Source organism: Lampetra planeri, chromosome 9, assembly GCF_965212315.1.
Source record: "Lampetra planeri chromosome 9, kcLamPlan1.2.h2, whole genome shotgun sequence".
Taxonomy (NCBI): Eukaryota; Metazoa; Chordata; class Hyperoartia; order Petromyzontiformes; family Petromyzontidae; genus Lampetra; species Lampetra planeri.
In genome coordinates, this window is record NC_136115.1 from 15783137 (window position 1) to 15927315 (window position 144179).

At 49.9% G+C, this 144179-nt stretch overlaps 1 protein-coding gene across 3 annotated transcripts; it reads right to left on the bottom strand.

Moving 5' to 3' along the window:
- Positions 1-41748: 41748 nt before the first annotated feature.
- On the bottom strand, positions 41749-90976 carry LOC144720738 (bone morphogenetic protein receptor type-1B-like). Of its 3 annotated transcripts, none has more exons than XM_078597760.1 (12): positions 90358-90976; positions 54890-55108; positions 53987-54155; positions 52858-52960; positions 52204-52309; positions 51411-51507; positions 50746-50884; positions 50279-50471; positions 49172-49469; positions 48632-48807; positions 48101-48231; positions 41749-47442 (listed from the first exon to the last, which is right to left on the bottom strand). In XM_078597760.1, the coding sequence occupies exons 2-12, from the start codon at positions 54957-54959 to the stop codon at positions 47317-47319; spliced, it is 1608 nt and encodes a 535-aa protein (XP_078453886.1). In that variant the 5' UTR covers positions 54960-55108; positions 90358-90976; the 3' UTR covers positions 41749-47316. The 3 variants fall into 3 exon arrangements, with proteins under 3 accessions (XP_078453886.1, XP_078453887.1, XP_078453888.1); XM_078597761.1 differs by lacking the exon at positions 90358-90976 and adding an exon at positions 90208-90350; XM_078597762.1 differs by lacking the exon at positions 90358-90976 and adding an exon at positions 76150-76463.
- Between the last annotated feature and the right edge of the window lie 53203 nt (positions 90977-144179).

The window sequence follows — 144179 nt, forward strand, 5'->3', positions numbered from 1 at the left end:
CATACCACCTTCCAAGGCTTTTTACCGGCTGCTCAGACACTGTTGGGATTTGGTAATCTCCGATGAAGAATTTCAGGTCACAGAGTACTCCCTTCACAATCGAGATGCTGCGTGACTTGGATGGTTTAATCTTCATACGGGCCCAGCTGATGTTCTCCTCGAGTTTTCTGAGCAGTCTCCTGGTGCATGGGACAGTGGTGGTCAATGTTGTAATGTCGTCCATGTAGGCTCTGAGTGGAGGGAGGCGAAAACCAGAGTCGACTCGCTGTCCACCAGCAACCCATTTTGAGGATCTGATGATAACCTCCATTGCCATTATGAATGCCAATGGAGAATTGGTACATCCCGCCATTATACCTACATTCAGGCATTGCCATGAGGTGGTGAACTCTGAGGTGGTGAAGCAGAACTGCAGATCCTGAAAGATACGACTTCACCAGGGTTGTGATGGTGTCCGGTATGTGGAAGAATCTGAAGGCAGACCACAGGAGTTCATGGGGCACAGAGCCAAATGCATTGGCGAGGTCGAGGAAGACTACATGGAGGTCCCTTTTCTCCACCTTGGCCATTTGGATCTGGTGCCAGATCATGCTGGAATGTTCCAAGCAGCCAGAGAACCCTGATATTCCTGCCTTCTGTACAGATGTATCGACGTACGCATTCCTTTGCAGGTACTCGGCCATCCTCTGGGCAATGATCCTAAAGAAGATTTTACCCTCGACATTCAGTAAGGAGATTGGGCGGAATTGGCTGATGTTCACTGCATCCTTCTCCTTAGGGATCAGGACCCCGCCTGCCGTACGCCACACTTTGGGTATTATCTTCTTTTGCCAAGCTGTTCTCATGAGCCTCCAGAGGAACCTCAGGACGTCTGGTGCGTTCTTATACACTTTGTACGGGACTCCATTTGGCCCCGGGGCTGATGCTGTTCTTGCCCTTCGAACTGTGTTTTCCACCTCTTTCCATGTCGGAGGGCTGGTCTCAATATGATGTTCCGGGGGTTCAATGGGTGGGATATCTGATGGGATGGCCAGATGTTCATGTCGCTTTGAGTCAAAGTTTGTTGTTCTCAGGTGCTCTTCTAGGTCTTTCTTTGTTGTTTTTAGAACTCCACTTTTTTCCTTTGTGAAGAGACTTTTAAGGAACTTAAAGGGATCTATATAAAATCGAGTTCTAGTTTGTTCTTTCTTCCTTCTGCGTTTCCGTAGGTTCTCTGCTCTACGGAGGGATGCCAACCGGGTTTTGATGTCAGCCTGAAGTGCCTCTATGCCCTCCTTTTCCACTTCCGAGGCTTTCTTCCACTGTTTCTTAAGCTGTCTCCTTTCTTGAACGAGGCGCTTGATTTCTTGTTGCCTCCTGGAAACTGGTGAGGTTGGAACCTTTCTCCCGCCTTTTGCCTCTTGCACTCCAAAGCTTTCTGCCCCGTACTCACAGATGATGTCCCCCATCCTCTCCAACTTCTTCTCCACTGTGCCTCGAAGTTTCTCGAGGGTCAAGGTAAGGTCAGTATTCACTGTTTCCCACAACTTCTTGTCACTGGCGCCAGGCCACTTCACATACGGTCCGTGCCCTGGTAGTCTCCTCTCGACTGCAGGTCTGGGAGGCTGGGTGAGTTCCACTCCTGTTGTTGGTTCCACCTCAGTTGTTACTTCGGTGCTTGAGTTTACGTCCTCCATGACAGTGGTACTGATGCACTGCAAACTATGGTTTGCGTCCAGTTGCTGTGCTTCATTCGACTGATTTGATCGCTTTCGCAGAAAGTAATCAATGCGAGGCCTCTGTCTCTCTTTACCCAAACACCCCTTCTTCCCCTGGTGGATCCTCAACCCATGGTGTGATGTAACTTTCCTCCAACCACAGACACATACCTGCATCTGTTTGTGGCCTGCTGTTGCAGCGGAACTTGTGACAGTTGCTGTGGTGTTCTCTTGTGCTGTGCTCTCATTGCTCGTAGTCGTTTCCGGTCCAGTCGTTACCATGTTGTCAGTCAAAGTACAATGTACAACATTTTAAAACACATATAAGATGATTGAAAATATATTTCTTTATCAGATATACATGTGCTAGATATCGCCCGGTCTCCTCCCATAGCTAAACAAAAGATTTACAACATAACCTGTACTTTATTGGCCAAATATCTCAGTGCCAACAAATAAAATACACACAAATTAATCCATTGGTATAGATCTCACGCAGAAAATTGGCCCCGACTGTGAATACTTGGCAAGACCTTGCAGAACAAGAGTCGAGACTAGGTGAGGCTGTTCTGGGTAAGCAAGCGGCATGGCCTGTGCATCTGGGAACACAATAATCATTCTGGTTGCTCATGCTCGGCCTATGCTGAAGGACAAACGATCATCCAACGTTCTTTGTTCATGTTTATAACTGTGTGCGTTAAAGACGACAGAGTTTAAACGTTTTGATCCGGCCGCACGTCAATGCAATGGAGAACAAGGAATAGTTCATATTTGAGCGAAATCAGCAGGGAATCGACAGATTCAGTAACGATAGTGTGAGGTGTGCGCGCCCACGCAAGCACACAATCACGCGCGCACACACACACACACACGTGTGCACGCACACACATGTGTGCGCGTACCCCTTGCAGACTGTTGGGGCACCGTGCTGTGAGCTTGGGTCGGTGACGTGGCCCTGCGGGTGCGCATTTGCCGCTTGTTGCAGAGGTGCCCGGTTCGACTTCAGCGACCACCATGATTATTACTGCGATTGTAAAATCCATAAAATATGCATATACTACGCGCCGTTTATGTTTTAAAAAAATCCCCTCGAATCTTTCGCAAGAACAGGCCATTGTGTGTGACGACGTCAGCGTCAAAATTTTCCAAATTTTAACATCACACTGCAAATTACTCAATTGGGACGATACGTAGCAATCATCATAGGCAGACAAAGTGCCCCAGGTCACTCTTGCAATGAGGCCTGGTGAAACAAAGACAAAGGAGCTCGTACCTGCTGAGGTGGGAAAAGTGCATGACAAGGTGTTATGGCCTGGGCTACACCCGGTCACCTTTGTATCAGGCTGAGTCGATCTAGGGCAGGGGTCCTCAAACTACGGCCCGAGGGCCACATGCGGCCCGCCGAGGACATTTATCCGGCCCATGGTCACTAATTGGGCTGCGCTGGTGAGCACTAATTGGGCTGCGCTGGTGAGCACTCATTGGGCTGCGGTGGTGGGCATTGATTGGGCTGCGGTGGCGAGCACTGATTTGGCTGCGCTGGTGAGCACTGATTGAGCTGCGGCGGTGGGCACTCATTGGGCTGCGCTGGTGAATGGTTCAATGGGCCAATTGACTGGACTTGCCCCCCAGGCCTAAGGCTGCCAGCCCTCCCCTGGCTGCGCTTGACTGGCTCTCCCTCCCTCAGCTCCCTCACTTGCCCCTCGGCACCACTCCCAGTGATATTCCTGTGTGCTGGGGATGTACTGCGATCTGTGAACAAAACTGCAGGTGTAATTAACTTTTTAATGGCACCCGCACCAGTGTGAGCCTGGGGTAAAAGCAGAGTTCCCCCAATCAGACTGCATTGATGGGCAGTGCAGTCTGTATGTCTCTGTGTGGGCAAAGTTATTGCTGGTATATTGTTTTTGTAGCGCTGTATATATATTGGTATTTTACTAATAGCAATTTTGACTTCCTAGGAAACAATGATGTCAAGAAAGAGAAAAATTGACTCGGAGTGAAGGATATTCAAAGAACAGTGGACTTATGATTACTTTTTCATGCAGTACAAGGAAAGAACTGTGTGTCTGATATGCCAGAATATAGTGTCTGTGTTCAAAGAATACAATTTACGTCGACACTATGAAACTCAACATAAAGATAAATATGATTGTTTGGTCGGAGAAGTGAGAAAAGATAAAATATTAAAACAGAAAAATACATTAACAACTCAGCAAAATACTTTTGTGAAGCAGAAGCAGCTAAATATTTCATCACTGCGAGCAAGTTTTCAAGTTGCCAAGCTAATAGCGTGCACTGGCAGACCATTCGTGGAGGGAGAATTTGTTAAAGAATGCCTTCTTTCTGTTGCCAAAGAGATGTGTCCAGAGAAGGCCGATTTGTTTAGTACAGTGAGTCTTTCAGGACCTACAATTACACGGAGGATTGAAGAAATGGGAGACAATTTGCATCAGCATTTGCAAAACTCCACAAAAAACTTTCTTATTTTTCCTTGGCACTCGACGAAAGCAATGATGTTCGTGATTCTGCACAACTTCTAATTTTTATTCGTGGGACGAATGACTATTTCGAAGTCACAGAAGAGCTTGCTGCACTGCAAAGTATCAAAGGAACACCTACAGGAGAGGATATCTATGAAAAGTTTGCCAAACTGTGAATGGTTTGTAGCTGAACTGGGCTAAAACTAGCCAGTGTGACAACTGATGGTGCTCCTAGCATGGTGGGGTCTAAGAAAGGAGAAATTGCTCGCATTAACCAAGAGATGGACAAACATAACCATTCTCATCCAATAGCCATACACTGCCTCATCCACCAACAAGCGCTGTGTAGTAAATCACTGAAGTGGGACTCTGTTATGAAAATTGTGGTATCTTGTGTTAACTTCATTAGAGCTCATGCACTAAACCACAGACAATTTCAGGAATTTCTGTCTGAAATAAATGTTGACTATGAAGATGTTCTGTACCACACAGAAGTCCGTTGGCTGAGTCGAGGAAGAGTTTTGAAACGTTTCTATGACTTACTTCCACAGATTACAGCTTTTCTGCTTTAAAAAAACAAAGAAGTACCAGAGCTCAATGATGCAGAATGGAAATGGCACCTTGCCTTTCTGACATGTAACAGAGCTACTCAACAGTTTCAATGTGCAACTTCAAGGAAAGGGGAAGCTCATCTGTGATATGCAATCACATGTCAAAGCATTTGAAGTAAAATTAGGCCTCCTGATCAAACAAGTGAAGGAGGAAAACTTCTGCCATCTCCCCACAACTCAAAATCTGTTAGCGGAAAAACCATTGGTTGCAATTCCCAAACAAAACATGTGTGGATTCACTGGAAAAATTGCAAAAGGAGTTCCAATTTAGATTTAAAGAGCTTCATCTCCATGAACAGGACATACAGCTTTTCCGTAACCCATTTTCTATTGACATTGAAAATGTGGATACAATTTACCAAATGGAACTGGCTGAACTGCAGAATTGTGACTCTCTGAAAGACGCATTCAAGTCAAGCAGCCTTCATAATTTCTATGCATCTCTCCCCTCTGAGACATATCCTCATCTCAGGAACCATGCACTCAAAATGGCAACCATCTTTGGCAGAACTTATGTCTGTGAACAGACTTTTTCCAGAATGAAACATTTGAAATCTCCAACCAGATCTAGACTAACGGATGCACACTTGCATCACTTGTTACGACTAGCAGTGACAAATATGGAACCGGACATTGACCATCTCATTAGCCAAAAGCAGGCCCATAGTTCCCGTTGAAATACTGGCAAGTTTGTTGATTTAACTTTACTTGTTCTTCATTTTAAATATTGTATTTGTTCCCGTTTTGTTTCTTCACTTCAAAATAAGATATATGCAGTGTGCATAGGAATTTGTTCATAGTTTTTTTTTAACTATAGTCCGGCCCTCCAACGGTCTGAGGGACAGTGAACTGGCCCCCTGTTTAAAAAGTTTGAGGACCCCTGATCTAGGGGGAGGCCCAAGGCCGGTTCTGATATCACTCGAAACTGATGTTAACGGTGTGTGGTAATTTAACCCAGGGGGTCGGGTTCATAGCGCAGTGTGTTAACCACTACGCCACCGCTCCCCTGCCCGCTGCCCCCTCCCCACAAAAACAAAGATCCCCCGTGTAGCCTTAACAGACTATTGGGGCAAATGCTGTTAGCGAGCACCTATGAAGGCCCTGCACGGCAGACGAGGGGGTGGGTGCCTTTGCCTCTAGGGAGACAAAGGCCAGGTCGCCTTTGTCTCCCTAGTGGCGATGTTTACACACCGCACCAGGTACTCATTTGAGGCTGAGTCGACCTAGGAGAGGCCCAAGACCGGTTCAGATAATCGTCACCGGAGTTGACCATGAGCGGGAATTGAATTCGGGTGGCCAGATTCGCAGCGCAGCGCGCTAACCGCCGCACTGCAGCTCCCCTCCTCACAAGGACACGCACAGTACACACAGACACACGCACACACTCGCACAGTCGCACTGACACACGGGCACACGCACATGTTACACACAGGCACACACTAGCACGGACACACGGACACACACACATGTTACACACAGGCACACACTCGCACTGACACACGGACACACGCATATGTTACACACAGGCACACACTAGCACGGACACACGAACACACGCACACATTACACACAGACACGCACACATTACACACAGACACACGCAACATTACACACAGACACACGCACACACTCGCACTGACTCATGGAAACACGCACGTTACACACAGACACACGCACACACTACCACGGACACACGAACACACGCACACATTACACACAGACACATGCACACACTCGCACTGACACACGGACACACGCACATGTTACACACAGGCACACACTCGCACTGACACACGGACACACGCACACATTACACACAGACACACGCACACATTACATACAGACACACGCACACACTCGTACTGACACACGGACACAAGGACCGGCGCACGCACGAAGGACGCCTCCCCTCTCTAGGGTTGGGGTTAAATCGCTCTCGCAACCCTCCACCATCAGATGCTCTGAACAAGCTCGCGTTTTGTTCAATGCGAGGTCAGATGTCGACCTTTCACCTGGGGTACCTCTGGGAATATTCATTTGGCAACGCGAGCCGTTTGCGGCCGGGCTGAGCACGCGTGGTGGTGGAGGTGGGGAGTAGTGGCGCAGCGGTTGGCGCGCTGCGCTACGAACCCGGCAGCCCGAGTTCGATTCCTGCTCACGGCCAACACCCAGTGACGATTATCTGAACCAGTCCTGGGCCTCCCCTAAGTCGACTCAGCCTCAAATCAGTACCTGGTGCGATGTGTAAACATCGCCACTGGGGAGACAAAGGCGGCCGGGCGTGCCTAATAGGTGCTCGCTAACAGTACTTTCCGCAACAGTCTGTTAACGCTATACGGGGAATCTTTGTCTTTGGTATTGGTAGTGGTGATCCACCAACCCTTGGATTAGGCTCTCAGCAGGCGCCACCGCGTCCCACATACGTGCAAATGATCTCTCAACAGGTGCTTAGATGTTCTTCCCGACTCAGTGTGTGTTTAAATGCACACGTCTCACAATTAGTTTCAAGTAGAGATAATGTCAGGATAAAGACCCCCGCATAGACGTATCACCCGGAGAGGCAAGTGCTGTTTGCGAGCACCTATGAAGGCCGGCACGGCACACGACGGGGTGGGTGGCCAACACCACGCCCGGCTGCGTTTGTATCCCCCCGTGGCCACGTTTACACACCGCGCCAGGTACTCATTTGAGGCTGAGTCGACCTAGGGGAGGCCCAGGACCGGTTCAAATAATCGTCACTGATGTTGGTGGCCATGAGCGGGAATTGAACTCGGGTTACCGGGTTTGTAGTGCAGCGCACTATACTACCGCTCCCCACACTCTCAGACACAAAAACAAAGATCCCCCGTACAGCCTGAACAGACTGTTGGGGCAAGTATTGTCAGCGAGCACCTATGAAGGCCAGCACGGTGGGTTGCCAGCACCACGCCCGGCCGCTATTGTCTCCGCAGTGGTGATATTTTACACAGCGCACCAGGTACTCATTTGAGGCTGAGTCAACCTAGGGGAGGCCAAGGACCGGTTAAAATAATCGCCACTGATGTTGGTGGCCGTGAGCGGGAATCGCCATGTTCCTAGCGCAGCGCACTAATCGCTACACCACAGCTCCCCACTCACACACAGACAGACACACACAGACAGACACACACGCAGCTTGCTCCGCGTCCCTGCTGCGGCCAGCGCATTTGAATATCGCATTGTGCACTTGGCGGCCACTACAGTATCGCTGTTGTTATTGTAGGGTGACCGCGCACAGGGCGCGCCTCCGCTGAGATAAGGAGATAATTATCCGTGACTGCGCCCGGCGGGACGGGCGGATGGGAAGAGACTGGGTTCTTCGAGGGGGGCTTCATTCCCTATGCCCCCGTCTCATAGACTTGGGGGTTCGGGCCCGGGGTTCCCCTCTTTGGCACGGCTGCGAACGCACTCGGCTCGCATTGCCATCCCAACGCCTCAGTGGACTTGAAAAGCGAAGAGATAGAAAGGCCCCAAAACATTTCCAGCTGTGAGCCGCAAGTTAAAGAATCCGTGAAGGGCCTCTCTGCTCACAACCGTTACCTTGCCATGGTGTGTAGATTCATAAAGGTTCATTATTTTGTCGTTTCGCTGCATTGCAGAAAAAAGGAGTGATTTCCTGAGGCGGTGCTCATCTCATCTTGAGAGCACTGAGCCACTTATGGAAATTCCACGTTCATATGACAAGAATGAGTCAACAAATAGGGCAACTAATTTTGAGGGGGGTATGAAACATAAGAATAGGTTGAACCCTTTCTGGCAATAAACAGGTGTTAAGAAGTTAAATCACCAAATAGAAACCTTTTGCAAGGAATCAAAATAAGGCAGTTTCTGGTTGTAGGCCAATGAGTTTCAAAGAATGCAGATATATTGCCAAAGCATGTTTGTTTGCATGTTCACCACAAGTACGTGTGGTTAATGCAGACTTGATTTCTTGCAAAAGGTATCTGTTTGTTGTTTGAACATTTGAACACCTATTATATTGCCAGAAAGGCTAAAGTCTATTCTTATGTTTTATCACACTACAGCATCAGAGAAGACTCAACATCCTGCTGAAACATTGATCCATCGGCCCATGATAAGTATTGACCCATTCAACTCATAGGCTTTCATATTTTACGGAGATAAGAGATGAATTTCTGAAGTATTGTAGAAGGGTGGATGGGACAAGCTGCCATTCGAGGGTCCACTTGCCTAAACCAAAACTGCGCTCTGAGATGTCTCATTGAGGGTGCATTGTGAATACAACTACTGTATGATGAGTATAATCTTCATAATGACTACCCACAATCCGCCATAACAGAGCATCAGACACAATATCCCATCACAATCGCTACCACAACAGCCCTTCCTCAACAGCACCATGCGATCTCCTCTGCCAGCCGCCTGCTCTTACCGCTCCTGCTCCCTTCGTTACTGTCCTGGATGAACGCGCGTTGAAGTCACGGTGGCGGCGTTGACGCGCGATCTCACGCGCTGCGTTAAACACGCGCGCGTGCGGCCTGTGTCGCCCGTGAAGTTAAACGGTCAAAGGTAGACAGTTCTTAATACTGATAGGTCCTGGTAACACTTGGGCCTCAACGCGAGAAGGGCCCTGAGTTCGATTCCTGACTCGGGTGTCTTTCTGTGTAAAGTGTGGATATTCCTTCATCGTTTCTGAATTGGTTTCCTCCGGGTTCTCCAATTTCCTCCCATAGCAAAAAAAGTAAGTAAATGTAATTGGTATGGGCCAAACATCCCAAGTCTGAAAAATTACCTGTTCATGACTCAGTTGGAATTACAATCAGCAGCAGCAACATCGCCACCTACTGCGAACATGTGACAGGACCCTCCTGAAAGAGAGTCTTGAGACTCAGTGAGGCTCTCCTGGGTTAAGAGGATGAATAATAGTTATGTTGGTAGACTGTTAATTATCTCGACAACTCAAAGCTGATATTAAATAGCACAATTCAAAAAGTGCACGCATTCCTCAATAACGCTGCCTTAAAAGAAAATCGGCGACGTTTTGTGCAATGACTCATCGCTGTCATTTTGCTGCCTTCGGAATTGATGGAATTTGAACTGATATAGTTTATTTATTTATTAAAGGGGCAACACAGCGGTTAGATGTGATCTTCCCCGCCTGGTATGCATGATTTCGGGGTTCGATCCCGACCCTGACGCCTGCTGTATATTTTAATTTTGTGTGTTCTCCACGTGTTCGCCTGGATATTTTATCCGGGTCCACCGGTTTTCCCCTCCACATTTAGAAACATGAAATGATATTATTTCGATTATTTTGTTGCTATAAATGTCTAAATGATGGGCTACTTTGTTGAGCTATCATTTATGATCAGATCGCGTCTGAAAAAACAAGTGAATACCTCAGTGGGTTTTGCCTGGTAGGATGGGGATGGTTTAGTTGTATTTGTATGTGTATGTGTGTTTTGGTGATTTGTTTTCCTTTCTTGTACGTTGCACGACTATCATGTTGTTGTACTGTTTGTTGTTGTAATGTTCTTACCCCGTGCCCCTACTGGACATCTGTGAAAAAAGAGCTTCGTAGCTCATCGGATTCTTCCAGTATAAATACATCTTCTGATTCTGATCTTCATAGCACGTTAAAAAATCAATGTGTGGTTTACGTCTTAGTGTCTTCTTTGCGACGTTCACCAAATGTGATCGCGCAATGCGCTATTGACGTCACGACACGAGACGAATCTTGGGTCTTGGGATCTCTCGCTGAGCAGTGCCAACGAATCCGCGATCAATTCTAGCGAACATCGACACAAATACATCGACACAAACACATAAACACAAAAACGTAAACACCAAAAAACATCGACACAAACACATCGACACAAACACATCGACACAAACACATAAACACTAAAAAAATAAACACTAAAAAACATCAACACAAAAATAGACACTCTTCCCCCTGACGACGCCGCTTCTACTCTTTGCTTTATCACTCTCTATCGACACCCTCGCTCCTCTGCCTTCCTTTTCACCATCCTCTCAGCCAATCCCCCACCAACCCCCCAGCTTTCCGCCTCCCTCAGACTCGACCGGCGCTCGGTTCGCAAAGTCGAGCGTCGCGAGAACGCCTCGCCCTCAGCCCAGACCCACGCCGCACCGAACCTTTCCCTTGTTTCTAAACTTCTTGCAGACATTGAATCAGCAAAACAGTCCCACTTCCTATCCCTCATCTCTTCCCTTGCCCCTCATCCTCGACAACTCTCATCCACCATCAACAATTCGCTCCCTCCCTATGCTTCTACCCTTTCCTTTCCTCCCAATGCCCATTCCACTCTGGCCTTCTGCCACCATTTATCCTCAGAGGTTGAGCCCATTCGCTCGTCGAGTTTGGCTATCACTCCCCCCACTGCTCTATCTGCTACTCTTTCCTCTCCTACCTGCGCCACTGTCCCATGTTTCTCAGCCTTCACCCCGACACCCTCATCTGAGCCCTCCATAATAATTTCCAAGACTCATCCTACCTCTTCCTCCCTTGAACCCATTCCTGCCTCCCTCCTTCCTTGCCTCCTCCCCCGTATCCTCCCCTACCGTGTGTCCATTTTTAACTCCTCCCTCGCCAAAGGTGTCCTTCCCTTCACCTACGAATCTGCTGTTATTTTTCCTTTCCTCAAAAAAACTTTCCCTTGAGCCTACCATTCCTGGTAATTATCGCACTATTTCGCTTCTGCTTTCTCTAATATCCTAGAATGCCTTGTTCATAACCGCCTCTCACTCCATAATTTCTTCATATTTCCTCTATCCACAATTTCAGTCCGGTTTTCGCCCTCATCATTCCACCGAAACAGCCCTTCTCAATCTCTGAAACCATCTTGCAAATTCCTTCCATGCCAGTCTTGTTTCCATTCTCATTCGTCTCGATCTTTCCTCCGCCTTTGGCACTGTTGATCACCCCACTCTGCTTTCCACTCTCTCCGACCTCGGCATCTCTGGCACTCCCCACTCCTGGCTCAAGTCTCACCTTGCATGTCGCACTTCCTCAGTCTCCTTCAGCCACTCCAAATCCCCTCCCTCCCCTTTCAGTATTGGTGTTCCACGCGGTTCGGTTCTGGGTCCCTTGCTATTCTCTCAATGTTTCGCATCTGGAATCCATTTTCTGCTATTTCTGCTTTCTACATAATTTATTTGCTGACGATACTCAAATCTTCTACTCCTTGCCTTCATTGAGCCCCGAACTTTCCTCTCGCATCTCCTCCTCCTCCTGTCTGGCTATCATTCAATCCTGGATGGCGCTTCACTCTCTCAATCCTTCCAAAACATCAATCATGTCCTATCCAGACTCGAGCGCTCATCCTCCCATCCCCACCGTCTCCTTTCCTCCTCTCTCTCTCACTCCTGTTTCCTCTGCCCTCAACCTTGGTGCCACCTTTGGCTGTTCCCTCACGTTCTACACCCACATCTCAGCTACTACTCGCATCTGCCGCTTTCATCTATTGAACATCAGGAAAATTCGCCCTTTCATTTCCTTTCTGCAGCCAAACTCCTAGTACACGCTCTGATCTTTAACCGTCTGGACTTCTGTAATTGTCTTCCCAAAAAACTCGACACTGCACCATAGACTCAACACTACCCAAAGACTCAACACTGCACCATATACTCAGCACTGCCCATAGACTCTGCACTGCCCTTAGACTCAACACTGCCCATAGATTTCGATTTAAAGCTTTCGTGACTGCAGGGATTCATCTTCTTGGTTCTTTCGGTAAAGTCACGTAGAAGGAAAATAATAAAATAATAAAAATAAAACATAATAAAATAAGATAATTCTCACGACGTTTCGGCCACAACGCAAGCAGCCGTCCTCAGGTGAAGAATGAAACGCCACCAAGCTTGGAGCGTATATTTAAGCTGGGTTGGTGGGAGAAGAGCGCCTTGACAAAGGAATTTGCATATCAAGAGGAATTTAGCATATTTATGGGAAATGCAGATATGGGATTAGTCACTACTTGTGAAATGCGTAGGAGGTGGTCGGGGGGTTTTCAAAGTCATATTATGCCCGTGCATTATGCAGGATTAGCAGCATTACATTGACTTCCCCAAGACAGAGGTTCTCTGCAAGCCATCTGGCTACCATGAGAGATTCGTTCATGAGGCGATCCACATATACAAACACAGAGACAATTTCAACCAAGAAGATGGATTCTGGCTCAGCAATCATTGGAAGGACATAATAAACCATTTTGGATCTTAACTGATTGTGTGCACGTTTACAGTGACTTTCAGACCGCAGTCCACTCACTGGCATTGACTATATATCTTGTATTCTCCACAGGGAATGGATTCTTTGCACCGCTGCAAGTCTCCCATCACCACTCTCCCATTGACATATTTCGTTGCTTCCTCTTAGTATATTTCACGCGATGGTCAATGGTATAGTGTATAGCAGATTGTATAAATAGTATAAAATTGTAATGTTTAATAAAATGTATAAGGTAATATACAGTATCGTAATTGTATAGTGAATATACAGCAGTGTGGTATACAGTAGGGTGGGTAGAATAATACTTAGTGTAATATTATAGTCGAAGGTATAGGGTGGTGTATAGTAATCCAGTATATAATTTAATGTTGTGTTTGTCTATGGGAGTATATAGTACGGGGTAGACACGTGTGATGTAAGAAAAAAACAATTTTTTAGCTTCAAGCATATTATATTTTTTTGCGACGTAGAATTGTAATGTATTACTTACTGTTAGTAGCTCAGCTTATTGGAGAGTATATTTAGTATACTGATGATGCTATGTAGTTTATACTTTAGTTTTTTACGTGGTGGTTTAGTAACTGCAGCTACATACTATTAACATTCCTTCCCTTTGTTAATGCTACCCCTATCCCCTTCCCTTTGATGCTGCTAATCCTGCATAATGCACAGGCATAATATGACTTTGAAAACCCCCCGACCACTTCCTACGCATTTCACAAGTAGTGACTAATCCCATATATGTTTTCCCATAAATATGCTAAATTCCTCTTGATATGCAAATTCCTTTGTCAAGGCGCTCTTCTCCCACCAACCCAGCTTAAATATACGCTCCAAGCTTGGTAGTGTTTCATTCTTCACCTGAGGACGGCTGCTTGCGTTGTGGCCAAAACGTCGTGAGAATTATCTTATTTTATTATGTTTTATTTTTATTATTTTATTATTTTCCTTCTACGTGACATTACCGAAAGAACCAAGAAGATGACTGCCTATCTCGGCCTCGCTGTGCGCTGCGTTGCACCGCTAGTCGAGTAGATAACCTTGCGTTCAATAAACCCTCGGAGCCAGGATGAACGTCCAACTCCAATCGTCATTTATTGATTGTAACAAGGTAAAAATACAATGCTTCTTAAGCTCCCACAATGGACAAGTGCGGCTGTGGTCTCACTAAGATGTGATGCGTGCCGCCATCTTGAATTATCAGTAAGATGGCAGAAACCCGCGTGGTTCACTGTAAATCTAAAATCGTCACTTCCTGGTCACGTGACCAAAATTAGCATAAAATAACAGGAACTTCCTGTAAACGTACGCTCCACATCTGCTGTGAGGCAAGACACTCCCCGTCTGGTATCTAGGAGATACCACCATTTATTTCCTATCTCATAAACAAGTGTATAACAACTTCAACGGGTCGACTTATTTGTCCATATCTTTGCGAGAGAAAAGTAGTACTATCTCGACTATGGGCCTGATGAAAGTTCTTGCGACACCTTGCTTTGCAATCATAACCTCGACCTTTAAAACTTGGAATCGACTTGAGGATGCGGCCCATTGGCCACTCATTCCGTTTGGCTTGGTTGTCCTTCAGTAGGACGAGGTCGCCTTCTTGGATGTCTGGTCTGTTAGACTGCCACTTGTTGCGCACTTGGAGTATCGTAAGATACTCGTTTTTCCAGCGACGCCAGAACGTGTTCGCGAAGCTCTGCACTTGTCTCCATTGACGTCTGTAGAGGTCTGCAGTGCTGGCCTCCTCGGTAGGTGCTGTGAGCACATCTGTCTTCTGGGTAAGAAGTGTAGCAGGAGTCAAGATGAATGGTGACTCCGGGTCGGTTGAGACGGGGATCAGGGGTCTTGAGTTAATTATGGCTGAGACCTCGGCCATGAGGGTGGTCAAGACCTCGTGAGAGAGCCGTGTGGACCCGACATCACATAGCATGGAGTCGAGAATGCGTCGAGCAATCCCGATCATGCGTTCCCAAGCTCCACCCATATGCGAAGAGTGGGGAGGATTGAAGATCCATGTGCAGCCTTGGTCACTAAGGTATTTCCTGACAGAATCATCTTCGCTATTCTCCGTATTGATCTTAAGCTCTTTACATACTCCTATGAAATTGGTTCCACAATCAGAATGGAGTTGCTTGGCTGGCCCTCTGATGGCGAAGAATCTCTGGAGTGCATTTATAAAGCTCGAAGAGTCCATGGACTCGATGACTTCGATGTGCACTGCTCGTGTACTCATACAGGTGAACAGCACTGCCCAACGTTTGCTGTTCGCGAGCCCTCCTCTGGTGCGGCGGGAGATGACTGTCCATGGTCCGAACACGTCGATCCCTACAGAAGTGAAGGGAGGTTCCACACTGAGTCGATCGGCTGGGAGGTCTGCCATTTTCTGTTCTTCCTGTTTTCCACGTAGCTTACGACACCGGATACACTTGTGGATTGTGCTGGCGATGCACCTCTTTGCTCCAACGATCCACAGCCCTGCAGATCGGATTGCTCCTTCTGTGAAGTGCCAACCTTGGTGCTTGACCTTCTCGTGGTAGTGGCGCACAAGTAAGATTGCGATGTGGCTCTGGCTTGGGATTATGAGGGGGTTTCGTTCATTCTCATCTAATTTTGCATTCCCTAGCCGACCACCGATCCTGAGCAAGTCGTCTTTGTCCATCCTGGGGTTTAGCTTCCTGAGGGTGCTGACCCTAGGAAGGTCTTCTCCCTTGTTGATGGCCTTGATTTCACTTGCATAAGCTGCCTGTTGCACACAGCGGAAGATTGATTTCCTTGCTCTGGAAAGCTCGTCTTCAGTGCGTGGCACTGTGCAGTGATGCCATCCATTGCAGCTATCAGTGGTGCCTCTCATTGGGCGGTGGAAGCAGTCTGCGATATGCGTTAAATGTGCTATCGCTCGCACGAGCGTCGTCCATTTCGAGAAATGTTCAAAATGGTGTGGACTCAGTGGACTTCTTGGTCGCACATTTGTTACGAAAGTTGTCACTTGAGGACGAATCTCCTTGTCGGACTCGAGCTCTATGAGTCCAAAGGTCTCCTTGGTAGTACATGGGCCACCGTCACGTCGTAACAGGAACGCTGGACCCGTCAGCCAGATGGTTTGCTCCAGCAGAGATGCAGGGACGGACCTAGTTGCGAAATCTGCTGGATCCTGGTCAGTTGGAACGTAATTCCATTGCTCCGGCTGCGTCGATCTCCTGATACGCTCCACCCGGTTGCTGATGTAGGTGTAGAACCTTCTGGTTTGGTTGTTTATGTAGCCTAGTACGACCTTACTGTCCGTGTAGAACTTGACCGCATCCAGTTTGATGTCCAAATCATCTAAGATCAGTTCCACCACCTCTGTAACAAGAATGGCTCCACACAGCTCAAGCCTTGGGATGGTATGTTCCGGTTGTGGGGCGTTGCCGTGGAACTCCTTCCAGGATCCCCACTCGGACGACAGCTCCGAGTCGAGGAACGGAGAGGCCACGGTCACAGCGACCACTGCCACGACCACCAGCAGAGCGACGAGCAGCGGCTTCGTCTTAGTCTTCTTCCCGTCAGTCAGGACTGGCTTGGAGAAACGTGGAGGAACAAACTCCAGCGAAGACGGTGGATGTACAAGCGAAGTCGTGGTGGTTTCTTCGTAAGTCTGCACGGTACAGCCTTGACTTTTCTCGCCGAGTTTCTCTTTCAGCATGAAGTGGTTGGGGCACGGTTTGAAGAGCGACGTGCGTCCATTTAGGAGCACACTCGTTCTGAATGTGCTAATGTGGTCTGGTTTGTGTCTTCCATCGAGACAAACGTCACCTACGATGACCCATCCTAGGTCGAGTCTCTGGGCGTAGGGAGCGTCGTGAGGTCCATTGCGTTGGTCGCGAACCTTGTGGACTCTCAGCATGTCCCTGCCGAGCAGAAGTAAAATCTGTGTCGTGTGATCCAATGGCGGGATGAACTCTGCTATAGGTTTCAGGTGTGGGTGGTGACGTGCAACTTCGGGCGTGGGAATCTCACTCCTGTCGTCCGGTATCTCATTGCACTCTGTCACCATAGGAAGGGCTAGCTTCATGGTGCTATCTATGGTTTCCACCATGAGGCCGCTCGCTCTTCTTCCCACTGTCTCCATCAGTCCTGAGCATGTTCTGAGCGTGTATGGAAAGGAATTCCCACCTACGCTTAACCGATCAAAGAACTCTCACCTTGTCAAAGACCTGTTGCTCTGGTCGTCCATTATGGCGTACATCCTTACTGCCCTTTCAGGATGTCCTTTGGGATAGACTCGGACGAGGCATATCTTTGAGCAAGATCTTCCTTTGAAGCCTTCTCCACAGACTTCTGTGCATTTGGTTGTGATTGACGAAGTGAGTGCGGCGGTCTCGCCTTGCTCCCCGCCGTGCTCTGCTTCGGGATCGGAAGCCTTAGTGCCACTGGGTTTCGAGTATAATGTGTGCAGAGCAGTTGCGTGTTTGTCGCTGCCACATTCCTCGCACTTGATATCTGCCTTGCAATTCCTTGCAAGGTGGTTTGTAGGAGCACAGCATTTGAAGCACACTCCAAATTCTTTCAGCATGTTCTTCCGCTCTTCCAATGGCTTCCTCCTGAACTCACGGCATTTCTGGAGGGAGTGAGGTTTATCATGCAATGGGCATTGCTTCTCTGGATCCTCTATCTTTTTCTTTGTGGTGGTTGCCTGGACGGAGTTTGCGAATGTCGCAGGAGAGACCTCAGTCTTGTGTACGGAAATTGGCACTCTCGCTGTTCCTCGTTTCGCTATCGTTCTTTCCATTTTTGGGAGATCTGGACTGGAAATCCCCATGGTGCCAAACATGAAACTCGGGTCATTTCTAGTCTTAGCCAAGTTGCGGATAAACATTGAGAAAAAAGAGAATGGGAGGAATGCAACCTGATGCTCTGACTTGTATCTTGAACCCGCTGTTCTCTATTTTTCCTGCATGTCAAATGGCAATTTCTCTACGATAGGGTTCACGCCATGGTAGGTATTCAAGAAAATGAGACCTGGTAAGTAGGGGTCAGCCTGGGCTGATTCAAGCTCCATCAAAAGATCTCCAAGCTCCCGTAACCTTTTATTGTCTCGACCAGAGATTTCTTCTTGAAGAGAGCCTTCTCAATGGTTTCTGGACTACCATAGCACTCCTCGAGCCTCTCCCACACCGCATGCAGGCTTGAGGTGGGGTCGTTAATGTTTGCTGACCGGATCCTCTTTGTGTACTCTGCAGATTCATTTCCTAACCATTTCACCAACAGGTCAAGTTCTTCACTTGCAGAGATGTCTGCATTTCGGATTGCATTCCTGAAGGTAGATCTCCAGGCTCGATAGTTCTCAGAGTGATCATCAAACTTAACGAGTCCTGTGTTGATTAGTTCGCGGTGAGCCAGGTACCTAGCAAAGTCCCCTAGTCCTGCTGATCCAGGGTGTGTCCATACTGGCACTTGTGAGGTGGCATTATTGTCTGTATTGCCTTGCATGCCGTCATTTGCGATGGCGTTGGACTGTGGGCCCAAAAGGTTTCGATCACGTTGGCTGGATCCCCTTATGTGACTGTCTGGAATGTGGGTCTGACTTGGTGCATCCACGTCTGACCCCACGTGCGCGACGCTGAGTTGGCGACTAACTGCCAGGGCAGGATATGCATTTCCACCATTCCTGTGGACAGCATTCATGTTCATTCGGTGTGGAGATGGCGATGCCTGAACGTCCACCATTTGTTCAGTATCGTTTGGTGGAGGAGCATTGATGCATTGTTCAGACCAGTCCAAAATATTTTTTCTGGTGAGTTGATCACGGTCCTTGACAGGTATCTGAGTGCCAAACTCACTCCAATTATCTTCCTTATCCAGGTTGGCTGCTGCCTCGAGCACCTCTGCCTGGGCCATTGCAGCAGCTGCTTCCCTTTTGAGTTGTAGGGTGTTTAACTTAGCATCCAGCTCAATTTTCTTCCGTGTGGCAGTAGCCTCTAATATACTCTCTTGCTCTCGTGCGGCAGCAGTTGCTAATATACTTTCTTGCTCTGCTTTCTTCCGTGCGGCAGCAGTTGCTATGCTTGCTTCTTCTTGTATGCGAGCCTTTTCAACTAGCATGGCTTCCTCTTCAGCCATGTAGGCAATACGGGTGTTTGCTGCTTCTGCTGCTGCACGTGCCTGAGCTGCTGCCATACTAGTAGATGATGTCTTTGAGTGTGCTGAGGCTTTAGATCTTGTGGTGGACCTGGATGAGACAGAGTGCTGAGATCGTCTCTCTCTTAAGCCCTCCACACTGTCCATTGCATCTTGTATCACTGCCTGCACATTATCATCGAGCAGTTCGAGGAAGCGTTCTTGCGTGCGCACTCCCTCAATGCTCTCATCTGTTTTCACCTTCATCAGGAGGGAGATATATTTATTTGCCAGCAGCTTGTAGCTTGAGCTGCTCACCTTCACACGCTGGATGGCCAGCTGAATTGAGGCCACTGAATCTGAGGCATTTGAAGCTTCAGATATATCTACTTCAATCCGTTCCCATGCCCTTTGTATCCTGGCATCAAGGTCCTGCTTCTCAGCATCATAGCTTTCCAAGGCCCGCTGTGTCAGCCTGGCCTCTCTTTGGGGCCTTGAACTCCCTTGGTCCTCTTGAGGCAGGGTGGGAGGTCCTGGATTGCTTAAATCATCTTCTTCAGCATCTCTCCCTGCTGAACTGTGGCTGTCCATGCTGCGATGCTTGCAACACGATTTTAATGTAGACTCTTTGCCGAGCTGGTTGCTTGCTGTAGGCTGACTGCTTGAGAGCGCCTTTGCTTGCTGCAGGCTGACTGCTTGAGAGCGCCTTTGCTTGCTGCAGGCTGACTGCTTGAGAGCGCCTTTGCTTGCTGCAGGCTGACTGCTTGAGAGCGCCTTTGCTTGCTGCAGGCTGACTGCTTGAGAGTTCCTTGCTTGCTGCAGGCTGAGAGCTTCAAGAAGAGTGTCTTTTTACTCGCTGCAGGGCTGGCTGCAGCACCGGTTGGGAGCTTCAAGAAGAGTGTCTTTTTACTCGCTGCAGGGCTGGCTGCAGCACCGGTTGGGAGCTTCAAGAAGACTGTCTTTTTACTTGGCTGCAGAGAGCTGGCTGCAGCACTGGTTGGGAGCTTCAAGAAGAGTGTCTTTTTACTATCTCGGCCTCGCTGTGCGCTGCGTTGCACCGCTAGTCGAGTAGATAACCTTGCGTTCAATAAACCCTCGGAGCCAGGATGAACGTCCAACTCCAATCGTCATTTATTGATTGTAACAAGGTAAAAATACAATGCTTCTTAAGCTCCCACAATGGACAAGTGCGGCTGTGGTCTCACTAAGATGTGATGCGTGCCGCCATCTTGAATTATCAGTAAGATGGCAGAAACCCGCGTGGTTCACTGTAAATCTAAAATCGTCACTTCCTGGTCACGTGACCAAAATTAGCATAAAATAACAGGAACTTCCTGTAAACGTACGCTCCACATCTGCTGTGAGGCAAGACACTCCCCGTCTGGTATCTAGGAGATACCACCATTTATTTCCTATCTCATAAACAAGTGTATAACAACTTCAACGGGTCGACTTATTTGTCCATATCTTTGCGAGAGAAAAGTAGTACTATCTCGACTATGGGCCTGATGAAAGTTCTTGCGACACCTTGCTTTGCAATCATAACCTCGACCTTTAAAACTTGGAATCGACTTGAGGATGCGGCCCATTGGCCACTCATTCCGTTTGGCTTGGTTGTCCTTCAGTAGGACGAGGTCGCCTTCTTGGATGTCTGGTCTGTTAGACTGCCACTTGTTGCGCACTTGGAGTATCGTAAGATACTCGTTTTTCCAGCGACGCCAGAACGTGTTCGCGAAGCTCTGCACTTGTCTCCATTGACGTCTGTAGAGGTCTGCAGTGCTGGCCTCCTCGGTAGGTGCTGTGAGCACATCTGTCTTCTGGGTAAGAAGTGTAGCAGGAGTCAAGATGAATGGTGACTCCGGGTCGGTTGAGACGGGGATCAGGGGTCTTGAGTTAATTATGGCTGAGACCTCGGCCATGAGGGTGGTCAAGACCTCGTGAGAGAGCCGTGTGGACCCGACATCACATAGCATGGAGTCGAGAATGCGTCGAGCAATCCCGATCATGCGTTCCCAAGCTCCACCCATATGCGAAGAGTGGGGAGGATTGAAGATCCATGTGCAGCCTTGGTCACTAAGGTATTTCCTGACAGAATCATCTTCGCTATTCTCCGTATTGATCTTAAGCTCTTTACATACTCCTATGAAATTGGTTCCACAATCAGAATGGAGTTGCTTGGCTGGCCCTCTGATGGCGAAGAATCTCTGGAGTGCATTTATAAAGCTCGAAGAGTCCATGGACTCGATGACTTCGATGTGCACTGCTCGTGTACTCATACAGGTGAACAGCACTGCCCAACGTTTGCTGTTCGCGAGCCCTCCTCTGGTGCGGCGGGAGATGACTGTCCATGGTCCGAACACGTCGATCCCTACAGAAGTGAAGGGAGGTTCCACACTGAGTCGATCGGCTGGGAGGTCTGCCATTTTCTGTTCTTCCTGTTTTCCACGTAGCTTACGACACCGGATACACTTGTGGATTGTGCTGGCGATGCACCTCTTTGCTCCAACGATCCACAGCCCTGCAGATCGGATTGCTCCTTCTGTGAAGTGCCAACCTTGGTGCTTGACCTTCTCGTGGTAGTGGCGCACAAGTAAGATTGCGATGTGGCTCTGGCTTGGGATTATGAGGGGGTTTCGTTCATTCTCATCTAATTTTGCATTCCCTAGCCGACCACCGATCCTGAGCAAGTCGTCTTTGTCCATCCTGGGGTTTAGCTTCCTGAGGGTGCTGACCCTAGGAAGGTCTTCTCCCTTGTTGATGGCCTTGATTTCACTTGCATAAGCTGCCTGTTGCACACAGCGGAAGATTGATTTCCTTGCTCTGGAAAGCTCGTCTTCAGTGCGTGGCACTGTGCAGTGATGCCATCCATTGCAGCTATCAGTGGTGCCTCTCATTGGGCGGTGGAAGCAGTCTGCGATATGCGTTAAATGTGCTATCGCTCGCACGAGCGTCGTCCATTTCGAGAAATGTTCAAAATGGTGTGGACTCAGTGGACTTCTTGGTCGCACATTTGTTACGAAAGTTGTCACTTGAGGACGAATCTCCTTGTCGGACTCGAGCTCTATGAGTCCAAAGGTCTCCTTGGTAGTACATGGGCCACCGTCACGTCGTAACAGGAACGCTGGACCCGTCAGCCAGATGGTTTGCTCCAGCAGAGATGCAGGGACGGACCTAGTTGCGAAATCTGCTGGATCCTGGTCAGTTGGAACGTAATTCCATTGCTCCGGCTGCGTCGATCTCCTGATACGCTCCACCCGGTTGCTGATGTAGGTGTAGAACCTTCTGGTTTGGTTGTTTATGTAGCCTAGTACGACCTTACTGTCCGTGTAGAACTTGACCGCATCCAGTTTGATGTCCAAATCATCTAAGATCAGTTCCACCACCTCTGTAACAAGAATGGCTCCACACAGCTCAAGCCTTGGGATGGTATGTTCCGGTTGTGGGGCGTTGCCGTGGAACTCCTTCCAGGATCCCCACTCGGACGACAGCTCCGAGTCGAGGAACGGAGAGGCCACGGTCACAGCGACCACTGCCACGACCACCAGCAGAGCGACGAGCAGCGGCTTCGTCTTAGTCTTCTTCCCGTCAGTCAGGACTGGCTTGGAGAAACGTGGAGGAACAAACTCCAGCGAAGACGGTGGATGTACAAGCGAAGTCGTGGTGGTTTCTTCGTAAGTCTGCACGGTACAGCCTTGACTTTTCTCGCCGAGTTTCTCTTTCAGCATGAAGTGGTTGGGGCACGGTTTGAAGAGCGACGTGCGTCCATTTAGGAGCACACTCGTTCTGAATGTGCTAATGTGGTCTGGTTTGTGTCTTCCATCGAGACAAACGTCACCTACGATGACCCATCCTAGGTCGAGTCTCTGGGCGTAGGGAGCGTCGTGAGGTCCATTGCGTTGGTCGCGAACCTTGTGGACTCTCAGCATGTCCCTGCCGAGCAGAAGTAAAATCTGTGTCGTGTGATCCAATGGCGGGATGAACTCTGCTATAGGTTTCAGGTGTGGGTGGTGACGTGCAACTTCGGGCGTGGGAATCTCACTCCTGTCGTCCGGTATCTCATTGCACTCTGTCACCATAGGAAGGGCTAGCTTCATGGTGCTATCTATGGTTTCCACCATGAGGCCGCTCGCTCTTCTTCCCACTGTCTCCATCAGTCCTGAGCATGTTCTGAGCGTGTATGGAAAGGAATTCCCACCTACGCTTAACCGATCAAAGAACTCTCACCTTGTCAAAGACCTGTTGCTCTGGTCGTCCATTATGGCGTACATCCTTACTGCCCTTTCAGGATGTCCTTTGGGATAGACTCGGACGAGGCATATCTTTGAGCAAGATCTTCCTTTGAAGCCTTCTCCACAGACTTCTGTGCATTTGGTTGTGATTGACGAAGTGAGTGCGGCGGTCTCGCCTTGCTCCCCGCCGTGCTCTGCTTCGGGATCGGAAGCCTTAGTGCCACTGGGTTTCGAGTATAATGTGTGCAGAGCAGTTGCGTGTTTGTCGCTGCCACATTCCTCGCACTTGATATCTGCCTTGCAATTCCTTGCAAGGTGGTTTGTAGGAGCACAGCATTTGAAGCACACTCCAAATTCTTTCAGCATGTTCTTCCGCTCTTCCAATGGCTTCCTCCTGAACTCACGGCATTTCTGGAGGGAGTGAGGTTTATCATGCAATGGGCATTGCTTCTCTGGATCCTCTATCTTTTTCTTTGTGGTGGTTGCCTGGACGGAGTTTGCGAATGTCGCAGGAGAGACCTCAGTCTTGTGTACGGAAATTGGCACTCTCGCTGTTCCTCGTTTCGCTATCGTTCTTTCCATTTTTGGGAGATCTGGACTGGAAATCCCCATGGTGCCAAACATGAAACTCGGGTCATTTCTAGTCTTAGCCAAGTTGCGGATAAACATTGAGAAAAAAGAGAATGGGAGGAATGCAACCTGATGCTCTGACTTGTATCTTGAACCCGCTGTTCTCTATTTTTCCTGCATGTCAAATGGCAATTTCTCTACGATAGGGTTCACGCCATGGTAGGTATTCAAGAAAATGAGACCTGGTAAGTAGGGGTCAGCCTGGGCTGATTCAAGCTCCATCAAAAGATCTCCAAGCTCCCGTAACCTTTTATTGTCTCGACCAGAGATTTCTTCTTGAAGAGAGCCTTCTCAATGGTTTCTGGACTACCATAGCACTCCTCGAGCCTCTCCCACACCGCATGCAGGCTTGAGGTGGGGTCGTTAATGTTTGCTGACCGGATCCTCTTTGTGTACTCTGCAGATTCATTTCCTAACCATTTCACCAACAGGTCAAGTTCTTCACTTGCAGAGATGTCTGCATTTCGGATTGCATTCCTGAAGGTAGATCTCCAGGCTCGATAGTTCTCAGAGTGATCATCAAACTTAACGAGTCCTGTGTTGATTAGTTCGCGGTGAGCCAGGTACCTAGCAAAGTCCCCTAGTCCTGCTGATCCAGGGTGTGTCCATACTGGCACTTGTGAGGTGGCATTATTGTCTGTATTGCCTTGCATGCCGTCATTTGCGATGGCGTTGGACTGTGGGCCCAAAAGGTTTCGATCACGTTGGCTGGATCCCCTTATGTGACTGTCTGGAATGTGGGTCTGACTTGGTGCATCCACGTCTGACCCCACGTGCGCGACGCTGAGTTGGCGACTAACTGCCAGGGCAGGATATGCATTTCCACCATTCCTGTGGACAGCATTCATGTTCATTCGGTGTGGAGATGGCGATGCCTGAACGTCCACCATTTGTTCAGTATCGTTTGGTGGAGGAGCATTGATGCATTGTTCAGACCAGTCCAAAATATTTTTTCTGGTGAGTTGATCACGGTCCTTGACAGGTATCTGAGTGCCAAACTCACTCCAATTATCTTCCTTATCCAGGTTGGCTGCTGCCTCGAGCACCTCTGCCTGGGCCATTGCAGCAGCTGCTTCCCTTTTGAGTTGTAGGGTGTTTAACTTAGCATCCAGCTCAATTTTCTTCCGTGTGGCAGTAGCCTCTAATATACTCTCTTGCTCTCGTGCGGCAGCAGTTGCTAATATACTTTCTTGCTCTGCTTTCTTCCGTGCGGCAGCAGTTGCTATGCTTGCTTCTTCTTGTATGCGAGCCTTTTCAACTAGCATGGCTTCCTCTTCAGCCATGTAGGCAATACGGGTGTTTGCTGCTTCTGCTGCTGCACGTGCCTGAGCTGCTGCCATACTAGTAGATGATGTCTTTGAGTGTGCTGAGGCTTTAGATCTTGTGGTGGACCTGGATGAGACAGAGTGCTGAGATCGTCTCTCTCTTAAGCCCTCCACACTGTCCATTGCATCTTGTATCACTGCCTGCACATTATCATCGAGCAGTTCGAGGAAGCGTTCTTGCGTGCGCACTCCCTCAATGCTCTCATCTGTTTTCACCTTCATCAGGAGGGAGATATATTTATTTGCCAGCAGCTTGTAGCTTGAGCTGCTCACCTTCACACGCTGGATGGCCAGCTGAATTGAGGCCACTGAATCTGAGGCATTTGAAGCTTCAGATATATCTACTTCAATCCGTTCCCATGCCCTTTGTATCCTGGCATCAAGGTCCTGCTTCTCAGCATCATAGCTTTCCAAGGCCCGCTGTGTCAGCCTGGCCTCTCTTTGGGGCCTTGAACTCCCTTGGTCCTCTTGAGGCAGGGTGGGAGGTCCTGGATTGCTTAAATCATCTTCTTCAGCATCTCTCCCTGCTGAACTGTGGCTGTCCATGCTGCGATGCTTGCAACACGATTTTAATGTAGACTCTTTGCCGAGCTGGTTGCTTGCTGTAGGCTGACTGCTTGAGAGCGCCTTTGCTTGCTGCAGGCTGACTGCTTGAGAGCGCCTTTGCTTGCTGCAGGCTGACTGCTTGAGAGCGCCTTTGCTTGCTGCAGGCTGACTGCTTGAGAGCGCCTTTGCTTGCTGCAGGCTGACTGCTTGAGAGTTCCTTGCTTGCTGCAGGCTGAGAGCTTCAAGAAGAGTGTCTTTTTACTCGCTGCAGGGCTGGCTGCAGCACCGGTTGGGAGCTTCAAGAAGAGTGTCTTTTTACTCGCTGCAGGGCTGGCTGCAGCACCGGTTGGGAGCTTCAAGAAGACTGTCTTTTTACTTGGCTGCAGAGAGCTGGCTGCAGCACTGGTTGGGAGCTTCAAGAAGAGTGTCTTTTTACTATCTCGGCCTCGCTGTGCGCTGCGTTGCACCGCTAGTCGAGTAGATAACCTTGCGTTCAATAAACCCTCGGAGCCAGGATGAACGTCCAACTCCAATCGTCATTTATTGATTGTAACAAGGTAAAAAGACAATGCTTCGTAAGCTCGCACAATGGACAAGTGCGGCTGTGGTCTCACTAAGATGCGATGCGTGCCGCCATCTTGAATTATCAGTAAGATGGCAGAAACCCGCGTGGTTCACTGTAAATCTAAAATCGTCACTTCCTGGTCACGTGACCAAAATTAGCATGAAAAAACAGGAACTTCCTGTGAACGTACGCTCCACATCTGCCGTGAGGCAAGACACTGCCCATAGATTCAACACTGCACCATAGACTCAACACTACCCATAGACTCAACGCTGCTCCAGACTCAGCACCGCCCATAGACTCGGCACTGCTCATAGACTCAACACTGCACAATAGACTCAACACTGCACCAGAGTCACGCTGCCCATAACCTCAACACTGTCGTATACTCATGCTGCCCGTAAACTCTACACTGCTCCTCATCGATTCAACACTGCAACACAGACTCAGCACTGCCCATAAACTCAACATAGCCAGTAGTCTCAACACTGCCCCTGTACATGAAGCAGTCCCCCTACGTAACGTCCTTCCGTTCCTCTCTTACAGCCTTACCTCTTCTCTATTGCCCATTCTCTTCTTCCCTCCCGTCGCCCCTCCACTCCTTTCCGTCCCTCCACTGCCCTTTTGTAAAACGTAAGTATGAGGGGGAGCTGTCAAAGGAGGATCTGATGCAGCTGGAATGAGCTGAGGACGAGGCCAATTAAATGATACCTCCATCACCACCACTATCGCCACGAATATTAACTTCAAAAACATTGTCTGAAGCTTTTATGTATTTGTAGGGGTGTCAGGGGAAGGTTTCCCACCAATAGGAGAGTTAGTGGGAAGGGTGATCGAGGGGATATAAGGGGAGAACAGGCAGGAAGAGGGGGCCTTTGGCGGGAACGATATTGGGACGGCTGGGGACAGGTGTGGATGGAAGAAAAGGATTAAAGGACGAAACCCCTGCAATCTTGTGTCGGCTCTCCTTTACATCTGGTGGCAGCGGTGGGATATACAATGGCTACAAAGAAGAATCCCTGCGGAAAAGAGCCAAGAGAAGAGGAACCAGGGGCAGGGGATCCTTCCCATCCCGGGCAACAAGGGGGCCTGCTATCAGAAGCAGCAGCAGGGGGCCCGGATCGCCTGGAGGACCCCATGGAGGACCGCATGGCCCACGTGGAGAGGGCACTCCAGAAGCTACTGCAGAGGCTCCCTATGGGAGGCCTGCCAGCACCGGGACCCCCACCCCCACACGTACTATGGGAGGAGAGGCCACGGGACCCGGAGGCCGACCAGCCGTCCGGGCAGGAGCCGCAACCAACCTCGTCACGCCAGCCGCCGCCGCTCCCACCAAAACCCCCAGGGCTAAAAACCCAACACGGAGAGCAGGTGGCAGGACGGCGGCGTCGGCTGGGGCCCGTCGACAAGTTCGTGGCTGAGGAAGAAGATTGGGAGGGGTTTGTCCGCCGATTCGAGGCTGCCTTCCACGCTCTCGAGTGGACAGACGAAGAGGCACTACGAGCGCTGCCATCAGTTCTGGGCGAAGAAGCACTCGCCTCTTACACCTCCCTTCCCTCGCACAGCAAGACCACGCTACAGGCGGCCTACGAGGCTTTGGGGGAGATCTATTGCCCGGCGGAAGGAGCCTTTAAACGGTTCCAGGACCGCCAGCGAGGGGCTAGAGAATCCCCTTTAGCCTACAGGGGTGCGCTGCTCGTGTTGGCGAGGAGAGCTTTCCCTCGCCTGGCTGAAGAAGCGCTCGAGGACCTCGTCGTCGAGCACCTCATTGCCTACGCTTGCCGCGCTGGCGTTGTAATGCCCGTGGTGACGCCGGAGGAACGCACCTTGCTGTGGGCTGCCCGGACCATCCAAGCCCACGAGCAGGTCATGGGCCGGGCGCCACCCGTGGGCCCGGTGGCTGGCGCGGCGGGGGGGAACAGCTGAGCCGTTTCCGCGGCGCTACTAGGTCCAGCGACACCAACCGCCGAACCTGCACCGTCGCCACAGGCTGCCTGTGGGGCAGCTGGGAACGGACCCCCGGCGTCTGAGACGGAGCCATCGCTGCGGGAGGTGTACGCGGTGATCCGGGGACTGGCGGAGCAGAGGGACCAGGGGCGCGACCAGCCGCCGCGTCGCTGGCAGCCGCCTCTACAACATCGCGCCGAGCCCCCCCGACGGAACGCCCCGTGGGTCTGCCACCATTGTGGTCGAGAGGGGCATGTGGCGAGGGGGTGCCGCATGGAGCCGGAGGCCACCAACGTCACCTAGAACCCGCCGGGGCCGAACGCCGACAGGATCCAGGCGAGTGACGCCGTCCCGCCCGGCCTCTCGTTCGGGCCGAGCAATTACAATTCCGACGCCGCGAACTTACCGGGAGTCTCTTCGGGGCGGGCGCCGTCGGTGTCGTTCCCCGGTCCCCATTGTCCGGGTCGGGGGAAGGGGATCGCGCCGGGGATAGCGCCGGGGCCGGTGATCGCATCGCGACCCGGAGTGGTGTCGCGAACGGACGTGACGTTGCATCTGGAAGTGACTTAGCGGCCGAAAGTGGTGTCGCGGATCGCGCCGGGAATTGCGCCGGGGCCGGGGACCGCTCCAGGGATCGCGCCGAGGCCGGGGACCGCGCCGGGAATCGCGCCGAGGCCGGGAGGGACATCGCGGGCGGAAGTGACGTCGCGGGCGGAGGTGACGTTGCGGGCGGAGGTGACGTCGCGGGCGGAGGTGACGTCGCTGGCGGAAGTGACGTCGCGGGCGGAAGTGACGTCGCGGCCGGGGGTGACGTCGCGGCCGGCTGTGACGTCGCGGCCGGGCGTGGCGTCGCGGGCGGGCGTGACGTCGCGGGCGGGCGTGGTTTCGCGGGCGGGCGTGGTTTCGCGGGCGGGCGTGGTTTCGCGGGCGGGCATGATATCGCCGGCGGGCGTGACGTCACCAGTTACCTGCGATGCCGGCGAGTTGCCAGGGGCAACGGCCCTGGGGCGGAGGCAGCCCACAAAATTGACATTGCGCCCTGGAGCAGTTCCACGGCCCGCCTCACCACCGCTTTGCGGCAGAGCGAGACGGAACCAGGGGGACCACGCCCCCGTGACAAAGGAAAGGGAGGGGAGAAGGGAGGGGCTCATGGGAAGGCCCACCCCCCAGTCCCCACCGCCCCTTACAATGGGGGCCCCCCCCCACACCACAAGGGGGGCCCATCCTACGTCACCAAAGGGGGGCAATTTGCACCACATAGAGAGCCCAGCCCGCAACCCAGGGGGAAGCCCACACTATGTAACAAGGGCGCGTTCACCCTGCTGCGACGCACTCCAAAGGGAGGAACCCCATCTTCGGTCCATTCACATCCATCCCCCATCATCTCACCATGCACCACAGGATAACGAGACGCCGCCTGGTCAGTCGCCGGACTCAGCCACACAATGGAGGAAGCTGGCAAGGCGGGTGGTAGCGGCCACGTCAGGAACCTCGGTCCTGGTCGGTGAAATCACGGGAGTGTCGGCATGTATCTTGGTGGATACGAGGGCATCAGCCACGATCATCTCGAGCACCATGCACGAGATGCTGCCGGATAAAATCCGACCTTTAGTCCCCGTCAAGACAACGTTCATTGCAGCAAATGGAGGCAGCATGGGCTTCCTGGGCCAGGTTGAAGCCCCGATACAGATTGGGCAGCTTTTGGTAGCAGGACCCATCCTTGTCTCCGCAACGTTGCCCGTACCCTGCCTGTTGGGGACGGACTTTCTGAGGCGGATGCCAATGAAAATCGATCTGGCCAATGGGCGGGTGGAAGTCCAGGGAACGCATCTCCATTTCCTAAAGGCGGAGGGGGCCAGCCGGGGTGTACCCTACGTGCAGGCTCTGGTCAGTAAGTCTGTCTCCATTCCCCCGGCAGCCCAGATGCTAATTCCGCTGCAATATCGGTCCCCCCTCGTGACAGCCCAACCAAACTCACCCATCCTGGTGTCTCCGGCGTCAGCTGCCATGGATCGCCATGCGCTGGTGGGAGCCGAAACTATTGTACAGAGGAACCAGCATCTGTTCATTCAGGTGCTGAACACCTCCGATAGAACAGCGACGGTGCAAGAGGGAACAGTTCTGGCCCACGTTAGTCCCTTGTCACTAGGAGCCCCAGGGACAGAGCCCGAGCTTGTAGGCAGCATCAGCCAGTCCGAGGACAGAGGGGCCGAATCGTGGATGGACCAGCTGGCGGGGCCTGAGCCGGGATTGCCGCCCGACCAGAAACAGCAGCTGCACTCGTTATTGCAGGAGTTCTCGGACGTGTTCAGCCGGGGACCGTTCGACCTAGGGCGCACAAATCTGTCGCAGCACCACATCAACACGGGAGATGCCGCACCCCTGCGCCAAAACACATATAGAATGAGGCCAATGGAAAAAGGGCACATTCAACAAGCGGTGCAGGAGATGCTGCGGGCCGACATAATTTCTCCATCCTCGAGTCCCTGGGGGGCACCGGTGGTCCTAGTCAAGAAGTCAGATGGGTCACTGAGATTCTGTGTGGACTTCCGACGCCTCAATGCCGTTACGCTGGCCGACGCATATCCCCTACCACGTATCGACGACTCATTGGATGCACTGGCGGGAGCAACATTTTTCAGTATGCTGGATTTATTGTCCGGGTTCTGGCAGGTCCCACTAGACGCAAACTCCCGGCCTAAGACAGCGTTCCGGACACCACAGGGCCTGTTCGAGTTCAACTGCCTGCCTATGGGCCTCCAGATTGTGCCGGTGACGTTCCAACGCATAATGGAGTTGGCCTTAGCAGGTCTCCAATGGGAAACGTGCCTCATCTACCTGGATGACGTCATTGTTTTCAGCCGATCATTCGAGGAACACATTGACCGATTACGTCAGGTATTCCTGCGGTTCAGGAACGCGAACTTGAAGCTCAAGCCATCGAAGTGCCACCTTATGCAGTCGTCGGTACGCTACTTGGGCCACGTCGTCAGTGAGTCTGGAGTGACTACAGACCCGGAAAAGACGGCCTGCGTGAGGGCCTGGGCTGTTCCCACAACGGTTCCAGAGGTAAGCCGGTTTGTGGGTTTCGTTGCTTACTACCGCCGGTTTGTACCCAACTTCGCAACCATTGCCAAGCCCTTGCACGTGTTGACGGCGAAGAACCAGAGGTTTTATTGGGGCCCTCTGGAGGAAGAGGCATTCCAGCAGCTGCGCTCACGTCTGACAGATGCACCACCATTGGCCTTTCCGGATTTTGGCCTCCCCTTTATCCTGGACACGGACGCCAGCGATGTGGGCATCGGCAGTGTTTTGTCGCAAGTCCAGCAGGGTCGGTAGGTGGCTATCGCCTATGGTAGTCGCGTGCTTTCATCAGCGGAGCAGCGCTACTGCGTCACACGTAGGGAACTCCTGGCAGTCGTTCACTTCGTGCAGCAATTCCGACCCTACCTGTATGGTCGCTAATTTACGGTCCGCACTGACCACGCGGCCTTGCAGTATTCGCTCTGCATCGACCAGCCTTCGGGCCAGCTGGCCAGATGGATAGAGCGCCTGCAGGAGTACAGGTACCAAGTAGTGCATCGCAAAGGGACCAGACATGCCAACGCAGACGCATTGTCCCGACTGGCGCCCCAGGGCCCTTGTGCATGCACCACAGGCGGGGCACGCTGCAAGGAGGCGAGGCCGGAGGGGACGGTCATCGCTCCCGTACGCACGGCGGAGGGCGCACAGGGTGAGGTCCAGCTGACCGACCACGACCTGGGGCTGACCTTGGACGATTGGAGATGGCTACAGCTGGAGGAAGCCCCACTGCGAACGCTACGCGCCTCAGCAGAGGCAGGGGGGGAGGAGTACATCGTATGGGAGGACCTCCTCATGCGATGGGACCCGACAGGGCGCCGGCGATGCCTGGTAGTTCCGGAGTCGCTGCGTCAACAATTGGTTATGGACGTACACGGCCGCCAGCTGCTGCACCTGGCGGGGCGGAAGACACTGTACACATTACAGGGTCGGTACTTTTGGCCAGGTATGACCGCTGACGTGCATCGATGGGTTGCTACCTGCGTCGAATGTGCGCGGCGAAAGCCGCCACCCCGGGTAAGCTGGGCGCCCCTACAGCCCATCATGGTGACCAGGGTCAACGAATTGGTTGCGTTGGACATCCTGGGACCACTGCCGGTCACGCCACGGGGAAATAAATACCTGTTGGTCGGAGTCGAGTACTGCACGAGGTGGCCGATGGCGTGGGCCCTCCCAGACCAAATGGCACAGACCATCGCCGATGCCTTCGTGGGAGGCTATGTCCTTGATAAGGGGGCACCGGAGCGGTTGCTCACGGATCAGGGCAGGAATTTCTCCTCACAGCTATTGAAGGACGTCTGCTCTATCCTGGGCACTAAAAAGGTCCGAACATCTCCGTATCATCCCCAGACCGATGGGATGGTAGAGCGGCTTAACCGCACCATAGCGGCCATGCTGTCCCAAGTGGTGGACGAAAACCATTCCGACTGGGACCTCCACATTCCATCGGTCTTAGCGGCGTACAGGGTGGCCCCACACGCGGCGATGGGGTTCTCGCCGTTTTTCCTGATGTACGGACGGGATCCCGTTCCGCCTATTGAGGTGCAGCTGACGGACATTCCCGCAAGAGCCGACGCATGGCCGAAGGCACTAAAGACCTCCCTAATTTATTTGAGAGAGGCCCGCCAAGCAGCCGAGGCCGCATCGGCCACGAGCCAAGAGAGTAATGTACGGATACGGGAGAGGACAGTGACAGCCAAGCCCTTTAAAGTCGGGGACCAGGCATGGCTACACTGTCCTCAGGTGCCGGTTGGCCTCTCACCAAAGCTGCACCGACCCTGGAAAGGGCCGGTCGAGGTCATTAAAGCACTCCGACCGCAGTGCGTCCAGGTCCAACTGGGTAAGCGACGATGGTTTGTACATCCCACCCGCCTTAAGCCATACATCTCTCCACCGTCATCTTCACCAACATCACCACCAACATCACTGCCAACATCATCATCATCATCATCATTATCCCTACCCAGGCCAAGGTCGCCGACCACCACGCGCCGACCGGCAGGGGGTTCGGTGCCCTGTGTTCCCTTGTCACCTACAGCACCCCATGTGAGGCCTGACGGAGCGGCGGCGCCAGGCAATGCGACACCGGCACCACCGAACCAGGGACCGCGACGAGAGGGCCTTCTAAGGAGGGGGCCGCCACGGTCATCTGCTGCCTGTGGATGTCCGGGCTGTTACGGGATGCTGGCTGGAGACCTGGGCAGGCCGCGCAATTGATTTTGTTGTTTTATATTGCATTGTATGGTTGTGGGGGGGTTAAGGGCTGTCGTCACTGTCAGTGGTGGGAGGCATGGGGAGACTTAAATGGTCCATGGGGGAGGCAGAACCGAGGACGGTTATTTTTTCTCCGGGGGGGGGGGTGATGTAGGGGTGTCAGGGGAAGGATTCCCACCAATAGGAGGGTTAGTGGGAGGGGTGATCGAGGGGATATAAGGGGAGAACAGGCGGGAAGAGGGGGCCTTTGGCGGGAACGATATTGGGACGGCTGGGGACAGGTGTGGATGGAAGAAAAGGATTAAAGGACGAAACCCCTGCAATCTTGTGTCGGCTCTCCTTTACATATTTGTAAGCAACAATGGACATCATCAGGGATGATGATCCAAACAGAGAACGCAGCTCTAGAGTAAACAGGACATAAACCAGTGACATTCCCTGCTACAAGGAGCTGTACCAGTAGAAGCAGAAGTAAAATGCCGTCCAACTGTCTGGACACTTTTTTTTAAACGTTCTGCAATCATAGCCAGAAGGTCAAGAAAAGAGGCCAGAAGAAAGGCAGCTTCCTCTGGTGACCATTCATATTGCTCCATCTTCATCGTCAGATGATCCTGCTCCTTCGTCAGCACAACTCCCCCACTGCTCACCCCAAGAGGCCTTGATCAGCAAGATCTTCAACCATCTCTGGTAAGTTTTATGTTTAAAAAATGTGCATGTATTGTTAGTAAAATTGCGTGATAACTTATACTCATGTGCATTTTTGTACACTTCATGACATTTAGTTACACATCTTTCATAAATGTCGGCTAGAAACGCAACTCTTGTTTTTAACATTACGTCTACGGGAAATTAGTTAGCTTTAAGTCATTTCAAGTAAAGTAGCATTTCCCAGGAACGCATCCCAATTCCTGTGTTTCACATTTGAAGAGACGGTTATGACTATATATTCTTTGGGTCTTTCGGTAAAGCCACGTAAATAGAAAAGATCGCAACACAAGCAACCATATTTTTTTCACCTGAAGACGATTGCTTGTGTTGCGATCGAAATGTCGTGATATTGTTATTATTTTGATTATTTTTTTCTATCTACGTGGCTTTACCGAAAGACCCAAAGAAGATGAATTCCTGCAGTCACGAAAGCTTTAAGTCAAGATGTATGGCGATATGTTATAGCCGAACTAATATTCAATACAACCTGCTCTCTGAAAGCATATCATTTGTAAACAAAAGAAATGCTTATGCACTGTTCCTCGGGGAAATTAAAATTGACAAACTCAGATATCTCGAAATATGCTATTTCCGATCGCCATCCCTACCATGGCAGGGCTGTGAGGAGCCCAGGTGCTTCCAGCAGGTGCCCTTTTGGAGGGGTTTTCGCCCCGAAATGTTACGTGTTCGTGACCTGTTTCCTTCGCGGATGTTTGTTTCTTGCGTTCTTGAACAATAATATACCAACAAGAACGCTTCTGCACAATTTAATTTAAATCTCACCTTTAATTCTCACGTTCCGCCTGTGCTCCTTCAACTTCACTGGCTTCCCGTTTACTACACCGCTGTCTTTTGAAATCCCTGACGCTAAATTTTAAATATCTCTTTGGCCTGCCCCCACCTAATATCGCCTCTTTCATCTCCTTCCGTCCCCTCCTCTCGTCCTCATCGTTCCTAATCTTTTTCTCTTTTTTTTCTCTCTGTCTGTCCCTCCTTCTGCCTGTGCCCAATCCCGTTTTCGGTCCTGCTCCATCCTTGCATCCCTCCCACTGGAATCAACTTCTCCTATATATTAAGCAGTCCCCCTACTGAACCTCCTTCCATCCCTTGCAAAGCTTGAAGGTTTCAGGTCATGGAGACGTGCGATATGATCACGGCCCGACAGCAGCTGTGAGGCTCTTGCAATCAGCAATGTCAGGAGCATAGCCCAACAGTAGCACAACAGCAGATGTAGCAGTCACCTGTGCCGTCTCTACAACATGTGCAAGACGGGCACGCACCATTGTTGGCCGCAACTTTACCGTATATAAAAAAATATAAAAAGTCAAAGATCCTCCGCATAGCCTGAACAGACTGTTGGGGCAAGTGCCGTTAGCGAGCACGGCACACGAGGGGGTGGATGACCAAAACCACGCCCGGCCGCCTTTGTCTCCCTAGTAGCGATGTTTACACACCCCACCAGGTACTCATTTGAGACTGAGTCAACCTAGGGGAGGCCCAGGACCGGTTCAAATAATCGTCACTGGTGTGAGCGGGAATCAAACACCGGTCGCCGGGTTCGTAGCGCAGCGTAGCGCTACCCGCTTCCCCACCGCTCCCCTCCGTAGATGCGCACACACACATGTCCACCCAGTCTCTCGTGGAGACACGCCTGGGAGAGGGGGCTGGGATGAGTGCTCACGCGTGTGGACCTTGGAAGGATGGGGTAGGGCGTAGAACGTCGGAGGGGGGTGGAGATGAACGACAGGACATAGCAGAGGGTGGGGGTAGAGAGATGGCAGGGGCGTGGGGGTGCTGGTGTTAGAGTCGCAGGGAGAGGAGGCGATCGGTGGGGGTGGGGGAGCCGAGAGCCCTCCCGCCACTCCGCGCCGCACGTTCTCGTGTCCGCGCCTGACGCTCGGCACGGAACCGCGTGGCGGGCGCCGAGGTGAATTCTCCGCGTGCCTGCATCTAGGAAACCGTGCCACAGCTGACGAGCTATAACCGGGCCACATGCACATAGCCCCAGTCGTGATCATCATCAGCATCATCATCATTATCCGGGGCTGAGTCTGTACAGCTTCAGTAATAATCACGGGTCATAGGTATGCATCATCATGATCGTCGTCGTCACCATCATCAGTATCCCTGGACACCATCTCCCTTGACAAAGAGATGTTATCTTATTGAGTCCTCGCGTGATTTTAAATCAATTGAAACCATGAGTGAATTTCGTCCTTGTAGCAGCAAGCCTATCTCGTAGGCGCTACGTTTCATGTAACAACAGTAAGCTATTATCAATACAAGTTATTATTGTAAACTGACTTGGGCGAATTGGAGCGATAATGATTAGGATGTTGATTTAATTTCTGTGATGGTCGCTCAGTACCACATCTGAGAAATACGTTTAAGAAAATAATGTCGCACGAACTTAAAGTCACGGCTCCTCTCAGTCCTCACCGTGAAATGTTAAACTAAGAAGCATTGATGTTGTTGCAATCGTGTTTGCAAGTCACAAGAACATGTGACGCCACTATCGCACACTGCTATTGCCTCCCATGTAAAGTGTCTTGACACTTTATTTAAGCGACGGTCTTTACACTAATTTGCATTCTTAGAGACTGATTTATAAAACAGAACAGAATTTAAAATGTACAATGCTTACGATTTGGAAGTAACATCAAAGTTCATTCTTACAATTTGGAAAATCTCTGTCCGTTAAGTGAGCCTCTCACTTTGAAACTTGACCCAATGGATCAAATTGCACGCCTTATTTAGCATGCAGTGACAATTCTCAATGACCATCCCGGCGTTCACGTGATCTTCAAAAACACGGCAAACATTTGTTTTTTGTTTTTATAAATGCGCAGCAATTGAATAAATGTTACGTTTTTTGGCAACAAAAGTTATCTTCTTTACACAATCATCGAGTTGTATTTGGAAGTTTCCAAAATTGCACAAATAAGTGTGTGTACAGACAAGTAGGAGGAAACCGGGGTGTCAGGTTTCTCCGACTCATACGAGAGGGGTAACACCCATAATGTCCGTACAAACGATATTTAATCATCATCAATTGCTGTACTGTCACGTCCTGGCCACATCACAGCGAAATAAGTGCAACATCATATACTCTACATACATACGTAAGTAGTCTCACATCCAGTGAACTAAGCAGGCTTCAATATGCTTAGTTTCCAATGTGTGCTGTAAATCGTTGTTCGTTAAGGCTTGCAAGCGGGCAGCCCTACTGTGTTAATCCAGACTCGTGTCTATGCGCTGTTAGCGACACATCCACTGAAACGAAAATTAACGTGCTCTGAAAACCTCCGTTAGGTCGCGCTAAAATGTACATTTAATATCTGAAACGTACCACATGTACCATGCAGGGATACGGACGCAAAAGAGAAAGATCCCCCGTATTGATCTAACAGATTGTTGGAGAAAGTGCTGTTAGCGGGCACCTATGAAGGCCGGAACGGCACACGAGGGGGTGGGTGGCCAACACCACATCCGGCCGCCTTTGTCTTCCCAGTGGCGATGTTTACTCACCGCACCAGTTACTCATTTGAGGATGAGACGACTTATGGGTAGGCCAGGACCGGTGTTGGCCGTGAGCGAGAATCGAACTCGGGTCGCCAGGTTCGTAGCGCAGCGCGCTCACGCTACACTACCGCTCCCAGACAATACGAACGCACGTATACACACAAAGATCCTGCCCCAAGCAGAGCCTTAACAGACTGTTGGGGCAAGTGCTGTTAGCGAGCACGCACACGCGCACACACCGACATAGCAACTTAAAACTCCCGCGGTTTTAATTGGAGCGAGGCACAGTCGGGTGATGGGCGCCACGACGACGACGACATTGGGGATGGCCCCGCAGCAGCCGCCGCCGCTGCCGCCACGAGGGCGCCTGACCCCCGGCGCCACGCGCAGCGGGGCCACGGTCCCCCGAGCGCGCGGTGGACGGGCCCACGGGGGCCCCCGCCACGCATGGGAATGGCCCTCACGTCGGTGTCCGCTTTAATGTTTTTGTCGTCATCAGCGGCAGCCATGGTCAATCTACTGCTGGACGAAGGCCTTGCTCAAGCCACCGCCTTCATGTTTTTACGCTTTTAATGTGTTTAAAGTTTCAATAATTGTGTGGGTCTCCTGTAAGTGACACGCCCCTACCCGTAATGTGGATTACATATACAGTGTATACATATAGGCGGTGACTCTTTAGGGTACTTTAAAGGTGTATTTCGTAAAATAAATCAAGAGAAAGATCCCCCGTATTGATCTAAAAGACTGTTGGGACAAGTGCTGTTCGTGGGCACCTATGAAGGCCGGAACGGCACACGAGGTGATGTGTGGTCATCACAGGGTTCTAATTAAAGAGGAATATATTTCCCCAATGGGCAAAGGCGCGTGAGTGCCAAGTGCCCTCTCGACGAACAGAGAAGCAGCAGCAGCACGACACGTCGCTTGTAGGAGGGACTGTCGCTGTGTTCCCTGGATCTTTCTTCAGTAAAGAAAGTGTTTGCTAAGCATATTGGCTTTAACATCCTATGTTAACTGCACACAATGAGGTTTAGAAAGTAATAAACATTACGGGCAAACATACGCTTAAGTTTAATACGTTATTTAATGCGTGTTAATGTAATTGAAATTAATAATTTTATATTTTTGGCAAATTTCAATGTTTTTGTTTGGTTTACAAACTGCCATTTTCCGAGCCGCTGTAATTTACTTAAGCCCGAATCTTCCCGGGTATTCGATAAGGAGCCTTCTACTTTCAAAGCGCTCTTACCCGGTTGTAAAAGTCATCTCAATACCGTAGCCCGGGGGACGGCAACCTTTCAAAGAAGAAGAGCCATTTGCTTAGTTTTTGTCTTTGACCAAAATAGTTCGAGCCGCATCACCACGCAAAGCCACTTGTACACAAACATAGTAGCAGGTATACAGCAGATGACAACATACATTCTGACTTAAATAAACAACATAGGTGATGGAATACACTGCGTCTATTTAGTGTTTTCCTCCCTTAGTCTTTAACAATACAGTTTGGCTGTTGTACATTTTCTTGTCAACAAGGCATTCCATAGCGACCCATACCCTATCAATTATGTTTTAAGATTTAAGTAAAAAAAAAACGGTTGCCACCAAAGGGGACAGCCAAATAGCCCCAAGGAGGGGAGGGGGCAGGTAGCCAGAGCCAATTCATGAGCAATCGTGGCTGATGTCACTGCTCCCCCTACTGGAAGTGGTCGCCAGGCTGGAATTCATGGGGCCAAAAATGTCCAGTGGTGTCCGTCGAGGCAGGCAAACTTTCGCCCGGTTTTACCTTTCCACGCCTCTTCGGCAGTCAGACCGGCTTGCACACATGCCGCCGGATGCTGTCGGTAATGTATGTACAGTATGTTGAACTTCTATCGCACCGTACTTAGCCAACCGTGCTCATCGGAGGTGGGCAACGTCTTAGCCTAATCCCTGGCCAGCTGGCACAAAACGTAATGTGCATTAAACGAATCCACTGCTGGATGAGGGCCTCTCCACACCGTGCGAGTTGTGAGGATCTCGGGGGTTATTTTACCGTTCTTCACCACTCTGCTCAGTGCGCGTTGAAGCCAGGGGAGGCAAAGACGTGGGAGCAAAGGAGTACAGTAGAACAATGTTGTTGTTTTATGCACTGCACATAACGTAGCACAACTCCACAGCCGCCTATGACAACCCGGGGTGCGTTGTGTTCGCACATCCAAGCGCTATCCAGGCTCAGGCCTGCTGAGCTTCCGAGATGTATGCTGAACTTCTTTCGCACCGTACGTAGCTAATCGTGCTAATCGGAGGTTGCGGGGAAGGACAACAAACTAACCCACAGAAAGACAGCTGAGAATTTTTTTTTTCAAAAACTCATCCACGAACAGGAAGACATCTTTCTTGTTGCCAATTGCTTCGCGTGGACCGGTTTTGGGGGGCTCCTCCGAAAGCCCACGCGAAGCTGCGAGTGAGGTCTCCGCTTGCCACCTGGCGGTCATCGGCAGATCCGCACGTTGCTGCGACAGCGTCAGCATTGGCGAGAGGTGGGGGAGGATCAAGTTGTACGGTCCTCTTTGGCGCCGTCACTCCGGTGGTCCGGTGGTGCAATGGTTGGCCGCACGCGGTTGCGAGCTCGATTCTCGGCCACGGCTAACATCAGCGGTGAGTCTCAATTTCAACAACAACCCTTACTGGATATGTTTACAATTAAAAAGGGCCATCATACAACGGTCGATTGAGAATGGTAAAATGACAACTGTTTAGAATGGCTTGTGACTCTAAATACATGTTGTTTGTTGCTCAGCTCGCCGTAGGAATGTGGACTTTCCACCAGCGGCTCAGGACTGTAAACTAGAACACTGTGTCGGTGCTGATATGAACTGGACATCGCTGCGCTTGCTTCCGTCACAACCACGATCAATCAATCCGTGGGCTTGCCTCCCCCCGTGGTGGCCACTCGAGAGAGAGGCGCGACCCCAGCCGCGTCGCTCATTGAGAGCTCCCAGCAGGTGGCAGCGGAGCAGCGCCACCGCAGGGTCCTCGCGGTGGCGCTGCTCCCCCCGCAATTCAATTCTGGCAGTCCTCGACTGACGAACACAATTCGTTCCTAAGACCCGTTCGTAGGTAGAACGGTTCGTAAGTAGGAATACAGTAATCTACTGTATATTTAAATGCACACACACGAAGACTCACGCCCAGCACGAGGCTGACTAATTTACATCTCGCTGAGGATCGCTCAGCTGAACAAAATAGTGACATGGTTCAGTTTGCAAGCGAGAGCTCGCGTTTTAAGTAAACGTAAAAAAACGTCATGGAAGCTGGTTCGTAAGTGCGGGTGTTCGTAAGTCGACGACTGTCTGTACTGTTTAAGGCGGCCGCTGCTGGCGGTGTCCACAGTCGGTGGCTCACAGCACACATTGCGCCGCTTGCAACAATGCAACCGGTGGTCCTGGGCTGACCAGCGCGGTGAAGTATGGTCGAACAACCTCCGTGACCGATCGTGGCAAATGAACGTCATCATTCCCAAGCGGACTGACACACGTATGTAAAAGAATCACCCAGAATGTGTCAGATTTCGTTCCCTCCGGGAAGTTAAGCCGGCTTGCACTTGGTTAGTACTCAGACGAGAGAATGGAAATACCAAGTGGTTTTGCCTCGGCTGTGAGCTGGCCAGCAGAAAGCAAGTACAGGAATTCCTTAATTTGTGTGCGGATCTTTGAGTTGTATCCTCTCATATTTGGCAGTCTCTCCGGGTACTCTGGTTTCCTCCAATTCGCCAAGCACTCGTTAATGGCAAACATCCTAATGCAGTACCCTCATTATTCTTACTCCTCTCTATCACTTCTCATCAGCAGATAATAGATACACGTGGGGGGGTAAAAAGAAAATGAGCAAACATTTATTATTATTACAGTATCCTTTTTTAAAAAAACTAAACAAAAATTAAGGGTAATGTCAAATAACAGTCTGCAGGCGACTCACACGTGGGGTGTAAATGATGCCAAGGCAAGCGGGCACCAGCAGCACGGGCTTCACACACACGGAGATTCATGAGCAACGGAACTGTACATCGCATTTTACACGGCGTATAACATATTCCAATACTATTCATACAGCAGAGTAATTACAGTATGGGCCCAATGTAACGTGTTGCTTTTATGTGTTAACATATTTATAAGAGGGAGGGGATATATCGTTTATATATACGTCCGTTAATGGTTCACGTTAAAACATGTACTTGATACTTGAGGCAGCATAAAAAGGCATTGAATTAAAGATCCGAAGGCAGCCAAGTGGAAAGTGTGGAGCTGTAGTTGAAAGGGGGATAACAGATGGGGGTTTAAGGCTCGAATCTGAACTTTCACTCCGCTCCACTGCAGTACAGTCATCGTCACATGATCACCCACTATTCATCAAAGCAAAACTGCATCAGGTAAATTAATGTAACGTCAGACACGATCGATAATGGATAACAGTAAGGGCTGACTGGTGGAGCGAGAGATGACGTTTTGACGTGTTGGATTAATATTCAAGCAATAGTACGTTGACATCACTTATCCAGAGATCACCACACCTCCAGATGAGCAAACCCATAATAACCACAGCAAATCAACTTATTCAGCTGTATTTCTTTTTTGTTGATCTCATTAGCGTCAGCTCGCATGCAACAATCATTTCCAGGGATAGTTGGAACGTCTGAAATGTAAGCAAATTCGATTTTGAGATTCAGAAGCTTTTGACACTGGGCTTTGTTCAGGACCCACGTACAGGCACTGCATTGTCACGTGGTTCAGACCCGATGCCCTGCTGCTCAAGGCATTTAAAATGATCAGCCATCAATGCAAGTTTGTAGAAGCAGAGTGATTTGTTGGGTGCCCAATGTTAATGGACAGATACATTCATAGACTCGGGGCTAGATGCCACATCTTGACAAAATGAGCACAACACAATGCCCTCCCTCGGTGATGTGTGTCATTTATGGAGACACCAGAACATTTTAGCCAAAAAGAGCATCAGCCTGCAGGCCCCGCCTCAAATCTCATCAGATGTTTGGTTATCCACGTGGCTGGTCACTCAAAACAAGCGCATGTCGCACAGTGCTGGTGCAGTATATCCCAATAAGACCACCCCTCACAATACAACCGTGACAAAGGAGAGCACTGTGTCTGCAAAGATACAGTCGGAACTTTACGACTTTTATAGGCAATAAAGGATTTGTACTCTGACACCCAGTGGCTGCACCAGAGCTGCCGGATTAATGTTCATCATGGACAACGTTATGCTTTTGTAAGATAGTATATATTTTTTCAATAAACGGTATGCACTTTCTAAGCATGAGCTAGCAACGCCAATGCTTGATTTTAAAGAACACAATACAATGCTGAATATAATAACAAGGTCTGTATTCACATGTAAAATCAGTCAGCCGTTCTGCAATTACTTTCTCTTCTGCTGTATACGCACACACACACTGGACAATTATATCATATTAGTCACTCCTTTTTCAGCAAATGTACTTTTGTGACTCTCAAAGTCCCTCTTCGTGCCTCCCCATAACCCACATATCCAAATCATTTTCCTCATCATCAGGAGCGTGCAGTGTGCAGTTGCTTAATTTTCATATAAGGCAATATGCATAGTACTAAACGTACCCAGCAAAATCTCTACCCAGCAAACATTGTGGTACACACCAAGGGAAAACTCCTTCAGCAGGATACTGGAAGAACAGACATCTGCGGTCAAATGTTGGATTTGAAAGAGCTAAAGGATCTGGCAGAAGTGATACGAGGTGTGGTGGCATTAATGCATTTGGGCATGTTCACGTCCGATTTGATAAATATTGATAACCAAGAAACGTGACCAGGATGAGACTTAGGATTCAAGTTTGAGAATCTCCCAAGACACGATTGGTATAAAACACTCGGCGAAAACATGCCTACGTGTGCACCGCTTAATAGTACATAAAATCAGATGTCACTGAAAGGTTTTCTTTACAAATGGCCAACGTGTTTTTTTTCAACTATTAAATTCCTCCCTCTCCTCCCACCTCGGTCTTTGGAAATGCAGCTACACAAACTGTTATACGAACTATAAACCAATAGTGAAAAAATATACAAACTCTATATAAAATAATACAAGTCCTATGTACATGATACAACACCACGTGGTGCGCACTCATTCATGCCTGGCAGACGAGCGCGGGGGAGTGAAGGCCCCCGCGGCGCTCCCGGAGCCGGTAACCGACTCTGCGTTTGTCCCCCCGCGCATGCATAGGACTACAGGAGCAGGGGGCCAAGGTAAGCATTTCCGTTTCGCTCTCATTCCCGTCTTACAATCGTATTAGCTTTAATAGCGTAGAGTACCATTGCGTGTTGCATGTGAAAGTAAACTTGGGAATTCGTTTGCAATTTTCCACCGCGGGGACCTAATTTAAACCGTGGTCACGTGGTGTGTGCTTCGAGCAATTAAAGACGCAAAAACAAAACCAGCAAGGGGAATCGAAAGCAGGGGGGTGGTGATGTCACCACGGTGCTTGCTGCAGGATAGGTTTTCCTTTCAGAGCACGAGTTGCCAGGCAATGTTGAGGGATTTCCTGAAAAACTGAAGCTCACGACCACGTTGAATCTGCTTGACCGTTGTGATCAGATACTGAATAATTTGTTAACTTGACGGCATTGAATAGTATAGTTACAATGTGGGCACATATACGCACGCACACACTGCACTAACTCCAGGAAGGGTTGGATGTAAGCGGAGTTCGACATCGCAGTTGTATTCGCGTTATTCGCTGTGTGCGCATGTTAACATTTGTAAGGGTCGAGTAAAGGAGCTCAAAGGACAATGCATTATTCAAAGCAAGTGCCAATTCAATACAATTTCAATCAACATTTTACACTCGAACGTAAGTTCACAAAAGCAGGTTGAACAGAAAAGCGGAAACACGTACATACGCACACAAACAGGGTAGTTAGCACAATAAAAATCTGAAATAACAAGAGACCACGACACACATTTGTTTCACAATCCAGTCCAAGGTGAATCGTTTTGCAAGAAGGGTGCTAAGCGCTGGTGCGTTGGTACTGTGTTGCACACACTATTACTGCAGAGCTTCTGAATCTACATTAAAACGTCTCACTCCATTACATCCACACATCCGATTAGCACGCTTGGCTACGTACGATGCCGAAGAAGTTCAACATCCATACATGTCACTCCGATCTCCATTTTGCTCTCGACGCGCCCTATACAACTCATCACTGCAACCTGTACATTCACGCAAATCTCTTCCCCCTGGATACCCGAAGAGACCATCAATGGGCTGTTTTCATCATAAAGGTCCTCTTAGAACAAACCCACCAATTACATAAGTAACCACTCGGTTCCTCAAACTCCCTCCTGTCGCCTCACAAGTGCCTCATTATTCCTATTAAAATGCCATTTGCTCAAACTTTGCTACTTGCACCTACTTTTTTCTGGCACCCTCTTGCTCCGATTTTTTTAAATATTTTCATGTGTTTTGTTTACGACCGTTAAATACCCCCTGTGTTAGTTGTGCAATATTCCTGAAGGAACCCTGTAACTCGTTCTCTGCAATATCGATGCACTTGTTGTTTTGTTGTTGTTTTGCTCACGCACCACGGATCGAGCTGGTAAAATTGCTAAGCAACCGGCAAAACGGGATCATGTTTGAAACAAACGAAATTAACTCAAATGCCAAGTTCAACAGTTCACAGAATCATTTAAATGTCTGTGGCCTCGAACACAAATTGCTATTTCGTGCTGAAGGTTGAAAAGGAGAGGGAGTGCACCCACTTAGTTTATGTTGCCACCGAAGCGGGCTGCTACCTGGTGCACACACAGAGGTCACTCGGTTTAACACAGGCTTTCGCGACCAAAATTAGTATCTGTAATAGAGGTTTTTGGGTGAGATCGCATAAATGTGTCTTTAAACCCGCCACCACCCGGCACAGCCAATTAGTAAGGTTTGTCACGTAAGCAAAACGTGACAATTCGTTACTGTGTGCTGAACTATTAACGACTGTGTTGGTTGGTGGTGGGTTTAACAACACATTTATATTGATGCGATCTAACCCAAAAAAAACTATTTTGGAGAGGTCAATCAGCCTCACTAAAGGCCAGTAAACCGACAACAGCTGCTGGAACAATCCCACTGCCAAGCGCCATTCGAGCTCTCACATCGACTAACACCAATTCCAGGGCAAGTGTTCCATGTTGAAAGCAAACGTGTTTTTTTCACTAATGGAAAAAAAAATTCAATAAAAAACAAAAACACTGCAGCAATTTTTTTTCACCGAATGCCACCTCACAAGTTATGTCAAATGACGTTTTCCACATGACAGACCAAACACGAAGCTGTCATCGCCAAACTCCTGGCAGGAAATACGAAACGCAGCTACTCGGCTTGAAGGTGTTGAAACAAAACCCGAGCTCTATGTTGACGTCTGTAATGGCCTTAAAACGCATGACCAGGAAAATGTAATTCAAGTATAAGGTCCATTTCCAGTTTTCAGAAGGGAGTTTTCGTTCGATGCAATGACGATAAAAACAGTTGACCGTTTACAGTGCTGTGGAAGAATTAAACAAAACCCAGAATGAGTTCGGTGTTCACTCGGTGTCACGGAGTACAACTTTTGAATGACTTTCCAATGATTCATGTTTCTTCTTTCGGAAGTTTGCAGGCTTTTGCGGTGATTACGGAGGAAGTTAATAAACAGCGAGGTATTGTAGAACAATCTAAAGGCTACAAAAAAGAAAACGGGAATAAATCATTCAGTCACCATACAGGCATGTAGCCCAAGGTGTTTCCACTAGTGCCCGAAACAATAATCCACTGGAACGAGACTGCGAACACACCAGCACAACTGAGTTGCACGTAGTAACCTCTCCAGCACGGCTATGACTTGAATCGGCGGCGGAAGTCATGCCACCAAAGATGACACTGAAACCAACTGAAAGGCAGGCACCACTTTGGGATTCATCCATCTTCACCGTCTTCGTGGTATCTCTCAACTGTTGGGTTTTTTGTTTTTATCGCAAAGGAACTTGCAGAGGCAGAACTTCATTCAAAAAAAAGAGCAGTTTTCCTTGAACATCCAGCAGTGGACAAATGCAGAGCCGAGCAAAAGCAAATGTTATTTCACCGCACTGTGTGTCAGTGCTGCGTCACATGATCAACTCGCAGATATGTACCGACTGGACCACGCACAATGGGCAGCGGGACTTTAACGGCAACATTTTGCTGATGGGAAAAAATGCTTCAACGTAAAATGTCTTTTGCCCTCCGCTTGAGATCGTGCAGAAAATGCCAACTATTAGATATTTAAATATTAAAACCAAGGGAAAAAATCTTGTAGCTTTGTTATAGCTTTTAAAAGTTAATCAGGTTAATATTGTTTTTGTTTCCTCGGCATGCACAGAGGAGGCGGCCCATCAGATCTTGACATCCTGCGCCTCCGCCATCTTTGCGAGGGTCTTCTTGACGCGTAGGGCGGTGAGCCGCGACGACGGATTGTGGGCCCAGCACTCGGCCATCACCTTCGCCAGCGTCCGCAAGACCTGCGCGCGTGCGGGAGGGGAGGGGGGGGGGATGGATAGGTAGCACGGCTCAGGCACCTGGCACGTTGCAGCGCTGCGTAATAGAGAACGGCTTACGCACGGTAATGTTAGGTGATTTGTAAAGCCCATTGGTCATCGGACTGAGACCATCGCGACTTGCTACAGTTGAGGACCCAGATTTATCACAGGTGGCTGCCCGCATGAGAACCGGGGAGCTATTTCAGCGATCCTAGCTCAGTGCTCCAACTCCAGGTTTTAACTGAAGCTTGGGGGTTGGGCAAGACTTTTATCAGATTGTTTGTAAATGTATTCTCTTGTACGTAACACTACAACAATCCTGAGGTTAAAGAATACGAGTGATGTCATGTCACGGACGAAGTATCCAATTTCTGTGGTGACCCTGTGATGTTAAGATTGGTGCAAGATGACCCAGGTAAAAAAAACGTGGAGCATCCAAGACAAAGTGTGTTCCCAAGCCCATTTGCCAAGCCTGTATGGTGTCAGGTCGGCCTGGTAGGGCTGCTATGGAAACGTGGGCTGAGCTAGTGAACCTAGTTCAAGCCACTGGCTGGTGCAGCATTCATCCCAGTGGCCATGAACACGGGGCATGTTTATGTGTGTAAGCGAAGGTTTATGAGACAGGTTGCGGAGGAGTCACCTCATCAGAGTTCCAGCGGTTGGGCAGCAGGGGGCGCAACCTTTTCACGCACACGGCATCCCGCATCTCCTGGTATGAGGGCTCTGCCGAGGTGATGTCGTGGAAGGGAGGCTGATACTCCTCCACCGTGCCTGCACGGAGCGACGACATGTGACGGCACCAGCCGGGTCAGTACCATCAGCACAAAAAGACGAAGATCCCCCGTATAACCTTATCAGACTGTTGGGGAAAGTGCTGTTAGTGAGCACTATTGAAGGCCGGCACAGGAAAAAGAGGGGGTGGGTAGCCAGCACCACACCCGGCCTTTGTCTCTGCATTGGCAATATTTACACATTGCACCATGTACCCATTTGAGGCTGAGTCGACCTAGGGTAGGCCCAGGATTGGTTCAGATAACTGTCACTGGTGTTGGCTGTGAGCGGGAATCCAACTTGGGCCACCGGGTTCGCAGCACGCGAACCGCTACACTACCGTTCTCCACGAATGCACAAACCGGCACACCTGAGGTCTGTGACAGCTGGCAGTACGCACCAGAGCACACGCAGCGGCGCGCCACCTCCCACAGGACGAGCCCCATGCTGTACATGTCGGCCATGAGGTAGGCCTGGAAGTTGGGCTTGTGCAGTCGCTCGTCCAGCACCTCGGGGGCGCAGTACCGGGGCAGGCCCAACCGCGGTGTCGGCGGCAGGTCCACGTCGTTCGTTTCACTGCGAGGAGCATGAGGCCAACAGCAGCAATTTCCCCCGATTAGCACGTTGGGCTTCGTACAGTGAGAAAGAAGATCAACATACATACCTACGGCAGCAATTACCGCCATGAACACTTCAGTAACCACCATTACCTTGACCACCATAGCTGCCACCACCACAATCTATACCAATCACCAGCACTACCACAATCACCCGTAGCACGCTCAACACACGAATAACAAGTTAACACAAAGGAGCCCCCAAATTGCCGCGTGGATTGTTTAGGAAAATGCTGTTTGCGAGCGCCTCTCAAGGTTGACAGCTACGACACGGCCCTCACGAGAATTTGGAGCTAGCAGCCACCGCCTCGGAGCGAACCCACCTGTTGTACTTGGCCGCGAGGCCAAGTCCGGCGATGACGCAGGTGCCTCCGCGTTTCACCAGCAGGCTGCGTGAGCTCAGGTCCCGGTGCGCGATGCCTGGCTTCCCGCGCGTGCCGTGGATCTCGGTGTGCAGGTGGCACAGCCCCGAGGCGGCCGAGTAGGCGAGTCGAAGGGCACCGCGGCCGTCCACGGTGGAGGAGCGCAGATACTCGCGCAGCGATCCGCTCTCATGGTACTCCGTCACCAGCAGCAGCTGCGTCCACGAACCGGTGCCCTTGATGTCGGCTGCGATGAAGCCTGCGTGATGGACCCAACACCGGTCAAACCCTCATATCTTGCACCTTAACATTTGCACTGTATCTAAATTTTTCCACACATTCGCTTTACCTAGGGTCCATTTATTTTGTCAGCATCTTCCATGACTGCGAAAAGTTCCCCCTCATGTGTTTGTATCTCACGCCACCTTTCTTGAAATTCTCCTTGGCACAATCCAACCTCTGTTGTTTATAGCCCTGTCTTTATTTTCCCCTCTTATTCTATTACGAAGATTTTTTCTCCACAGTCCATTCTCACCAGACTTCCATAGCATCTCAACCTCACTTATTTTAGCTCACCGAGCATTAAAGCCACCCCTGCCACTCTTATTATTAGTGTTGTATAAAACACTCTGGAGGGAGCAGTGGTACAGTGGTGAGCGCACTGCGCTACGAGCATTGCCATAGTTCACATCCACGGTCAGTAATAAATTAACTGGTTCTGGCCCTCTCTTTCACCAACCCACACTGACCGGTGCAATGCAGTATGGTAAAAAAAATCCTGCACGACTAACACGTATGTATCTTGAACTTCTTTCGCACTATACGTAGCCAACCGTGCTAACCAGAGGTGCGGGAATGGGGAGGCCTTCAATGAACAAAGGGCTGCACACTACATTATATAACTCGATTTTGACTGTCCTGTACTACCCGTACAGGACATGATCCGTCGCTGGACACCCAGGTCGAGGGTTCTGCGCTGGTGCACACGATTGTGAAGCTTCGGTAGTTACAGCAAAGCCTTGTGAGTGACCTTGAGGAGTGCCCTCGTGACGCGACTCTGCCGCCTACCTAGGATGTTTTCGTGCCGCATGAGCACCGTCTGGTAGATCTCCGTCTCGCGGAACCAGATGGCCTCCTCGGTGGTGAAGAAAACCTTCACGGCCACAGTCTCGTCACGCCAGCGGCCCTGCCACACCTCGCCAAAGCGCCCACGCCCAATCTCCCGCACCAGCGCTATCTGCTTCGCGATCGTCCGCTGCACCTGCGGGGAGAGCCGAGGAGGTTTTTAATCGCACGTAATTTAGTAACCCGTCCTCAATTATCATCATAATAACAATAATAAACAAGCATTTCAACAGGAAAGCAAAACAGACAAATCCAACACTTTCTCTAAATGACGAGGTAGCCCATCACAAGAGGAAAATGCATGAAGGGCAGGAAACAAATGCCTGATGGGATGGGCAGACTTTTAATTCCTTGGAGTTGTGTGTCATGTTACAAGTGGGTATCTTTGCGTGTGAAGCCGAAGTAGATACCAGTAGGGGGAGCCCAGAGCCGCTGCCAGAACTCTGGCACTCCTCCAGGAGATCCTCCAGGGTGTTGCCGCGGGGAATGATGAGCTCATCACGCTCCGGCCACTTCTGTCCTCTGCGCCTCGCTTCCTGGCGCCTGTATCTGCGCGCACGCATGCAGAGGAGAGCACGTGACCGCACAAGCGTTATCAATGGCCAACAAAAATAAAACACACGAGCCGACATTGTGCAAACCCACCGAGTGATTGCGACAACAGCAAAGGACCAACGCGTGCCCATCGCTCAGCAACTGCCTCCATCACATTCAAAAGTCAACGGTGGCAGAACTCGGACCAGACCGGCATCTTCATTAAAAAAAAGTTACAACTTTACACAGGCCACAAATAGGCAGATTGTCTCGGAGAAGGCTTACGAGTCTGACGTGTGGCTGCAGTTGATTCGGCACTGCGCTGGTGGTCGCCGTGCTTACCACACGTGACTGCAGAGATTCCCAACACACAGCCGTCCCAAACCTGTGGAGAGCTGCCCCTTACGGCGCAGCTACAAGGCGGAATGAAAAGGCCGACTGAACTCGATGACGCAAAAATCTAGAGGATGAATGGATTTTGATTCCATTGAGCTGTGAAGGCAAAATCAAGGAGAGCAGAGAAGGGGTGGGGGACCCTCACCGCAAGTACATGAAGACGATGACAATGACAAGGACGATGAAGCAGATGGCAGCGGAGATGAAGAGGGCCAGGCGGTGCACGCTCGAGTCCAGGAAACCTGGCGGCACAGCGGTGGTGGCACGCGGGTCAACGGGTCCCGAAATTTTCTCGACAAGCGCAGCACCACAAAACAATGAACCCAATGGGAGGGAACACAAACAGAACGAGGAGGGAAAACATCATAATGGCAGGGAAAAAAAGAGAAATTGTAATCCAAGACGCAACACAATGAATGCCTACAGCATCTGATGGTAATCGTAAAAAAACTATATTAATAATATAGTGACGTTCATGGCGAGTTAAAATAGTTTGGCTCGTGCCAATGCAAATCCGACTAATACGCTTGCCAATGAGCACTGATAAATTCACTACATGATTACGTGTACAACTCTTTCTTCCTTCTGTTTAAGATGAATACAACTCATATTTTACAACTGTTACAATATAATCAGTCCTTTAACCTATTCAGGAAAATATTGAGTCTCAAGATACCAATTCTTTAGTGATAATTTTGTAGGTGGAAGGAAAATTGGAAACCCAGAGCAAACTCACACACAAGTGGGCACAATGCTAATAAATCCACAAATGCAGATTATACAGATTCTACTACTGTCAGTTTTATTATCATGGCTAGTTCACTTTCACGATGTGCGCTCATTTCAGCAAATAAAATGGCATGCAAGAATGTTGTAACCACCCGAGTGGCAAGCATGTGGGTTGAGGAGTTAGGGGTAATGTTGCTATGTCCACCCACCGATGGAGGCCCCAGGTGGCGGCAGCGTTGGCCGTAGCTCCTTGTTGCAGTAGTTGCCCTCCACGCAGCACTCGATGGTCCTGCGGAACCGGGACTTGGGGGAGTCCTGTCAAATGGGGCCCACAAAAAAAAACTTCACTAAAAATGCTGCTCAGAATGGGCGGCGAGGCGCAAAACAATGATGGCTTGGGCACAAAGTCCTGGCACGCCTCCTGGTCTGGTTCAATGTTATTTTTTTTGGTGGCATTATTTTTGGAGTGGCGCAGCCATCTTAACATCTCCGCGCCTACCGACGTATGACGATTGTTTAGGAGGAAGACATCAGTACGCACATACTGGAGGCTGCGGGGGAGTGGGAGGAGGGCAGAGGCTGGGTTGAGCAGTGTTGGCTGGCCCGAATGAAAACATGAAAAACGAATTCTTGGTAAAAAAAAGAAATTTAATGATATAATTGCACATTTTGTTTGTAACTAAAAATGAATTGTTGAATTGTGGTCCCAAATTATTACAATTCGTTGAATTACAGGATAGGTGAAGCATCACGTGGCGACTGTCTACACGGATCGGCTGAACCCTGCGTGCTGGGGCACGGGGCGTTGCTGCGTGGGCGATGGCACCGTGGTTCCGTGGGGGCCACGAGGAGGAGGCTCTCACCCGGCACTGGAACTCTGAGCCCTCGCGCTGGATGCACCCGGCCGTTGTGATCACCTCCCCGGCGTCGTCCTCCTCCACGATCGTGAAGCAGTAGCCGCTCGCCCTGATGTCGGCACACAATTGATTATAATTGAGCACGTGTGGTGTTTGTGCTGTGCTAATAGCGCGGCACCATCACGACGGAAGACGCTATATGTTTCACAGACACAGTCTGCAGTTGTTTCCAAGTCAAGGGGTGCTGTTTTCTTTGTGTAATCCCAATTGAGTAATTGCTAGGCAATTTTAAAATTTGGCAAATTTTAGACCATTACGCAGGTACACAATGGCCTACTATTGGAAAGTATTTATATAGGTGAAAACATTGTTGGCTTGGCTCATAACACGTGAAACACAAAAAATATTTTTGGAAGAAATGAATGTCTCTACTTATCCAGGAAAGTCTCACCGAGTCTCAAGACTCAGTTTCAGGCACTGTGGACACAGTTAGATAATTCTGCAATTTTTACGTGTGGGAAACTGGGGTAGGTGGAGAGAGCTCATCCATAAGAGAGGAGAGCTCCCATATCTTGCAGAGATGACCTCACCTCACCTTGACATTACATTTTTCCGTCTGCCGGACCCCGTGTAGGCGTTTGTAAAGTTGACAACTCATCTCCAAGGCAACCACTTTACTCATGCGAGTACCTTTTCAAGTGTCTATATAAAACACGTGTTATGAATGTAATCATCCACTACACAGAACCAGATTTTACGCTTACCATAACCGGTTTTATAGGCGGTTGTAAGTACGTTCCCTACTTTACGAGGTGTTCAGACTCAGAAATCTATAATTGAATACCTAACATCAGTATGCTCATTCGTGTAACCAAGCGATTCATACCTAAAGAACTGAGCGTCAAAGGAAGCTGCACATGAGCTGAACATGACTTTTTATCATCCCAAATAATCGTCTCTCCCACCGACAGAAGCTACGCAGAGCGGCGCATCATGGCCAAACGGCTGTGCTATCATGTACAAGCATGTATTTATACACCTGGCCGTAAAGATACATTATCGGCGAATTAAAGGAGCCTGTGGCGTGTTTGACGTGAGGATCGCACGGCCCATGGTGCCCAGTGCCACTCCTCACCTGCAGGTGTTGTTGACACTTTCCGGAGGGCAGTGCTGGCTGCAGTAGCACAGAAGGTTCCTGGGCGGCTCTGGGATGTCTCCGTCGTCAGTCCCGGCCGCGTCTTTCTTGCCATCTGCTTTGCCCTTGGCCCCAGCTCCCAGCAGCAGGCTGTCGGGCCGCTCGGCCGCTACAACCACCAGAGACACACGCCGCCCGTTACACGAGTCCTAGCCAATACCACACATTACACACGTCCTAGCCAATGCCACCAAGTTACACGCGTCCTACAAATACTGGAGACACGCCACTCGTTGTACACGCCCTAGCCAACATTACCCGTTATACACGTCCTAGCTAACGCCACCCATTACACACGTCCTACAAAAGCCGGAGTCACGCCACCCGTTACACGCGTCTTAGCCAACGCCAACCAAATGTAATATTACATGGAGACTTGGGCTGAGCTCCACTGAAGATGATGGTTTAATCATAAACAGCAGATGCCCAGATTTGAATCCAGGACCTCAGCTGTGTCGGCTCAGTGCTCTGAACCCTGAGCCACGTACCTCATGGTTGCTGCGAATTCGCGAGAATACCGTTGCTCATATTTCAGTGCACAGCTGATTTCACAGCTCGTGACTCCAGGAAATGAAAATCTCCTTCGTTGGTCCATTAAGAGATACATTAACATACACTCTGCATAAACGAAGGGGCAGCTGTGGGTACTTCAACAATCCACCGGGCACAGTGGTAAGCATTAAACAATGTGCTACCGGCTTACCCAGCGGCTATAAACGATAAAGACAACGGAGCGAGCTGTGTTTTTAAGGGACCCCACTTTCCCCGCGTTGGTGTCGCCTGCGGGCTTCCCACTCCCAGTTCTCCCTGACACGTTTGTGCGCATCAGCCTCCGGGGCACACCTGTGGCTTGCAGCGCCAGCACGGCCAGCGCGACGGCTCCCACGCTCCACGCTCTCCACCACACCCACATCTTCTCCTCGGCAAACCTCCAGCAAAAACCTTGCAGCTCCCAGTGACACTCTGTGCGGCGGAAGTGCAACCCAGGACGGAAATACTGGTGGTGCTTCTCGGTTGAGTTGTTGTACGTCCAATTCTTATTGGGAAGCAGTCACTGGGTATCTGTACATGGTAAGAGAGAGGGGAGGAAAGGAGATGAGAGATATGGTTAATTATTCATAATTGTGGACGAACATTTTTCCCACAAACAGAGTGCGCAAAATGCAACGCGCGCCTACCTGCATTTAGCGCAACCTGCGAGTGCAATTGTGATGCAAACATAATAAGCAACGTGCCAAAACCAAGTAGGTGACGTGACACACATGGATTAGTAAGGGACACCAAGAGGTGAACCCTATGAAGAAATAAATGTACACAGTACTCACTGGGGGGTCTAAAAGCTTGCGAGTTCAAATAGCACGCTCGACTCTCATTGTCGAGCCATCACGGGGGAGCCAACGAAGGGCGCACAATCTGATTGGAAGGTGGCGAACTACTCGAATCAGATTGGTTAGAGTAATTTGTTTGGAAGAGCCTAGGAAAAACTAAATGCAAATGAGGGGGCGTTTGGAAGACCAGGTACCTGTTGTGCAGGCCCTCGTTAGAGAAACTGACCATTCCTCCAGTAGCACACCACGGGTTGACACACCTGTGTTTTTTTTTTACAGCAATCGTGGCTACAAACCATCATTACCTGGCAAGGTGCGGATACGGTTCTGCGCAGTAATCAATGCCTATTTGTGGAACTTCTAAAAACACATCTGACACGGCCACTACCGTACAAGCAGGACCACTCTTGGTTTACGTTAGCCCAATGTATGTTGCACCCTGTGAGGGCAATCCCACACTAATGTGGAGTTGACAGTACCTCAAGAGAAATAGGTTATTCACGGATGGATGTAATTTAAATGCAAAATGTGGAGCTATCAGTCAATCAAAGAGGTATTGAGAGCTCTAATAAGAGCTGGGACCCATATACAACGAGTCCAAGTGATATAGCCAAGGTGAAAAAAGCTGTATTGCGAGATGTTACAGGCTGACAACATTATCTTGTCCACAAGTCCTTGGAGCGCCGCAGTATTTCTTGTCAATCTGATGGCTTCCTGCGGTTTTATGTAGATTTCCGTAGTCTCAACAAGGTCACACTCCCTGATGCTTACCCTTTGCCATGCATGGACAAATCTTGGATGTTCTTTCTGGAGAAAAATTATTCAGCACACTAAACTTATTGTCAGCATTTTGACAACTTCCCATTGATTCTGAGTCTCGACTGTGGACAGCGTTCAGGACCCCCACAGGGGTGCTTCCACTTCAATTGTTTGCCTATGGGGATACCAACATCACTAGCCACTTTCCAGCAATTAATGGTGTCAGCATGAGGTGCACTGCAATTGGACGCGTTTCTTAATTTATTTAGAGGGTTTTTTTTCCAGGCCTTGGAAAACGAATCTCAAACAGAAACCATCTAAATGTCACTTGGTTCAGGCTTCAGTCCGCTACTTGGACGTCATCAGTCCTTGAGGGTTGTAACAGATCCTGATAAAACCACTTGTGTGCAAAACTGGCCCACACTCCAACCACGGTCATGGAAGTTCAGAGATTAATTGGCTTTGAATCATATTATTGGCGCTTTTGTGCCACATTTTGCTACAATAGCAAAACATCTTAATGCTTAAACAGTGAAAAAAAGGCAATTCTATTGGGGGTTGATCGCAGCGGTGCACTTCGGGCAACGATTCCGACCGTTATTTTTACAGCTGCAAATTTACAGGATGTACAGATCATACAGCACTGCAGTGTTCTTTGCGCATTGACCACCCATCAGGGCAGTTAGCCAGATTGGATAGAGCACCTACAAGTGTTGTTCACCACAACTGGTTACGTCGTGCAAACGCTGCCGCTCTTTTACGGCTGCCTCCATCTGAGTTGTGTGCATGTACTGCAGGATCTATAATGTGCAAGTCCTTTTACATGTGTATACGTGCCCTGTTGAAAAAAACCTCCACGCTTCAACCCGACTCAATTGTGACTGTAAACCGAAAATTCTATGAAAAAATTATAGATTGTGATTTTTAGGAAACTGTTCCTTATTGAACGATAAAAGCAACATCCTTTCACCAACAATCTCAGCAATTGTTGAATACAATTTTAATCCAGAGAACACAATAAGTGGTCACGTACTGCAAGCCTGGGTTTTGCTTGCATGGCAAGTTTGGTTATTTTAGCTCCCCTCCCCTCCACCCTCCCGACCCCAACTACCCCCCCCCCAATCCTAGGCCTGCAGTAAAAGGCGGTGTGCTATGTGCATCATAATGAAAAGAAAAAAATATATGTGCATGCCGAACATGGGCAGGCTTCCTAATCAGTTAAAAGGTCTGGCTGGTTTGTGTATGTACAGACCGCCGGACCAGCTAGCCGTGAGTAACAAGGCAGGCGCCAAAACGCAGACCGTTAGAGCGCTGCTATTAAAACTTGAAACGGCCTTACGTAATTGGGCGAGCAAATCTGACCCCGCAATCCTGGGAGGAAGCTGAGAAATCTAGCTAAACGGCACACAACGGGCGTCATTTAGCTGTAACCAATGTTTCCTGCGGAAAAGGAATGTAAATGAGCACCGGCCCAGCAATAACGACTCAATTTGGTAGAGAAGTGGTCGTAGCTTAATACCAGGAGCACCCAAAGAAAGTATATGCTCATTATCATCTTTACAATGACGCACATAAACCAATGTAATAATAACGTCAATTATTTATCCAGGAGAAAGCCGAAACACCGAGTCTCGAAACTCATTTTTAGAACAACACTCCCCTTTGACCAATTCCATGAATGCGAAGAAGCTGAAGTACTAAAAGGAACCCAGGCAGACGCAGAGAGAACACACTCCAAGTTCCATACAGAAAGGTTATAGCCACGGTGGACGTAAACATTAGACAGAGCTTTTAGAGCCACCAGTCTGCCCCTAAAGTGCTGATTCGGAGGCATGTGCCTCATATGCAGTATACACGCAGCATATTCAGTACTGTATACACACATGCTCGCTCGCAAAATTTGATAAACTACTCAACCAAAAGTCTTTACAATTTAATCTAGTTTAGTCCTATTATTGGTTCTTTCGGTAAAGTCACGTAGAAGGGAAATAATAAAATAATTAAAATAAACCAATTAAATTCTCACGACTATTTTCTTGCTGTGGTTTTCACACCTGATGATTGCTTGTGTTGCAATTGAAACGTCGTGAGAATTTTATTGTTATATTTTTATTATTTTATTACTTCCCTTCTACGTGACTTTACCAAAAGAACCAAGAATCTGAATCCCTGCAGTCACGAAAGCTTTAAATCGAAATTTAATTTAGTCCTTTCAAAAGGAAAAGGAAATATATGTAGTCGAAACACAAATGCAGATCTCCCAGTCCATGTGCGACCACAGTAACTTGGATGTATCATAACCCCCCCTCCCCCCCCCATGCAAAAACATCAGAAATCAACCGGTGTCACGACGTTCCTTCAGCGCAGCACCGCTGCACCTTGGAAAATGTTGGCAATTTTAATTCCACTTGAGAAACTGGCAAACACAGACCTACAGTGAAAAATCATCAGCTATGGGCTTGTGAAAAAATAAACACTGGACGGTACTGTGTACTTGGCTGTACAGACTGAGGGAAAGTGCCGTTGACAAGCACCAATTAAGGATGGAATGCTACAATAAAGCTTTCAATTCCTCAATTCTGGCTGTACTGTAATACAGGATACTCATTTTAGGATCAGTCAAGCTCGGTGATAACCACTTCCATTCTAGATACCACGCGCGTACTGGTGTTGTGTATGACCAGTAATCAAACCCACTATGGTATGATGTATCACAGTGCACTCACACTACACATCACATCATATTCGGAACTTTTCAGGATTATTTAATTCTGAATTTCACATGTTAAATGAGTGATGTCAATCAATGCCATGCAACACCATTCTGGTGAGAAAGAAGCCGATTAGATTTACCCTTTTTTGAATAATCTGAAGAAGAAAAAAATAGGATCGCCCAAGATTTCATATCTAGACCCGATTTTGAGATTAATCCGGGAATGGAGAGCACATCCCGACATTCCACACGTGTATATGCATACATACAGCAAGAACGTACAACAGGCATCTAATATAAAGTTAAGACTTTGCATTACAATTACTAAATTAAAAGTATAAATGTGATTACCTTGTGGTCGCAAGTCATTTTACGCTAACTCAGTACCAATAGACATTTAAACACTGTGCCTCCCTTCACAATCCACTACCTAACTCACGGTGATGGGCGCCAATGCTGGCTAACGTTACACTCGGCACCTACAACATAATCTCGTTACGGAGCCACTCTCCTTTCCACTGGGCCAGCTTAATTACTGCACTCCTTATCTGCCTGATCAGTTTTTAAATAAATGCCTAAAAGCATATCCCTTTACACGTCAGCATCACTAAACCAAACACCATCCAATACTTGGAGGATAAAGCAGGTTCACCCCAGGCCTCTTGTATTCTTGTGGCCTTACATTGCTGTTGTTCAAAAAAATAACGATTAAGTGTTTTACATGCACGTGTATCTCGCAACGCTGTACAATCCGCAACACATGGAGGTGCATATACATTTAAGATGTCGTAAGCCAATTTAATGAATGTTTATAGACGTGGGAGGAAATTGGAGTACGCGGAGAAAACCCACACGCTCGTGGGGGCAACACTATCCCATAACGTGGCAAGCCAGGGTATGGCACCCTTCTTGACGCCCATGGCATGAGAGTTTCATAACACTTGTGCGATCCACCAGCCCTTGCCTCCACGGTGCTGGATTACAGGGATGTGCCACTACCACCGAATTTTAGAGGGTATTTGGCCTACTCTTCGAGGATTAACCAGATGTCCTGGAAGAGGTCGGTGTGTCCACATTCTACCCCACCACACGCAATCTGCCGATTGACTGTGGCGTACCCATTTTTTTACTCTGCGTGGACAGTGGGTGGGGAAATTTGAGAAACTTAGCTATTGTTTCAACTACCTAGCCATGAGATGGAATGGAACCGGAAAACTCTGGTTTGTAAGTCCAGTGTGCTTACCAATACACGCCGGTGGCAGGTCCATTACATGTACGCATGTTTATTAAACTTATTTCGTGCCGTACGTAGCCGACCGTGCGATTCGGTGGTTCAGGGGAAGGACAACAAACTAAACACAAAAAGTGCATATTATACAACAGAAGGCAAGGGCTGTAGCTGTAACATCGCTCATTTGCTGAAGGAAGGTGGGCTGCCAATCCTGAAAACATGGGTGCACATCCTGGCCAGGGCTACCAATTGACTGAACGATCATTCCCATACAGGAGGTGAATTGAAGGCTGTGGCCAGGAGATGGCAGGACAACGATGGGTGGAATATAACCGTGTTGGGCTTCGGTATGTGTTGTACTCTGGTACGTGTGGGCTTCATCCGAGTGCTCCAGCTACTTCCCACATGGAATTGGCCAAACATACCAGTGAGGCTTTCCTGATTAATGCCCATAATTATTATTATAAATACTACAATCAATTGCATGGGAATCCAAGTCAAACAATTGATCCTTGCTATAGGAATACAGAATTTCCAGTGGACATGAGGCAGCAATATTCCACAATGAACTACTAATAAGCTCTGAAATGAATGGCAAACAAAATCTGGTGCCAGCACCTGCAATTAAACCATCACCACACATTGAGTGTGGGTACGCACTCGGGGAAAATACTTCACAACAGTTACCAGTTTTTTGTAACAGGGGGGCAAACATATTGCAAATGCACATAATGTTTGCAGTCATGCGGTTTGGTCAAACATCATTTCAAATATGATAGTAAGAAAACAAAAAAAGATTCAATCATACATGCAAATTGTGCAATTATCTCAATCACAGCCAAATTAGCTTAATTTCAAGGCAAACAGTGTTATACCGATTTGTTACAAAGATTTACAAGACCCGTTATCTGCCTTGTTTTTTTACCCCATTCAATGGAAGTTAGTGATCTTTAATCATTACCAAAACAATGAAAAGCAGGAAATTGCAATAATTGCCATCCACCAAACAGCACAGCTGTATCCGAGTATATGGGCACACAGAAAATAAAATTCTTTAAGCAAGCAGACAAGCATGAAAGGGGCATACAAATCTCTACAGTTACCCTCTCCCGGTCACATTCATGCTCTGTTTACCACGTGAAATATAAAACCTTAAAGCAGCAGACATTCCTACCGAGCACACTAAAAGTCACTCACGCCTCATCACAAAGTGTATAGGCGTTCTGTTTATTAACCAACAAAAGCACGAATATAAATTTCAAAGCATGTTTATGAAACACGTCTAAAACATTAAAAGAATGAAAACATGTTGTGTGCGCGCGCACAGACGCGCGCGCCGGCTCTCAAGTACAAAATGTGCAGCAAAGATGTTCACGCAAGCGTGGCGTGGCTTGCCCAGCCGTAATCTGCCAACCTGTCAAGCCAGACGAATGTGGCTCCAGCTCAGAGACATTCCACAACAACTTAGATTCTCTGCGAAGGAGGAGAGGAAGAGACAAACGCGCTGTCTGGCTGCTGGCGACCGTGCCCCCCCCCACCACCCCCCCCCCCACTTCGCCCCACCACCGACCGCTCGACGCCACCGCTCTCGAGACGTTTCACGCCGTTGGACGAGCGACGACGCTGGATTAACTTGTCAGAAACCAGGAGGGGCCGTGCAGGGGGACGGACGGGGGAAAGGGTTACAAAGAATCCGTCAAAGTCCACTTGCCATCCTTTACTGCAAAAATGTCACCGTGTAAACTTGTGCCGAGCGCAAAGCCACCAGGCCTTATTTCTGTCCAAGCACAGATGTGTGTAGGTGTGGATGATTTTAATTATTTACATTTTTGGAATTACACACGGGAGAAAAATCGTCCCCTACTGTGAAAACTTAGTCGGAACCTGGTGAAAAAGTCTGGCGACTTAGTGAGGCTTTCCTGGGTAAACAAGGGCGGCAAAAGTGCAGCTTGGCTCATTCAGATTGGGCGGCTGGTTGCATAATATACGAGAAGCGATTTATTTACTAAATTTGTGTTAAATGACAATCTAAGGTCACCGGACATGGTGAAATGTGCTCAAAGGGGTTGGAACAGTTTTAACGTGCATTCGAACAAAGGCAATTGTATAGTTGAATGAAGTTAAATGATTCATTGAATAAAAATAAACGTAACACTTTAAAAAGAATTGTTATCAGTTAACTTTAAAAAAAAACAATTTTTAACAAGTGACGTTTGTGTCGAGCCTTTACGGAAAATTATTATGGAAAATTTATTATAATTCCTTACGAGCAGAGAACAATCCAACGGTTTGAACGCCACTCTGCAGGGGATCAAATGCATTTGCCGACGCTTGTGCACTTTTGCTTAGACGGGAGACAGCCAAGGGAAGGTTAGCAGTTCAGCTGTATTGCGGAAATGTTTTCCCTTCCCCATCTTCAATACGCTGCCGACTGGAAAAAAGGAAACTCAACAATTTCAGCGAGGATTTTGTTTCATTTCATGGCTCCGTTATTTATATATATTGCATGCGCATTCCTACTCATGTCTGTGTGCAATCCCATGCGCACCCCCTCCCAATGCCACCACCTCTCTCTCCCCCCACCACCAACCCCGCCTTTCCCCCTCCAAAAGCAGGCTCCAGACACACCGGCACCACCACTATTGTTCCACGGTCCAGCCCGCCCGCCTCCCTCCCCCAACCCTATGCGCAGCCAACCTCTTTCCCCCCCCCCGCACCAATCGTGCCTCAATCAATTACCTCCTCCTGCAGCTCACGAGGCCGTGTGCGCGCTTGCACGACCTCTCCCCCCAACCTGCGTCCCCGCACGCCCACGTGGGCCCCCCCTTCTTCCTGTGCAGCCATTCCTGCAACTAACGCCACACCCCACCTATCCTGGCAAAACCTCCTTCCATTACAGGTCAACATTCTTCGCTTGCTTGGCTTGTCAAGAATCCCTTCTCATGCATGGCGGGCAAACACAATAAAGGCAACATAGAAACAACAGTGTGAGCAAGTGAGTGAGGAAAGAATCAACAAAAATCAAACAAAACAAAAAACTGTGACAAAAGCGACGTGTGTATGTGTGGAAATAGTGCACTCGAGATATGACAGATACTCGGCACGATAAGATACAGTGAAGGAAAAAAAGTATTTGATCCCCTGCTGATTTTGTACGTTTGCCCACTGACAAAGAAATGATCAGTCTATAATTTAATGGTAGGTTTATTTGAACAGTGAGAGACAGAATAACAAAAAAATCCAGAAAAACGCATGTCAAAAATGTTATAAATTGATTTGCATTTTAATGAGGGAAATAAGTATTTGACCCCTCTGAAAAACATGACTTAGTACTTGGTGGCAAAACCCTTGTTGGCAATCACAGAGGTCAGACATTTCTTGTAGTTGGCCACCAGGTTTGCACACATCTCAGGAAGGATTTTGTCCCACTCCTCTTTGCAGATCTTCTCCAAGTCATTAAGGTTTCGAGCCTGACGTTTAGCAACTCGAACCTTCAGCTCCCTCCACAGATTTTCTATGGGATTAAGGTCTGGAGACTGGCTAGGCCACTCCAGGACCTTAATGTGCTTCTTCTTGAGCCACTCCTTTGTTGCCTTGGCCGTGTGTTTTGGGTCATTGTCATGCTGGAATACCCATCCACGACCCATTTTCAAAGCCCTGGCTGAGGGAAGGAGGTTCTCACCCAAGATTTGACGGTACATGGCCCCGTCCATCGTCCCTTTGATGCGGTGAAGTTGTCCTGTCCCGTTAGCAGAAAAACACCCCCAAAGCATAATATTTCCACCTCCATGTTTGACGGTGGGGATGGTGTTCTTGGGATCATAGGCAGCATTCCTTCTCCTTCAAACACGGCTAGTTAAATTGATGCCAAAGAGCTCCATTTTGGTCTCATCTGACCACAACACTTTCACCCAGTTGTCCTCTGAATCATTCAGATGTTCATTGCCAAACTTCAGACGGGCATGTATATGTGCTTTCTTGAGCAGGGGGACCTTGCAGGCCCTGCAGGATTTCAGTCCTTCACGGCGTAGTGTGTTACCAACTGTTTTCTTGGTGACTATGGTCCCAGCTGCCTTGAGATCATTGACAAGATCCTCCCGTGTAGTTCTGGGCTGATTCCTCACCGTTCTCATGATCATTGCAACTCCACGAGGTGAGATCTTGCATGGAGCCCCAGGCCGAGGGAGATTGACAGTTCTTTTGTGTTTCTTCAATTTGCGAATAATCGCACCAACTGTTGTCACCTTCTCACCAAGCTGCTTGGCGATGGTCTTGTAGCCCATTCCAGCCTTATGTAGGTCTACAGTCTTGTCCCTGACATCCTTGGAGAGCTCTTTGGTCTTTTATACAGGTAACAAGCTGAGATTAGGAGCACTCCCTTTAAGTGTGCTCCTAATTTCAACTCGTTACCTGTATAAAAGACACCTGGGAGCCAGAAATCGTTCTGATTGAGAGGGGGTCAAAAACTTATTTCCCTCATTAAAATGCAAATAAATGTATAACATTTTTGACGTGCGTTTTTCTGAATTTTGTTGTTATCCTGTCTCTCACTGTTCAAATAAACCTACCATTAAAATTATAGACTGATCATTTCTTTGTCAGTGGGCAAACGTACAAAATCAGCAGGGGATCAAATACTTTTCTCCCTCACTGTACGTGTATCAGTGGCACGAGAAGATGTTTGAATTGCCAAATGCGCCGTTACATGCCTCGCGACGTCTAGGAATCCATGAAAGAAAAAACCCAATAACCACAAGCAAAGGGAAACAAAGGACGAAAAATGTTTATCTCATCGTCGGCATGGAGAGAACCAGCTGACAGCCACACAACGGTGCTGCCGAGTGAACGCAAAGCCCCGGATATCCCCCCCCCCCGGCCACTTCAATTCAAACCCAACGCCACCGCCACTGCCGCCCGGGGTCCATCAGGCACTAGCGACAGGCGGATGGGCTGACTCGCCCTCCTAGAATGTTCTTATTCCTACCCGAGGTGTTTTGTTTTTGAATAAAAAGTAAAAAGGGGCTCCTCACTATGATCGCACAATGCTCTTGTCAAATCATACGGAGTACGAATCTGCGTTTTTTGTTTGTTATCAGCATTACCAGCTAGACGTTTTAAAATCGCCCCATGGTTTTTGTTGTTGTTGCTGCTTTCCTCATTAAACGGGTGCTGCTCCCGTCTTTAGATTATTAACTGATAGATGTCATTTGAGGGATACCTCCCTCACATTACACCGAGTACGGAATATAGCAAATGGACGTACGTCTGGACATTTACACCACACATTACACGTCCCATAATTTCCTATGACAATTTCTCACAGTAATGATACGTTGACTGACTAATTTACATCTTGGCAATAGCACACTTTAATGAGTCATAAAGCCTGAATATGTGTGTGTGTATTCTTTTTAAAGACTCAATAAGAAGAATTAGCTCTTATCTTGTAGATCATACCTAGGTTGTGTCTCAAGCTAACAAAGTTCAGTTACGTCAATGAGAAAATATTGCTCATTGTTCATGAGGGTCCTGATAAGTGTTTTGCACTGAGGGGCGATGTTGATGTTGCTGCTGCGTGTAATTCCAATTGAGTAATTGGCAGGTACATTTTTCAGCATTGCGATGTTTTGGAAAATACCAGTTACATAGTATCGTTCCCTTAGCTGTGGGAGAAAACTGGAGAATCTGGAAGAAACTCATGCAAAACAGAGGGAGAACATACAAACTCCACGAACAAAAGTGCCCAAGTACGAACTTTGTTGCTGTGAGGCACTAGTGTTACCACCGCATCATCCCTGCACGAAGTGATATCATTGGAATTATTTATTAGAGTGGCTTGTCAGTGATGTCATGAGAATGCTGCAATTGAATTCTCCACTATAACTTTAAAGTAATTATTCTCATTAAAATAAGCTCAAAACTGTCATAAAAAAGCCGAGAACACAGCCCAGGCGGCTGGCAGCGTTTTGGTTGCGTATTCCATTCTCACGAGTCTCAGGCCTCGTACTCTGGTGGCCTCCAAGTCCATTCTCCAGCAGGGCTCAAACACAAGACGGGTCATTTGGCAGCCCTTTCGGGGCCATGACTGCGCAAGCAAAATGTACAGTAGCCTCGAACGGGCCTGACTACATGAGAGCCGTCTCAAGCACAAAGACTTCCTGGCGTTGAGATATCAATTATTTCCTTCCGCAGAAACGCAGTCGGGCCGGTTTGGGGAGTTTGGTTCAAGGAGGGAGGGCAATGCAGACACCAGCGAACTGCGTGCTGCGTGGCTCCAGCGAGGCCACTGTAGCCTGACTCTAAACACAACGGGCGACGCACATTTGTCATCCGTCTCGCGCGCACAATAACAGTGTTATCAGCATGAGAACACGGGATGGGGGGGTTGTCATTACGCAGCATCAAATTAAAGTCCACATCCCCTTCATGGAAGAAATAAGTTAATGGAATATGTGACCGTTTGAGAGCATCAACATCCAAGACAACAAATGCGATCATTTTGGTGCAAATATTATTGGTTTACAACAACAACCAAAATATCCCAAAAGAAATTATCACAACTCAGTATGCACAAAGTCAGGGGAATATTTTGAGGAGAGTTTTGTTGGTGGAAAAATCCTATAATGCTCAGCCAAGGAAAAGGTCAAAGGACTGGTGGCACAGCACTCAAGAAATCAGCCAATGTGAAATAGCTCTTTCCTGGCTCCATTCAAACTTTTGTAATTAACGAATCCTGGCTAAGACCTCAAAACAGCTGTTGGTTCAAAACACTGTGTCATCGGAGCATATTTGACGCTGACCTCTAATGACATACATAATAACCCCCGTTATAACTTTATCCGTACGTTTCCATCCCATAAATGCCAAAAAATATTTAGTGATTTTTGTCTGGTTGAGCCTCAGTGTTTGTTTGCTATGGAAAAAAGTAGAGCCAATACAGCATCACATCAGTGTTACTCATTTGAGCTTCATGTATATTTTGCATTTGTGCTTGTTCACCATGGACATCGTAGTATCACCGAATAATTTGCTTAATCATATCACATTTAAGAAATTACCTTTGAAGCTATGCCATAAAAATACTTCCTGGTTGTCTGTTCGTTTGTCTCTATTGCTACAATTCCTTTATTTTTACTTGCTTAGTTGGTAGCTTAAGGTGCACCTCGAAATAAAAAAATACATTAAGCCCTTAGCACGGAGATAAAACCAAATTAGGTGAAAGCCAACCAGGCTGGGAGTATCAAATGCACTAAACTTGAGAATGTAGGGTTTTATCTCAGGCAGTTGGGTGGAGTTCTACAGGATCTTAGCGGTGCTGCCTCAGTGCTCCGACAAGGGCATTAGTATGAGCCCATATAAGCCACCCAGGTCACCGGATTGTTTAGATTCTGAAGATTAAATCCTGGCCACGGAGGCCCATGGTAAAGTCAAAGGATGCACTCACCTAAGCTGGTCAAACAAACACATTTTGGGGGCAATTTTCACCAAGTGTGTTGCTGAAAGGTCCTACATGCTAGTAAATATATGGGTTTATGAAACTAATGTTGTAGCAGGTATATAGCAGAGGTGGGACAAAGTCATTGTTATGCAAGTCCAAGTCGAGTCGCAAGTCATCAAATTCATGACTCGAGTCTGACTCGAGTCCAAGTCACATGACTCGAGTCCACATCTCATAGGTGGGACAAAGTCATTGTTATGCAAGTCCAAGTCGAGTCGCAAGTCATCAAATTCATGACTCGAGTCTGACTCGAGTCCAAGTCACATGACTCGAGTCCACACCTCTGGTATATAGCATGGTCAACTCAATGCCACCCATGTCCTAACACCCAGCACTGGTAATCAGCAGTCAGATGACATTGCTTTAATTAAAAATTCCAACCCTATTTACTGAATGGGTAACGATCGGATTGATTACTCATGAAATTATCACTAAGTGCTCCATTCTTGCTGAATGGGCTTGTTTCATTGAAAGGGTATTGGAATCTTGTAAATCAATGTATTTGCATGTCAATGTTTAACAACACAAAGCCAGCCTACGGTACAACTATGAATGCAACTTGTATACACAGCTGGCATGCATGCATGTTAAAAATTTCATCTTGCAAAGTGAACATGTTAACAATGAAATAACTTAAAAATACGTTTTTTATAATTTCCACAATTAAATGATCTCTTGGTAGAATGTTAATAATCATGTTTGTTTAAGTTTCAAACAATAGTTTTTTGGAGTTTTAAAATATGAATGAGAAAATAATCTGATGCCAAGTGTCAAACGTACTCAGGAGAATGTCACGTGGCCGTGCGTACATGCATCACAACGCTGGCACCAAAACTACTAATTTCACCACGATGGACCATGCCAACGTACTACTGCGGTGACTAACGTCTACATAGGGCCCCGGTGTAATCATTGGCCAATTTTGGGATAAAGAGAGAGAACTTTAAAAAGACGCTTACACAAACCGCAGGGGTGCAGAAGCCAAGCGTTGCGCAAGTTCAATAAAGCGGTGGGTGTATGTAGCCTGTGGCAAATTTTCATGTAACATGTTTCAATACAGTAACTTTCATTAAAACAAACAATAAATCCCATTAAAGGTATTTAATCTGTCGTTCTAAAGTGTGGTCTCTGCTCAAGACGAGGCATGTGCAGTGTTCAGATACCCGTGGATGACAAAGCGCTGTGCAAAGTGCGATTCAAAGCTTCGAGCAGGGCAACGATAAGCTGACCCGCTGCATTCTGGGGCCCACCTCAATTCACTCTCTGGCTAAGTGCCAAACAAAGCAGCATTTGATATTTATTTAATTAACAAATGGAGTACTGGATGCGAATATGCCCACCACTGGAATTTGACCTACAGCATATTAAGCACAAGTAGTCTGTCCACAATCCATTGGGTCCTTGCAACTGCCTATATTTACCAAAGTGCATGCAGTTGCATTAGAGGAGGGCATGAACACGCACGGCCAGACTAACCCCGAGGAAAGCCAAGTGAGCAGGGAAAACAATGACCAGCAGGTGTATTCCTCTCTATTACAGAACAAAAAAAAACATTATTCACCCAAACAGCAGTAAAAAAAAACAACATATCGCTATGGATATCTGCATAGTTCACACATTGCTTTTGAGGCATCTTATGCAAGTACAGTACCGAAATATTCTCTCGACATAAAGCATCGCATGAGCATGTAAAAGCACTCATATACGATTTAAGACATTTTTCATCAAATGTTTATGTTTAGGTTAATGGAATGGATGAGCAAGCAAGTAGACAGACCGACACGTGACGAACAGGCCTGGTGACGGAATGGCAGCCAACGGAGGGAAAGTGTATGAGACGACATGCAGAGGCGATGTCGTGATGATATCAGCTCGTGCAAAGGAGGGCGATGATTGTGAGATCGCAGGACTGTGTGGTATATGGCCTTCATCTAAGAGTGGAGTGATCATGGTTGATAATGATGATGCTGAAGAATGCACAAAAGCTATTATGGACACAGAACGTTTGAGTCGGCAACAGTAACAATTAATCATAACAGTACGTGAGTTAATTTTCACTAAATATACAAACTATAGTAGTATACGATTTATTTTATTAAATTATACTCTATTCCTAAGGTAAGCTAAGATACATGTTCATGGCATTCATTTTTCAAAGCAATATGCATTTATAACACTTTAAACTCTCTACTATTTATCAGTACAATCGAATATTAATTTAAATAGATCTAAATAAAACAGTGTCCCAGGAGTTTGCATACACATATGATGCAATATACCATGTTCTATTCATTACAATGTCCTTTGCTATTATGAACCCCTTTTTTCTCATTCGTGTCAATTTCTCTTTGTATTATTGGATTCACGCTGGGACCTATGCCTGTGATTTGAAGTGCCTCGCGAGACGCGAGGTACTTCTTGGTGTTGTGTATCTTTAGGGAAAGCGCACGGTGTTAAGGAAATCACATAATGTAGTTATTACGTTATTGCATTACAGCATGCCATCATTGTATTGCGTTATGCCATTGTTACAAATTTCGCAGGGCGGCGGCGCTGCTGAGCTGATCAGCTGCCCATCCCTTTTGTTGCACTGTACAGTACACATTAATACTCTTTGGGTATTTCGATAAAGTAACGTAGATAGAAGAAAAATAATAACAAAAATCACGACGTTTCGATCGCAACACGAGCAATTGTCTTCAGGTGAAAAAATACAACAGGCAGATTGCTGAGGCAAGAAGAAATGTAGCGAGAGCTGCTGCAGCCATAGGTTATAAAGGTTTGAGATGGGTACAACCAAAGGGTAAGTGGGTGGGGCTAGAGATGGAATTTGCAAGTCAATGTAAGATCGCAGAACTCGGTATACCTCGGACATTGTATTGCTAGAGATTAGCATGTCAATAAGTTAATGTAACCCCACGACTACGGTGCTGAAGAAGCCATTGTATTGCTAGAGATTAGAGATTAGCATGTCAATGTGAGACGGCTCCCGCAGCAGCGGCTGTGTTAATGAGAGACATTCAGCCTATTAAACAACGAGCATGCAGCGAGTGGTGAAGGTGAGAGTGTTGCGTCTGTGGCCCGGAGGAAGAGGGTGGGCTGAGCCCCTCCTCCTATTAATCAGCCCCTTCACCCATCATCTCATTGTCATCGTTAATATTAAAGGTATGTTCGTGTGTAATGTACTCTATGTTATTCGGTGTTTAGTTAATAAATGGTTTACTTTAATAAAAATACAGGTAACTTCGTTAAGCTATGACGAGTCTGACCGCGGCCGTGGTTCCCCCAGTCGCCTATTTCCCATAGGCCCCTGGACTTTACCAACTGTGAGGGTTTTCAATATTCATGGATCCAAAAGGCTCCACCTCGCCACAAGCATGGATCGATGAGGGTCGACATCATTGCGCTCGCCCTCTTGCTCGCTCGCTCGCCCACCCGCCCGCCTGCCTGCCGCCAGTACGGGTCCCGCGCGGCACCTTGAGACACCAGTGAATTATTTATCCACTTGCATCATCACTGCCCACCTCAAGCTTAGAGGCGAGTGTGTGGAAATAGGGAGTGGTGGTGCTCGTGGTAGGGCATTATCATATACTGTCGTTCGACGCCCCTCATGTGATGTGGGAGAGGAGTGTGCTATGGGGCAGATCCATCCTTGTATGTGTTTGTCCATGGAAATTACTCTTTTTTATTCCTAGCATCCGTACAAAGGCTAGGATAATCTGAATAATAGCCACATACATAATATTTTTGTGCAGATCGATTCTGATAAAAGTATTGGGTAAGAGGGGTAACACTATTTATATAGCATCTAAATACAAAGGTGTGTCCTGATGCTGTGAGAATAATTCAGATAAACAGAAAATAAACATTCAAAACAATGTAAAAGAACAATTATGATACAGCAACAAGATGGGAGTTGACTTAAAACTTTCGTTACTGCAGGAAGCCATATTCTTGGGTATTTCGGTAAAGTCATGTAGCAGTCTTCATCACACCTGATGAAGACCGCTTGTGTTGCGATCAAAAAGTCGTGGTTTTTTTATTTTAGTATTTAATTTACTTTATTTTATTATGTGTTATTTTTTTATTTTCTATCTACGTGACTTTACCGAAAGAACCAAGAATATAAGGTTCAAAGAATAACACAAAACTATGACGTTTTGATCGCAACACAAGCTTGTGTTGCGATCGAAACGTCGAAGTTTTGTGTTATTTTTGGTTATTTTCTTTGAACCTATCTACGTGACTTTACCGAAAGACCCAAGAATAAGATGGGAGCTAAGTAATGAGCAGTGACGCAATACCCCGCGCGAAACCGCATGCTGAATGCAATTTTAATTTGCGCGTGAGATGTAACCCAACACATTCTACGGGTCTTACGGTAAAGCCCCGTTGCGGGCTTCATCACGCCTGATGAAGACCGCTTGTGTTGCGATCGAAACGTCGTGGTTTTTTTATTTTACATTTTGTATTATATGATGTGTTATTTTTATTTTAGTTTCTATCTATGTGACTTTACCGAAAGAACCAATAATATAAAGTTCAAAGAAAATAACAAAAAATAACAAATTCTACGACGTTTCGATCTCAACACAAAACTACGACGCAAGAAAAGCAATCGTCTTCACCTGGCTTTACCGAAAGACCCATATAATATGTATTCCTGCAATCACGCAAAGCTTTAAGTCAAGATGTAACCCAACATCTTTAATTTTTTTACGGAGTGTGAGGATGCACACGAAAAGGAAAAGCGAGATGGGAGGGTGAAGACGTTCGAACTGTGGAAAGCGGTCACGGAGAGGTAACTCGTCAATGGCCAAGGAGAGGCACAAGGCCTGAAGCCTTGGGGGGAGCGGTGACATGGCCGAGCGGTAGTGGCTTCTTCGCCACTTGTTTCATAAGTTGGTGGTTCGAACCCTGCAGGCCGCACGCTAACACTGCAATTGTATTTATCATTAAAAACACGCTAGCTCCTTCACAGAGTAAGTTAAATATCCTGTGACATCATACAAAGAGTAGGCCAACTGTGTAACGGAGTCGACGGTTCCAAATGACCGTATTCAGAAATATATTTGCAAACGTCTTAATTGGTAAACAAGGAGTAATCGTCGCCCTGGACTGCAACAAACTTGGCAAGATCCTCCTGAAAGAGTCTTGTGACTTATTGAGGCTTTCTTGAGTAAATAAGCAAAGTAAAAACAAAAAAAGTCTGGTCTGAATGAGGGGTAAGTAAGCAGAATGGGTGGTGTTGGTGGAGAGGCCAGTGTGCAGAAAGGATTATTTGTCCACGGCACACACCCCCAGGGGTAATTAGGCCCAGCAGAGCGTAAAAACGGGCGGGCTGCAGAGAGGTAAACCCACACTACTGATGGTGTTTTCACGAGTACAAAGGGGCGCTGGGAGCCTTTGAAACAGATTAGGCACATATGGAGTTACTAAAATGTGGCCCTCTCTGCCAGAGTGGCTATAAACAAACCTAAACTATGATCAAGTGCTGTTTATTTCATATATTATGGTGTGACCCAAACGAGCCCATAATGAGGAACTATGTTGAACAAAAATAAAGTATTCAAAATAGATACAGAATCAAGATATGTTGCTATTATAAACTCGCCATTTATTTGGAATCGTGAAAATGAGACTTCACCATTTGATGGGCAACAAGCGGTGGTTTTATGGAGAGAAATGTCACCGCCATAGGAATGTGGAATTTCCACCACTGGCTCAGCCTGGAGAGATTAACGTTTCCCAATGCTAATTTTACGCTATGATATTGTATTGTAAACACACTTTTATCCCTGTTTGGGTACACCCTGTTCCTCTAGCCTGTAACTTGAAAATGTGCTCAGTTCTCCCCTTCAAAAGGAGATACTTTGCCTCGATAGGCTTTCACTTGATTATAAAGCAAGGTTAAGGTGATGACACACTTGCTCGGTTCAACAATGTTATCACTGTTGGGGATGTGGAAATACACAGCATCAGTGTCTTGAAAGAACCAATTGTTAATCTATTGCTCCACAACAACTGTCATTTATGACTCTGCGGCCAATATAACAAGAGGCTTGCCGGGGTCGTGACCTCAATATAACGAGCCGGATATACTCAGTGGTGGAGCATGCAGCAAAGAATGTCCATACCTAGGTGAACTTGCAGTTAAGAAAAATTATATATTTCCAAACACAGGACCTTATGATACAATCTAACATTAACAGTAATGCGGTAAGAGGTAAAATAGTTTGTACAGCATCTGGCTAGGTGGCTCAGAGGGAGAGCAAATGGCTCAGTCGGAAGATTGCGAGTTCAAATCCTGGTTGGAGGTTCACTCAGCCCATCATCACTTATGGGTTGATAAAATTACTACCACTTTTTTCAGCAGAGGATCACTACACTCAACATATAAGCATTATCCTAAATGTAATAACATGTGTTTTGTGTCATTCACTTGTATTGCTTAATCATTAAATGTTAAACATGCAGAAGTAGACTTGAAAATAATTTAGACAATGTGTCCACACATTCATGTGGCATAATTTCTGCATTGCGACAATACCAGATCGCGAACATCAGAGGCCATTTCTGTCTCGGTGGACTGTGATGGGCTGCCACATTTGGCAGCCCTCTGAAGGTAGTTCTACATGGGGAACCTTTTAAAAATGCCGCTGCTGTACACGATACTGTTCACAGATAGTTGTGCGATACCGATTATATTTACCATGATAGATTGCTAGCTGTGGCCCAAGCGTTTGTGCAAGTGCATCGAAAAATATATATAGCTACATTATGCCATTCCCATAAATATCTAATATTCTATATATTCTTTCAATAGAAAGTTTGAACAAAAATGGAGCCGTTACTTCTGAGACAGCCCCCTGTCTAGGATAATAAAATGCCTCTTCACTTTGATAAGTTGCTTAAATATTTATATAATCACAGTACCAGTCTCATATCATCACATGACATCAAGTTTCATCAATATGCTGACGATACAAAATTGTACACCGCAATGAAGTCAAAGTTAGATATGAAGAGCCTCGGTCACCTGGAAGATTGCATGTGAGCGGTGCAGGTGTGTTTTGCATGAAACGAGCAGCTACTTAATCCAGGAAAATTCGGAGGTTCTGCTGGCTGGCACTCGGGCTCAGGCGAAAACATTTGTGGGAGGATCAGGTGTGGCAGTCACAGACTCCAGGAATCAGTTTTCTACTCATCTAAAATAGCCTTGCCACCATACTCGACCAGACTATTTCATTTCATCACCACGTGCAAAATATATTCAGGTCCTGCAATTTTCATATCAAGGCGCTAGGACACATTTGAACAATATTAAGTCGTGACATAGCCAACATGGTGGTGTAGTAGCATAGTATCGACAAGGTTCGATTATTGCAGCTCACAACTCGAAGGGACGTCTGGAAAAAACATGACCAAGATGTAGCATGTATAACATTCGTTGGCACGTGTCGTAACGGGTACTGCAAGATCCGATCGTGTCCGTCCAGTGCTCGCCGGGTTGCATTGGCTTCCAGTTGCTGAACAAATATATTAAAAGCCTGCACTCCTTACAAAGTGCTTGCCACAAATGAACCACAATACCTCTCTGATCTCCTCAAGGAGCAGAAACCATCACGCGAACTCTGGTCATCCTCGTAGCGGCTTTTGGCTGGACATCGAACAAAGACGCCCACTGCATCGCGCGTTTGATGCACTTCTGTGGCCGTCTGGAATACTCTGCCTTCTGCTATTAGCATGCCTATGCACTTTTAAATCTAGATTGAAAACAAATTTCTTTAGAACTGCTTTTGTGTTTAGTTTGTTGTCCTACCAGCACAACTTCGATGAGCATGGTTGGCTACATACGGTGCAAAAGAAGTTCAACATCAAGACATACTTTACCATAGAGACTCGAGCATCTCCACCCTCATCGCCTTTGACCAAACCAACCAGAATGTGCCAGATCTCATAAGGTCTCGAATGCGAAGCATGTTTGAGCCTGGTTATTACTTCAAAGGGAGGCTGCCTGGGTACACCAAGATGATATCATTGCACTGTTAGGTACCTATATGGATTTTATTTCCAGGTATTTAGGTTACTTCCGACACATGAAATACTTTGAATGGAATTCATCAAACATACCAGTACAGAAATATTATTTTGAGTTTGGAGACTGTCCTGGATATATGATAAGGTATTTATATCTATTTTTTTATTATATTAGAACTGAAGCGTACATGTACTGTATTTGTAAAGCTGTTCGCTGGCACTTCAAGCCCTACTTGACAGCTCCATCTGATTGATGGTGCAGGTTGCACTGTCAGATTCCTAACTCCAAGTAACCCCTACACCACAGCCGGCACAACCATTCCCAGGCCAACCAAGCAGAGCCTCAGACTGGCGCACACTCAAGTCTGTTACACTGAAAGCGAGGCCACTGTTTAAACTCCAATAACCACACTATCATCCACCTCTGCACAGAGTCCAGACACCGTAATTTGTATGAGCATTTTGTTATTCTTTCTTTACCATAAAGTACCGTTAAGAAGTGATGTACTAAAAAACAGTAATGTTGAGACTCACCATTTAAGAGAAACTGCAGTTGAATGCTCATCTGCTGACCAAGACGTGGAATTGATATTCTTTGGGTCTTTCGGTAAAGTCACGTAGATAGGTTCAAAGAAAATAACGAAAAATAACAATGGAATAATTCTCAAGAGCTCAGCACGCAGGAATCACGAGAGCGGTCCATGCCGCGCACCCATAAGCCACAAAGTGGCCCGCGGCGATTGTTGTGGGGAAACTCGGGAGAGAAACCGTCAAGCACCGGAAGACGACCGCACATCCTGAATGAGGCCCCGGTTTATCGTTTGGAACGCCGGTTCGACTTGTACAACTTCCCCTGCACTCCCCGGCCTCTCTCGATGACTCCCCCCACCCCCATCTCGCCCCCAATGCGCCCTGCTCCCCTCCCTCGGCACGGCGCGGTTTGCAGCCAAGGCGGCCGGGAAGCCTGCCAAGCCGACAGGGAAGCCTGCCAAACCGACAGGGGCACGCCGATGTCTTGTGCGTAAACAGGTGTGGGATTGTTGCAAGGATCCCCACCGGACGGCAAGTCTGGAGTTCGTACCTTCAACCAAAATTTGACACCGTTACCGAGAGCACTGCAACCCATCTAACCACCACTGTAACCCCTGCAGAAAACGAGCAAAACCAATCCCTGTGGTGCTCTCTCACGGCGAGCTGCATGCCAACACTGCAGTTTGACAGCTGTCGCTGGGTTTCCCCGTGTGCAGATGACGAGGATAAAACGATGGGTGCCATGTCAGAGGGATTACCTATAGATGTGCACACATTTCTGCTGTGTATTTAATACCAATGTAACAACGTTATTCTACTCCCTCTCCCACCCAGCTAAGTTCTTTGTTCAAATAATATATTATTACATTTGAGCATCTTCTTTGTATTGTTTCTCCTTTGTTCTGTTTTGCAGTTTTGTTGAAATCATTATCGTCAATTTTACTTCAGCAAACCGTTAAAATGTAATTCATTTTACACAATCATGATTTAATAGATGCATCATGAGCATAAGAATCCGTTTTTCATTGATGAAATAACGTGTAAATTACATGCATAGCATTCGATTAATCTCTTCCGCTGGATTTTAACAGCATACTTTTGTTGGATAGACCTCTATCGGATTTCATTCATGGATAGACATTTTTTGTATCCTCTGGAACTACAAAACAACAAACCATAATATACATGCAGACCCTGACTGCATCACGACCGTACGCTCCAAATTCCACGCATCTCTTTTGGCGTCTTTGCACTCTTCACTATACAGAGAATGTATTTTCGGGGCACAACAACTATGTTTAGACGCTAAAATGGGGCCTTAGGAAGGCCCAGGGGATAAGCTGTTTACAAACTTGATATTTTTCTTTCTCTATCAAATTACCAATAACTGTTTTTTTTTCATATTTTTGGCGATGCTTAGGAAATTCTAACAAGTGCCTAGCAATACTACTTAAGCCAACATTCCATCCCAATTGACCACGTGTTAAACAGTAGGCAACCAAATCCGCAAAACGTAGAGAAATAGGCCCGCAGAGAATGCAAACAGAAGACTCTTCAAACGCCCTCCCCGTACATTCTTAGCCCATCCGCCCAACGCCCCATGCATGGAAAGTTTCAAACAAAACAGCATCATCACCATCGTGAGCCACGGTCGATCTATTGCTGGATGAATGCTTCCCCATGCTGTCACTCTATCCCTCCATAGTACCTGCGGTGCCACAATACATCTCGCTCATGCACATGAACTGATATCTCTGTGGTGGTGGTCATGCTCTCCCTTTGTTTGGGGTGGGAACCATTTGTGTTCCTCCCACATAAATTCGATTAATTGTCGTGATTCAGGGTCATGATTCGATCCAGAAGCAACTTTTTTAACAGTTCTAAGAACGGTAGAAGCTCTGGCGGCTATAGGATTCACATGAACCCAATACGTACAAAATACACGTAAAAAAACCATTGATTTTCATTCAAGTTATTTAATACAAGTATCGCGAGCTTAAGAATCTATATTGACCAATTAATTAATGCATCGTTCTACCCATATCCATTGGCCATCATCCCCTTGTATCAATGTGTCCCTGCCAAAACCCACTTTATATTACCGTGGCCAATTCATGCCTCTTTCCATAAAGGAGGGCATAGCCAACAACGGTTTGTTATCCTCTCTCCCTCATACAGTCTCTCTATATTGTCACGGTAAACAAAACTGGAGCACACACTTGGCTAACGGGAGTTGACTGAGACGGCGTTGTGATTCAAGCACGTTCACCGACATGCAGGCAAACGTGAAGCGCAAACGCTTATTTGCGACTGTCCGGCCTCTAACACTGAAAGCTCACCGAGCCAAAATTCTGGGAGACACAAATGCAGGAATTGGCTACTCAAGGATGGAATGAATATAAACTCTTAAACGGTAAATAAGAAATAATATGTATGTTAAACTTCTTTCGCACCGTACGTAGCCAAACATGTTAATCAGAGGTACAGTGGAAGGACAACAAACTAAACACAAGCAGTTAAAAAAAAGAGTTTTCAATCTAGATTTTAAAGTTCATAGCTCCAGTGGCTTATTCATTCCAGACGGCCACAGAAGCGCATCCGAAAGTGTGTGATGCATTGCAGTGTCATGATTAACACTGGACAGGATGTTCAACTAGTCACCGTATCACGTTCAAAACCCCATAACCCAGCGTGCACACAAGAATAAGATATAGAAACTGTGAACTTGACACCACACAAGCTCCAGAGACACCAAATATGGCCTTATCCACACGTAATTAAACAAAAATATTTGTGAACATTTTTTTCCTAAATATCAGAGCCAAAAAAAGCAAAAGCCAAACATGCTGGCCAAAAATATAAACGTCTCCTGTACCCAACGGTGGAATGTTTTAAAAGCACGGGGTAAAAGGGCTGCGTTATCTGTGCATTAATCATTTTGAAATTTGTGTTGAACGCAAGGATGGCTTTTTCATTGCCACCCCCCACCCACCTCTCAACTCCCAGGCCCATGCAAGGGGGAAAATAAACGTGGTGTTTTGTGAGTGGGGCGGTGAAATTCACCAAAAAGTGCAAACATATGTGTGTGTGTGCACACGCCCAAGCGGTGAGGTCACGATGGCTGGAAGAGTGGGGGGGGAGAGAAACTGCCGGGAAGCAAAGCCGCCATTTCACACACACACATGCCCATGTCGGCAGATGTCCATAATACGTCCTGGTGTCCACAACAAAGAATCAAGAAGGGAAAACTTGACGCAAACACGTATTTAAAATCAAATCACTGCGGTGCTATGGAAAACGGTAACATAACGGCGGTGGCGTGCATAACGCATATTTCGGAGTGTCTGAAAAATGAAGCAGTCCCAACGTCAACGAACGAGCGCCTGGTTATGGAGAGTAAATTTCACGACCTGAGGAGCTGGACAAGGTGGAAAGTGAAGCCTTGGCAGTGTGTTAGCCAGCAACAAAAACAACAGTTACTTCCACAATGGAGGGCACACACACCCCACATACACGCGTAATCATTCTTGAAAAAGTGCCCAAAGCTAGTGGATGACAAATGCATAAAACTGAAACACAACAATAAGAGTCTAAAGAGGTCAATTAAAACCTTCAGCTGAGGGAGAGTAACAAAAACCATGTAGAATAAATAATTGAACAGAACACGTCCATTAATAATTAAACCAACATCCAGCCTTGCTCTGAGGAATAATTAAAGTGCATGGAGTGGTCACATGACGTGGTTTCTGAAGTTTTACAAATGTTGTTTCATAAGAATGATGGCGTGAAGACACATTGTTTACGTACGTAGTACATTATGGGCAATGTAATGTGAAGACAGTATTGAATATAATACACCATCAAAAATAAATATCCAAGGCCTGTGAAATTGTTAACAGATAATCGTAGTAAAAGTTATTCATTAAAACCATAGTACTGTATGAGTAGAGGTTTCATATAGAAGAATAACCACTACAGTTATGAATTAAAAAGTCAACATACGTGTGTTTAATTTTATGAAGGGGAAATGATGTCCGATTCACAAGTCACTCTCCACAAACATTCATGCTCAATGTTCTGTTATTGCGTTTTTTTTATTAATGAGGGTTAACCATATGAATATGTCACCTTGAAATTATTATGTTACATTACTCAGTGATTTACTAAAATGTTTAAACACGACTTTGGTCATTTTGTTCCCAACAAAAGCCTTCAAGCAGATCCACAGCTGCCATTATCGAAGCATTCCATGGATATCGTTTCTTTACAAAGAGCATTTGTCTCCAAAAAATAAAATATTTTCTCTATTACAACAAAAACTGAAACTCCGCTTTCAGGCGGTATATATGTGTTTTGCCATTAATGTGGAAAAAACAATGATGCTGATATTAAACATGTTGGGTGCTGTCTGATTTAGTGTAAGACATGCCAGCCGACACGCATCCTGAACACATCAAGAAAACCCAGCGAAAGCCTCACAACGGCACATACGCAACGCAACGAACCGCTGGCCCATTCTTAGCGCAACCAAGCGATTGTTTTACTTTGCTAACAATTGGTAAACGAATCTAGTTGTAAAAAAAATTACCTACAATTTAAGCAAAACGCATTAAAAGTACGTAGTCTGTCAGAAGGAAATGGGGCTGTATTTTCCCTTTAGAACTGCACACCTTGGTTTCTAACTGCACACATATTCCAGCACAGCTGAGCAAAATGACTTGGGCTTCTTACTAATTACTCACAGATTTAGCAAAGCAGGCGCCAAGACAGAAAACCAGCAAAACGTCTAGGCCATAGAATCTGGCCAGATAAAGTTACAGACACCCCCCCCACTCCCTCATACACACTGGCCCCTCGAAAACATCGAACCCAAACAGAACAGGAAGAAGTCAAAGAAAAAAAACACACCGCTCGTACACTCCGGCACATCTTATTTCAAGTCGCAGATTGAATATATTTTTCACGGCAAAGCCTACGTTTGTTTGCGCACAATTACAAAATTGGCTATGATTATGCAAAGGCCACAGGTAAAGACGAGATCATTATGCTTCCACAAAATCATCTAACCCTCTGAACTACCATTTTTAGGAAGATAGCAACAAGAGGGTTTGGTAAAACATTAAAAGAACGTACAAAGAACATAAGAATATGACGCTGGGTCCACCATCAAAGATGGGGTCCAATTTGTGTTCTTTAAATGCGTAATAATGGTTCCTCTATACCAGGGGTCTGCAACCTTTAAGACATAAAGAGCCACTTGGACCCGTTTCCGAAGGAAAAAATAAACTGGGAGCCGCAAAACCATTGCAACTATTAAAACAAATATAACACTGCATATATTGTTTCTTACCTTATTGCTATATACAGGATCGTGCAGTCAGCTGTCAATCTGAATAAAAAAAGGACTTTTTCACTTAACAATGTAAAATATATTTTTGCAAATTAATAGCTAAATTACCTGGTTAATGGGATTTTTGCTCCTGAACCTCAGTGCACAGTGTCTGCACATCAGGGCTGTAAGACGTCACCTTCATTTTCACACAGGCTTGCAAGCTGTCATCTGTGAGGCGTGATCGATGTTTGTTTTTAATATAGTTCATGTTGGAGAAGACCTGCTCACATACATATGTGGAGCCGAAGATCGACAGGACTCCAAATGCATACTTTTTCATGTTTATATAAGTGTTGGGGATGGCATTCCATGTTTCGAATACAAGTTTGTCCTGTTTGGGAAGGTTTTCAATATCACTCCATTTATGATTCTGAGCCAGAATGGCCTTCTGACGGGCAACATCCTCAAGAGTAGCGGTCAAGCATTTGAACTTGGACACCCATATATCTTTGTCGGCTATATCGGCCAGTTCCATCTCAAGATCAGGTTGACTTACACCTGCAAATGCAGTCATATTCAATAGGGATGGATCGATCGCCAGGGGAGTGACAGGGAAGGATAATGTCGTTTTTTCCTCTGAACTCACAGAATCGTTTCCCAAACGAACTTTGCATTGTGGTGATTGCAGACTTGAAATATTCCAAATTTATCGTATCATGACTTTGTTTGAACTCTCTCAAAGAGGGAAAGTGAGACAGTGTACCTCTCTGTAAATCTTTGACAAACACTGTCAACTTGCGCTCGAATGCCAAAACCTCCAGCATGTGCAGGGCTGTGCCTCCTTTCCCCTGAAGGGTTGTATTTAGCGTGTTTAGATGTGCTGTCATGTCTACCATAAAATGTAATTTTTCCAGCCACTCTGGCTGTTCCAGCTCAGCAAAGGTGAGCTCTTTGCTGCCCAGGAAGGTTTTTACTTCTTCCAAACATGTGACAAAGCAACGGCAACGTTATTGCCTGTCACCGGGCGGGCAGTGTGGAGCTGAGCGGCGACCTGTCAGCAGCGGCAACGCCAGAGCAGGTGTCACAGTGCGCCTCCTCCCCTCGCTAGCATCCGCCCCGGAGCCGCGGTCAAGGTTCAAAAGAGCCGCATGCGGCTCCGGAGCCGCAGGTTGCCGACCCCTGCTCTATACCATGGCAGCAAAAATACTCAATATTTATCGCATTTCTATAGGAACCAAGACTGGATTAATGTGGAATCCATTAGGTGTTTTCTTTTACCGCTGCTGCGAAACCAATGGCTGGTGTGGCATAAGGAACTCAGTAGGACAGGGTGACTGTGACTTGACAGTTATTCTATAATTAGCAGATTAAAAATAATGACTTAAAGCTTTCGTGACTGCAGGAATTCATATTCTTTGGGTCTTTCGGCAGAGTCACGTAGATAGGTTCAAAGAAAAGAACAAAAACTACGACGTTTCGATCACAACACAAGCGATCGTCAACAGGAGGAAAGAGGAGGAAAGCTGTTGAATGCAGACTGTTTTAGGGTGTATAGTCCAAGGGTCATACACGAAGTGGGCAGGGCTAGTGATGTTAATGTGAAAAATTAGCATGTTAATGGCAGTTCGCAGAGCAGCAACGTCGAGCTCGGCGAGCTCGGTGGCTGTGTTAGTGTGGAAATTTTAACCTGTTAATGTAAAATCAAAGAGCCGAAAATAACAACTAACATCGGAAGGTGGTAGGATGTGAACATCACAGCCAGTTATGACTTAAACTGGTTGATAACGTCCTTCCAATGATTGCTCAGTTTATACCCATCTTCTCGATTGAAGTTGTGTCTGTCTGTATATGTGGATGGCTTCATGAACAAATCTTTGTTGATAGCCAGTGGGGTTGCAACGTACCTTCGTCTTAGAGAAATCAATTTCGTGTGAGCCAGCCGCACTAAAACAATTATCAGCCACGGCCGAGGTGTTGGTCCTACCGTGTTTCAGATCTGCCTTATGTTCACGAACACGGTCCGAGACATGTCGCTTAGTTTCCCCAATGTAACTACTGCCACAGACACAGCTTAGTTTGTAGACGCCGGGTTATTGCATGTCAGGGATCACATCCTTCACAAATGGGATCAGATCACAAATTTTATGGACTGTGTTAACTCGAACCTGGATCTTGTGTTTGCTCATGATTTTGGAGATATTTTTGGTGACCCCTGCTATGTATGGCAAGGTGATGGTTTTGATTGGGTCCTCAGATGGCTTTTTCCCAAAGGTTGGGGTGTTATTTTCGGCTCTTTGATTTTACATTAACAGGTTAAATTACCCACACTAACACAGCCACCTCGCTCGCCGTTGCTGCTCAGCGATCTGCCATTAACATGCCAACCTCTCACATTAACGTCACTAGCCCGGCCCACGTCGTTTATGACCCTAGGACTACACCCGATAAAACAGTCTGCATTTAGCAGCTTTCCTCTTTCCTCCTGATGACGATCGCTTGTGTTGTGATCAAAACGTCGTAGTTTGTTATTTTTTTGTTCTTTTCTTTGAACCTATCTATGTGACTTTACCGAAAGACCCAAAGAATATACATTAAAAATACTGTACTATATTCTGCAACTAAATATGCAAATATTAGGAAAAAATTTTCTTCATTTGCTTTTGTGGTTTAATAACATTTCTGAAGGTGTGCGCCTAAGTTCTGCTTTCCTCCACCAAGAATGCAACCCCTGGTGCCTAAGTGATGCATTAATTGCACGTTGGAGACTCATCGCTGAGAGAAGCCAATTATTACTACTGGTAATGGGCAAGCACAAGAGAATTACCGCGTAAAGAGCAATGTGCTGCTGTTATCGCCGTGCCACTACTCCACAGCCCCCTCTCCCCACTACCCCCCTTACCCTCATGGAGGGCCTTAACTGCTTAGGACAGTCAATGGGAAAGGACCCCAATCTTATCACAACGCTAGCACCCCATTCCACATGAATGTGAAGTGGCTTTCCTTACAGGTGAAAATTCAGAGGCGATTGTTAATCCACTCACTTTTGTTGCAATATTATAATAAATATATCTTAACTGGTGAAGCTTTCTAAATTTGACATAGTTGTACCATAAAATGTAAAATATTGAATCAGTGTCAGTACGTGTTTGCTATGTATTTGGCAACTGACACCCTTGTGAACGAAATGTTATATATCAAGGGATATTCCAGATGAAGTATTTTAATTACATAAACATAAAATATCTTGCAAAAAAATTATGATTTGCAATTCTTTGTGCAACGTTAACCTGTAGTAAAGACAACACGGGTTATTAATGGTACTTAAGACCTCACACTGTCATTGAGTTTCAAATTACCCGAAGACTGCACACTACAGAAGCGAAACTGACATTTTCACCAAAAGAGCAGACCATCAAAAGCACTCTTTTACGAGGCATACATTAACGGTGTGAATACATCCCGCAATGTTAGTCATGATTGGTGACGGACACCACCATGCTTAATGTAAACTTGGGTTTCAAGGCAGAGTGCTAAGGACTGCACAATGTTCACCATTTACACAACACAAACCAGTGCAGAACTTTGCATCTGTTTCCACCAAATTAGTGTAAAAAACATACTTAAAGTCAAACAACAGCTCGAAACTACCGCATAAGCACTTAAAAGGTCTGATGAATGTCTAGGTACCACATCATAAAGTGGCCATCACTGAAAAAAAAAGCGGCAAAGCACACTGCCACCTCTTCCGTGTGGTATCGCTTGAACACAAAACATAGCGGGGGGGGCCTGGGTGTTTACATGCAGAGTTTATCACACGTCACGCTCAGGTCTTAACCAGGCCTCCAGTGTGTAACTGCGTGGCACCAGCCAAACACAGAGGATCAAATATGGTACTGTTTACACATAAGGACCTCTGCACTGTGCTCTTATCAAATAAAAAAACAAGGATTCAATTCAATTCAACGCAGCCCAGATGGGGCCTTCTCAAAGGCTATAAACCGGTGCAGTTATCATTTAAAAATGATAAGGAAGACCACTGAATGTACGACTTCAGGGTTTGAATATCCAAAGATGTTTGATGTAACTATGCAGATTGTGTTAAACTTAAGCACAACAACGCGTTTCGATGACAAAAGCACTACTATCGTGCGGTAACCACCTCTCCATTTACCCATTTCGGCTATTGTTTTGAACGGGGAAAACAGTTGCCACGTTTGTCCCAGCAAATTATTCCCACACAGCAAAGTGGGTGAGGCATTTTCTGGGCCCCAGCAAGCCGCCGGCTGGCGGGTTGCGGCAAATGCCGAAATGCCAGGGGTACAGTGGTGCAATGCGGCCGTGTGGGGGGGGGGTCTTGCTGTAACACGAGACACGAAGCCCATTACTGCAGGGCACAGACGCCACAATCAATCGTTCACTGAGGCTTCTTGGGGTTCAGTGGAAATTCCTTAAGGCTCCCCTGCAAAACCAGAGCATCAAAAACAAATCACAAGCGATACAGCCGACGACGTACTCAACAATGACGAGCCTCGATGAGGTAAACCACAGAAAACTGAACAAAAATACGCCGGCGTGCCCTTCAGTGACCACGCCAGCATCAACAGTAGCCATGCGTCGATTCAGCACCACCAACTCAATGAATTGTCACAAACCGATGCCGAGATTCCATGTAAAAAATCTATCATTTTTGTCATGCTTTATCTACGCGTTTGTACTATTCCTTCTTTTATAACCTCACTTGTACATTAGTATTTGCTCCAAAAGCCTAAACGTGACATTAAAATATATTAACGTCAAAAGTTATAACCTATTCTACACACAGTATGATGTATCACGAACATTTGAATCCGTTTCAATAAAGGAATTGATGTAATGTTACATTGCTCTTAAAGAGCCAACGTTAGTAACGTGACCATGCCTGCCTTCTGTTAAGGGGGATATACGGGCGATGCGGGAGGCAGTGGTCCAGTGGTTACTGCACTGCACAACGGATCCAGCAACCCGATGTTTGATTCCCATCCATGGCAGCCAGCCAAGGCAAGTGCCATCAGAACTCGTCTTGGGATTCCCTGAGGACCACTCAGCCCAAAAAAAGTACCTAGTTAAAAGTGTAAACATCAGCTCTGGTGAAACTAAGCCAGCTAGGAGTGGTGATGGCCACAGCACTCCCTCGTGTGTAGTACTGGCGTTAATAGGCAATTTCCAACAGCCCTTGTCCCAAAAGTCCAAACGTTGAAACGGGGGATCTTTACCACAAACATGGGCCAGGGACAGTACTTTCCTTGGACGATATAAACAGAAGTGACAATGCAATGCCGGCAAGATCAAACACGGAGGCCCCAACCGCTTTGTTAATGGGTGCTCTTGAAGAGCAGATTCTCAAGATAGTCCATACCATGGAGCACTCAAAATGGTTTCTCAAACACTGCACGGTATATGTTTTCTAGCCAACCACAGCTCACGAGATGTCTCACATGGCCTGTGTGTCCACCGTTTATGGCACAGCACAATCGTATTCTCCTGTCTCTGATGGATATTTAACACCCACACATATTCAAATGTTAAGATCATTCTGCACAAAATGAGCAGCACAAGGTACATGATTAAGTGGCCGGGGCAAAAAGTGAGTTTCATTAACATAGACAACTATACTTTTATATTCTTGGTTCTTTCGGTAAAGTCACGTAGAAGGGAAATAATAAAACCGAAAGAACCAAGAATATGAATCCCTGCAGTCACGAAAGCTTTAAATCAAAATGTATACTTTTATACTTTATTTTTCGTGATTCGCATACCTTTCCTTGATTTTGCACTCCTATTGTTTGTTGTGCTAACTTGCTGATCCACCCCTATTGGACATTTGTGAAACGGAGCTTCATAGTTCATCAGATTCTTCCAGTCTAAATAAAAAATATGATTCTGAGTTTAAATGGCTGCAGAGAAAAAGTATATAACGTGTTTGTCTTGTGCAGTTTTGCTCATTAAAAAACCTGGACAATTCTACCTTCATAGCGCCGCTCTGCACATTGAACAGAAAACGAAAAGGGATGGTCTGTCTTATACTGTATACCATTCACAATCCATGTCATAACAATATATTATCAAACACGGCCCAAATTAGACTCAACACTTTCATTGGTATGCTTGGCCAGTTCCTTTGAATGAATCTTTATGATGATAGTAAAGGCAGTGCGTTACGTAAAATAAAACGTAAACATTGGAATTTCATACATCATACACACCAGGCAAAAACATGATAATACAGCAGCAGAAATATTTGCAAAGCACTCAGAATAATGCGCAAATGCACAATTAATGACCAAGTTAAAGATTACATCCAGACCAACAATTTTCCAGGGTAGGGTAAGTAGGCAGACATTGTCTAGTTTACCCGACTTGCACAGAACTCGTCAATCTAACCACCCGTTCTGCAAAGCACCACAACGATCCGATCATCTTGCCACAATGTACTGTGACTGGCTGGTTGAAAACAATCATTACTGCAATAGAAAGCAAAAATTCGGCTGAATACTGTTTTCATATCTGGTGCGGAGCACTGAGTTCCCGTCTCACTCACTGTAATGATACACTTCATTGATTCCCTAAAGCAGTCAGATTTATCGATGATCCAGCACTAATTAATTCACTCGCTCACTCGTGGTTAGCTACCTACTTATCACTTTTATATCGCTACTACCATGGATAGATACCGCCACATTAACTTCACCGATGTAATATTCCTCCACCCATGTTGAGGACTCGGATCTACCAGGCACCGTTTCGTCTCAAACACAGATCAACACCGTACACAGAGGCCATCGAACAAGCACTTTATAAAGTACTGGATTAAATGTGTTCATGAGTATTTAGGTAGTATATCCCGTGTGTTACAGTAGCAGTACATATGCATTTTGAGTATTAGTACGGTTGGATACGCACGGTGCGAAATAAGTTCTACATACAATGCTGTATACATTTCGATTTAAAGCTTTCGTGACTGCAGGGATTCATATTCTTGGTTCTTTCGGTAATGTTTTTAGAATTCAGTAAAAATAAAAAAAAATCTACATTTTAAGAGCCGCAATGCCGGTTCAACCACTCCACCTGAAGTCACAACAGCACTTCTCTCTTCGCTTCTTCTCTCGCGCCGTTTCATTTTCGAATTCCCTCCTCCCCATCGTCTCTTTTCTCAAGTTCGGAATAACCCTGCTCAACCCAAGCGTTGACTCTTTATCCAGGACAACTTTCGGCAGGCGCTGTCTGTGTTTTTGTGGTGACCGCTTGGCGTTTTGAGCCTGTGCTCGGCAACTTTGTAAAATAAATAGGAGACTGGGTAGTCGATTTGAGCAGCAGATATTTGTTGTTTGACCACGGCCCCAGCACGATGTTTCTGCAAGGTGAGCCAGACACGTGGCTACCAACTCAGCTGTCGCTCCATGTGACCCACACAGACTGCATTGATATGAAAACGACTGCACATCTAACACATTGCACAGGTATTCTTACATGCGCTATTGTACGTGCAGATAAACACGTACCAACACGTGTACAACGATCATTAAACAATGCCCTTTAGAAACTACTGCATACAAGCTTTCGTGACTGCAGGAATCCATACTCTTTGGTTCTTTCGGTAGGTATAAAATAAAATAAATCACGACGTTTCGGGCGCAACACAAGCATCCATAATCAGGTGGGAAAGCGTGGCCTGCTGCTGAGGCAGACTGTTTTAAAAAGGTGTGAAATGGGTGTCGCTCAAGGGTTATCAAGAAGTGGCCGGGCTAGTGATGTTAACGTGAGAAATTAGCATGTTAATGTGAGAATTACTGCATACATTTGTGCATGAGTGGTTTGGTAGCAGTGTATATGTCCTGTATTCTGAATATATATTGCTGTACAGTATAAGCCGTGCCTGTTCTTGAATGATGCGGTGTATACAATCCCACGTACCGGTATAAGCGTGCGTATGTGACCCACGTGGATACACACGAATATTGGGTTTACATACGAGCATAAAACGACACACAGCTCTAACATCACGGCTGTATTACAGACGCACCACCAACCCTAAGCCTCAGTCGAACCATTACCTGGCATTAACCAAACACTAACAGCAGCAGACCTACTGGTTTTAGTAACCACAAACATTACCACTGTCTCTAGCTCTAAATATGTACTAATAACCCTAACTATAACTTGAATCTTATACAATACTTAGCCCTGATTCTATCCCTGAACAAGACGCGAACGTAACCTGGCTTTGAGTATAAAACTTACCTTTACCCACAGCACTAACCTTAACTGCATCTCTAGTATCAAAGGCTTGACCATACCAATAACTTAACCGTAATCCGAACATCATTTGGCTTTAATCGTAACGAATCCAATCACTGGAATTCGTGGATTTCGCCACAACACGAACCCCAGCCATAACCCTGACACAAACAGCAACACCCAAACCCTCTCACCATTACCTCCACTCCTAGGCCAACATTGTTAATGTTATTTAAGGGTAATCACGCCACGGACCCCCCGTCCCCACGTCCAACACCCCCGAGGGGCAATGAACCGCCAGTACTGTGGTTGACTCTCATCTCCGTCCACCACCGTCGTGCGTGCAGCGCACATCAACTACACAGAGCGAGAGAAACACGACAGCCAAGGAGAGAGATGAGGCGTCTGAGGCTCGCACAGGGGACAATCTCGACCTGACCACCGCCAGGACTTACCTACGACGGCGCGGACACGAACATCGAGGGGACGGGGATTTTGAGGAACCTCCACAGAAGGACAGGGCCCGAGACTCACGTCGAACGCTACCTCCCCCCCTCTCTTCTCTCTCTCTCCTGCCACATGGGCCTCTGCGATCACCCACTCACCACACTGCGCCCTCCGTATGCAAATCAGCCGTTTCGACGCATCACGTTCTCGTTTGTGTCGCCGCCAGGATGAAGCGCCGAAAGTTACTGGAATGCATCGAGTTGTCGAAGTGAGAGCCGAGAACACACGAGGTGCCGTGTTTATGGACGTTAAAGGATAATTGGGCGACGTGGCAAATGTAAATCCGCGTCCCTTCAATTTGCTCGTTTCGATCGAGTCTGCGGCTCTGCGCCGCGATGACGTCGCTACGCTTGTGCGTGACGCTCTAAGAACCCGGTGACGTCATGTCACCAGTCGCGAGGCTGCACCGAGGTACATGGCGCGACATGACGTCATTCGTTAGTCGTAAAGGGGTCACCGAGTCGGGAGCATCACAAAAGTCGTGCGCCTAATCGATTATTTACGAAAATTATCATGAATCATATGAATAGTGCAGATTAGGACCGCCTGTATTGCCGTAAAACCCTTGAATCGTTCTCCGCATCATTGATATTTCCGTCGTGATTGCTATCTGCGTGACGGGCATTTGTGATGCGCCCGAAACGTCGTGATTTAATTTATTTCATTTTACCTACGTGACTTTTTTTGAAAGAACCAAATCAAAATATATTCAGCGAAGCTACGAATGGACCAGCCTGTGACTAAACCAACCCCGCACCTCCCGATTAGCACGGTCGGTGGTTACGTACGGTGCGAAAGAAGTCCACGTCTCGGACGCTGAACAGGGCTGATCCTGGATAGCGCTTGGGCGTGCGGACACAGCGCGTCCCGGGTTGTCATAGGCGGCTGTGGAGTTGTGCTACGTTATGTGCAGTGCAGAAGAAAAACAACAACAACAACGTTGTACTGTACTCCTTTGCCCCCACGTCTATGTCTCCCCTGGCTTCAACGCGCACTGAGCGGCGTGGTGAAGAACGTTCAAATGAACCTCGTGGCGGGAACCCGAGGTCACATAAGCCCCCGGTTCTCTCGCATAAACCACGTTGCGACGTCATTTTACGTCTGTCGAAGGCAAATGATAACGACGATCTATTCCTCTCGACGAACTCGACACGATACGCTAATCAAAGTTGTGTTTCGTCTGCGCATTCGTCCTTGGACATGACGTGACAACAGAACGATCTGCGCCAGGTGGGTCGTGGCGTTTGTGTGCGCGGTGGGACGGAGTCGCCAAAAAAAAAATTTTTGACTTCAGTTTATTCGGGACCCCAGGGTCCCGCCATGAGGTTCAAATAACCCCCGAGAGCCCCACAGCCTGCACGGTGTGGCAAGCCCCTTATCCAGCAGTGGATTCGTTTTAATGCACATATTACGTGGTGTGCCAGCTGGCCAGGGCTTAGGCAAAGACGTTACCCACTTCAACAGAGTATATCCACAATGGAGCTACTGAGGCAAGAGCGAGAATCTGTAATGCCCGATAAACCATTCTTGCATCGCACTGGAACCAGGTCATTAGAGTTCAATGTGTAATAAACGACTTGGTCAGGCTTTCTTGGTCTCCGTTGTGTCGTTTATTAGGTTCTTCGTACCGCACCCCTCCGCACACGCTCCGTGTGGGCCGCACTCGCTGATGGCCGCTCCGCTCTCTCTCTCCGTGTGCCCCGCACACGCGCCAGCCACACCGCTCGCTCCGTGTGCCCCGCACACTCCGCTAGTCACTTCCTAGCTACGTGTGCCCCGCACACTCGGCTAGTCCTCACACCCCTCTAGCCCCGTCGCCGCACACCACGTGGCAGATGGCGCCGCTGCTCCCGCTCTGCCTAGCGTGGCTTCCCCCTCTTCTCGCTCCGTTCCAACTCCCGATCTCTCCTGGCTCTCTCCCTCTATCCTTCCCATCACGTGACCCTGACTCCTCCTTCCCGTACTGCCCCCGTCTCCCATTGGAGCCGAGATGAGCAGTGGCTCCTCCCACACGCTCCGTCGACCCGGCTCCGCCCCCCAATGCTCCGGCCCGCGTGATTGGCGCGGAGGCCAACAACCACCCCGTTTATGCTCGCATTACATGACCCCCCCCCCCCTGATGAAAAAGCCAGCCGTCCCCGGCTGCAACAAACCAATAATAATGCGAGCAAAACATAACAATCAGGACTCACAAGACACAACGGAGATTAGAACAACAACAATTAACGAAAGGGAAGGGGCTTAGAACGAGTGCGGGTCGCCGGCCCGTCCTGCACGGGGTCCGGTCCCCGCACCGACCGTGATCTGGACAGGGTTTTAGGAGCGGCGGAACCGGAACCGTCCGCCGCTGGTGGAGGCTTGTCAATCGCAGCGTCTCGTTCCCCAGAGAGGCCCGTCATCGGGGCCTCCTGCAACTGCACCCGTGGCGGGGTTGGAAGGGCAGCGGGGTCAAGTGTCCCCGTCGCCGTGGTAGGCCCACCCGGTGCAGGAATCCCTGTGTCCGGCAGGATCACAGCCGGTCCGTCTACAGGAGGCACGACAGGCGCGCTTGCAGGTTGAACAGGCAAGGTCAGTGGCGCGTCGGCCGCGACAGACACCGGCAAGGCAACATTAGGAGATGACGCTTCCACCCGCGGGGCCACGTAGGGTTTCAATCGAGACGTATGAACGTACCAGCGCCGCGATCCGAACCGAACACGTGCTGACTGCGGACTAGGAACCTCAATAAGCACAACCGGCCCCTGCCAGGGTTTGTGCAACTTAGGGGAGGTCCCCACCGGTACCTGTGGGCAGTGCAACCAGGCCATGTCCCCCACCCGCCAGGGGGACTCACTATGCGAGCGCCGTGCACAACGTTCGTTCCGGGCCTGGGTCTTGGCCGTAGCCAATCGGGCCGCCTCCCGCGCCTCTGCCACGCGAGGAACGGTGTCCCGAATATACTCAGGGAGAGGCTTGACAGGACCCTTCGCCCGTTTGCCCAGTTGCACTTCCACCGGCGGCACGTTCTCGCGGCCGTACATCAAAAAGAACGGTGAGTACCCCGTCGACGCATGTGGCGTCATCCGGTATGCGGAGAGCACCCCAGGGATATGCAAATCCCAATCAGCCTGTTTTGCGCTAACCGTTTGACAGAGCATGGTCGACAGGGTCCGATTCAGCCGTTCAACCATCCCATTCGTTTGCGGATGGTAGGGAGACGTCCGAACCTTCTTGGTCCCCAGTGCAGCGCACACGTCGCTCAACAATTTGGAAGAAAAATTTCGCCCTTGGTCCATGAGCAACCTCTCCGGTGCCCCTTTGTCCATTACGTATCCGAACAGGAAGGCCTCCGTGATAGACGCCGCTGACTGGTCGGCCAAGGGCCAGGCCATCGGCCAGCGGGAAAGATATTCCACCCCGACCAATAAAAATGTATTCCCCCGAGCGGACGGCGGAAAGGGCCCCAAAATATCCAACACCACCAACTCGTTAATCCGCGACACCTGTATGGACTGCACTGGTGGGACGACATCAGTCGTCATGCCGTGCCAAAAACAATCCCGCTGTAACGTCAACAAGGTTTTCTGCACCCCGAGATGTAACAACTTCTCAGAGTGCAGAGTCCGAATCAACTCATATCGCAACGACGACGGCACAACAAGACGCCAGCGATCGTGCAAGCCTTCCCTCCACAACAACAAGCCATCACGGAGAGCAGCTCCCGGCGTCCCATCGGACAGTGGCCCACCCCTCTCCTTCGCGGCCCGACCCCGCAAGGCCCCCAGTGACTCATCGAGCAATTGCTCGCGAACTCATACAGAACGCGGCAAATTCAAAACCCCATCAGCCGGTTCCGGACACGCGGGAGCCTCAGGCACCTCCATTGCGGACATAACAGGCCGCGGGGGCTGCGCACCCGTGTGCACCTGAAGTATAGTAAACTACGGCGGGAAACCACTTGACGGGTAGCACACTTTATTCACACTTGGGTTGTCACAATAGCACGTGTTGTCACTACAGCTCACGCTACACGTTCCACCTGACACGGGTGGTAACTACAGCTCACGCTACACGTTCCACCTGACACGGTTGGTAACTACAGCTCACGCTACACTTTCCACCCGACACGGGTGGTAACTACAGCTCACGCTACCCATTCCACCCGGCTACACACACACGGGCATTCCAGCCCCGTAGCATCCAGGGAACCTCTAGACCCACCCCAGCTTGGGTACGGATCACGACCACTGGGTCCCGCGACCCGGTCCTCACACGGACGTCCGGCCCCCGGGTCCCAAGGTCCCGCCTCTGAGCCACACAGGGCCCCGGTCCTTACAAGGACAGTGGGACTAGGTGTCTCAGGGCCCTATCTCTTCCTCCTCCGTCTTCCGTCTTCACTGGTCACCAACTTCTCTCGAGCGCCCGCGCGCACCGCCTTATATAGCCCTCCGCTCCAAGGAGACGGAGCCTATGCGGACCGCGATGTGAGCACCCACCCTAGCCGACCAATCATCACACGCTGCCCCACGATCCCTTCTCGTGTCAGCGCACATAATCAATCACCACGCGCTGCCACACGATCCATCACTGTCAGTGCGCGTCACCAACACACAGCCAATCACCATTACATAACCCATGACCCCGCGCTGACCTACGATCCCTCACCGTCAGCGCGCGTCACCAACACACAGCCAATCACCACGCGCTACCCCACGATCCGTACTACCACCGCGTATCACCACTACATCACCCCCCCCCCACATAACTCGCAGCCGGCCCGGCTGCCAAACAACAACAAACCAACAACAAACAAAAAAAACCCCACTCCCGAAGTGTGCCCGTAACACAACAACACAACAACACAACAACACAACACAACAAGAACCTATGTACAAACCGACGAGCAACACAATAAAGTTATTCCGAAAAAAACGTGTCCAGTGTCTCCTTGACTACCGATCCCCCTTCCGCACGCTCCTTGAACGGGTGATAAAGCGGTCGAGCGGATGGGGAACGGAGGGACGAGACGCTCCGGCCGCGTCGGCCTGCATCCCCACCCCATTTATTCGGTCAGGAAAAGTTGCGCGACCTAGCGCGAGTCCGCCTGGCCGGTCCGTCGTACGGGACAAGACGCTGTCGACCGTCCGGTGGCACCGGCAGCCCAGGAAGGCACGGTTCGGGCCTGGAAGAACCGGCCGTGCCCCGGGGATCCGGTCGCCGGTGGTCGGCAGCCGTCAGTTCCCGGACACCTGGGAGCGGATCAGGCGAAAACATGTGAGGATCAGGCGAAGGAATCTCCCTCCCCGGGTCGTTGGTCACATCACCTGCTCGGTCATCACGACACAAAGGAAGGCCATATGGTGGCGAGAACGGTTTTAGCCGGGAGGGGTGAACGTACCACCGGCGCTTTCCCCATTTTATCTGAACACACTGGGGGCGTGCAACCCGCACGACCTCCATAGGTCCCCGCCATGGCCTCAACAATTTAGGTGACGTAGCCAAAGGTGCATGAGGGCAGTGCAGCCAGGCCCTATCGCCCGGTTTCCAATCGTGCACGGACACCTTCCGTGCACGCAAGCGCTCGTTGGCGACTTGCCGAGATCTCGAATTAAGCCGTGCGGCCTCCAGTGCCTCGGCGAGTTTAACAATGTTAAATTTAATATGGCCGGCCAATTTGGAATTAGGCCGCGGCACGGAAAGTCCCAGCTGAGTCTCCATGGGCGGATCGGCCTCCCGACCATACATCAGTAAAAATGGGGAAAACCCCGTAGCCGCGTGGGTGGCCATTCTATACGTGGCGAGGACCCCCGGGACCTGCAAGTCCCAGTCAACCTGTGCCTTGCACACCTGCTGGCACAACATGGAGGTTAAAGTCCTGTGGAGTCGCTCCACCATCCCGTCAGTCTGTGGGTGGTACGGGGAGGTACGCACCTTTTTAGTACCCAAAAGGTCACACACCTCCTGCAGCAATTTACTCGAAAAATTCTTTCCCTGGTCGGTCAGCAAGCGTTCGGGAGCCCCCTTGTCCAAGACGTAGCCTTGGACAAAAGGGTCCGCCACGGCCACCGCTGACTGGTTGGCGAGTGGCCACGCCATAGGCCATCGGGTAAAGTATTCCACACCAACCAACAGGTACTTGTTACCCCTAGGCGTGACAGGAAAAGGCCCCAAAATATCCAGCGCAACGAGCTCGTTGGTGCGCGAGACCTGACTAGACTGCAGCGGTGGATTTGGCGCAACGGGCGGTGGTTTCTGTTTGGCGCAATCCACACACCCCTTCAGTATATTGACCACATCGCTCCCCATCCCCGGCCAATAATAGTCACGCTGGAGCAGAGCAAGCGTTTTGTTTACCCCCAGATGTAAGAGGCGTTCGTGTGCAGCCAAAACAACTTTTCCCCGCATAGCGGAAGGCACAACGAGTGCGTGCCGCCGGGACATATTGTCCCACCTCATTAGCAGGCCCTGCTTCAGCAGCCAGGAGCCAGCCCGTGTTCGACCCTCCTCGGGACCCCCCGCCCTACAACGCAACGCGAGCAGGGAGCTGTCAGCTATCTGGAGTCGGCCCCACTCAACGAGAGACAGTGAGAGTAGCGAGTCCCCGCCCGCGGGGGTAGCGGGAACGTCAACCATCGGCGCATTCGTGGCCGCGACCAACTCACTCTCGGGCACAGCACCTGGTGGTTTACAGCGCGCCGACCCCATCAAGCACGCACATTCAGGACTAGGCGACAACCGCGACAGGGCATCCGCGTTGGTGTGGCGCAACCCCTTACGGTAAGTGGTCGTAAATTGATAGTCCTGGAGGACTTCCAACCACCGTGACAACTGGCCAGAGGGCTGGGCGACCCTCAATGAATACTGAAGCGCCGCGTGGTCCGTCCGGACCGTAAAATGACGGCCATAGAGATAAGGTCGAAATTACTGCACAAAAAAAAACAATAGCCAGCAACTCGCGACGGGTGACGCAGTAGCGCTGTTCCGCAGGCGACAAAACCCTGCTACCATAGGCGACCACCCGTTCAACTCCCCCAACGACCTGTGAGAGCACCCCCCCAATGCCCGTGTTACTAGCATCAGTATCCAGCAAGAAGGGACTCGTAAAGTCAGGGTAACGTAAGGGCGGGGCACCCACCAAGGCGTCCCGAAGGGAGCAGAACGCGGCCTCCTCCTCTGGCCCCCATCGAAACCTGACTCCTTTGGCTGTTAGAGCGTGCAAGGGTTTGGCAATGGTGGCGAAATGCTCCACGAATCGGCGGTAGTATGACGCAAAAACCAATGAAGCTGCGGACCTCAGAAACCGACGTGGGCGTTGGCCATGAACTGACACAGTTTGTCTTCGCGGGATCGGTGGAGATCCCCGAAGAATCGACAATGTGGCCCAAGTACCTTACGGATTTCCGCAGAAGGTGGCATTTCGCCGGTTTAAACTTTAACTTAGCCGAACGCATCCGCAAGAACACCCCTCTTAATCGCTGGAGGTGTTCCTCAAAGGTTTTACTGAAAACAATGACATCGTCAAGATAAATTAAGCAAGTATCCCATTGTAAACCCGACAAAACCAATTCCATAAGGCGCTGAAACGTCGCGGGAGCAGAGTGGAGTCCCATGGGCAACCGATTAAACTAGAACAGGCCCCCTGGGGTCCGGAATGCTGTCTTAGGTTTAGACTCCTCGTCGAGTGGAAGCTGCCAGAATCCCGACAGTAAGTCAAGTGTAGAAAAATACCGCGCCCCGGACAATGCGTCCAGGGACTCGTCCATCCTGGGGAGCGGATACGCGTCGGCCACGGAGATTTTATTCAGGCAACGGAAATCCACACAAAATCGCAAGGAGCCGTCTTGCTTTTTAACCAGAACGATAGGTGCTCCCCACGGACTAGATGAGGGCGAAATGATGTCGGCCGTCAGCATGTCATTGACGGCCGATTGAACGTGTTCCTTCTCGGCAGGACTCAGCCGGAAGGGATTCTGCCGGACTGGTGCTGCATCGCCTGTTTCAATGTGGTGACGTAACAGGTCCGTGCACCCAATATCATATTTGTGCGTGCTGAACACATCGGAAAATTTGATCAGAAGAGCGCGCAGCGCACCCAATTGCACCCTTGACAAATCACTTGAGTCCGCACACAGCGAATCGACCCATTCCAGGTCATCACCCGATGTAATTTTCTGCGCCGGGACGGGATCAACATGTGCAACAAGGCGCTCTTCCGCAGGGACCCGTGCCGCGTGAGCAAGCACGGTGCCCTGCGGAATAATGGCCGGCCTTGAACCAGCGTTTAACACCATAACGAACGGGTCCCCGTCAGCCCGAACCAACGTTTGAGCCACCGCCAAATCTAGACCCCCACCGCTCTATTTGATGGACCCAAAAGCACGCCTTGTCCCGCAGTCTCCCCACCCAATGGCTTCCGCAACCGGAGGGGTATCAACATCTGCGAACCCGGGGGCACGTGCACCGTCTGTGTCGCTAGCGCTTGGATCGTTGCGCACGCCGTCCGTATTTCAGTAGGGTTAGACAAAAAAGAAATACGGCGACCCGATGGCAGCTCAATACAACGTTGATCCACGAGAATTTTAACGGGCATCTTAGCCAAAAAATCTGTGCCCAACAGACAAGGAACCGCTAGGGAAGAGGAGACGAAAATAGGTCCCGCCAATTTAATATCCCCTATGCAAATGGACGCCAGAATCTGACCGATAATACCCAATAAGCCCCCATTTGCCGCGTAAAATGGCACGTCCACCAGAAGCAGAGGTCGACATTGGACGGGGAGAATGTTATAAATGAGGTCTGAAATTATAGTGGCCGACGCTCCCGTGTCCACCAAAACCCTGACCTCGACCCCGTCTATGAATCCCGTAACGACCGACGAACCGGCCGCCGCGGCTACAATTCTGTGGCCCAACTCGGACCATTCAATGTCCCCCCGGCCCCGTACGAACCCCCCTCTCCGAACCGATTCCCCGACCCCTAATCGCACATCCTCCGCCGCGAAGCGACGGCCCATGTGTGTCGTGTATGTAGGCCGAGCATGTGAAGTGCTGCGACTTGCCGGGGGTAGGTGGGACGACTTGGGGCCGTGGTCATCGTCCATCCGAGGTCCCGTGGCGCGCTGACATGGAGCGCGGCACCCGGACGCCACGTGGCCCCGAAGGCCGCAGTTGTAGCACGTGATGAGGGACGTCGGAGGTCTCGGTTGCTCCAGCTTGCGGGTCGATCGCAGAGGCGACCGACCCCCCGACCTCCAATCCCTCGGTCGTGCAGCCGCGAATGCCTCCTCCCGTGGGCGAACGACCTGGGGCTCGGTGACCACCGGGCCCGGAGCTGAGACCCCGGCAGCAGTGCAGACGACCACCTGTTTCCGCTGTAGGACCTCGTGCGCCTGAATACTCGTTGCAACACGCAACGAACATATATCAACTTCGTCGGCTGTGTTGATGGGGACCCCCAGGTCCTGTGTCAACTTGAGCAGTTGTTCCAATACCATAGCGTCCTGCCCCTCCTCGTCCATACGAGGGAACGCGGCATCGGCGAGGGCCAGCAACGCCGTGCGGTAGGCGAGCGCGGTCTCCGTGTCCGCCTTCCGTCGGCCGTAAAATTGGTGGCGGCAGGCCGAAGGTGGTCCGTAAACTTTGGCCATGAGGCCCAGCGCAGCCTTGAGCGTGCAGCGGGCCGATCTCGATGCGGACCTGAAGGCCGCGAGCGCGTCGTCGTCCAACATGGCAGGCAGTGCCCGCAGCGCCGTAGCGTCAGACCAGGCCGACATCTCTTGATGCGCCAGGAACCTCCGTTGGAATGCGCCCCAGTCCCCGCCTTCCGCCTTGAAGGCTGTCAACGTGGGAAGGCGCTGCTGGAAGATGATGTCGTCCTCTGCCACATGGCTCTCCCCCGCCGCACCGTCGGTCTGCAAAATGGCGGCCCCTATGGCGGGTGGAAGATGGCGGCCCGTAGCGCTCGCCGATGACGTAAGCGGCCGCGCTTGGAGGACCCCCGCCACGTGTTGCTCGCCATTCCCGCCAAAAGATGTCCGCTCGGTAGAAATGGCGGGAACTGCAAAGTCATTTTGGCGGGAATCTGCGAGGCGAGTCTTTTGAATGTCCGCCGACGTCCCCGCTCCTCCCGACGTGGTGATCTCCGCCAGGATGGACGCCGCGGCGAGTAGCAGCTCCGCCAGGCGGGAGTGCGCCTCGCGGAGTCCGGCATCAGCCCCCAGCCACTCGTCGGGCGGCCATGAGGGGTCCTGCGGCGCAGGCATCTCCTCCTCTTCTCCCCCTGATGCCTGCTGGCCCGAGTCGTCGTGATTATCCTCGCGGTCAATCTCGTGAGTCCGATGAGTCTTCCTGGTATCCATGCCTGGAAGACTGTATCACTCCTGACGCCAGTTGAAGTATAGTAAACTACGGCGGGAAACCACTTGACGGGTAGCACACTTTATTCACACTTGGGTTGTCACAATAACACGTGTTGTCACTACAGCTCACGCTACACGTTCCACCTGACACGGGTGGTAACTACAGCTCACGCTACACGTTCCACCTGACACGGGTGGTAACTACAGCTCACGCTACACGTTCCACCCGACACGGGTGGTAACTACAGCTCACGCTACCCGTTCCACCCGGCTACACACACACGGGCATTCCAGCCCCGTAGCATCCGGGGAACCTCTAGACCCACCCCAGCTTGGGTACGGATCACGACCACTGGGTCCCGCGGCCCGGTCCTCACACGGACGTCCGGCCCCTGGGTCCCAAGGTCCCGCCTCTGAGCTACACAGGGCCCCGATCCTTACAAGGACAGCGGGACTAGGTGTCTCAGGGCCCTATCTCTTCCTCCTCCGTCTTCCGTCTTCACTGGTCACCAACTTCTCTCGAGCGCCCGCGCGCACCGCCTTATATAGCCCTCCGCTCTAAGGAGACGGAGCCTATGCGGACCGCGATGTGAGCACCCACCCTAGCCGACCAATCATCACACGCTGCCCCACGATCCCTTCTCGTGTCAGCGCACATAACCAATCACCACGCACTGCCACACGATCCATCACTGTCAGCGCGCGTCACCAACACACAGCCAATCACCATTACATAACCCATGACCCCGCGCTGACCTACGATCCCTCACCGTCAGCACGCGTCACCAACACACAGCCAATCACCACGCGCTACCCCATGATCCGTACTACCAGCGTGTATCACCACTACACACCTATTCGTGCCCGAAGCATAGGCGCAAGGGGGCCCCTGCGGCAATCTGGAGAGCGCGTCCGCGTTTGCGTGACGCGATCCTTTACGATACTGAATCTCAAACGAAAAATCCTGCAAGGTTTCCAACCATCGTGCCCATTGGCCAGACGGTTGGTCAACCCTCAGGGAATATTGCAAAGCCACATGGTCTGGCACCAATCCCGGTGTCACTAGCGTCAGTATCCAGAATAAAAGGCCGAGTAAAATCAGGATAGTCCAGCGTCGGCGCCGACGCCAAACGATCGCTTAGGCCCTGAAACGCCGCCTCCTCCGTCGGCCCCCAGCTGAACCTCCGTCCTTTTGCCTTAAGGAGGTGCAACGGCCTAGCGATCATGGCAAAGTTTGGAACGAACCTGCGGTAATAGGAAGCGAACCCAACGAACTGGCACACGTCCCCCACCGTGGCCGGAGTCGGCCAGTTTCGGACACACGCCGTCTTCTCTGGGTCCGTGGCCACGCCGTCCGAACTGACTATGTGGCCCAAATAGCGCACGGATCGTTGGAACAAGTGACACTTTTTAGGCTTAAATTTCAAATTGGTGGAACGCATCCTAGCAAATACCGCATCCAATCTCTGAAGATGTTCCTCAAACGTGCGGCTGAAGACGATAACGTCATCCAAATATATCAAACACGTGTCCCACTGCAGACCGGTCAACACAAGCTCCATCAATCACTGGAACATCGCAGGGGCGGTGTTCAAGCCCATGGGAAGACAATTAAACTGAAACAAGCCCTGCGGCGTACGGAAAGCCATCTTTTCCCTCGAGGACTCGTCCAGGGGAAGCTGCCAGAATCCCGACGAGAGATCAAGAATAGAAAAAAATTGACAAGGCATCGAGGGAATCATCCATACGCGGCAGGGGGTACGCGTCCGCAACCGACACCTTATTTAACCTGCGGTAATCGACACAGAATCGCAATTTCCCATCCTTTTTCTTCACAAGGACCACCGGAGCGCCCCATGGACTGTTGGATGGGGAAATAATGTCAGCAGCCAGCATATCCTCCACTGCGCCGTGTACGTGGTCCCGCTCCGCCGGACTCAACGGTGTGGGTTCATCCGAATCGGAGCGGCATCCCCCGTATCAATATGGTGGGAGAGCAACGAGGTACGTCCCAGATCGAAATCGTCCGAACTAAAAACATCCGAATACTTCCCCAACAGTGCGCGAAGCACGGACCGTTGGTCCACAGTCAAAGACACATTTTCCTGGCACAACTCGGCAATCCATCGATTATCCTGTGCCGTCGAGGCAGAGACCCCCCCTATGAGGCCCCGGTGGCACCGATCGTCATGGGCCGTGAAAGCAGTCGTGACATGTGCCAAAACCGTTCCGGCCGGCACGATGACATTTTCCCCGCTCCCATTCAAAACTTGCAAAAACGGAGGCTGACCCGGCCGAACAATCGTCTGTGCTGCGACCAGCGTCAAGCCACCCGTAATCGCATTGGACGGCGACAACAACACGCCCACTGCGCCCTCGATTCTCGGCACTGGCTTCTGATACCGCAACAGAATAAGCATCTGCGAGCCAGGTGGAACGTCAACCGAAACCTCGGACAGCGCCTGCACCTGGCAGTCAGGAGCGGACCGGCCCCACGGTGACGGCAAGAATGACATTTTCTGGCCCCCCGGCAATTCGATACAATTCTGATCCACTTTTATCTGAATGGGCATCTTCGCCAGAAAATCGGTCCCCAATAGGCATGGCACCGCGAGGGACCTGGAGATCAACACTGTCCCTGAAGCCGAAACACCCCCAACCGATATACTCGCGTCCACCTGACCCACGATGCCCATACTCCCTCCGTTCGCCGCTATGCACCAGTCGTAAACCGGTCGTACCCGCCCCGGTGGAATGGACAGGAGATGGAATATCACATCGGAGATAATGGTCGCGGACGCACCCGAGTCAACCAAAATGCGCACGTCGACCCCTTGGATCGAGCCCGGCACAGTCGATGACCCAGTAGTAGCCGCAACCACCCTCCATGCCAATTTCTGCCACTGCGTCAGCGAACGACGCGGATCTCTTAGCGCCCCCCCGTTAGGAATGTCTCCCGGACCGCGTAGTGACGGTGATGCATGAGATGACAGGCCTTGCCGGGTGTCTGATGCGTACTGACTTGTCTGTCGTGGTGGATTTTCCCGCGTAGCGTCCCTGGCAGGGGCCTCCGGCTGGAGCGGCGGCCGAGAGCGACTCCAACACTCCCTGGCGAAGTGCCCCCGATGGCCGCAACGGAAGCACGACGAGTCGGCTCGTCATCCGGCACCCCCTCTGTCTTGCCGATCCCACAACGGTGGGCCCGAGCGCAACTCTGCTCCCCCTCGAGCAGGCCACTGGGTCGATGCTACCGCCAGCTCCTCAGGCCCCTTATCGTCCCGTACGTAGACGGCTTTGGACGGATCCCACCCGGTGGCACCACCTTCGACGTTGGGGCTCCCCGTCCAGGCCATCACCTGCTTCCACCGGCGTAGGTTGAATTGCGCGTCCAAGCACTTAGCCGTTATCCGGGAGGTCAGCTGCTCATGGCCGCACACCGGCAAGGGGATGCCCAAATCCCTGGACAGCTCCAACATCTTGCCCAATATTAAAGGCTCCAGCAAGTCGGGCTCCGTGTCCGGATATGCGACCATAGCCAGCTCCAACACAGCGCTCCAGAAAGCCACTGGTGATTCTTCTGGTGCCCGTTGCCGCTGCACGAATCTGCGATGTGCGTTGTCCGGGGACTCATAAGCCTCCCCCATTTCCTCGAACACTCCCTTCAGCGTCGTCTTCCTCGCGGCCTTGATGGAACGGAAGAATCTCACAGACTCGTCGTCCAGGAACGTCGGCAGGACCTCCAGGGCTTCCGCATCCGTCCACTTGGCGGATCGGACCGCCGCCTCAAAACGGCAGGCGAATGCACTCCAATCCCCGCCGATTGAGAATTCCTTAACCGTCGTCAGACGATGGCTGCGGGTCCCCGAGTCGCCGTCTCCTGCTGCAGGTGTTCCACGCGGTGGCGACAAGATGGCATCTCCATGCGGCGGGGGCAAGATGGCGGCTTCCCGCGGTGGAGGCGACAAGATGGCGGCTTCCCGCCGTTCGTCCCCGACCACATCCAAGATGGCGGCGTCGTGCCGCGTGTTGGAGAGGGCGGGAAGCGTCGCACAGGCCCCAATGGCGGACGGCTCGGCCCCACTCAAAGGCTCCCCGCTTGGGCGATCCGACATCGTCGCTGGCGCCACCAGGGTGAGTAATTGCAGCAGAACGGCCCGCAGCGAATCCAGCTGGACTGCGACGTGTCGCCAGCCGTCCTCGACGCCCGTCGGCGCAGGCGGTCCGGCTGCCCCGACGACATCCTGTACTCCTGGCGTGTCGCTCGCTGCCGCTTCGCCCACGCCTTCCATGGTCGGGACTGCTACCGCCGGAGGAAGATCCTCTTCGTCTTCTGAAGATGGTGCCGGTATATTATTTTTCTTGAGGTGTTTAGACATCACGTTCCACTTCTGACCCCAGTGTAATAAACGACTCGGTCAGGCTTTCTTGGTCTCCATTGTGTCGTTTATTATGTTCTTCATACCGCACCCCTCCGCGCACGTTCCATGTGGGCCGCACTCCCTGGTGGCCGCTCCGCTCTCTCTCTCCGTGTGCCCTGCACACGCGCCAGCCATACCTGTCGCTCCGTGTGCCCCGCACACTCCGCTAGTCACTTCCTAGCTACGTGTGCCCCGTACACTCGGCTAGTCCTCACACCCCTTTAGCCCCGTCGCCGCACACCACGTGGCAGATGGCGCTGCTGCTCCCGCTCCGTTCCAACTCCCGATCTCTCCCGGCTCTCTCCCTCTATCCTTCCCATCACGTGACCCTGACTCCTCCTTCCCGTACTGCCTCCGTCTCCCATTGGAGCCAAGAGGAGCAGTGGCTCCTCCCACACGCTCCGTCGACCCGGCTCCGCCCCCCAATGCTCCGGCCCGCGTGATTGGCGCGGAAGCCAACAACCACCCCGTTTATGCTCGCATTACAAATGTATCACTGGGGGTGAATCTCGAGATGATGCCTCATTGTACTTGTATCGATCTCAGTCACCGCAAACTTTATGGTCGTGGCTTGTCTTGGATTATTGTTGGTAATGCGTGAACAAAATGCGAGTCACTAACGCAACCAAAGGTGACATCTATTAGGCAATTCGCTGATTTTCTGGAACAATGTTTTCTCATGAGCATTAACTTAACCACACACTCCAGTGTTCATATTCAAAATAATGGAATGGTTAAAAGGTAATGAAACTGCAACAATGTAATCTTGATACAGTACTGGTAGGAACCTCCTGGTTACACCAGCCCACAGGGGATTATTGTGTCCGTCCGTCCGTCGTGCATCCAAAAGTGGGAGGGGTGGGGCTGGGTGGAGAGGGAGGGGCTGGGTGGGGACGGGAGGGTGGGGAGGGGCTGGGTGGGGAGGGAGGGGCTGGGTGGGGCTGGGTGGGGAGGGTGGGCCTGGGTGGGGAGGGGCTGGTCACCCCGTGGTGCCCTTACAAAACTCAACGTTTAACCTACTCACGCCGGCTTGTGCCCGCCCTCACAGTCGGCCATATTTGCGGAATACACCACGCCGCCGTTGACCCTGGCCATTGACCGAGCAACCCAACGTTCCTACCAGTGTAGTAGGTTCAACGAGACTTGGACGACATAGTCGGAGGCACACTTATTTATTAAACGTTCCAATCTCTACAGGCCAAGGTATACAACACTCGAAGGGGTATCGGCCCCTTCACCCGTCTAACAGGGAGATCCCACGATCTCTATCCCGGCTAGCCTACTCTCAGGCCCTCCACTACAGAGCTAGGGGAGGCTAGCTGATCCCGCTCTGGCCAAGCTGGGATCATGGCACCCTGAGTCCCCAGACCGGCTCTTACAAGAGCATCGGCCGGTCTTCCTTCTTCACTGGTTTAAGCTAAACACTGAACCCCGAGCCCACCGGCTCACCGCCTTATATAGCAACTCCCCCCTCGAGGGGTGGGGCCGTGGGGGATCACAGCGCCGTTTCAGCCCCCAGGCTGAACGGTGCGGACGTGGATGTAAGCATCCTTCCGTGTGCGGGCATAACCACCCCTGGTGTGTTTGTTCGCCCTCCCGTAACACCTCTACATCACCCCCCCCCCCCCCCCCGTACAGCCCGCAGCCGTCCCGGCTGCAACAAAATTCACAATAAAGATGCATCCCCCCCAAACCCGTATGTGCCTCGCGTAAACAACAACAACAGCAACAACAACAACAGTAACAACAACACTACCGAGAGAGAAAAAAAATAACCCGACGCACCCCCCCCCCCAATAAATACCCCATCCCGTAAGAAACCAACATATATACAATTTTAAGGACCCCCCACCCCGCGACCCCAGCAAGGGCTGCACGAGTGGCCGACCTCACAAAAGTCTGCGCGTTTTGGCGCGCTTTCTTGCAGCGGGACTGTCACAAGGGGCAGCCCCGGCCGACCCGGCGGTGGGTATCAATAGTTCAGGTGCGAGAGTGCCTGGCTTCGCCGAGGAGCGACCCCCGACCCCCCCGGGAGGGGTTGGCGGTCGCGAGCACGTCAATCCTGGTGCACCTGGAGGCGGAACAGTCGGTGGCAAGTTAGGCGAATGCAGCGAAGTCGGACTCCGGGAGTCGGTGGACCCCTCACATGTTTGGCCATGTGAGTGTGTGGTAGGAACATGGGGTGCAACAAACGGTTTCAACCGCGAGGGGTGCACGAACCACCGACGCTTCCCCCACCGGATACGTACACATTGTGGCCACAAGACCTGCACCACTTCCACGGGCCCCCGCCACGGCCGCAACAGCTTGGACGAGGTCGCCAGCGGAACTTGGGGACAGTGCAACCACGCCTTGTCACCCGGTTTCCACTGGAACACATGTACCCGGCCCAGCTTAAGCCTTTCATTCGCCCTCTGGCGGAGGTCTGAATATTGGTGTAGCGGGGAATGGGACCAAAATATCAAGCGCGACGAGTTTGTTAACCCGGGAAACCTTGATAGACTGCAATGGTGGGTTGGACCCCCTTGCTGGTGGCTTCCGTTGCGCGCACTGAGTACAAGACCCTACAATATCATCCACGTCCCTTGCCATGCCCGGCCAAGAAAAATCCAGCTGGAGCATGGCAAGGGTTTTGTGAGTCCCCAGGTGCAGGAGTCGCTCGTGAGCAGCCCACACCACTCTACCCCTCAGTGTGGAAGGCACCACCAGCCAGTGGCGGCGGGATCTCCCGTCCCATTGTGGCACATTCCGACACAACGACAGCCGATTTCTGACCCCCATTCGTTGCAGTGCGTGAGTGTGTCACAGGTGTGTGCATAGGCCAAACATGTGGGGTGCCACGACTTGCCGGAGTTTGCTGCGGAGCCTTGGGTAGAGGCGCGTCGTCCGGCCGAGGCGTCGCAGCGCGCTGTCGAGGAGCCTGGCATCCCGAAGCCACATGGCCCCGGAGGCCACAGTTGTAGCACCGCGTGAGCGCCCCAGACAGCTTGGGTTGATCCTGGTGGCTCGGCCCGTCCCGAGCTGGCCGTCCCCCGGATCTCCACTCCGTCGGGCGACCCACAGCGCAGACCTCTTCCGATGGGAGGGTGGTGGCAGCCACGGTATGTCTGGCCGCCGCCTTGCTGGCCTTGCGACACTGGGACAGCAAGTTAGTGTGGATGTGCCGTGCGGCCCGCAGGGAAGACATCTCCTTATCGTCTTGCGCCAAGACGACGATGTCCAGATCGTCCGCCAACAGCAATATCTTCTCAGCCACCCCTTCCTAACCCCTGGTGTGTTTGTTCGCCCTCCCGTAACACCTCTACATCAGCTCCCTCCGCAGGAATGTGTTTTTAAGCTTTCGTGACTGCAGGAATCCATACTCTTTTGTTCTTTCGGTAAAGTCACGTAGGTAGAAAAATAATAGATCACGACGTTTCGATCGCAACACAAGCAATCGTCATCAGGTGGGACAACCACAGCAAGAAAAAACTGCTGAAGTAGGCGGGAGATCTGCCGTGGCACGAGGTTATATAGGCCTCGGCAGTAGGGGGGAAGAGAGAGAAGGGGGTATTGATAAATAATTGGCTTCGAAACCCAGTTAATAGGCCAATATACATATATACCAGTTTTATTTTGTGGATGTTCATGGATGGCTCTTGCCTATAACATCAGCCAACACAAAGGCATGTCTGACGGGCCACACTGCCGATGATACTCAGTTTAAACTACGGTAGTCCAGGGTTTTCCAGTAAAAAACATGCTACTAGGAAACAATCCAGAAGTGCTTGAGACTGAGGGACAAGAATCTTTGTCTCATCCCATACATAGCTCTTGTCTCATTACAGACGGAACTCCCTTCGCCTCATCTCACACCGCACACCCTCGTCTCATCCAACACAGAAATCCCATCCCATACAGAGCTTTTATTATTACACGCTTTTAATTAACTCACTCTGTCTGTTGTATCCTCAACTCTGTCTGTTGTCGTATCATCAAATCTTGTAACTCAATTTTAATCCACTTCCCAATGTCGTATCGACTGCAAACTTGGTATACGTATGTCATACTGATGACAATACTATATTCTATCATTAAAAATAAAGAAATTATATTTCTAAGCAATATTTTTTAGATGTTATGTTTCGGCTTGGGTCTAATTGTCCACGCCCAACTCACGTTGGCTGTAAATCACCACAGTCCCTTTACTTTATGGCAAGCTTCGGGGCCTCTTCCTGGAGTCGAGGAGTTTGCCATTACTCGTACGGTACATTTCATTAAAGCGTGTTTTTTTTTAAAGTATTTTTAAATATTACTTATCTCACCCACGACAGAACCCTCATCTCATCCAATGCAAAACCTTTGTCATCCAACACAGAACCCTCATCTCATCTGAAACAGAACCCTTATATCTACATGTTTCCCACTTATGTATTTTACCCCTCTTAATCGCCATTGCTAATCAATTCTATCATTTACATGTTGTCACCTGTTGATGGGACAATGTACAGTAATAGCAACTCCCTGCCTTGGCCTAAATTCTAATCTACAGTACGGTATACCATTGCTGCATGCATTGCTAATATAGTGCATTACAATTTGTCACTATCTAAACATTTTAATACCTCTTAATAATAGCACATTATATATAAACCTAAAACATGTTTTAACTTATTTACGTTTAAGGCATTGCGACATTTCTACAACTGACATTAACACAAAAGATTGAAACACATTACAAAAATATTCATGTCAACCTAAATGTAATTTTTTGTAGCTGTTTTAAACTTACCTGATGCTCACTGTTTTTGCAGACACCAAGAGGACTTTGGCCTGATGATTGGTCTGGGGAAAACCGAGGCATGGTATCAGCCAGCTCTGATGAGCCCTATAGGAAAGCCAAATATCACCATCAACGGCTATCATCTTAATGCTGTGGACTGATTCTGCCACCTTGGTAGTACTGTACTGAGTGATGCATTGCTGGACTTATTTTAGCCGTCTGTCCTTCAGACTCTGGCCACAAGAATTAAGTTGGGTACGAAGTGTAAAGTCTACGGGGGTAATCGTGATTTCATTTAGGACAGGGGTGGGGAACCTTTTTTCTGCCAAGGGCCATTTGGATATTTATAACATCATTCGCGGGCCATACAAAATTAGAAACTAAAAAATGTGCCTGTTATATTTGGTCAAACATTTAATTAACTCACCCCCAATGTGATTGCTGGAACTGCTTCTCTTTGGTGAGGCGTGTGTGAGGGCTGACGACCCCCTCCTCCTCTCCCCTCCTCCTCCTCCTCTCCCCTCCCCCTCCTCCTCTCCCCTCCCCCTCCTCCTCTCCCCTCCCCTCCCCCTCCTCCTCTCCCCCCCCTCCTCCTCTCCCCTCCCCCTCCTCCTCTCCCCTCCCCCTCCTCCTCTCCTCTCCCCCCCTCCCCTCCTCCTCTCCCCCCCTCCTCCTCCTCTCCCCCCTCTCCTCCTCCTCTCCCCCCTCTCCTCCTCCTCTCCCCCCCTCCTCCTCCTCCCACCCCCTCCTCCTCCTCCTCCTCCCACCCCCTCCTCCTCTCCCCCCCCCTCTCCCCCCCCCCTCCTCATCTCCCCCCACCCCTCATCTCCCCCCTCCCTTCCTCATCTGCCCCCTCCTCTTTCCCCCCCCCCCTCCTCCTCTCCCCCCATCCTCCTCCTCCTCCCCCCCCTCTCCTCCCCCCTCCTCCCCCCCTCCTCCTCTCCCCCCCCTCTCCCCCCCTCCTCATCTCCCCCCCCCTCCTCATCTCCCCCCCCCTTCCTAATCTCCCCCCCTCCTCTTCTCCCCCCCCCTCCTCCTCTCCCCCCCCCCTCCTCCTCCTCTCCCCCCCCCTCCTCCTCCTCTTCCCCCCTCCTCTTCCCCTCTCCTCCTCCTCTCCCCCCTCTCCTCCCCCCTCCTCCTCTCCCCCTCCTCCTCTCCCCCCTCTCCTCCCCCCTCCTCTCCCCCCTCCTCCTCTCCCCCCCTCCTCCTCTCCCCCCCCTCCTCTTCTCCCCCCCTCCTCTTCTCCCCCCCCTCCTCTTCTCCCCCCCTCCTCTTCTCCCCCCCCTCCTCTTCTCCCCCCCCTCCTCTTCTCCCCCCCCCGCCTCTTCTCCCTCCCCCCTCCTCCTCTCCCCCCCCTCCTCCTCCCCCCCTCCTCCTCCTCCCCCCCTCCTCCTCCTCTCCCCCTCCTCCTCTTCTCCCCCCCTCCTCCTCCTCCCCCCCCTCCTCCCCCCTCCTCCTCCTCTTCTCCCCCCCTCCTCCTCCTCCTCTCCCCCCCCTCCTCCTCCTCCTCTTCCCCCTCCTCTCCCCCCCTCCTCCTCCTCTCTCCCCCTCCTCCTCCTACCCCCCCCTCCTCCTCTCCCCCCCTCCTCCTCCTCTCCCCCCTCCTCCTCTCCCCCCCTCCTCCTCCTCCCCCCCCCTACTCCGCCTCCTCTCCCCCCCCCTCCTCCTCCTCCTCTCCCCCCCCCTCCTCCTCCTCTCCCCCCCTCCTCCTCCTCCACTCCCCCCCTCCTCCTCCTCCTCTCCCCCCCTTCCTCCTCCTCCTCTCCCCCCCCCTCCTCCTCTCCCCCTCCCCCCCTCCTCCTCTCCCCCCCTCCTCCTCCTCCTCTCCCCCCTCCACATCTTCCCCCCCTCCTCCTCTCCCCCCCCCCTCCTCCTCCTCTCCCCCCCTCCTCCTCTCCCCCCCCCTCCTCCTCTCCCCCCCCCTCCTCCTCTCCCCCCCCCCTCCTCCTCTCCCCCCCCCTCCTCCTCTCCCCCCCCCCTCCTCCTCTCCCCCCTCCTCTCCCCCCCTCCTCTCCCCCCCTCCTCCTCCCTCCTCTTCTCCCCCCCTCCTCCTCTACCCCTGCTTGCCGGGCTGCCTCTGATCGAGTGATCTGCCTCCAAGCACCAGCGTCCTCTCTGAGGGACATGGCTAGTGGCTGGCTCCCTACCGCCTGGAGTTATCCCACACACTCCCCACGTACACCACCACTAATGTAGAGGTGGCTGCGTGCACGCGCGGGCCCAAGGAGCCGCACCTTTGCTCGCCACGGCTCGCGATAACAATAGCCGTATGAATATGCACGCGCCCCCCCCCCCCCTTATGGGGTCGGCTTTAATCCGCTATGCAAACACGCACGCGGGCACAGGCACGCGGGCAAAACGATGGCCGTATTGTTGATAATATAGGCGCGCCCCACCTTTGATGCGATCGTCGCTACTTAAACACCCTACGTAAAATGCGCTGTGTAAACACGCACACGAGTATCAGCGATCGTTTATGATTGAATACACGCGCGCTTCACACGTACGCACGTACTCACACCACACCTACGCTCTCCCTACACATTCAGAAATCACGCGGCGCCGATATTCTGAACAAAAGTTTATTAATGGCGCCAATACGCATTACCCGGAGCAGGAATATTTCGCGAGGAGAGCCTAGCGTAACTCTGCCTATGAACCCAGTTACACAAACGTTCTACCACATACCTCATAGCTGTACTCACGGCATCACACGGACCCTGTGAGAGTCGGAGGGAGAAGGACGAGCGAAACCCTTGCTTATCACTGCCTCGTAGCAGCACTCGCGGGCATCACACGGATGCTACTAGCGGCTCAAGGAGGCAGGACAGCAGGGAGGGGTCTGGATCGCCCGGAGGTTGAAGACAACTGAATTCACCGTCCCGGGGCACCTATCTTTATTCTCGAAACTTCAAAGGCCCAGGGTGACATCATACCACGCAACCAATCGGGCGCTTACCCGTGCTTCCCATCATCGTCCCCCTCCACCATCTCTACCGTGGCCTAATCCCCTCACTTCAAAGGCCCAGGGTGGCATCGTACTGCGCAGCCAATCGCGTGCTCACCTGCGCCATCTACATGGAGGGCTACGGGGTCTGCTGCTGCGGCCCCTCACTCATTGTCCTCCCGTGTTCATTAATTCTAACCCACTGGTCTGCCCTTCTGGCCTAATATTCCACCCTCCGCCTCTCCCAGTGTCGTGAATAACTCATTGCGGTTGGCCCAGCGAACCTTTTCGTTCTGCGCCCATACAATCTTCAGCCAATTTAGGGGCAACGCAATGTAACCTATCCTGTGAGGGTCGGCCAATCTCCTGGCACCGGGAAACCGTGGGACTCTCCCTTTAGGGGCCCTTCGGATTATAACCCAATGTGCCAGGCAACCCCCCGTCAGGACACTACGTGGGTGCGCTGTGTGTGGGTGTGTGTTTGTGGGGGCAGGGAGGGGAGTGCGGTGTTTGCGGAGTTGCTCCGTGGTCGTAGCACCACACATGTGATGTTAACTGGTATTGATTATGTTGCTACTCGTAACTGCTTTTCCAGGTTTGCTCCTAGATTTATTGAATTTCGAGTCCCGCCTGCGGTTGCCTTGGCAGGGCCAGATCAAATGATTTTGCGGGCCTTATACGGCCCGCGGGCCGGACTTTCCCCACCCCTGATTTAGGACCAGAGACATTGGCACCGTAGCAATGGCATCTGAGACAGCTTTACAGGGTTCAACAATACCATTTCAGGTCCCTGATGATGATCTTGCTGGTAGAGCAGGGTGTCCACTGGGGAAGCGATTGGTCGTTTAGGGATACCTACCGTGTCCACGGTATTTAAGTATATAGGCCAATCTTTTCTAGGCTGACCATGTCAGGATGAAGGATGGAAGGCCACCCAAGGACATCATGCATGGGCAATTGAACCCTATGGTGGGACCCCGGGGTCCCATAAGCCCCCGGCTCTCGCATACACATATTATAATGTAAACAATAACTTTTTTTTTCTTGGTTTTTTCGGTAAAGTCACGTAGAAGGGAAGTAATAAAATAATAAAAATAAAACATAATAAAATAATTCTCACGACGTTTCGGCTACAACGCAAGCAGCCGTCTTCAGGTGAAGAATGAGACACTGCCAAGCTAGGAGCTTATATATAAGCTGGGTTGGAGGTGGAAGAAGGGCGCCTTAACAAAAGAATGTGCATATCAAGAGGAATTTAGCATATGCATGGGAAATGCGTAGGAGGTGGGCGGGTGGTTTCAAAGTCATATTATGCCCATGCATTATGCAGGATCAGCAGCACCAAAGGGAGGGGGCAGGGGGTAGCATTAACAAAGGGAGGGAATGTTAATAGTATGTAGAAGCAATGAAATATGTGAATGGGAGAGCGGTGGCAGGAGACCCGAAGCGGAGCAAATAATGCATTCCCTGTGGAGAACACAAGATACACAGTTAATGCCAGTGAGTGAACTGCGGTCTGAAAGTCACCGTAAACGTGAACAACAATCAGTTAAGATCCGAAATGGTTTATTACGTCCTTCCAATGATTGCTGAGCCAGAATCCATCTTCTCGGTTGAAATTGTCTCTGTGTTTGTATATGTGGATCGCCTCATGAACGAATCTCTCATGGTAGCCAGATGGCTTGCAGAGAACCTCTGTCTTGGAGAAGTCAATGTCATGTGAGCCCACTGAATTGTAACAGTGATCTGCCACGGCTGAGGTGTTTGTCCTACCGTGTTTCAGGTCTGCTTTATGTTCACGGATGCGGTCCGAGACATGTCGTTTGGTTTCTCCAATGTAACTGCTACCACAGAGGCAACTTAGTCTGTAGACGCCAGGGTACTGTATGTCTGGAACCACGTCTTTTACAGACGGGACCACATCACGGATTTTATGTACTGTGTTGAATCGGACCTGAATATTGTATTTAATCAGGATTTTGGAGATCTTTTTTGTGACCCCAGCAATGTAGGGTAAGGTGATGGTTTTGAAAGGCTCCTCAACAGGATCCTTCTTGATGGTTGGAGTGATGGCTTTACGGATTGTGCAGTCGGAGTAACCATTAGCCTTAAGAGCTTGGCGTACGTGTTTGAGTTCACTGGCAATGTGTTCCTGGTCAGAGATGCATTGGGCTCTATGGTATAGAGTCTTGATGAGGGAGTTCTTCTGGGATGAATGGTGGTGGGAATCCGGTTTTAGGTAGGCATCCGTATGGGTGGCTTTCCTGTAGACAGAATGGCTCATTGAACCATCAGGTCTCCTTTTAATTAGGACATCCAAAAAGGGTAGCTTGCCATCATTTTCGACTTCCATGGTGAATCTGATGGCTGGGTGTATGGAATTGATGTGGTCGAGAAATTGGTCTAGAGCAGGCCGGCCATGTGGCCAGATGACAAAAGTGTCATCTACGTACCTCTTCCATAAGGTCGGGTGTAGAGTGGCAGTCTGGATGGCGTCAGTCTCAAATTTATCCATGAAAATGTTGGCTACAACCGGAGATAGGGGGGAACCCATTGGGGTGCCCTCGGTTTGCTTGTAGAAAGTTCCATTCCAGGTGAAGTATGTATTGTTCTTCTTGGTTCTTTCGGTAAAGTCACGTAGAAGGGAAGTAATAAAATAATAAAAATAAAACATAATAAAATGTTATTATGTTTTATTTTTATTATTTTATTACTTCCCTTCTACGTGACTTTACCGAAAGAACCAAGAAGATGAATCCCTGCATTCACGAAAGCTTTAAATCAAAATTTAAGTATGAATTGGTTAAGCAGTGTCTCACTAGGGGGGGGGGGGTACCTCAGTATTCAGTCCTTGATGAACCAAGTCATCAATGATTGCGATGGTGTCAGGCACAGGAACCTTGGTGAACAAGGAAACCACATCAAAACTGACAAGCAGGTCGTCTGGGGACAGGGAAATCCCCTTGATTGTCGATACCAGACGACCTGCTTGTCAGTTTTGATGTGGTTTCCTTGTTCACCAAGGTTCCTGTGCCTGACACCATCGCAATCATTGAAGACTTGGTTCATCAAGGACTGAATACTGAGGTACCCCCCCTGGTGAGATACTGCTTAACCAATACATACTTCACCTAGAATGGAACTTTCTACAAGCAAACTGAGGGCACCCCAATGGGCTCCCCGCTATCTCCGGTTGTAGCCAACATTTTCATGGAGAAATTTGAGACTGACGCCATCCAGACTGCCACTCTACACCCGACCTTATGGAAGAGGTACGTAGATGACACTTTTTTCATCTGGCCACATGGCCGGCCTGCTCTAGACCAATTTCTCGACCACATCAATTCCATACACCCAGCCATCAGATTCACCATGGAAGTCGAAAAAGATGGCAAGCTACCCTTTTTGGATGTCCTAATTAAAAGGAGACCTGATGGTTCAATGAGCCATTCTGTCTACAGGAAAGCCACCCATACGGATGCCTACCTAAAACCGGATTCCCACCACCATCCATCCCAGAAGAACTCCCTCATCAAGACTCTATACCATAGAGCCCAATGCATCTCCGACCAGGAACACATTGCCAGTGAACTCAAACACGTACGCCAAGCTCTTAAGGCTAATGGTTACTCCGACTACACAATCCGTAAAGCCATCACTCCAACCATCAAGAAGGATCCTGTTGAGGAGCCTTTCAAAACCATCACCTTACCCTACATTGCTGGGGTCACAAAAAAGATCTCCAAAATCCTGATTAAACACAAGATTCAGGTCCGATTCAACACAGTGCATAAAATCCGTGATCTGGTCCCGTCTGTAAAAGACGTGGTTCCAGACATACAGTACCCTGGCGTCTACAAACTAAGTTGCCTCTGTGGTAGCAGTTACATTGGAGAAACCAAACGACATGTCTCGGACCGCATCCATGAACATAAAGCAGACCTGAAACACGGTAGGACAAACACCTCAGCCGTGGCAGATCACTGTTACAATTCAGTGGGCTCACATGACATTGACTTCTCCAAGACAGAGGTTCTCTGCAAGCCATCTGGCTACCATGAGAGATTCGTTCATGAGGCGATCCACATATACAAACACAGAGACAATTTCAAATGAGAAGATGGATTCTGGCTCAGCAATCATTGGAAGGACGTAATAAACCATTTCGGATCTTAACTGATTGTTGTTCACGGGTACGGTGACTTTCAGACCGCAGTCCTCTCACTGGCATTAACTGTGTATCTTATGTTCTCCAAAGGGAATGCATTATTTGCTCCGCTGCGGGTCTCCTGCCACCGCTCTCCCATTCACATGTTTCATTGCTTCTACATACTATTAACATTCCCTCCCTTTGTTAATGCTACCCCCTGCCCCCTCCCTTTGGTGCTGCTGATCCTGCATAATGCATGGGCATAATATGACTTTGAACCCCCCCCGCCCACCTCCTACGCATTTCCCATGCATATGCTAAATTCCTCTTGATATGCACATTCTTTTGTTAAGGCGCCTGTTGTATCCTAGCCTTCTTCCATCATTGATATATAATGAATGAAAACACACCAAAGCGCAGCAAACTGCAAAACACCAGGTGTTGTTAAGTAATGAACGGGAGGAGGGCTAGGATGGCAGAATTGCAACCTTGCTTCAAGGAAAGATAAGGCCTGATGAACGGGCACATGTCACCCGTGCAAGGGCAGAGACAGTGGGAGAGTCAGCCAGACAGAGTTAAGGCAAAAAGCCCAACCATCTATGACCTCAGCACATGGGCGAATAATGGGGCAGTGTCGACTCGAAGGCAATGGAAGGAAGCAGAGGCGCCTTTGTCTGGATCACGGCCACAGAAGGCCGGGGGTCATCACTGATTGTGTGTTTAGGGATTTCGAGCTAATTGGAACACGTGCACACAGGGAGGAGAAATACGCCTTGTTCTCCTGCAGCTGAGGGAGCCAAGATAAACCCAGCTCAAGGCTGTGTACACAGGGGAGGGAGCTGATTTAAACAACCACTGCACGTCTGAACGTGAGGGGGCCTTTGACCTGAAATTAATCACACTCCCAGAGCAGAAGGTTGGATGACCACAGTGAAGGGTGTTGTGCATCTCTCAAGGATGCGGGCTCAGCTGAACAGCGAGGCTGCGGGGGTCACCAGAAGTTCGTGTTCGCCTAGTTAAGTCAAAAAGCTCAATTATTCTGTATTGCTATTAAAGTCACGTTAAAGTCGGAATTTAACAACAGGGTAGGCTAAAGTTATTGATGTAAAATGTTATTTCCATACTTTAATACTTTATATACAACTCGACCCGAAGCATAACGGGATGAATCACCACCAGGTCGAATATAAAATACATAATAAAAGAGCGATGTTAAACCCAGGGTCGGAGAGAAAGGGAGATCCCGGCCGTCTTTGTATCCCCGCAGCGCGGGATAGGAGTGTATACGCTCGGGGAAACACCTCCACTTGAGTCAAGCACCACGATGGGAAATGACAGACCTTAGGTTACATACAGAATCATAACTGTGAAATGGTAAGGGACAAATGTTAAAGCTTTTTACCCATTTCTTTGTGCGTCAGTGAGAGTCGGAGGGAGTGTGCCCCTCCCTCCAGGTGGTGCAACACGGACAAAGATGCTTATGAGACGATTTGTAACGTCTGTGTTTTGGTTCATGAAGAAGGCCAAACAAGAGATAATATCGCACCCAGACAGAGAGACGACCTCGAGGCAATTTGTAACACCTGATTGTTTGCTCGTGGATTTTATGGAGGGAATATGGCAACGGAATATACCGTGGGTGAGGCACACAAGGACATATGGACGTACGGACACACACATGAACACACCTACCTACGGACAGATCCTGACACAGTAAATCAAAAGAAACCCCGCCTTGTGGGCAGGGTCCAAAGGGATTTTTCGGCATAAAAGAAAGGACCCTGAGCATTGGAAACCAGTTCGACCAGGAGGGTCAACTCATCAGCCGAGTTCGACCAGCGGGTCGGCTCAGGAGTTCGACCAGCGGGTCGGCTCAGGAGTTCGACCGGGAGGGTCGGCTCAGGAGCTCGACCGGGAGGGTCGACTCAGGAGCGAGCTCGACCGGGAGGGTCGGCTCGACTCATCTTCAGTTCGACCGGGAGGGTCGGCTCAGGAGTTCGACCGGGAGGGTCGACTCAGGAGCGAGCTGCGACCAGCGGGTCGGCTCGACTCATCTTCAGCTCGACCAGGAGGGTCGACTCAGGAGCGAGCTGCGACCAACGGGTCGGCTCGACTCTTCAGCTCGTCTGGGACTCAGCCGAGTTCAGCCGGCTCTCGGGGCTCGACTCAAGCGGCTCCCCATCTCCTCTGCAGGCGGGCAAGACCCGCTTTACAGCTCAACTCGGCCTGCGTGGGTCAACCTCTGCCGAGTCGGAGGTCTCTGCTGCCGCCAGCGTCGCGGTTTGGCGACGAGGCGACGACCCAACACTGCACGCTGCGAGCGAGCTGTGGGCGCCACCTACCGACCGGGCATCCAAACCAATTCACCACGGTGACAGGGGAGCGACTGATACGTATGACGCGCACCGCCCCTCACCACACGACCACCAGGCGTCTGTTTGACATAAAGAACCGACTCCAAACACTGACTATTCAAGACAACTCTTACCACTCAAACACACTCGAACCCATAAGCCATCCGTGGCTGTGAAGGCACCACAACGAGACCGAGTGATGGCCATCCGTCGTTTATAAGAGTATTCGTAATTTTATCTTTAATATTTAGTGGGCTGTACTCTTGATCGCATAAATTCCCAACAGATCCATCAATACGAATTGATTCTTGGCACCTCCTTCCGCCGAGCCACGCTCACGTGGGGAGTGGTGGCCCACCAGATCCTTATCAGGTGATCTGGTCCCCAATTAGTAAACTTGATAAGATAACGATCTTCGGAAAAGGAGCACCGTCGCAGGCCCTTACTCCGAGCCATTCTGTTGTCAGATAACCTGCCGATGTATCTGTTGAGATTGGTGCCTTTAAGAATAATAACTGTTTTGATTGTGTTTTTTTATCGCCGTATAATCTTTCAAGTATCTTTCAGTCATAATCGCCGCACGTACTCGCATCCTCTACAGAATATTCAACTGTCCCGTGACCCAAGGTGCTAACAACGTGATAAGGGTTGCGTATGATCAATAAGGAGGGCGGTACTGCGTGAACAATATGGAGTAATCGTTCATTAACGTTAAGGTTTTTCTTAGCATAGTATTTGCATGTTTTAACGACTCTCTCTCACTAACAACCATCGCGTTATGCGGGATACATGTGCCGTTGTCAAAGTGAAATCAGACAATCGTTGATGATACTGTATCGATGCCGTGTTGACGTTCCGGGAATGAGAGTTCGCATACTATATCATAGTTGAGGTTGAATTAGTAATACATTGATTAATACAGAAGTGGTTGTGTGATTCTTTCCTGAAATCTATGCATAAGATCTGCTTCTGCGTTGAGATCTGAACTTGGTGACCTTAATAAACACACTAATACATACTCAGTAAATGTTAAAGCGATAACGGGGTGAACCGGGGACCTAAAATATAAGCGAGAATGAGACGAACCTAGACAACGATGCCGAGTTAATCTAAGTTAATCTTGCATACTTACACCACACCTGCATAACTGCATACGATTAATTGCCTTATTCCGATCGATAACCCACCCTCGTCACCGAGGCGGGGTCTGGTTATCATAACGACTTGCATTATCATAATTACACCCACTCGCATAATTACTACGATTACCTCTCGAATTGGCATAATTAACATACCTCCGGATAATTACACATTTGACTAAATTTCATTTGATTATTATTATTTTCACTGAAATTCATAACCCACATATACAACATAATAATTTCACCCACGCACGCATACAACACATCAAAAAATTTGATACCCAACATATACAACATAATGGGGGCGTCGCCCGGGATTTCTCGCAGACAGTTTATGCATGAATTCAGGAACGAATCACTGTTGTGTTAATCAAAGTGTTGTGAACTAACGTTGCCTTGTGATTGTTAACGAGGGTATACAAACAAAACGCGCTCTGAAGGGAAATACCAGAGTAGCAGAATATAACAAAGACAGCTGGGCTGAGATTATTTGCTCGAGCCAAACTGACCACACTCTGTGAGATAATTGTTTTATATGCACTCTGAAAGGAAAGGTCAAAGTAACTCCTGCCACTTGAGATGATAGGATTAAGAATAATTTTTGAATGGGTGACGGGGTACGGGGAACTCGTATTAAAACGTACCGACCAATCTGTTACAAAGCAGTACAGTCAGAGAGACATATGGGAAGGGAGCTGTATCGATAACACGAACACACCTCGGGGGAAACTAATTGACTGGATAAAATGTAACAAAGGCGAACACGATGCAAAAACTACAGGAAAGGCAAGACAGGACTCATTCCTTTTCACACAGGCATACAGACAGGGATTGTGGAATGAAGGAAAATTCGGAAAGGAAACAGGAGAGAAATCGTCTCTAATAAACGAGGAAAAATGTCCTCACACCATCGTAAGGGAGGAGAAATCAGGGCTCGCGACACCAGCGAAACTCACAGACGTGGATCCACAGAATAAATATGGAAGTAACATTAAATCACACTCATTCGAGAGAAGGGATGGAGAGATACATATGCAAACAAAAACATGTGAGATTGACAACTTCACAGATAGAGGGAAGCAAAATGTTAAAGTAAAGTCGACAGGACGTGCTCCATTAAGGGCAGAGGCAAAAACTGAAGGGAAATGGCAACACGAGCGACACGGCATTGGGCGCGCACACAGAAAATGCACACCGATTAATCACGCCCGACACAGAACAGATAAAAGTTACAGATTGCCTGATGATAACTTGTTTGATGATGACGCTGACGGCGATCAACTTTCGGAATACTTATTCAACAGTAAAACCCTTAAATTGATGGACAAGGCTCTAGTCAGAATTCCCGATTTTGACCCCCACAATAAGACTATGGATATCCACACACATATCGCGACAGTGGAAGAGGAGGCAATGATTAGAGGGTTGATGAGACGGGATGAAAAAGCGAGTTTGTTGAAACGAAGCTTAAATAAAGATTCTATTCCATGGGTAAAGTCACTACCACACAAGGTTAGAAATGATTTTAAACAACTGAGCCTGGCAGTGATTCGGAAGTTTGGAGAATATTCGACACTCACTGAGGGGTTTTATGCTGTAAAATCGATGACCCAGGGCATGGACCAAGATCCACGTGACTACCTCGTGCAATTTAAAAGAGCGTATTACGCAGGCGATGTGAATCAATACCACGAAGGAGATAAAATGTTCAAAATTATGTTTTTTGAATCCTTGAGCCCAGAGATTACAGAAAGGGTGAGAATGGTTTTGAATCCAGAAACCGCATCCTTACGCCGCATAGAGAGCAAGGCGTATATGGCATGGTTATACAGAGCTAAGAATCATAATTCGGATCCAGAACACAGGGAGAGGGATAAAGAACCCAGCCTCTCAGAGAGGAATAAAAATCACCGAGCAGTCCCACAATGCAGGACGGAGCAAAAACGCACGCACACATGGCAAAATAACCCAGAGAGAGGTTGGCACGAGAATGAGAGCGGCACAAAGCCGAACATTCAGAGGAATCGCAGGAGGGGGAGGTTCAGAACAGAACCATACCAACACCCCATGCCACGACACACACGAGGCCAAAGTTGCACACTAAGATGGCGAGATAACCACCTAGCGGGAAGGTGTTACACAGACCGCGGAGGTATGGATGCGAACATTCAGAGGAATCGCAGGATGGGAGGTCAAACACAATCGATCCAATTCCGACCAATTCCTCCACCGGCTATACCAGGAGGGAATAGAGGAATAACACAGAATGCGGTCCAAAGACATGATAAACAACCCACAGTGAGCGCGAGCGAGCGGCCAACACGCGCCCCACCCGCCGAGGTATTAAACCCGAAGCTCAATGAGAAATACAGGCAGGCTGCAAGTGACAGGGCGGGCAAAAACGTGGACAGTACTCCCGTAAATGACGCGCGGATCGAATACAAGGACAGGGTTGCATTGAAGCGTGATCGGACAGTACAAAAACCGACAGCAGGGACACGCCCTGAGGAGCGCAGGCATGAGCCTTTGAATGGAAAATATCCAAGGGAAACCAAAATTTATGTGGATCGGAGTGCTAAAATGGAGACGAATGTCCATGACGTATCGGGAATGGTGTTGGAATCCAACACACTCGTAAAAACAAAGAGGGCAACATTACGAGGGACAGAATTAAATCGACACACTGACTCGGCAAATGTGCATGTAATCGCAGAGAGAGCGAATGCCAGTGATGACGGAGTACAGACGTTGGTTGTGTGCGCGAATTCTGATTATGTGCAGCACAATTTTACACCACACACTCCCACGACGCGAGAGAGTGAGAGGGGAAATTACAAAAACGAACCGGAAAACCGTGATCGAATGATCAAAGTGATAAGTGGTAAACCAGACACTCGGAACTTGGTAAAAATATTGCAAGGATGTAACAGGAGGAAATTAACGCAAAAATGCGTTCGAAACCGCTACCTAGCGTTTCCCAGGATTTAACAAAAACAAAAAAAATTAATATCCGTCGGAGTTATGAGGGATGAGAACCATGTAACTGGTGATATCGATGTTAAAGTTTTGTTGTATTTTTCTTGCTTATTTCAAATGTAACCTTGTTAAGATTGTGATACATATGCGCGCGCTTTGGAAGGAATGCGTTATGGATTAGTACCGATGTTTAACGTGGTGTTTTATTTTTTTTGCTTATTTCAAATGTAACCATGTTACGATTGTGATACATATGCGCGCGTCGTAAGAAATAACCGCCGAGAGTGAGGGCGGCTTATAGATTCATAACACAAAAAAAGGGCATTTACTTGGTTTGGAAATTCGCCAGTGGCCAAATCGACCCCTGATAATTTTCAAACGGCCGGATTGTTGTGTCTATTTTTTTTAATTAAGAACAATTCAAAAAAATATAATAATTTTTGTTTTATCTATATATATACCTTTTTTAAATTAATTAATGAAAACAACTCACTTCTCCTCACAAGAACACCAGGAATCCATGAAACATGGAGGGCGGTTAAAATGTTGAGAGTTCGGTCACAAAGAGGTCATGGACATCCAAATGGACAAAGATGTATGGACTAGCCTCCCAAGACATCTGGAGATATACAGATAAGGGCAGAATAAATAACGGTTGAAACTTCGCGTTTTCTTAACGTTTTCCTTACCGAAAAGTAGAAACTTAACAAAGATAATTAACCAACAAACAATAATTTTTTTCTATTATTATATGTTTCCTACCTACACGACCAAAAAAATAATAAATAAAAACTAAAGAGTACGAATTCCAGAAAGCTTAAGTGGAAACATAATAACGCTTAACCTTAGGACATAAAAAATTAACTCAGAATAAACACCAATCTCTGGGGAACTAAACTAAGGGCATATCACACTACAATAATGTGTGACATGTTTTCCAGGAAATGGCAGCCCTCCTGCTCACGCTCCTGCTAACGTACCTTGCCAAGCTAGCAGGGATAGAGCCAAGGCCTGATGATGCCACCCAAGAATAACCGTAGAAACTATCTTTTTAACGATATCTCCTATAACACGTAGTCAATAGAATAATTTCTCCCTCCCTTATCGTTTTACCTTCCTTTAGAATATTTTTTTTTTGTCACATATAACCATGTTAAGTTGTGACACGTACGCGCGCGTTGTAAGGAAATAGCAGCAAAACTTGAGGACAATCGATGGTTCATGGTGGAAGAAGGGTATACATTTTTTTAAAAATAACCCGTGGCCATTTGACCACTGGTCATTTTTAAAAGGGCGGAATGTTGTATCCTAGCCTTCTTCCATCATTGATATATAATGAATGAAAACACACCAAAGCGCAGCAAACTGCAAAACACCAGGTGTTGTTAAGTAATGAACGGGAGGAGGGCTAGGATGGCAGAATTGCAACCTTGCTTCAAGGAAAGATAAGGCCTGATGAACGGGCACATGTCACCCGTGCAAGGGCAGAGACAGTGGGAGAGTCAGCCAGACAGAGTTAAGGCAAAAAGCCCAACCATCTATGACCTCAGCACATGGGCGAATAATGGGGCAGTGTCGACTCGAAGGCAATGGAAGGAAGCAGAGGCGCCTTTGTCTGGATCACGGCCACAGAAGGCCGGGGGTCATCACTGATTGTGTGTTTAGGGATTTCGAGCTAATTGGAACACGTGCACACAGGGAGGAGAAATACGCCTTGTTCTCCTGCAGCTGAGGGAGCCAAGATAAACCCAGCTCAAGGCTGTGTACACAGGGGAGGGAGCTGATTTAAACAACCACTGCACGTCTGAACGTGAGGGGGCCTTTGACCTGAAATTAATCACACTCCCAGAGCAGAAGGTTGGATGACCACAGTGAAGCGTGTTGTGCATCTCTCAAGGATGCGGGCTCAGCTGAACAGCGAGGCTGCGGGGGTCACCAGAAGTTCGTGTTCGCCTAGTTAAGTCAAAAAGCTCAATTATTCTGTATTGCTATTAAAGTCACGTTAAAGTCGGAATTTAACAACAGGGTAGGCTAAAGTTATTGATATGAAATGTTATTTCCATACTTTAATACTTTATATACAACTCGACCCGAAGCATAACGGGATGAATCACCACCAGGTCGAATATAAAATACATAATAAAAGAGCGATGTTAAACCCAGGGTCGGAGAGAAAGGGAGATCCCGGCCGTCTTTGTATCCCCGCAGCGCGGGATAGGAGTGTATATGCTCGGGGAAACACCTCCACTTGAGTCAAGCACCACGATGGGAAATGACAGACCTTAGGTTACATACAGAATCATAACTGTGAAATGGTAAGGGACAAATGTTAAAGCTTTTTACCCATTTCTTTGTGCGTCAGTGAGAGTCGGAGGGAGTGTGCCCCTCCCTCCAGGTGGTGCAACACGGACAAAGATGCTTATGAGACGATTTGTAACATCTGTGTTTTGGTTCATGAAGAAGGCCAAACAAGAGATAATATCGCACCCAGACAGAGAGACGACCTCGAGGCAATTTGTAACACCTGATTGTTTGCTCGTGGATTTTATGGAGGGAATATGACAACGGAATATACCGTGGGTGAGGCACACAAGGACATACGGACGTACGGACACACACATGAACACACCTACCTACGGACAGATCCTGACACAGTAAATCAAAAGAAACCCCGCCTTGTGGGCAGGGTCCAAAGGGATTTTTCGGCATAAAAGAAAGGACCCTGAGCATTGGAAACCAGTTCGACCAGGAGGGTCAACTCATCAGCCGAGTTCGACCAGCGGGTCGGCTCAGGAGTTCGACCAGCGGGTCGGCTCAGGAGTTCGACCGGGAGGGTCGGCTCAGGAGCTCGACCGGGAGGGTTGACTCAGGAGCGAGCTCGACCGGGAGGGTCGGCTCGACTCATCTTCAGTTCGACCGGGAGGGTCGGCTCAGGAGTTCGACCGGGAGGGTCGACTCAGGAGCGAGCTGCGACCAGCGGGTCGGCTCGACTCATCTTCAGCTCGACCGGGAGGGTCGACTCAGGAGCGAGCTGCGACCAACGGGTCGGCTCGACTCTTCAGCTCGTCTGGGACTCAGCCGAGTTCAGCCGGCTCTCGGGGCTCGACTCAAGCGGCTCCCCATCTCCTCTGCAGGCGGGCAAGACCCGCTTGACAGCTCAACTCGGCCTGCGTGGGTCAACCTCTGCCGAGTCGGAGGTCTCTGCTGCCGCCAGCGTCGCGGTTTGGCGACGAGGCGACGACCCAACACTGCACGCTGCGAGCGAGCTGTGGGCGCCACCTACCGACCGGGCATCCAAACCAATTCACCACGGTGACAGGGGAGCGACTGATACGTATGACGCGCACCGCCCCTCACCACACGACCACCAGGCGTCTGTTTGACATAAAGAACCGACTCCGAACACTGACTTCAAGACAACTCTTACCACTCAAACACACTCGAACCCATAAGCCATCCGTGGCTGTGAAGGCACCACAACGAGACCGAGTGATGGCCATCCGTCGTTTATAAGAGTATTCGTAATTTTATCTTTAATATTTAGTGGGCTGTACTCTTGATCGCATAAATTCCCAACAGATCCATCAATACGAATTGATTCTTGGCACCTCCTTCCGCCGAGCCACGCTCACGTGGGGAGTGGTGGCCCACCAGATCCTTATCAGGTGATCTGGTCCCCAATTAGTAAACTTGATAAGATAACGATCTTCGGAAAAGGAGCACCGTCGCAGGCCCTTACTCCGAGCCATTCTGTTGTCAGATAACCTGCCGATGTATCTGTTGAGATTGGTGCCTTTAAGAATAATAACTGTTTTGATTGTGTTTTTTTATCGCCGTATAATCTTTCAAGTATCTTTCAGTCATAATCGCCGCACGTACTCGCATCCTCTACAGAATATTCAACTGTCCCGTGACCCAAGGTGCTAACAACGTGATAAGGGTTGCGTATGATCAATAAGGAGGGCGGTACTGCGTGAACAATATGGAGTAATCGTTCATTAACGTTAAGGTTTTTCTTAGCATAGTATTTGCATGTTTTAACGACTCTCTCTCACTAACAACCATCGCGTTATGCGGGATACATGTGCCGTTGTCAAAGTGAAATCAGACAATCGTTGATGATACTGTATCGATGCCGTGTTGACGTTCCGGGAATGAGAGTTCGCATACTATATCATAGTTGAGGTTGAATTAGTAATACATTGATTAATACAGAAGTGGTTGTGTGATTCTTTCCTGAAATCTATGCATAAGATCTGCTTCTGCGTTGAGATCTGAACTTGGTGACCTTAATAAACACACTAATACATACTCAGTAAATGTTAAAGCGATAACGGGGTGAACCGGGGACCTAAAATATAAGCGAGAATGAGACGAACCTAGACAACGATGCCGTGTAAGTATGCAAGTTAATCTTGCATACTTACACCACACCTGCATAACTGCATACGATTAATTGCCTTATTCCGATCGATAACCCACCCTCGTCACCGAGGCGGGGTCTGGTTATCATAACGACTTGCATTATCATAATTACACCCACTCGCATAATTACTACGATTACCTCTCGAATTGGCATAATTAACATACCTCCGGATAATTACACATTTGACTAAATTTCATTTGATTATTATTATTTTCACTGAAATTCATAACCCACATATACAACATAATAATTTCACCCACGCACGCATACAACACATCAAAAAATTTGATACCCAACATATACAACACGCCCTTCTTCCACCTCCAACCCAGCTTATATATAAGCTCCTAGTTTGGCAGTGTCTCATTCTTCACCTGAAGACGGCTGCTTGCGTTGTAGCCGAAACGTCGTGAGAATTATTTTATTATGTTTTATTTTTATTATTTTATTACTTCCCTTCTACGTGACTTTACCGAAAAAACCAAGAAGATGAATCCCTGCAGTCACGAAAGCTTAAAATCGGAACAATAACTTTGCTCTTTTTCACCAATGGGTTTGAAGGATGGTGGGAAGTGTTGTCTTGTTAAACTATGCATTTAAAATTGAAAACTACTTCCCTGCAGTACCTATATTTAAATACACTATCGAAAAAATAATTAACACCCCTCTGTCAATCATTGTGTTTCTCAGTGTGGATTTGTGAACACAGTTTGTAAACAGTACATAAAATAGTACGCGTTTTCAATGCGCTGTTCATATTGTAACAAGCGTTTATACCAATGTTACTCTACAGAGTAGTGGGTCGCCGCTCCTCGTATCCACATTGATACGAGCGGTATGTGGGGACTATGGCTTAACCGCAAAAAAAACCTATCTGCACAGATGCATACGGACAAGAGAAATATTATCAAACTGGAGGAATTAACGGTGCAACGCATCTCATCTGTTAAATATTTGCAGGTAATAGGATTGTCATCGATTGATCCTGGCTGCAGACATTGGTAGGGCACAAATAATAATGAAGATAAGAGAGCAGTTTCACTGTATTATGCATACCGTTATGACAAATAAAGGACTTAAGTCGTAAAAACTAGATTCGAAGCTTTCGTGACTGCAGGGATTACTCTTTGGTTCTTTCGGTAAAGTCACGGAGAAAATAAAATCAAATAATAATAGAATGCGACGTTTCGGTTGCAACACAAGCAACCATCATCAGGTAATAATTCATGATAAAACACAGACACGGGAACAGCATAGGCAGACACACATGCAGAGCGAGAGACACACCAAGACAAACAGAAGGACAACGAATCTGTGCAGAGGCCTTAAATAGAGAGAGGGGGGAGGGGCCGGGCAGAGAGAGGACTGGGGAGGTGGGACCAGCTGACGCACGAGGGGACAAGGAGGGAACAATGTGGAATTCCGGACAACAGTGGCCGGAGGAGAGACAATGGTTTAGAACAAGAAAATCAAAAGTTTGAGAGAGCAAATTTAGTAAAATAAAGAAGTGTAATGCAATGCAACACAGAGGGTCGGTTAACACACAGTTAACGCATAGCCTGGTTCATTAACGTTCTTCCAAAGATTGCTAAATTATAAGTAAAGTGTGAGTTGTGAGTAAACTTTCCCCGTAGAGGTGGTTCAAACTAGATTCTAAACTTTCGAAACCATTGTCTCTCCTCCGGCCACTGTGTTACGGAATTCCACACTCCTCCCTCTTTTCGATTTAAAGCTTTCGTGACTGCAGGGATTCATCTTCTTGGTTCTTTCGGCAAAGTCACGTAGAAGGGAAGTAATAAAATAATAAAAATAAAACATAATAAAATAATTCTCACGACGTTTCGGCCACAACGCAAGCAGCCGTCCTCAGGTGAAGACCAGGTCTGTCGGGGAGACAGCGTCTGAATGAAACACCACCACGCTTGGAGCGTATATGTAAGCTGGGTTGGAAGAGGGGAAGGGCGCCTTGACAAAATAATTTGCATATCAAGAGGAATTTAGCATATTGATGGGAAATGCAGGTATGTGATTAGTACTACTTGTGAAATTCGTAGGAGGTGTGCGGGGGGTTTTCAAAGTCATTATGCCCGTGCATTATGCAGGATTAGCAGCATCAAAGGGAGGGGATAGGGGTAGCATTAATAAAGGGAAGGAATGTTAATAGTATGTAGCTGCAGTAACTAAACAACCACGTAAAAATCTAAAGTATAAACTACATAGTATCATCAGTATACTAAATATACTCTCCAATAAGCTGAGCTACTAACAGTAAGTAATACATTACAATTCTATGTCGCAAAAAATATAATATGCTTCTGTGGTGCCACAGCGACGGGGCCGCTCGGCCGAGCCAGGGAGCCGCCCGGCTTCCACCGCCGCACTGCCCCCCATCACCCCCCCCACATAAACACGCACCCGCACCCACGTAGGGCCTCGTGGTCGGGTCACCTACCCTGAGTTTTCACCCGAGGGCCCCCTAGGGGGGTTACCCCACGGTTTCTCAGGGCCAGGGAATTGGACAGGACCCTTCCCAGGCCAAGTAACACTGCGGCGCCGTGGGCGGATTTGAGATCGCACGACCACGGCGAGCTCAGAGAGCCCCGCAGTTAGAAACGCATACAAACACAAACACGGGTCAGCAAGGCAGATAGCTGGGATCAGGACCCGGGACGACTGATTGGTCGAAAGTTCAAAGGCCGGCGGGATCGCAAAAGAGCGGGAAATCCTAGGCTCAGGATTGGTCGAGAGACCAAGGCGGTCGGGACGGGGGCGCCTAGCCTTTGATGTGAATAGTTTAAAAGAAAACGCAGGGGCAGTAGGGAAGTCTCTTCTTCTGGAGTTTGGACACGGGGTCAGCGACGAAGGAGTCATCGGGCGAGCCGCTAGATTGTCTGCAGGACGATCTGAGCGCCGCAAGGTCACCAAGGACTACAGACGGTATCGTGTTGCGCGCCTTACAACACCTCAGAGCGGAGAGTAGGATCCGTAGGAGAGGGTTAGTTCGGGGTAAGGACGAGTAGGAAAGCGGTTTAGCAGAGAGCGCAGCATAGAATAGGGCTACACGGCACCAGAGTGAGGGTTAGAAGCGCCTTGCTGGCCCGCACACACACACGGGTGGCTCGGTTGGTTAGCAAGGGCTAATAAAATCTCGAGCGTAGTAACAAAACCGTGTTGTTGGGTGTTTTTGGAACGTGGTATTAGCGTGCACTGCATTCGCGAGTGTGTGGTCGTTGTATGCATAAAGGCCGTGGTCTCTGTACGATTGTGCGGGTACGGAGGTGTGTGCGTTAACGCCCGGGGAGAGCACTTTTGTGTGTTGGCGTGACTACGCAGCCGTGTGAGAGGAGAATCGTCCTTGTACGATATTTGTGTTGACGTGCACGCGCGAGTGGGGGAGGGGACGAGTCGTCGTGTCGGCGTGTGCCCCGCTTGCGTGTGCTCGTTACTTGCGTAAAGTGCGGCGCGGTGGTGGACCCCTGACCCCCGACCCCGCGGCTCGAGCGCGTAATCGGCTGCGCATTGTTGTACGGTTTGTCTCGCGCGCACGGCGGCGGCGGCTTGAGTCGTTGTGTCGGCGTGTGCCCCGCTTGCGTGTGCTCGTTACTTGCGTAAGCTCTCGGCGTGCGTAATCGGCGTACCCCAGGTGCGCGATCGTAACGTGAGCGGCCAGCGCGGCGCAGAGCGGCGCAAGAGTGGGTATCGCGTGTGGAGCTGTATGTGTGTGCGCGCACGTTCACGACGTGTGTAACACAGGTGCGCGATCCTAACGTGAGTGGTCAGTGTTGGGTGAGTGCCGTGCAGAGCTGTGTGTGGGTGTGCGCGTACGTGGTTAACCATGCCTGCTACGCGGACCCGCGGTGGAGGGGAATCCTCGGGTGACGGCTCCCACACCATGGGTGAGGAGCCTAGCGGCGGTTCGCTTAGCAGCGGGGGGGCGATTGATGATGTTAGTCCGGCCGTTAGTATTATCGAGGGAGGAATCTCGGGGGCTAGCGACCCCCACAAATTGGTGTCGGAAGCGGTACGGACCCCCGCGTTACCTCACGCTAAAATAAGACTGATATTTACCGGCCGGGGGGCCCCTTCGTGGAAGGCATTCGCCCGCAATCTCTTAGGGGCCAAGGAAATTAATGGATGGACGGACGCGCAGGCAGTACGTCAACTTAATATGAATCTTGATGGGCGGGCAGCCGATTTTGTAGAAGCGTTACCCGCGAGCGCACAGACACAGCTAGAGGAGCTGATGTGCCGACTCGATCAGCGTTTTGGCACACGTGACGAGGAGGAAGCAAAATCGGCCTTAGAGGCGCGCCGTCGCCAACCTGGCGAAGATCTCCGTGATTACGCCGAGGATGTGCGCGAGTTAACAAAGATCGCACGCCCGGGGTACGCAACTGAGGTTATTGAGGAACTGGCTGCCGAGAAAATCCAGCGGTACCTGTCTCGCACGGCGTGGTGGCAGCCAGACATGAGCTGCCCACGTCTTCCCTTTAACACCCTTGTCGAGCGCGCACGTAAGTGTGAAAGAATTCACAGCGAACGCGCGCAGCTCCGGGGGCTGGGACGAGAGCGCGCCATTGCGAGCCTGCTCTCGGAAGACGAGGAGGAGGAACAGGAGCTCGCGAGGACGGTAAGGGGCCGGGAAAGAGAACCTCCAGTGTCCCGCGAGACAACCCCGGGTTGGGTAGCTGGGTTACAGACCGGCATGGGAGATATAGCCGGCCAGGTAACCCAGGTGCAATCCTCCGTTGAGACCATCCGATCCGAAATGGGGGACCTACGCGCCACGGTGGGAGGGTTATCTGGGAGGGTAGCCCGACTAGAGGCAGAGTCGGGGCAGCGGCGTGCCGGAGGGGGGATAGGGAACGGACGGGGGGGCTCCTACGGGACGGCCCCCCGTGCGTGTTACCTGTGTGACCGGCGAGGGCATCTCGTGAGAGACTGTCCGCAGATCGCCCGCGCTAGAAACGCGCCGGGGCTAAAACCCCAACGCCCCCTAGAGAGTGGACCATCTGGGGGTGCATTCGAAGCGGTCCCGATGCAAAAAGACGGTAATAATGGCGAGCGAGTGATCTCCACACAGGTTCCAACAACAACGCCCACGGAAACGGTGACTCCTGGCGACTGGCTACGGGAGCTGGTGGCGGGGATCACGGGGGCCACGTCGCTGGTGGAAGGGGAGGTAAACGGAGTGCGTACCCGAATTCTGCTGGACACGGGGGCGGTGGCCTCGCTCGTGAGCGCAGCGCACTGCAGCGCGATCGGGGTCGACGTGCGTCACCTGCAGGCACCGGACCGCGCGCTGCACACGGCGAGCGGAGCCGGAATGGGGCTGCTGGGGAGAGCCACCCTAGAGGTCCGCATAGGCAGTCAGGTGTGCACCCAGGAGTTCTACGTGTCGAGTGCGTTGTGTCACGAGTGTATCGCAGGTACCGACCTCTTAGAACGGCTGGGACTCAACGTGCAACCCCGCCAGCGATGCGCCACCATGGAGAGCAACGGCGAGCGGATACCGTTCCTGGGACGAGAACCAACGCGCCCCCGCTTCGCACCTGTGGCCGCTATCCTGGCGACGGCAGTCACCATCGGCCCGCTCACCGAGATGCTGGTGCCGGTGGCAACATCCCCCACCGACCCCGCGCTCCGACCATCAGGAGAGGTGATGCTAACTCCTCACCCGGAGTTGGCAAAACGGTATGGGATAGTGGGATCCTCCACGTTGGTAAACGCAGATGGGGACCGATTGTTTATGCGGATGTTTAACCCCCACAGTACCCCAGCGATACTGCGGCGGCGCACCCCGATAGCCACCGTACACCCCCTGCACGCACGCCACTCTAACGACTCGGTGTTCGCACTCTGGGCTGAGGACCCCGGGCGTCCTGAGGGTGACCAGGACCTGGCATGGCGAGTCGGCCCGACTCCCCAAGCCGAGGTCGTTCCCCTGCTCGACGCGTTACATGTACCATGGGCGGATTTACCTAAGGGAGAGGCCGATCGGCTGCGCGAGTTACTGCGGGAGTATGCCGACGTATTCAGTGAACACGACTCGGACGTGGGTCGGACCGAACTTGTTAAGCACCAAATTGACACCGGTGCAGCCCGACCCATCAAACTCCCTGCGTACCGAGTGGGCGCACCCGAACGCGCCCAAATCAAAGAGGCAGTTGGGGACATGCTTCGCGATAACATAATTCAGCCCTCGGCGAGCCCCTGGTCAGCCCCAGTGGTACTAGTAACGAAAAAGGATGGGTCAACTCGGTTCTGCGTCGATTACCGTAAACTAAATGCAGTCACGCTCGGCGATGCCTTCCCCATACCCCGCATCGACGACACCTTCGACAGCCTCGCCGGAGCGCGATATTTTTCCACCCTCGATCTCGCGTCCGGGTACTGGCAGGTGGAGATGGCGGAGGAGGATCGGCCGAAAACCGCATTCACCACCCCGATGGGACTATTCGAGTTTCGAGTACTCCCGTTCGGACTCACCAATGCGCCTGCGACGTTCCAGCGGCTGATGGAGTTGGTGATGCGGGGCTTGCAATGGGAACAGTGCCTGATTTACTTGGACGATGTGATAGTGTTCAGTAGATCTTTGTCTGAGCATTGGTCCAGGCTTCGAGAGGTGTTCCAGCGACTGCGAGCGGCTCATCTCAAGCTCAAGCCACGTAAGTGTTACATCGCACAACACGAGGTGGGGTACCTCGGGCATCGCGTCAGCGAGGCAGGCGTGCACACCGATCCGGAGAAGGTACGCGCCGTAGTGGAGTGGCCACGGCCAAGGAATCTGACGGAGATCAGATCATTTTTGGGGCTCGCCACCTATTATCGTCGATTTGTAAAGGGATTCAGTGAGATTGCACGCCCTCTCACCCAACTCACCTCCCCTAAGCACCCCTACCAGTGGACGAGGGCCTGCCAGACGGCCTTCACCACTCTCAAAGATCACCTCACCCACGCCCCCACCCTCGCTTTCCCCGATTTTACCACCGATTTTATTTTGGACACCGACGCCTGCAGCAGCGGGCTGGGCGCGGTGTTGTCACAGGTACAGGATGGGACGGAACGAGTCATCGCGTACGCCAGCCGGACCTTGAGTGGGGCCGAGCTGAACTATTGCGTGACCCGCCAAGAGTTGTACGCCGTAATTTTCGCATGCAAACAGTTCCGGCCGTATTTGTACGGCAGGAGATGTCGCGTACGCACTGACCATTATGCTCTGCAGTTCCTTCTTACATTCAAGGAGCCGCGGGGGCAGATGGCCCGGTGGTTGGCGCAGTTGCAGGAGTACAACCTGCAAATCGAGTATCGGGCTGGCCGGACGCATGCAAACGCGGACGCCTTGTCGAGGCGACCCACGGTGTTCGCCGAGACGAGGGCGGAGGAGGCCTGTCCGTGTTTCACGGGGGGACGCTGCCGGCAGGCAACGGACCCCCGAGAGGCCGCGGCCACTGACCCCCCCCCAGCGAGAGAGAGTGCAGTGTGCGCCACAGAGACTCTCGCAGGTGGCACCGAGGATCCCGTCGACCGCCCGGCAAGCGCGGGACCCGCAGCTCGGGACCCGATCGGACGGATCCAGGAGGACGTCGGCTGCGCCTTCCCGGGCCTGAACGACGAGCAGCTGAGACAGACCCAGCAGCGAGATCCGGATCTGGCGGCGGTGGAGGCGGCACTGCGAGAGAAGGAGGATGCACTACCAGGGCCCTGGAGCGGTTTGTATGCCCGGTTGTGTGTGAAAAACGGGGTGGTGAGGGAACTGGCCGACGCTGGGCAGCCTGGGTGCATCTGCGTTCCCGCCCATGTGCGACCCCAACTACTACGACTGGTACACGACCACCCGCTCGGGGGCCATGATGGGGAACGGCGCACCCGGGAGACTCTGCGTCGCCAGTATCTCTGGCCTAAATTGGCGCAAGATGTGGCCGCCTGGGTGCAGGGCTGCCGGGCCTGTCAGCAGTGTGGGCAAAAGCCGGCGAGGTACCAGGTACCCCTGAGGCCGTTCCGAGTCAGTCGGACGAATCAGTTGGTCGGAATCGACCTGCAGGGGCCCTTTCCACGATCCCACCGGGGCAACCGATATATTCTTGTAGCAGTGGAGTACTTCACCCGCTACCCCGTGGCGGTGGCTATCCCGGATAAAACAGCCCTCGTAGTGGCCCGGGCCTTCGTGGAAAACTACGTACTTAAGTGCGGGATCCCCGAACGAGTCATTACCGACCAGGGTAGTGAATTCGAGGCCGAACTATTCCAGGCGCTGTGCCGAGAGTTCGGGATCCAGAAGGACCGAACCACGGCATATCACCCCCAGGCGAACGGGATGGTAGAGAGGATGAACCAGACTCTGGCCGGGAAGCTTAAACGCATGGCGGCCGCGAATCAACAGGACTGGGACGAACACCTCCCCTATGCCCTGTTCGCCTACACCACCGCCGTTCACACATCTACAGGACAGACCCCGTTCCTAATGATGTTTGGTCGCGAGTCTCGCCTGCCCGCAGATCTGCTGTTCGGTGTCCCTCCGCCGCAATGGGAGGAAGGGAGCCACCCCGTGGAGCACTTGCTGGAGACCCTGCGAGGGGCCAGGGGCCGAGCCTACCCGCACGGAGAGGCCGCGCACCAGCGGCAAGAGCAGGGCGCCCGACCCCGTATGGAGCCCCCCTTCTACACTGCGGGCTCCGAGGTGTGGCTGTACACTCCCCGCGTCGGTGCCGGACAGGTGGGGAAGCTGACCACCTACTGGCGAGGACCCTGGATTGTGAGACGGCAGATCTCACCATGGACGGTGCTGATTCAGGGAGGAGAGAGAGGCCGGGAGATGGTGGTCAACATCCGCCGACTGAAGCCGTGGCGAGCAGCCCCCGAGGGGGGGAGCCCCGCCGTCCAAGTACCCCCGAAACCCCGGGGTCCCCCCACCCCCCGTGCCCGAGGGCCTCGCGCAGTATATGGGCCCCACGGAGCCCCGGGCTCCGAGGGGCCCCGGGCGGGGCCGGGGGCGACGAGGACGGCGACTCTTAAACCCCACCGCCTCTGAGTTTGTTCCCCAGCCCGCAGGTGCCAGAGACCGAGGGGAGCCGTTGGAATGGAGGAGGAGACCACCGCCGGAGCCCCAGGAGACGGAGCCGCCACCCCCGAGGCCAGCCACAAGGGCCGGGCGAATCCCGCGGACCCCGCGGCGATACCTCGTGGGGGCAACCCAGGCGAGGTGCTCCAGTCAACCCGGGACGGGGACTGGCACCCCGGGGGGCTATGTGGTGCCACAGCGACGGGGCCGCTCGGCCGAGCCAGGGAGCCGCCCGGCTTCCACCGCCGCACTGCCCCCCATCACCCCCCCCCACATAAACACGCACCCGCACCCACGTAGGGCCTCGTGGTCGGGTCACCTACCCTGAGTTTACACCCGAGGGCCCCCTAGGGGGGTTACCCCACGGTTTCTCAGGGCCAGGGAATTGGACAGGACCCTTCCCAGGCCAAGTAACACTGCGGCGCCATGGGCGGATTTGAGATCGCACGACCACGGCGAGCTCAGAGAGCCCCGCAGTTAGAAACGCATACAAACACAAACACGGGTCAGCAAGGCAGATAGCTGGGATCAGGACCCGGGACGACTGATTGGTCGAAAGTTCAAAGGCCGGCGGGATCGCAAAAGAGCGGGAAATCCTAGGCTCAGGATTGGTCGAGAGACCAAGGCGGTCGGGACGGGGGCGCCTAGCCTTTGATGTGAATAGTTTAAAAGAAAACGCAGGGGCAGTAGGGAAGTCTCTTCTTCTGGAGTTTGGACACGGGGTCAGCGACGAAGGAGTCATCGGGCGAGCCGCTAGATTGTCTGCAGGACGATCTGAGCGCCGCAAGGTCACCAAGGACTACAGACGGTATCGTGTTGCGCGCCTTACAACACCTCAGAGCGGAGAGTAGGATCCGTAGGAGAGGGTTAGTTCGGGGTAAGGACGAGTAGGAAAGCGGTTTAGCAGAGAGCGCAGCATAGAATAGGGCTACACGGCACCAGAGTGTGGGTTAGAAGCGCCTTGCTGGCCCGCACACACACACGGGTGGCTCGGTTGGTTAGCAAGGGCTAATAAAATCTCGAGCGTAGTAACAAAACCGTGTTGTTGGGTGTTTTTGGAACGTGGTATTAGCGTGCACTGCATTCGCGAGTGTGTGGTCGTTGTATGCATAAAGGCCGTGGTCTCTGTACGATTGTGCGGGTACGGAGGTGTGTGCGTTAACGCCCGGGGAGAGCACTTTTGTGTGTTGGCGTGACTACGCAGCCGTGTGAGAGGAGAATCGTCCTTGTACGATATTTGTGTTGACGTGCACGCGCGAGTGGGGGAGGGGACGAGTCGTCGTGTCGGCGTGTGCCCCGCTTGCGTGTGCTCGTTACTTGCGTAAAGTGCGGCGCGGTGGTGGACCCCTGACCCCCGACCCCGCGGCTCGAGCGCGTAATCGGCTGCGCATTGTTGTACGGTTTGTCTCGCGCGCACGGCGGCGGCGGCTTGAGTCGTTGTGTCGGCGTGTGCCCCGCTTGCGTGTGCTCGTTACTTGCGTAAGCTCTCGGCGTGCGTAATCGGCGTACCCCAGGTGCGCGATCGTAACGTGAGCGGCCAGCGCGGCGCAGAGCGGCGCAAGAGTGGGTATCGCGTGTGGAGCTGTATGTGTGTGCGCGCACGTTCACGACGTGTGTAACACAGGTGCGCGATCCTAACGTGAGTGGTCAGTGTTGGGTGAGTGCCGTGCAGAGCTGTGTGTGGGTGTGCGCGTACGTGGTTAACCATGCCTGCTACGCGGACCCGCGGTGGAGGGGAATCCTCGGGTGACGGCTCCCACACCATGGGTGAGGAGCCTAGCGGCGGTTCGCTTAGCAGCGGGTGGGCGATTGATGATGTTAGTCCGGCCGTTAGTATTATCGAGGGAGGGATCTCGGGGGCTAGCGACCCCCACTCTTCCAGCTAAACTTTTTTCCCTTACATCACACGGGTCTACCCCGTACTATATGCTGCCATAGACAAACCCAACCTTAAATTATATACTGTATTACTATACACCACCCTATACCTTAGAATAATACATAGTGTAATATTACACTATGTATTATTCTATCCACCCTACTGTATATCACACTGCTGTATATTCACTATACAATTACGATACTATATATTGCCTTATACGTTGTATTAAACATTACAATTTTATACTATTTATTATAATACAATCTGCTATACACTATACCATTGACCGTCGAGTGAAAGATACTAAGAGGAAGCAACGAGATATGTCAATGGAAGAGTGGGAGTAGGAGACTTGCAGCGGAGCAAAGAATCCATTCCCTGCGGAGAATACAAGATATATAGTTATGCCAGTGAGTGGACTGCGGTCTGAAAGTCGCCGTAAACGTGAACACAATCAGTTAAGATCCGAAATGGTTTATTACGTCCTTTAAATGATTGCTGAGTCAGAATCCATCTTCTCGGTTGAAATTGTCTCTATTTGTATATGTGGATCGCCTCATGAACGAATCTCTCATGGTAGCCAGATGGCTTGCAGAGAACCTCTGTCTTGGAGAAGTCAATGTCATAATAATATGACTTTGAAACCCCCCGCACACCTCCTACGCATTTCACAAGTCGTACTAATCACATACCTGCATTTCCCATCAATATGCTAAATTCCTCTTGATATGCAAATTATTTTGTCAAGGCGCCCGTCCCCCCTTCCAACCCAGCTTAAATATACGCTCCAAACGTGGTGGTGTTTCATTCAGACGCTGTCTACCCGACAGACCTGGTCTTCACCTGAGGACGGCTGCTTGCGTTGTGGCCGAAACGTCATGAGAATTATTGTATTATGTTTTTAAAAATTATTTTTATTACTTCCCTTCTACGTGACTTTACCGAAAGAACCAAGAAGATCCTCCCTCTTTGTCCCATCGTTTGTCAGCTGGTCCCGCCTCCCCAGTCCTCTCTCTGCCCTGGCCCCTCCCCCCTCTCTCTACTTAAGGCCTCGGCACAGATTCGTTTGTCTTTGTGTGCGTCTCTCTCTGCATGTGTGTCTGCCTATGCTGTTCCCGTGTCTCGGGTGTGGACCAATCAACTTCAGGGACAGTGCACATTATCAGAGTTATGTTATTTGTTTGCATTATGACTGCAGATATTGTGGTCTATGTAAACATGACTCCTTGTAAAAAAGGTGTCAGTTTTGTTGCCAGATAGAAGGGTAAAAAAACAATTATCAAGTTATGACATGTCAGACGTGTAAAATATTTTTGGGATAGCCCGCACCTCCATATACCCCGCAGGGTCTTGTTTTGTTTGTAAAAAGTGGTCTACCCCGCGGGTTATATGCGGGAAAATACGGTAATGATAAGAGGGGCTGCTGCGTGTCAACCTTAAGATTGGAATTCCCACGGCGAACTGGGGAGCAGCTTGCCCAGGACCGTCCATTCATGGAGAAAAGCAGGGCATGCAGGAGTGGAGATCATGGAGGAGGGCCTGTGTCAGTCATAAGTAATATTTAAAAATACTTTTTTTTAAACACGCTTTAATGAAATGTACCGTACTAGTAATGGAAGAACTTCACGACTCCAGGAAGCAGCCCCGAAGCTTGCCATAACGTAAGGGACCGTGGGCAATTACAGCCAACGTCAGTTTACCATGGACAATTATACCCAAGCCGAAACATTACATATGTAGGACTTGAAATGACACGCGCCACGCGTTTGGTTGCGATGCTAGCGTGCAGCGGACAGTGGGGGCAACTGAGGATATACAGTTGTTGTTGCGCCAATTAAGGGGGAGGTCATTAAGAGGCGCCACAGGTGTTAAGGGTAACTGAGGACACAGGCCGGTGATTGGTCAAGAGGGTGAGTGTTTGATGGCTGGCGCCGGGGTGGCTATGATAACAGGATCACGTGAGGCTGGGGGCCTGGGGGCGAGTAGTGAAGCGGGGGTATGGAGATAGGGGAGTCATTGTTAGGGTTGGAGTCGCAGTTGGAGTTAGCGTTGGAGTTGGTGCCTGGACCAGAATGTATAGTATAAGGTAGCAGTGGATAAGAGTGTATAGTATAAGGTAGCAGTGGATAAGAGTGTATAGTATAAGGTAGCAGTGGATAAGAGTGAATAGTATGAGGTAGCAGTGGACAAAGAGAATGCAGTATACGGTAGCAGTGGATATAGAGAGTACGGACAGAGTAGCAAGGACGGAACGAGTACAGCGTAGCGAAGCAAAGAGTAGCAAGGACAGAGCGAGTACAGCCTAGCGAAGCAGCGGAGTAACAGACCTTGGTGGAGAGAGAGAAAGCGAAGCAGCAGAGCGAGTGAACGAAGGGACATCGAGTGGGGCTGAAAGAGAATTGTACATTGAAGTGTATGGAGGAACATTGAACGATGCTGTCGGAGATGTGAACTATATGCGGAATTAAAGGAACGAGAAAGACAAAGAAGTTGTCGCGTCAGTAAGAGTCCTACAACTGGTGTTAGAAGTGATTAAAAGAACTACGCCGATATGTCAAAGAAAATTACGAAGAAGAAGAACTTGCCGGCGACCTCGTCGGCCAATAGCAGCGACGCGGATGTGATACCTCCATCGGGATTGGATTCTCCCGCTCCCCCGGAGGACACGACTGATGGGGCGCCACCGTGTGACGAGGGCGACCCGAACAACGAGGATGAGCCGAGCCCGCCTCACATATGGAGAGCTTCGATGGCGGCGTGGGAGGTCAGGATGGCGGCGCTCACGAAATAATTTGAACAGTTTATGCAAACGATACGGGCGGCGCCGACGGGATCGGATCAGCTGCCGCACGAGCTCGTAACATCTGCGGGGGCCGGTGGCGCGGCTGTATCTCCCGATGCACCGGGTGCACAGCTGGACGCCGTGGAGGAGCCGGAGTCGCTGACTTCGAGCACGCGACGCTGACTGCACGTGGAACGCTTCGAGGTTAAAGTCGGCGACTGGACGGCGTTTACGCGACGGTTTCGAGCAGCGTACGAGTCGCTCGAGTGGACGGAGGCTGAAGCGCTACGGGCCCTGCCAACAGCCTTGGACGACGATGCCCTGGCGACGTTCTACGGCCTCCCTGGGGGGGTTCGCTTGTCATTGTCAGAGACATTCACGGCGATGCAGGACATTTATGAACCTCGATTGGTCGCCAAGCGCAAATTTCAGTTGAGACGGCGGGCGGAGATGGAATCTCCCCTCGCGTATCGCAGTGCGCTATTGACCCTCGGCCAAGTGGCTTAACTGGCGATGGTTCAGGCTGCCCTTGATTCCTTGGCCCAGGAGAAGCTGTTGCAGATGGCAAAGGAGCTAAGAGTCGTCCTCTCACTTCCCAGCAACAGCGACGACGACGGGTCATCTTTGCAGATTGCCAGGAACATCCAGGCCAACCTGGATCTTCGCGACGAGCCATCGGCGGTGCCACCACAGCCCCTGGTGGTGGGCGCCGGTGTGGATGGGGGCCTGCCGGAGTTGGAGCCGAGGTCGCTGACGGCAGCGGCCGCACGACCGCTGTTGGGCCCACCTCGCCACCCCGGGACGTTCGGACGTGGCGGTCCGCTGACGTGTTACGAGTGCGGGCGTCGAGGACACTTCGCACGAGACTGCTGGAGACGGAGAGGCGTCTTACCGCGATCATCAGGAGGCTACAACCGCGGATTCTACCCAGCGCAGGATTATCAGGCGAGTCGCGAAACATGCAATACACGGCCGTATCCTACACCTCACCCATCCGCGACACCACACACTGTTGATCCCTCTTCGTATGATGCACATGGGAATGCTGTATGAGGTGCGTTGACTCATCGTGTTTTGGGAGCTGCGCCGGGTTCGTCGGATGTGATGGCGCTTGTTCAAGGGGTACAGGTTCGAGTCATTGTCGATACGGGGACTTCTGCGACCCTCATTTCCTTGCAAACTTTCTGATTATTACCAACCTCGCCCCATGTTTTGGAACTAGTGGATGGCCCGTGTATAGCGGCAAATGGGGGCAGTTTGGGAATTTTGGGTCGAGTACTTGCAACAATACAAGTCGGGGAGGTGTGCGTAACGGGATACATTTTGGTTTCGTCTGTTTTGGCTGTACCTTGTTTGTTATGCACGGATTTTTTGCAAAAGATGCCAATTAAGATTTCGATTGAGAAGGGACGATTGGAATTGCCATCGGGGAAGTGCCTTAAATTTATGGTGTCAACGCTGTGGTTCAGGCGGTGGTTAGCCGCACGGTGCGCGTTCCGCCTGCGACGCAGATGCTTGTGCCGTTAAGGTTGAAAAAAGGGCTGTCAGTGGGTAACTTGGAGGAAGGCATTCTGTTGACACCGTCGAATGCCGTGGCACGAACGCCCTTTTTGGTGGGTGCTTTTACGATGGTGCCAGCGACGGCCGAACCGTTCATCCAGATTGTGAACACGGGGCACGATCCGGTCGTTATTCAAGAGGGGACTACGTTGGGGCATGCGTCGGTCGCGCGGGGTTCGGAAGGAGATGCGTGCTTGGCAGCTGGGGAAGGAGACGCGCTGCCACGGGAGGAGGAACCGACCTGGTTTCGCGATTTGTATGAATGCAACGACGATTTGACACCTGAGCAGCGGACGCGTCTGAGGGGGTTGCTTTAGGAATTCAGGGACGTTTTTAGCTCAGGAAAGTTTGATGTCGGTCGCACGACCTTATTGCGGCATCACATTGATACTAGGGATGCACCCCCAATTCGATTAAATCCTCACCGAGTGAGCCCGCTGGAGAAGGATTGCATTCGGAAAACGGTTGACGAGATGTTGCAACAGAATATCGTCTCTCCTTCTTCCAGCCCATGGGGGGCTCCGATCGTATTGGTTGAAAAAACGAGATGGTTCTCTACGATTTTATGTAGATTACCGCAAATTGAATAAGGTTTCGGTGGCGGATGCATATCCGCTCCCGCGCATTGACGACTCATTGGACGCATTGTCCGGTGCGAAGTTTTTCTCCACTTTAGATCTTTTGTCGGGCTTTTGGCAATTGCCCTTGGACGAGGAATCTAAACCGAAGACGGCCTTCCGCACGCCGCAAGGGTCGTTCCAATTTAACGTACTACCGATGGGGCTGCACTCTACGCCAGCCACCTTTCAAAGATTGATGGAACTTGTATTGTCCGGATTGCATTGGGAGTCATGTTTGATATACCTTGACGACGTCATTGTGTTCAGTAAGGATTTTGAGGGACACTTGCAGCGGCTACGGGCTGTGTTTGGCAGGGTACGGGACGCCAATTTGAAATTTAAACCCCAAAAATGCCATTTGTTGAGAACATCTATTAAATACTTGGGGCATGTGGTCAGTGAAGAGGGGGTCGCCACAGACCCAGAGAAAACCAGTTGTGTACGTGCATGGCCAGTGCCTAAGACAGTGTCGGAAGTGCGTAGCTTCGTGGGATTCGCGTCATA

Excerpts from the sequence above, each read along its gene's own strand:
- LOC144720738 (XM_078597760.1), bottom strand. The coding sequence starts at position 54,959 with ATGTGGGTGTGGTGGAGAGCGTGGAGCGTGGGAGCCGTCGCGCTGGCC. Across the intron at positions 49,470-50,278 it reads GCGGCACGAAAACATCCTAG|GCTTCATCGCAGCCGACATC; the intron begins GTAGGCGGCAGA and ends TCCATCACGCAG. Across the intron at positions 48,232-48,631 it reads GCGCCGCTGCGTGTGCTCTG|GCACGGTGGAGGAGTATCAG; the intron begins GTGCGTACTGCC and ends CGCTCCGTGCAG.